Raw genomic sequence first — 144,179 nt, 5'->3', positions numbered from 1 at the left:
AATTTATGGTGTGAGAAAGAGAACGATACTCTTCTCTTATTCTCAAGATTGGAAGGAGAAGTGTCCTCTTTTCTGTTCCGGGAAAGAGAACGATTTTCTCTTATTGGCCCGATGAGTGTTGGGGAAAGAACAATTTTCTTCTTTATACCGTTGGTGTTGCAAAAAGGCAACGGTTATGATGTTTGATGCACCATGATGGAAACCATTATTGTGCAAGTTTTGTTCAAAGCATTTCTAATGGAAGCTTCAGAAAAGTTTAAGTTAAAACCTCCCATTTACAGAGTTTGGAAAGGAGCGGACCTCAAACTTTTTTTTTCAAAGCCTCGGTTGAACTTGAAGAAAGAGATCGTGTGACGGATTTGAAAAATCGGATCAAGTTGCTTGATGGCAAAATTGTTATGTTCAAAATGAAGATTTCATCAAGCTCAGATGAAGATCATGTTGATGAAGACTATAAACATTTTGGGATTTTCATTTAAGGAGGGGTGTTGGAAATAGTAAATCAAAATTAATATTAGTATGGTTTTGTGGAAAGTCTATGTAGTCTTCTAGGTTATTTATTATGCATGGAAAATGTAAGTCTTTTTGTGTAGCTAATTTATCATAGAGACAAATGTGGATTTCCTATGTAGTTGCTTACACTTCCTAGATGACTCATGGGAACTACAACTATGGTTTAATGTATTTACTATTTTTAGGAGTCTTTTCAATCTACAAATATGGAGTAGTGTTGTATTGATTGCAAGCTTAAGAACTTCAAGGGAAAGTTAAGAGAGAAGCTTCAAGGGTGAAGGCTTAAGGGAGAACAAGTGTAGAAATCTTTTGTAACTTGTTTTGATATATATAAAGAGTTCTTATTTTGGTGTTACATTTCTTGTTTTTGGTGGAGTTAAGAGAGAAGCCTGTGGTTTGGCCATTTTTCACTTTTAACCTCGTACTTTGGAAGTTACCAACGACACCCCCTCAACTTTCCATGGGTTTTTTTAACGTGATTGAGTGGATGGAGAGGGGGAAATGGCTATACTGCCCCCATCTTCCCCAACTAAAAATTAGGGTTTTCAACTCATTTATTTATCAACACAAACCCTCGATTTAGGGGTTTTATTTCTCTTCATTCACATCATTATCATGATTTGCACAAAAACCCTAATATTTTAGGGCTTTTTTTATTTTTATCAATGTTTTTTTCTTAAAATGTGGGTTTAATGTACCCATGGGGTGGGGTTTCATTGTCTGTGGTGGAGGTGACGGCGGTGACCGGAGATGGCAAAGGTGGCGGTGGAAGGAAGTGGCGGTGGGAAATGGCGTAACCCTAATCCCTCTACTAAAAAATCTCATAAAGTTGAGGGGGTGTCATTGGTAACTTCCAAACCACGGGGTTAAAAGTGGAAAATGGCCAAACCACAAGGGGTGTATCTGTATTTTTCCCTTTTTAAAAAAAATACATTAACTACATTAAAGTTTCATTATAGATGTTGAAGAACAAAAGGGACAAGAAATATTCATCACAATGGCAATTAGAACTTCAAATCATCAAGTTTGTTCGAAGCTAGCATTACCTTAACCAACAAAAAGAAATTCAAGAACAGGAGGGAATCTTAAAAGGGAAAAAATACAGGCAAAGTTGCTCCATGATTAGCAGGTTGTTCTGTAACTCAGTATGGATCAGTTTTTCAAAATGCCGATGGGGTGAAAATGCAGCGAAAGTGAATCCTAGTCGACTTGGTTGATGCGGCTGAGTAGTTGGTTGATGCGACTGAGTAATCGGTTGACGGGGTCATAAATCAGGAGAATCAGAGGAGCTTTGATGGACTTTGTAGGACAAAACGCGGACTCGGACAAGAACACAGCCAAGTTAAAAAGAGTTGACTTGGGTGAGTCCATGATGATGTGGGGGAGTTTTGAAACTATGGCATGGATTAAACATTTTATGGAATTGAAGGGGGTAATACAGAACAAGTTTGAGAGGGGGTAATATAGAACAAGTTTCAGATGGTTCTTGTCTACTTCAGTTTCCATTTGCTAGAGTGCTAAATTGTTGCATAGGTTGTCATAAGTTTCAGATGGAAAATATTCATTTTTTTCTTATATTTACTTGAAGAGTAGGCTAATCTTGGAACTGATATTAAGTGAAGACATCTCTCTCAAGAAAGTTTTGGTAAATGCTTCTAAAAGTAAGTAGGTCTGGGAAAGTTGTATTGACTTATAAATCCCTACAATAAAATATTTTCATGATTTAACATTTAAAAAAAAATATTTCCAATATGAAACTCTAAAAGCAAAATTTCTTTTGCATGTATGTGCTTGTGTAGAGAACCTTAAACCATCCCAACTTACAGAAGATCAGATAGCAACTGGGTATAAATAATAGAAAAACCAGAACCCATTGATATCAAGAAACAACATTCTCTGTAATATTACTCCTAAATTCCTAATACACATACATATCTGTGTATTTGCATGTAGGTGCTTTGTAGATAACTAGTGTTGAGTTCATTCAGCAAAAGAGAAGGAACATACAAGGACACAGATTCAAAATGCAATTGCTTCTCAAAAATACTCCCAAATCGTTAGCGAAGGAAAAATGGCGGAAGATTGACAATGCCCCTTAGGATTTAGATCTCCTCTGATTTTCCTACTCATTATTCCCATTTAAAGCCCTCAACGAAACCCTTTCAAACACAAAATCAAAGCCCAACCATTCAAACCGTATAAACCCTATATCAAAATATTTTGTTTCTAACGATTAATGGTTCCACCCCATTAAAACCCAAAAATTTCTAAATCCATACAAATGAAACCCCTTGCAAAGCATTTCAAATGCTTCAAAACTACATACTCATGCATATCCCTCTCACAAACTACCAAAGAGGTACTTAAAACAGCTTCAGATACGTGAGATCCAACCCATCACGAAAAAAACCCAAATTTAACAAAACCCTACATGAAATGTTCCAAAATTACCTTTGAATAGTTGACGGAGCAGATTTCCGGCGAGAGGGGATGCTTTCCGGCGAGTAGGTGGTGCGTCACCGAGATTCACGAGGACGTACGACGTTGACAACGGCCGTTTCTCCACCGGCGGTGAGACCTCTCGTCGGAGAAGACGAAGGTAAAAAAAAGTGTGAAAAGTTAAAAACGAAAGTAATATAACAGTTAAAAGGTTAAAACGTAGACTAAGGGTATTTTTGTCTTTATACATTTTTTTCTCTCACCTCACACCCCTTTTTAATAATTTCCAGATTACTACCCATTAATAACAATTTCGAATAAAGTTCGCATTTTTTTCATCATTTGCCCAAGAAACAACAGTTAGGGCCCTTATACCTTTTGGGCAACCAGAAATTGAAAACAAGAAAAGATGAATGCTGACAACTAAGTTTATGCTAATTCATTCAGAACAAAAGAAACAGACCCAATTCCAAAAACGTCATGCCAACTCGGAATCCCAATTATGTTCTCTTTCTTTTGCCTCCATAGCCCTTGAAACGGCCTGAAACACAGTGGCGCCATGTTATTTGGGTGATCCAAACCATTCATTTTATGGTTTGGATCATAGATAGGGTGTGCCCAAACAATCGGCTCCATAGGATCATCCTAACCCTAGATAAGGTGTGCCCATCATCATTTAACATCTATTAAATTATGATGGGCTAAAATTTCTTATTCACAGTGGAAACCGTGGTCAGCTTATGACTTTGTTCATTCCAAAGGTTGGAATTCAATGAGGAATTTTATTCAATAAAAATACATTTGTCCATAGGATCATCCTAACCCTAGATAGGGTGTGCCCATCATCATTTAACATCTATTAAATGATGATGGGAAAAAATTTCTTATTCACAATGGAAACCGTGATCTGGTTAAGACTTTGTTCATTCCAAAGGTTGGAATTCGACGAGGAGTTTTATTCAATAAAAATACCATTTACAAATACTCTTTTATTTACAATATGAAGAATATTTTCATATATTAGCGACCTTTAATACTTTTTAAGATTCACCCAGCACCCGTAGGGATGGCCTGAGCTCTTGGACCAGACTAAACAGGGTTTTCATTAACTCCCAGTGGCTGAGCTCAATCCCCTCAACCTCTATCACCTACCTCTCCCGCACCTGCTCACACCATTGCCCCCTCCTATTAAACATCCATCCCACCTTAACTCCCCAAATAAAACCATTCAAATTCCAAGCTATGTGGTCTAAGCATCCCCAATTCCAATCTATTGTGATGTTACCCTGGTCTATTGTGGTCTATTGAAGTCACTGGTAACCCTCTTGAGGTCCTTTCCGCCAAGCTGAAAAACACAAAAATAGTCCTGAAAACCTGGAACAGAGAAATATATGGCAATGTCTTCCAACATGTCAGAACCTAAGAAGAGATTGTCCTCAAAGCCGAGCTGGACCACCAAACAAACCCAAATGCCACCACTTCTGAAAGCCTATCAGAAGCCATAAGCAAGTTGAATGAACCATTCTCCATGAGGAAATTTTCCTAAGACAGAAGACTACGGAGAAGTGGTTAAAAGAAGGTGACAGAAACAATAAACTTTTCAATGCTGCTCTGCACCATCAAAGGAACGTGGATGGGGTCACCAAAATAAGACACAATGGGGATTGGATCACAGATAAAGGCGTGATCCAAGACATGGCTTGCGCCTACTTTGAAAAAGCCTTAGCAGAGGAGGAGAAAAGGACACATCGTGGTCTCTTAAATCTCATCCCTAAGTTAGTTTCTCCTGAAGTAAACCAGATGCTTTTGGCTGCCCCATTGGAGGAGGAAATTAAAGAAGCCATCATCAGTAGCCCTCTGGAAAGCACCCCTGAGCCAGATGGATTTGACGGAATCTTCTATTCTTCTTGCTAGGACTTGATCAAATCTGACCTCCTGCTAGTAGCAACTGCCTTCTTCGAAGGTGGGAACCTTTCTAGCACTACTCTTCCACCTTTCTAGCATTGAATTCAAAAAATGAAAATCCACACGTATTCTCTGAATTAAGACCCATTAGCCTTTGCAATTTCTGTTACAGAATCTTTTCGAAGCTTATGGTCTCAAGGCTTGCAAAAGTCTTGCCTAAAATTATCTCCCTAGAGCAAGGCACTTTTGTTAAAGGCAGGTCCATCAAAGACAATATTGCAATCTACCCTAAAGAGCATCATATCTTTTCTTTCATCATATGAGCAGATTTCGAGGCAAAAAATCAATAAATCAAAGAGTTGCTTTCCAGTGTCAGAGAAAACTTCACCAAGTAGGAAGAAAATCATTGCCAACACTACTGATTTCCCCAACAAAATCCCTCCCATCACCTACCTAGTTGTCCCACTTTATTTCGGCCAGTTGAAAGCTTGCTTCTTCGACGATCTAATACGAAAAATCAGATCCAAAATTGAATGTTGGAAGGAAAAGTTACTCTCACAAGCTGGCAGACTTGTTCTCATCAACCATGTTCTGACAAGCTGTTAGGAGCTTAGTTATGTTGAGAAAAGAAAAGCAATAGCACTGAAGAAGATGAAGAGATGTTCTTGAATATCTTGAAGAAAAAATACATAAATCTGGTTTCGAGGCACCAGTACCTCCTTTTACAAGAATACATTCTACAGATTTTTCATATCCTTTCCTTCTTACTCTACTACATTTATAAGCCTTGATTCCTTCCAACTGTTTCAACTGTTTCAGGTAATCCTAACTGAATCTGTTACTGACAGTTAATCCCTCATCCTTGCTGGCAGTTCCCTCTTTCTATTACTACTAGCCCTTCTGTCCAATGCAGTAGTCCTTTGGTCTGTGACAATTGCCTCCCCTTGAAAAGGAACCTTGTCCCCAAGGTTCAAGTCAGGGTAATCATGCTTCAGAATTGAAATGTCCTCCCATGAACTAGCTTTGAGAGGTAGCCCATCCCATTGTATCAACAATGGGGTAATGTTTTCATCGTTCAGCTTAAGACTCTAGGATCGAACACAGCTAGAGGCTGACAAAGTGGTTGAGTTCCAGTTGACATTTGTGGTAAAACTGTAGTTGCGATTGATGGATCTCCAGTAAATTTCTTAAGCAAAGAAACATGAAAAACTGGATGGATTTTTGCACCTTCGGGTAATTGTAATTTGTAAGCCACTGTGCCAATTTGTTCCAACACCAAATATGGGCCATAATATCTGCGAGAAAATTTATTGGAACTCCTATGCGCCACTGAAGTCTGCCTATATGGTTGAAGCTTTACAAGAACATAGTCCCTTACCTCAAAGTGTTTCTCTTGACGATGTTTATTTGCTTGATGTTGCATTCGCAGCTGAGCTTGCTGAAGATTAGTTTTCAGCTTCTGTAAGACCTGATCTTGTTGTAATAATTCTTGAACCAAAGCATCTAATTGAGAAGTACCCTGCTCATAGCGTAAAATAGTAGGTGGCTTTCGGTTGAACATAGCCTCAAAGGGAGTCAGTCGAGCAACAGAATGGAAGGCAATGTTATACCAAAACTCAGCCCAAGGTAAGAATTTGGACCACTGTGCAGGGCAGTCGCAGACATAGCTTCTAAGATACATTTCGAGGCAACGGTTTAGAGCTTCAGATTGCCCATCAGATTGGGGATGGTATGCACTACTCATAGCAAGAGTAGTTCCCTGCAATTTAAACAACTCTTGCCAAAATCGACTGAGAAAAACAGCATCTCTATCACTAACTATAGATTTAGGAATGCCATGGAGTTTGCAAGTCTGTAACGAAAACTTAAGCAACAGTGGTAGCTGTGATGGGACTTCGTAAGGCACTGAAATGGGCATATTTACTTAATCGATCAAGGACTACCATAATGATTGCCTTCCCTTGTGAATTTGGAAGGTTGGTAATAAAATCCATTGCCCAATCTTCCAATATTTGTTCCAGAATTGGTGATGGTCGTAAAAGCCCAGAAGGCATTGTATGTTGGGATTTTGTTTGCTGACAAATGACACAATTAGAGACGAAATCCCTAACATCATTCTTTAATCCTGCCCAATGAAAGTTCAGAGCTATCCGAGCGATAGTACGAGAAATTCTGGCATGCCCTCTCACTGGTGAAGAATGAAATTCTTGTAACAATGTTGTCTTCAATCCAGAATCTGTTGGTATGATGGTCTTCCCTTTATAAAGTAGTAACCCATGACGCCAAGTATAGTTACTAGAGTCTATCTTCCCAAGTTGGAGATCATTATGTATCTCTCCGATTTGGGAATTAGAAGCATGCTCTATTTTGAGTTGATCCATTAACTACAGAAAGGTGCATACAAGTAATGTCTACGGTGGGTTGTCTGGACAGAGCATCAGCTGCAAAAGTTTCTTTTCCTGGTCTGTTGTGAATCTCGTATTGGAATCCCATTAACTTGGTCAACTAATGTTGTTGTTCTAGGGTTTGAATGGATTGATCGAAAAGAGCCTTTAAACTCTTCTGATCAGTTTGAATTATGAACTTTTGACCTAACAAATATTGTCGCCACTTATATACAGCTTCAGTAATGGCAAACATTTTCCGAACATAAGTTGAAGCAGATTGCATTCTGAGTGATAATTTCTTACTATAATATGCAATTGGGTGACCTTCTTGAGATAAAACGGCGCCAATTCCAAATCCAGAAGCATTCGTCTCCACAATAAAAGGTTTGTCAAAGTTTGGAAGAGCCAGAACAGGGGCAGATGTTGCTGCGTGTTTAAGTTTTTCAAATGCTGATTGTGCAGAATCATTCCATGAAAAACCTCCTTTTTTCAACAATTCCGTCATTGGGGATGCTATGTGAGAATAACCCTTGATGAATCTCCTATAATATCCTGTTAAGCCCAAAAATCCTCGAAGATCTTTAAGGTTTCTAGGTGTTGGCCATTGAAGAATTGCAGAAGTTTTAGATTGATCGACAGCCACTCCTTCAACAGATACAACATGTCCTAGATACTCCACTGATGTTGTTCCAAAAGAACACTTGCTCTTCTTAGCAAATAACTCATGATCACTTAGAATTTGTAATGTTTTAGTGAGATGAGTTAAGTGCTCAGTCCAAGTGGTGCTATAAACTAAAATGTCATAAAAAAACACAAGGATAAATTTTCGGAGAGCTGGGCGAGACACATCGTTCATTAATGACAGAAATGTTGATGGAGCGTTTGGAAGTCCAAAGAGCATAACCTGAATTTCATATAACCCTTCATGCGTTTTAAATGCTGTTTTTGGAATATCATCTACTCTGACTCGAATTTGATGATAACCAGATTTTAAATCCAGTTTAGAAAAATACCTGGCACCACGTAGTTCATCCAGTAATTCTTCAACTGTTGGAATAGGAAAACGATCAGGGATTGTAACTGCATTTAGTGCTCTGTAGTCGACACAAAACCTCCAAGTGCCATCCTTCTTTTTTACCAAAATAACTGGCAATGAAAAAGGGCTGTGACTTGGTTGGATCACCCCAGAGGTGAGCATTTCTTTAACTAAACGCTCAATTTCTGTTTTCTGAAAATGTGGGTATCGGTATGGCCTTATTTTTATAGGAGAAGTACCAAATTTCAGAGGAATAACATGGTCATGCGATTTGGCCGGAGGAAGAGACTTAGGTTCTTCAAACACATGAAAAAATTCGTCGAGCAATGCTTGCAGCTCACTGTTTAGAGTAGCGTCAATTGTAAAATCCTCTGGTTCGATAAGCTGTAGTTGGAAATACATCTGAACCCCTGAAGTTATAGCTAGTCGTTTGAAAGTATTGAACTGTATAGGATCTTCAGCTATCTGGTTTTCCCCTTGTAAATGAATTGTTTGGTCTTGCCACTGGAATTCCATTGTAAGCCGTTTATAATCAAATATAATTGGTCCCAATAACTCCAACCATTGTACACCCAGCACAATGTTAGCCCCCAATAGTGGCAATACAAAGAGATCGACTTGAAATTTATGATTGTATCGCAAGATTGACATTTTTGCAAAGTCCTGCACATTCCAATCGTTCGCCATTTCCTACCATTACTTGAAACTTCATTTCAGGAAGCATTGGTAATTGCAAATATTGTATCAATCTCTCCTGTACGAAGTTATTGGAACTACCTCCATCAATTAGAACCCAAATAAATCTGCCATTAACATTTGCTTTAACCCTCAAAGTCTTTCGATTAGCTTGACCAGTTAGAGCATAATATGAAATTTCTGGATTTGTGACAGACATGTCTGAGATTGATGCATTGTCTTCTGTATGTAATGTTTTGAAATACAAGTGTAACAACCCAAAAGGGGGTTGAATTGGTCAATTAAAAATTCTTGGGTTAATTAGGTGGATTAATAAAATTGATTTTCTTAATTAAGCAAATATGTTCTAACCCTTGTTCAAATATTCAGTATGATGAAAGCTAGGATTTAGATCTTACTTTAGCATACATTCACTAACCCTTGTTAAGTTAAAACATAAACACAAATAGGGTTAGAGATTACCAATCACCAATGTGCAAGAGAAAAGGTTGAAGAGAAGCAGCCACAAGGAACACACGATTTATAGTGGTTCGATCTATCACAAGACCTACTCCACTCTTCCAAGTTTACCTCCTTGGGATTTCCACTAAAATGTAAGATTCTTCAATGGGCGAATCTCAAAGCCGTACACCAACTTCTCCTTCAAAGGGATCATACCCTTTCTGCACGAAGCCTTGTGAGGACACACTCCCTCTTACAATGATTCATCTTTCTTAGCGGGCCGAATCAGGGACCCTCAAATACAAATGAAGAATTAAAAGATAAGAACTCTCAATACCTCTAGAATAGGCGGATTACAACTTTGAAAGCTCACAAGCTCTCCAAGGAATGGATACAAATGTAAAGCCTATGGAGATCCTCTTGAAAGAATGTAAAAATACAAGTTCAAAGAGGTTTAACCTTTCATGTAAAAGTTTAAGTTCAAGAAGATAGGATTTGATCTTGCAAAAGGTTCAAAAGGTTGTTTAGAAAGGTTTTGATAGTGTATATATAGCCCACAAGGAAATATGATCGTTTGGGGGTAAAACTGTAAAATACAGGGTTGAAAAAGTCAACCTATGAAAGCCCCAACGGCTCTATTTTCAGGTCGCGGCGGTTGACCGAGGCACGGCGGTCGACCGAGGCACGGCAATCGCCCGCCCTTATCGGGCTCTCTTTTTTAATTTCAAATTTCATACCGACGCGGTCACCCGGCCCTATAGAGGTCGCCCGGCGAGAGCAATCTGTTTGAATAAAAATTCGGCTCAAAAACACTATTGCGGTCGACCGGACCCATCGAGGTCGTCCGCCAAGACCAACCTGGATGTTTTCTGGATTTTTAGAAAACAAATCCGCGGTAGCCCGGATCACCCCGGTTAGGGGTGTAAACGGATTGAATTCGAATCGGATATGGCTATATCCAAATTCGATTACAGTATACACTACCCGAATTCGGATTCAGATTTGAATTTGACGGATATTTAATATCTATTACCGAATTCGTATCCGTCAGATATTGTTCGAATTCGGATATTATACGTATATCCGGTAAATTCGAACATTGTATTGCAGCACTTTATCTTTCTTCTTCTTCTTACTCCTCGAATAAATTTTCCAAACCTTAAATCCAGACCTCTACCTTCTCTTCACAAAATTAACTCTCAAACCCTAAAATATATGAGATCCTCTTCGTCCTTTTAAAACAAAGGCAGAGAGAGAAGCGGTAGGGATGGATGATGGTATTGGTAGTGGTCTTTTGGTTTTTTCTTTCTTTTTTTATGTATATGATGGAATGGGTTTGGGCTATTTTGAGCAGGGGAAGTGGGAGTGCTGATTGTGGAAGATGAAGAGAAATGGGGATGGAGATGGGGATTGGGTTAGAGATGGAGGTGACTGGCGGTGATGGAGGTGGCTGTGAGAAGGTGGAGAGGGGCGGCGGTGGATTTTGGTGGGGTTGGAGGCACCAAGGAATGTCGAAGATGGTATCTCAGTCTCCTCCTTTCTCCTCTTGCTTCTCCTTGCAAACCTTAAAGGCCCCTTTCTTGCAATCACCATCATCCATTTGTCTCTTTCATCCTACAGCTCACATTTGTTGCTTCATACAGAAGCCATGTCAAACTCCAAGAATGCCCTTAAAATGAGAGATTACTTCATTTCCTACCCAAAACACTTTTTGTTTTTGTTTTTTTCTAAGAAAATTCACTTTTCTTTTAGAAATAAAAGATAGTGTGTCATTACTAAAAATAAATATTAATGATATTATTAATATAAATAAAAAGGATTTACTTCTCGGATTCGGATGTTAAACGGATCGGATATACCATTTACCAGATTCGCATCCGCTAAGAGCCGGATATCTCATAAACGGATTCGGATAATATCCGCTTGAAACGGATCCGAATGCGGACGGTAATCGAATTTTTGAATATCCATTTACACCCCTAACCCCGGTCGACCGGCCCAATAAATTTCAAGATGCCCTGGAATTCCAGGTAGCATCCCGCGGTCGCCCGGCATGGCCCGGTCGACCGGACCTGAGTAAAATTCTATTTTTAACTTTAAAATCCAGGGGCTTTGGGATATAGCCTTTGGGCTTTGGTCCTAGGTTTTCAAACACATATTTGGGTGTGTGAATGATTTTCAAAGATATAAAAACTTAGGTATGAAAACCTATTGAAAGTGCATTTAAACACAAAATCAAGAGGACTCCAAACTACATTCTAAAGTGAATACCATTGAGTCTTCTTGGAATGTCTTGGCTCCTTTGCACTTCCTCGGACTTCTTCGGCTTGAGTGAACATCTTGAATGTTGTCTTTGCTCTTGTGACTTCCTCCAATCTTCAATGTATGTTGGAAGGTGCATGAGGTGTCACCAATGGCTTGTTCAACTCCAAGCTTCTTCTTGACACTTGCTAGGTAGCTTGAGGGATCTTTATCTTGAGCTTCTTGACTTGAACATCTTCAAATGAGGATGCCTCCAATGTAGGTACAAGCTCTTGGTCCCTTGCTTTCTTGATCCACAAGCTATGTGTTGAGAAGACTTGTGTAATGGCGATTATGATATGAAAATCTTGTATACAATACAACACCTCAAAGCAATACATTAGTCCATAAAAGCTAATCAATTTAGTTTGCTAGCATCAAAACAAGAAGGTAAGGTGAATGATTAACCCATGGGAACCCTTGGGCTTACATGTTTCTGATTCTAGATATGCATCCTCATTGAAAAGCAAAAAGAATTGTTTATTTTTGCATTTATGACCTGGGTTATACTTTTCATCTCACGTATAGCATAATCCCTTCTCTCATTTGGATTGTAATTCAGTGCCAGTTAATCTCTTAATTGGAACATTTGGTGGAAGTAATTTGTTGCGTAATGCACTTCCAGCAGAATTATTATTTACAAGTCGATATACAGGGGAAGAAGGGGTTTTGTAACTGGTTTTGTAATTAATTTTTATGGCATCATGAATCTTGTCTTCTACCATTGTTGCTAAGCCTACATCATGGGATAAAGAAGTAGGTAAGCGAATTTGTACCTCATTTCTGATCTTTAGTTTAAGTCCAGACACAAAGCAATCGACTAGAAATTGTGAAGGCAGATGAAGAGTGCGATTTGCCAAAGCACAAATTCAGCCTGGTAATTCCCTATTGTTGAAGTTTGCATCAATTTAGCCAATTTTCCTTGAGGTTTATCATAAATGAAAGGACCAAACCTGGTTTGTAAAGCCCCAGCAAGAAGTGTCCAAGAACCAAAAGGTTGTTCCCTTTCCATGGCTTGAAACCAATCATACGCTTTGCCATCCAAATGGAACGAAGCCATCTCCAGCTTCAATTCATCATAAGTATGATGAAATCAAAAGAATTTGTTAGCCTTAGAGATCCAAGCTGTTGGATCAACACCCTCAAATCTAGGAAACTCCAATCGAAGCTGTCTTGCAGAAAAATTCCCAAAATGGTTGCCATCTCTCAGGCCATCTCTCATTCCTTCTTGATTTCCGTCTCTCATTCCTCGTTGATGTCCATCTCTCACCCCCGCAAGAAGATCGCCTTGGTCAATTCTCCTTGATAATTGATTAACGCTGCCATCCAGGGCTATAAGCTTGTTAGAAATGTCCAACAGAACATCTCGTTGTTCTATGGCAAGTTCTTGCTGGTTCTGTAATCGAGTTTCCTAAGAGTTTGTGGTCTCGATTAGTTTCTTGATCGCATCACCTAAGCTCTTCAACCTGGTATTCTCAGCCATGAGGTGAGAAGTCAATGAAACCACCAATGTTTGGAGCTTAGTTATGTTAAGAAAAGAAGAACAATAGCACTGAAGAAGATGAAGAGATGTTCTTGAATTTCTTGAAGAAAAACTACATAAATCTGGTTTCGAGGCACCAGTACCTCCTTTTACAAGAATACACTCGACAGATTTTTCATATCCTTTCCTTCTTACTCTACTACATTTATAAGCCTTGATTCCTTCCAACTGTTTCAACTGTTTCAGGTAATCCTAACTGAATCTGTTACTGACAGTTAATTCCTCAGCCTTGCTGGCAGTTCTCTCTTTCTATTACTACTAGCCCTTCTGTCCAATGCAGTAGTCCTTTGGTCTGTGACACAAGCACTCCTATCTACCTTATATCTGCCATCACACCTCCTAAAGCTGTCCAACATAAAATTGACAAAATTTTGTTAGACTTCTGGTGGTGTTGTGGTGACCAGGGGCCTAAAACTCACTGGGTCTCTTGGAAGCGAATTTCTAAGCCTAAAGCCGAGGGCGGCTTGGCCACCAAATCCATGGCAGACTTTTGCTCTGCTTTCAGACTTAAGGCTCTCCATCATCTCCACGCCAATCCCTCCCTCTGAAGTTCTTTTATGCGCTCCATCTATTGCAGGAATCAACATCTAAACCTAATAGAACCTGCTCAAGGGTGCTCTAAGATGTGGAGGGAAATCATTTCTGTAAGGGAAATTTGGATTGAAAATGCCAAGTGGGTCATTGGACAAGGATCCATCGCATTCTGGACTGACCTCTGGATTGGCAACGTATCTTTACGTTCTTTAGGTCTACACAAAGATTCCATTGATCTCAATGTCTCCATTAAGGATTTTCTTCTTCCTTCTAGTAATTGGAACATCCCTCCATCTATTCTCCAAGCATTGATCACTTCCGAGCCGTCCCTCTCCCAATCACCTGACAAATTGATTTGCTACCCCGCTCTGTCTGGCTCTTTCAATACAAACACAGCCTGTAACCTTTCCAGATCTAAAGCACAACCACATCTCTGGGCTGGCCCAGTCTGGGCGCATCTCCCTCCTAAAATTAGTTGCTTCCCATGGAAACTCTTCCAAAGGAATCTACATACAGACGATAGAATCAAATCTCGCCATGTCCAGCTCCCTTCCAAATGCTCTTGCTGCTCTTCCAGCAAGGAAGAATCTCTAAACCACCTATTTGTCGGTGCAGAACTTGCTCATAGTATCTGGTCGGCATTTGCTAGCCTTTGGAACATCGCCTTGATCCCTTCCTAAGGGATCTCTGCTAGAATCCTCATGTGGTTGGCTGCTGCCTCTAAGAGGAAATCATTCTGTTCATTTATCTCCGGCATTTCAGCTTCCTTCATATCTTGGAAATTTTGGAAAGAACATTATTCGAGGAAAATGGAGGTAAGTACAATGATCTGAACAAGATTGTCTGCTTTATTATCGAAGGAATCAAGAGCCTGCGCTTCAGAGATGGCTTCCCTAAAGCCCCCAATTTGCTAGAAGACCTCACTCTTCTCCTTCCATCACGCCCTCCCCACTTGCAGAAAGATAGTTGGATTCATTGGAAAAGACCCCCAAAATGCTCTTTTAAGCTTAACATTGACTGAGTATCAAAAGGCAGTCCAGGTGAATCCAGGGGAGGAGGAGTGATCCGGGATCATAGTGCAAAAATCATCCTCATATTTTCCCTCTACTATAAGATTGGCACCAACATGGTGGCCGAATCATGTGCCCTCTTGGATGGGCTTAGATGCTGCTCAACATTTAAAGTCCCCAAGATAATAGTTGAGTCGGATAGTAAAGTTTTAATTGACCTCACCCTTCGCCAAGGCCAAATCCCTTGTGCCATACAGTACCTTTGGAAGGAGAATCAAGCACTTCTTTCTGTCCTCTCCCCAAGCTGCCAACACCAATATCGAGAAGGCAATTATGTAGTTGATTCCCTCTCCAATTTCGGATGTCCTCCAAGACCAACCTCTTCTACTTGTCCTGGGCAAATGTCCCTCGCCAAACCAGAGGGGCTGCAAGATGTGATGCTACCGGCCTCCCTAACATCAGACCCAACTCCACCAAGTCATATTCAAGACTCTAGTGAGATTCTAGAAGTGCAACTGCAGAGCACAGGATCGGCTCACCGTTCTGTTCAACTGCGGAGCTCTGGATCATTTCTCAACAATTGCAGTGCATTCATGTAACCATGCTCTACTCTGCATTCACTGCCTTTCTAATGACAGATCTTATGGGCATCTTGTGTTCCCGGGAAGTCTCATTTGGTCCCTTTAGGTTGCTGTCTTCTCCTCCCTAGCCCATTTTCGGAACATTGGTTGCTAGGATCCTCTATATGTAATCCTTAAGGCTAGATGGCTCTGCCTCCCCTTGTATAGTCTGAAATATAAATATATATATATATATATATATATTGGCGGTCCGCCCTGGGGCCGTACAATTTCCGTGTTAAAAAAAATACTTTTTGAGATGCACCGATTGATTTTATGGCAATGTTTGAGCTCGATCTAGCACAATTTCAAACCTTAGCATATGGATCCAAATCAGATATTACGGATCAAACTATTGTGCCCAAGTCTTGTCCAATTAAGTTCGGATACTTTGGATCCATCGGATTGTTTGGGTCCACCGACATCCCTGCTAAATAAGTAAAAATGACATTTTAAAAGGTACTGCCATACTGAGTACATCACCATGTTTCAATGCACGTCAATATCTTTGCCAGATACTACTTGGCAGTCATATTTATTTGTACAAGTGCTTTCGTGTGGATGCGTGTCTGTCTCCATGCAAGGCTCCAAACCAAGTGATTCTTGGTTTGGATGATTCTTTGGAGCTGATTTTTTGGGCACATCCTATCTATGATCCAAACCATCAAATATATGGTTTGGATCACCCAATTAACATGGCCTCACTGTGTTTCTGGTCAACAGACCAGATAAGTTATATATAAGTTATATGGTCGATCGACCGGAAACACTTTTCCCATATATATACTCAACTCAACACAACTAAGCCTTTGTCCCAAACTAGTTGGGGTCGGCTAATGAATCCTTTAGAGAATTTTTATGAAGAAAGCAAAAGAATCTACTCGGCTCAAATTGACTAAATCTAATCCTGATACTAGTTGGGTTCGTCTACATGGATCATTTTCTTCCATTCTCTCCAATCCAAGGTCATGTTAACTATTATGTTCCTAGCCACCAAGTCTTTCCTCACTGTTTCTAGCCAAGTTGTTTTAGGTCTGCCCCTACCTCTCTTTTTCCCCATCAACTTGGCACAAGTCCCTTCTTCTCACTACAGCATCCAAGGGCCTACGTTGGATATGCCCAAACCATCTTAAGTGGTGCTCTATCACCTTCTCCTCAATTGGTGCCTCCCCCACCTTTTAACAGATGTCTTCATATTTTATTCTATCTAACCTTATGTGGCCGCACATCCATCTAAGCATTCGCATCTCTGCTTCACTCAAGAAAGATAATAAAAATGAAATCAGCTCCACAGGATCTTCCAAACCAAGAATGACTTGGTTTGGAGCCTCTTTATGGCAACAATAAAAAAAGAAGTAGAAAAGGTTTAGGTAGAGGTAGGATAAAGGACATTGTTTTATAGGAAAAAATACTTCAAAATTGGTAATACATTGATGACACAGACACGCATGGACACGAAAGCACTGGGACAAATAAATATGACAACCTAGAAGTGTCTGGCAAAGATATTGGTGTGCATTGAAACAAGGAGATATACTCAGTCATTGTTACAAATTTTGCAGGGATGTCGATGGACCCAAATGGTCCGATGGATACAAAGTATCCTAACTTAATTGGACATGACTTGGGCATGATAGTTGGATCCGTAATATCTAATTTGGATCCATATGCTATTGTTTGAAATTGTACTGGATCGAGCTCAAACATTGCCATAAAATCAATTGGTGCATCTTAGAACATATTAAAGGTCGCTAATATATGAAAATATCCTTCATATTGCAAATAGAATAGTATTTGTAAATGGGGTTTTTATCGAATAATTTTCTCCTCAAATTCCATCCTTTGGAATGAACCAAGTCTCAACCAGATCACGGTTTCCATTGTAAATAAGAAATTTCAGCCCATCATTATTTAATAGATGTTATACATTCCAGTCTAAGCTTTATAAACATCATTTGGTAGTGTTAGTGAAGAAAGTTAAGCCATTTGGTTAACAACCTTTAAACCGAATGGATCCACGACCATTAAATTTCAAGACTTGTTAAAATGTTGAAACCTAATAGTTTTCACAGCCCTTTTCCACAAACACCATGCACGGATCAACTCTACAGCTAGGATGCAGAGTTCATTAGTATTGAAATCGTTGTCATAGCTTAATAATTGCCCATTCTCTCCTATTGGTATATCTTCATATGAGATAGAGTTAAACACTGTTCAAATCACTGTCATAGCTTAGTAATTTCTCATTCTTTCATCTTCATATATCTTCATATGAGATCCTTATGCTCCTGGAAGAAATTATTACAAAGGATCCTTCAAATGATGAAAGAATTATCTAGTGTCTATTATTAATTTATGTGGTCAATTTTAGTCAGTTTGATTCAATTATTGGGTACGTGCACTGCTTTGGTAGATTACAAATCATTTTGCTTGCATCAAAATGGTACCAAAGTAAGTTCTATTTCGGACGTCATTTGGGCTATGTTTGGTTGTGTGGGGTTTGCTTAGAGAGTACTAGAATAAGAAGTCAAAAGGGAGGAGAGAAGCATTTGATTTGCCTAGAAGAATAGTTGAATAGTGGCAAGCAGTGTTTAGTTGTGTTGCAATTCTCTCAGAGAGTAGTGGAAAAAGTAGGGTGTCATTACTAGAAAAAAGAGAGTGAAGAGATAGATACGAGAGAGAGAAAAGACAAAACCTTTTCCACTAGTTTTCTAACAAAAATTAAACATTTTGGTAGAATTTAGTTGGAAGATGAGTGGAGGGGACATTACTGCCACATGGTTGCCACATGGTTGCCACATGTGCAAAAAAGTAATAATGATGTCAAGAACATGTCAGGGAGTCAAATGGAACTTCAATACAATATGGGCAACCAAACAAGGAATCATCATTCATTGGCATTTGAAATTCCAATAAATGAAGAGCATTTGTGCAACCAAACATACCTAGATTTACAGTGGAATTGGAGAAAGCTCCTGTTAGGTGTGCAACTTGGGTCGGGTTGGGTTGAACTTTTGCTAAAAAAATGAATAGAAATCAACACAAACCCGATTCAATTTCAAGGTAAAATCGCAACCCGAATTCAGAAAAATCGACCCAAGTAGCACCCCTAGCTCATGTTGAATGACTGCTTTGTTGGAATACCTTATCATGTACTTGTTTTGTTGTTGCACTTTGGCCGGAAAGGAAATAGAAAACGAGTCTTTTATCCTAAAAGACAGAAATTTAGGCGTTTTGTTGCCATACTTTAGAAGAGGAACAAAATGACGTGGCAAAGTTGTCGGCCCATGTGGATTCTATTTCGGGTGACTTTTCCCTCATTACAAATCCGTCAAATATGAGAGAATTTTGCAATTTTCTCTCATGATAAAGCAGCCTCACACATCTCTCCTCTCACTTTTCTCATGAAGAACACACAAGCACTTGATAACATGAGATATAGATGGGACTTCCAAGAGATTTCCAGATCTTGAAATCTATAATACGTGAAAATCATACAAACAACTTGATAGAAAACCCTACCTCAATCTTAATGCATCGACATAATCGATTCAGTTTGGAAATCCTAGCTACAATAGCTTGATAGAAAACCCTATCTCAATCCAAACACATCAACATCTACAGGAAGAAGACAATTGGAATTCTTAGTGTAGATGTATAGGAAACCCTAGCTAATAGTATATTCATAGAAAACCCCATATTAGTAGATTTCTCTTTGGGTTTAGATGTAGAGAAGCGGCCCCGGAAGCGTGGGAGGGAACCACAAAGTAGCCATGAGGAGCCTCTAAATCGCATGGAAACAGAGGGTACGCTGGAAGAAGCACAACCTCTGGGAGAAGATGATCAAAATTCTTTTTCCTTTCCCTTCGCACATAACACCCTTTCTTACTTTCTTTTTCTTTTTCTTTTTTACCATGTCATTTCCGATGGATTCATACCCACGAAATGCAACAGAGCACAACGGTAGGAAATTACAATAATTTTGTAGAAAATGATTTTTACATACATTAAAGTATTTACAATAAGTATTAACTTTTATACATAGGTATAAATTATATATAACTCATTACTATACATGTGGGGCCCTTTGGCCATTGTTTTACCCATTGGCCATTGTTAGTTACTTAATAAATATGCTCATATTTCTTTTCCTAACAATATGCATCCAAATGTGATAAATACCTTTCTAAGGAAAGGCTTTCTATTTCAGCTTTGTTAAACCAAACAACGAAAAGAATTTTCCTGGAAAGAAAAGGCATTCCGAAGAAAGCCTTTCCAGGTAGAAAGACCTTTCCTACAAACCAAATTGGCCTTAAAGGCATATTTGGGAGCCATTTTGTGCCTTTCTTTATTGTGTTTTACACTGTAACTGTTATTTAGAAAGGCAAATTGCACCACATAATTGCATCTTAGATGCAATTATTGTGTAAGCTGCAATGGTGTGCAATATATTTTGGAATGTGGGTGCAATTTGTAGGTAAATATACAACCCAAGTTCACAATCCAACTATATATTGCACGATCAAAATAACCCTAAAAAGGTTTCTTATGTTGCAATTTACTGACAAATTACACCTAATATACAACTTTCTTCCACACCCAAAAAAAGCTAGGTCCGTTTGGATGCACATTAAGTAGAAGTATGTTACGGTACTGAGTTGGGGCTTGCTTAGGGACGGGACTAGGTAGGACCTAGCTTGGTATGGGACAGGTTTAAAGGGCCTATTCTAACACGTTCCATCAGCTCTCAATGTTTAAAAATTGAACTATGTATTGATTCAGCTACAAAAGGTCTTGGTGATGAGGTCATAAATGAATTAATTTTAAATTACAAAAATAAAAATCAATGTAAAAAAGAAAAAGAAAAATAAGGGGCAAAGATGTGAGGTGAGATATTAGACCTTATTAGAGATTTTTAATATTTTTTCTAGGTTGAACTTAGAAAGTCAAAAGAGATAAGAATATAAGAGAGTTTCTATCATCTTAAAGATTTTTAAATATTCAAGTTTTTGTTAGAAAAGTATCGGAGAAAGAGAATGTGTGGGAGAATAATAGAAGGAAATCGCCACGTTGACTAAGATAATGACTATGGTATGGGGATCATTTATTAATTTATGAATCAAAGGGTTATTGCATATGTTTCCCAAACATGTAATTTTAAAAATAAATGTTTTTGTTTACATGATTTCATAAATCTATCTAAGATTAAAATTTTATAGTATGAATCTAGCCAAACCTTAAAGAGAGGAAAAAATATAATTAATTCAGGATTAAAAGAAAATAAAACTAGGGGAGTGATAAATCGACTCCCAAATATCTTAAATCGACTCCCTATGTGTCTTTCTCTCTCCTCTTATCACTGCACTAAAACTAATATTTTCTGTTGTAATTTGTAAGGCTCTAATATAGTAATATATATTAAGGGAAAGATTATATATATAAAGATCGTCACTTATTAATATATTAATTTATATATTGCTATTATTGTACACCTTTAGACATAGGAATGATATATTAAACAAATATAATCATTTATTTAAGATGAGTCAAATGGATATAGTAAGAAGTAACATAGCTGATATGTTAAACAAATATAATCATTTATTTAAGATGAGTCAAATGGATATAGTAAGAAGTAACATAGCACCCACTCCTAGGATAATTTTTCACATGCATTTACGTCGTTCCCATCGTTTCAAACACATTTCCGTCAAATGTTCCAATCATTGCAGACGCATTTCCATCACACGTTCCAGTAGTTGTCGATGAATTTCCGTCACATAACTTTCCTAATATCCACCCAATTACTCTCGTCAAGGGGGGAATCTTGTATATCGTCTACAAAAATCCATTTTATGGGCTCCAGCAGACCTTAAGGAATTGGTTTTCAAAGTTCTCATCGGCTATTCACGTTGCGGATATACACAGTCTAAAGATGATTATTCTTTATTCATTCGTTCCCCGGGTACATCTTTCACGATTGTTTTGGTGTACATCGACGACATTATTGTCACTAGAAATAATGATGATGATAATGCTTCCCTCATGACTTTCCTCCATCGTTATTTTCACATGAAGGACATAGTCCCCCTTAAGTATTTCTTGGGAATTGAAGTAGCTCGCTCTAAGACTGGTTGCTATATCTCAACGCAAATATACTCTTGAAATACTTGATGGCATGGGTCTTTTTAGTGCTCAACCTGCTAGTTTTCAGATGAAGAAGACATTGAAACTAACTATGGAGGATGGTGAGCCTCTTCGCAACCCCACTATTTATCGATGACTTGTGGGTCGATTAATTTATCTTACCATCACTCGCCCAGACATTGTCTACGCTGTTCATATTCTAAACCAGTTCATGCATGAACCTCGCAAGCCGGCCCCACCTTGACACCGCAATGCATGTCCTTCAATATTTGAAAGGGTCTCCTGGTCAAGGTCTTTTCCTACTTTCTAATAGTACTCTCAAACTCAAGGGCTTTTGTAATTTTTATTGGGCAAGTTGTCCAATGACTTGTCATTCAACCACTGGCTACTTCATGATGCTTGGAAATTCTCGAGTTTCCTGGAAGACAAAGAAACAAAATATGGTTTCCAGCTCGTCTATAGAGGCAGAATATCATGATATGGCTATCGCAAGCTATGAACTCACAAAGGCCTTCTATCTTAAACAGGATTTAGGCGTACCACATAGGCATCATGAAACTCTATTTTTCAACAATCAAGCTGCCCTTCACACAACCGCAAATTCATTTTTTCACGAGCGAACGAAGACATAGAGCTCCACTGCCATCTCTTTCGTGAAAAATTCAGTTGGGCATGATTCACACACGTTATCTTCCAACCTCCCAACAACTTACCATCGTATTTACTAAAGCCTTGGGGAAAGCTCGATTTCAAAATCTTATTCGCAAGTTGGGTCTTCACAACATTCACATACCAATTAACTTGAGGGGTAGTATTCAGAAAGTTGCGTGTCTTTGTTTAGAAGGCTGGTGCTTGTATTGAAAAGACATGAATAGCCTTTCCAATCTTTGTATAATGTAGATCTTGGTGGTGTCCTTATTAGAAAGACAATGGTTATTGTACATAGAAACAAAATCCCACAATCAAAGGGGGCTCTATACTTGGTAATTCCATTGAAATGGGATCCATCATTGTCGATGTCTTCTTCTTGCATCAATGAAAATTTGTAGTAAAGCCATTCAACTAAAAATTTTACAAGGTTGGTCCAACACAATTTTTGCCCTTAATATCATAAGATAATTGCCCCAGTTTCTTCAAAAATGGTAAGATCTCTGGCGCAAGAAGAAGGGGTTAATTGGTATCAACTTGACTGGGTTTTGTTCTATGTCTGTTGGTCTCTGTTTGCTTTATCGTATCACCTTCTGCTGTGGAGTGCAAAACAAGTGTATTTAGGAAGAAAGTTTACTTTCCCATAAGAGTCAAAGGTCCAAGATAGGGAAAGAATGATAATAATAATTGAAGCAAATTTAAAACCCTAAAAGGATATATATATATATATATATATATATATATATATATATATATATATATATATATATATATATATATATGCTACAAGAAATACACTCATTGGCAATGGATACAATCCATCGCATTATATAGCATCTCAAGTTGCATATACAGTAAAAGCTCTACCGGAAGCCATTTCAGGGAACCGGAACCACCTTTCGGTCATTAGAAACCACCTTTTGGAAACCGGAAACCACTTTGTATACCATAAACGACCTTCCTAGAGAAAAATCCACATGTCAAGCACCCACAAACCAAAGCCAAAATCCAGGAACTCGGTACCAAATTCCAAGGACCCGGGACCCATTTTCAGGACCTAAAAACCACTTTTGGTCACCAGAAACCACTTTTAGGGAACCGAAAACCACCCTTGGTTGCCAAGAAATACTCCTTAAGAACCAAAGATCACTATTGGGTACCAAAGGCATTTCATTGGAAACCAAAAATAATTTACCAGCAACCGAGAGCAAATTACCGTGTTTCGATCATATAAAAAATGAAGTACCTACGAAAAGTTACTTTTTCACCCAGAACCATTTTTTGGCACCTGGAGACGGTTTGGATCATCGAAACAACTATTTGAAGTGCACTAGCCTTCCCGCATCAGAAAACCACTCCCAGAATCCCAAAACCCATTCCTGATGCCGTAAAACCCTGACCTGAGCCCCGAATGCCAAAATCAGGAGGTGGGACCTACCCAAAATCACAGTGGAGAGTCCCTGCAATTTTAGAGTCCTTGAGAGGAGTCCATGGGGACTCTAAAATCGCAGGGGACTCCCACTGCGATTTTCCCACAAAAATCTATAAAAGGGGAGCTCCTGCTCTCTCATTTTTCATCATTTCTTCACTCCACTTGCTTTTGCTCTGGTTTGTATACCCCTCTTTGCGTCAGTACACCCATTTAGTATTAGTAACCTCCCTTTTGGTTAAGTACACCCTTTTAGTTTCAGGATCCCTCCCTCTTTGGTATTCACACCCGCTTCCCCTTTGGTTTTAGAAAACCCTAGAGAGAAAAAGAGGGAGAAAGTGAGAGAAGCTTGAAGAGATTTCCAAAACCAGTTTCTACTGAAATCATTTCTGCTATATTACCAGGTATCGGAGTTCTATCAAAATTCTCTTTGATATACCACCGGACGTGGGAGTTCTACCGAAATTCTGAGGATATAGAGCAGCACCAACCCTAAACTAGCTAATTTTACAGCGTTTTGCACTTTCTTTTTAAAAAAATAGGTTGAGGGTAGCTATACGGTTTGGGGATCCTCCGACCCCAAACCCTTAGCATAAATCCCCTCCTTTTCTCCCATTTTTCTAAACAAAGGCTATTTCCTTAAATCTGGTTATTTGTATGCAACAAACAATCTGATTAAAGATAGATCGTTCCTCTCATTATTCGTCAGTGATATGGGGAAGCATGGTCTTCGATCCCCCCCGATGTTCGAAATCCACAGTGACGTCTATCTCAATCATTTTAGTGTTGTTGTCTACAAACACACTAGATTAAAGATGTTTTCTCTAATGTCTATAAAGTCTAAATATTAATTCTGGTTATTTGTTCTCAGTAGTCAAAATGATTAGAGGAGATGCATGCGTCTAGGAGCCTAACGATGGTTAGAGCGAAGCGGTGCATGGTCCCTCTCAAACATTTTTACTATTGTTGGTTACGAGTACACTAGATTAAGGGAGTCCCCTTTAATGTCTATAAAGTCTAAATAAAGGTTATTTTCTCTAATGTCTATAAAGTCTAAATAAAGGGTATTTCCTTAATTCTGCTTATTTGTTCTCAGCAGTCAAAATGATTAGAGGAGATAAATGCATCTGGAAGGCTAACGGTGGTTAGAGCGAAGCGGTGCATGGACCCTCAATCATTTTTAGTACTGTTGGTTACGAACATACTAGATTAAGGGAGTCCCCTTTACTGTCTATGAAGTCTTAAATAACTCCACAAAGGCAAGTGAAGGCGATGCATAGCCCTTATCCAAAAGCAAGTGTTGGAGATGCAGAGCTTTCTCCAGATTGGCGAGTCTTGTGTGGCGGAACCACATTGTTTGGTTTGATCTCCACTGTTAAGGGGGTCATATAATGAATCCATCAATAAGGTCTAGTTGGAATGGAATAGGCCTCAAGGTTGAGGACTGAACCACTATAAATATCGGGTGCACTTTTCTTGAATCTAACTCTTTCTATCTTGTATGTGTTTGTACATTTCTGATTTATCTTTGCATGTGGTTTATTGTTTCAGTCATAGCAGGGGCCTTCTAAAATGCCTGGCAAGGTGGTTTTGATAAATGGTTTATCAAAATAGTTTCTAAAATATAGTGATGTTTTGAAAAGGAATTTGCAAATGCATTTGTGGGCCCAGGCATGTAAATTGAAAGGTATACCTTGGAGCAGGTCAAGGGGGTAGCTAGTGTCTAACCCCCGTGGTGCCCAGGGTATTGGATGATCTAACAATTATCTTCAAGGTTATGTCCTAGTGGGAGCCACTTACCCAATGCGACCGTAGTATGACTACAGAACGAGGTCGCAGTGGGGCCCATCTTGGGTTCAGTAGGATCGACTGTCGAATCCCTAGGACGATCCCATTCATAACTCGCTTGACTCGTTATGATCCTTCGAGGATCAGGGTCTCAGATGTATAGATTGCACGAACGGATGAGATCTGCTATATGAGATACGTGGAGGATTTACACTGTAGTTGTGATTTTTGCACTTTACTGCATATAGGTTGTATATTATCTAATTAATTAATGTGATTAATTAATTACTAATAGATAATGGGGTTGCTTAATTTTGATTGGTTGTTTTAAAGGAAGAGAGAAAGTTTCCACAGACTCTTTATATGGATAAATATGGAATTATTTAATGTGGAAATACGTGGTGGAGTTGGAGGAGTCTTGGACGTCTAAAGGAATTATAAATGCTTAGCAAAATCATTATATGTATATATATATATATATATATATATATATATATATATATATATATATATATAGATAAAGCAAAGGGTTCCTGCTAACGTTAGCAGGTAAGCTTACCTGCTAATGTTAGCGTAAAACAAGGTGGGCCCACATTGTTGGGGGGATCCAAAGCATTCATTTGGAAGTAGGGGTGCGCATTAATCGGTTTAAACCGAATAAACCGACCGAACCGAATTTATTCGGTCAATTCGGTTCGGTTTCAGGGTGTGTTGGTTCGGTTTCGGTTTATACCAATAAGAATTACGGTTTTCGGTTTCGGTTTCGGTTTCGGTTTCGAAAGGAACAAAATTCGGTAGAACCGAAAACCGAAATTTCAATTTGAAGCTTTTAAATTTCGGTTTTCGGTATCAGTTTCCGGTTTCGGTTCTAGAGACTGAAATTAAGAATGGGCTTTATACTTATCCACGCCCCCTTTTTTCTCACTTTGGACAGCCCCCATTGGTCATTCATAGTGTAAATTGCAAAACCAAAACAGCAAAAGACTTTTAGGCAAAACTGCAAAAGCTAGGGTTTTTCAAAACCCACATTCCTCTTCTCTCTACGACTCTACCGCCGCCTCATGCCCTCATCTAGTCATCTCCTCATCTCCTCATCCTTTTCCATTTAAGAAGAAATATTGAAAGGAAGAAGCTTTGATTTTTCTTCATGTAAGAAGAAATACCCAAAGCTTTTATTTTATTTTATTTTCCTTTCCTTCTCTTCTCATTCCCTCTCTCTTTTCCACAGGAACGCCCAGATTTGAGCGGAGAGAAGTGCCGGAATCTGAGAACACCATCAAACCCTCTTCTTCAACGTCTCTCTACAGCTCTACTTGTCTCTCTCGAAGCTCACAGAGGTACGCACCTCTCTCTCTAGCATTATCCTTCTTTTCTCTCTCTCTCTCTCTCTCTCTCTCTTCTTTTTTTCGTTTTTGGTTTTGGATTTGTGATTTTCTATTTCTCTACCTGAAATCACCACAGCATTGTGTTTTGTATTTGTGATTTTCCCCCATCAAAGGATTGGAAAAAGATTCTAAACAGAGTACAATTCAAGGTATCTCTTTATTATTTTCTTTTTTTTTTAGATTTTATTATCAATTAATTTCATTTTGCTAAATATTCTTTTGAGCATTTGTGTTTTGTATGTTATACCCAGATGAAGAAGTGAAGGATTTAGGGGTACAAGCGTCAAGCGGCATTATCTCTTCTGAAATTCTACAAAAGTGGGTTCCATTTTTTATTTTTTTTATTACCTAAAATACTAAAAATCACAATAAAATTAGAGGGCAGATGTTGAGGACGGGTTGGGGTGAGTTTGCTAAAATACTGAAAGTGGGTTCCATTTTTTATTTTTTTGGTTAGAGTTTGCTGCCTGTAGGAATGTTGATGTCACGTTGTCTTCATTACTACAAATGTATTTTTACCCATAGCATTTTATTCTCTAGTTATACAAATATGCAGTTTTGAAAGTTCATATTTGAATGATTTAGTGTCATATAAGGGTGCAACTAGGGTCGATTTTTCGGACTTTGGGTTGAGCTTTTGCCATAAAATCGGGTCGGGTTTGGGTTGATCCCAATTCATTTTTTAGCAAAAGCTCAACCCGATCCGACCCAAGTTGCACCCGTAGTGTCGTATAAACTCTAAATGCCACATATACCAAAATTCTTTTGTTGCCTTCTTTGTTATATTTACTTGCATTGTACAATTTCAAGTTTTATGTGTTGGGATTTATGGTATTTAGTGTGGCCTTGCAAGACCATTCCATTGCCACTGATTTAATTTCCTCCTATTGCACTCTAATGCACATCATGTGATTGATGGAATTTTGGAAACTCCTCGTAGCCGCTTTGGACCAGTAGTTCCACGGTGAGCAGGGTGTCAAGAATGTAAACTGACCAAATTGGTACCGGGACAATACCACGGAAAACATCAGGCATTGGTGATGGGATTGTGGGACCTACCAATGGAATTAAGCTCTGAAATATGATATTTGAGATGTTCCTTTAGTGTCTGTTTGGGTCGGGTCGGGCTGAGCCTTTGCTAAAAACTGAATTGGAATCAACCGAAACCTGACCCGATTTTATTGAAAAAGCTCAACCAAAATTCCCAAAAGTCGATCACAGTTGCACCCTTAATACCCAACAATGGAGGGTGGGAGTGTACATACCAATCATATTCAAGAAATATCAAATATACCTGATATGGGGTAGTTCTTGTGGGAATTTTAGAAATATCAAACATTAGAAAAATACTTCTTGTGGGAATTTTTTTTCTCAGGAAAATTTGGACTGGTTCACTGGTTCGGGTTGAGCTTTTACCTTAAAATGGGGTAGTATGGATGGTTCACTGGTTCAGATTGATATCTAATCATTTTTAGCAAAAGCTCAACCCAAGACCCAAGTTACCCAACCCTACCCAAGTGGAGTTCTAATGTTTCTCGATCTCTTTTTCCTTCATGTAGGTGTTGATATACTACATTCAAGAAATAGATTGATAAGAGTTTCTTTGTTAGAATTGAGGTTTGTAACTTTGACACTTTGTATAATTGTATGTTAACTTATGATTAGTTGTTCTTGGATAGTTGGATTGCTTTTTTTGTATGCTGACAAATAGTTGGATTTGTTGTTCTTGGTTTGTAACTTTCAATATAGGTTTGTTGTTCTTGGATAGTTGGATTTGAGCCACCACTCAAGGGGCTATTAGTGTTATCATCATTCTATCTTCTTTGGCTCGTTGCTATTGGGTACGAACTACGAAGGTAACACTTAATCACTTATGACTCATGTCATTCTCATTTTTTGTCTATCTTGTTTTCTATTGGGTAGCTTATTTGGTGTTGGGTAATGTGTGTCTTAGTGTCTTGTTTCTATCATCTTTGTAGATGTCGCAAGAAGGAGAAGCTCCTAATCTTATTTCTAGCGAGCAATCTTCAAACCCCACAGACTCAAACCAAACGGTTAGAACCGCACGGAAGAGAAAGGGGATGAAGCCTAGGTCAGATGTATGGGACCATTTTACAAAATTTGTTAATGAGGCGGGTGAACCTAAGGCTAGTTGTATGTATTGTGAGAGGGAGTTTTGTTGTGATCCGAAGAAAAATGGAACTACCTCACTTAGGAATCACATCACCTTATGCAAAAAGTTCCCTGGCAATATGAACACAACACAAACACAGTTGAATTACCAACCGATCAAGGGTCAAGAGGGGGATGGTAGTGGCACCATTTCTATTTGGAAGTTTGACCAAGAGGCCATTAGGAATGCCTTAGCCCGTATGATCATTATTGATGAGCTTCCATTTAAGTCTGTGGAGAAAGAAGGGTTTAGACATTTGATGTCAGTTGCATGCCCTCGGTTTCATATCCCGTCACGTTCGACGGTTGCGAGGGATTGCTATCAATTCTTCTTGGAAGAGAGGTCAAAGTTGAAAAAGTTTTTTAGACACTCATGTCAAAGGATTTCTCTCACTACAAACACATGGTCTTCTCTGCAAAAAATTAACTACATGTGTCTCACGGCTCATTATATAGACAGTGATTGGAAATTGCACAAAAAAATACTAAACTTTTGTCCAATTTCTAGTCATAAAGGTGAGGCTCTTGGTAAGGTCATTGAGAAGTGTCTTTTGGATTGGGGGATTGATAGAGTGTTCACAGTTACTGTGGACAATGCTAGTTCAAATGATGTCGCGGTTGGATACTTAAGGAGAAGACTTATCAACTGGGGGTCTAGCATTTTACAAGGAAAATTCCTACATGTGAGGTGTGTAGCACACATAATTAATCTTGTTGTGTGTGATGGACTAAAAGAAGTGGAAATTGTTGTTGATCGTATTCGGACGGCGGTCAAATATGTGAGGAGTTCACCGGCTAGGTTGAAGCTCTTCAAAAAGTGTGTTGAGAACGAAAGGATCCAGAGCAAGAGTTTGTTGTGCCTAGATGTATCTACAAGATGGAACTCAACATACTTGATGTTAAAGTCAGTTGAAAATTTTGAAAAAGCATTTGATAGGTTTGATGTTGAAGATCCTTTTTTCAGTGGTGAACTTGATTCTGGTGATGTGGATGGGATTAGGAAGCCAGATCATGAAGATTGGGAAAAAGTTAGAAAGATGGCTACCTTGCTTCAAAACTTCTATGAGCTCACCATACGTGTTTCAGGATCATTGTATGTTACATCCAACACTCTCTTTCCTGAAATTGTTGAGGTTGAATACCTTTTGCAAGAGTGGCTTCAAAGTGAAGACTTTAACTTGGTAATGATGGCGAGGAGAATGAAAGATAAGTTTAACAAGTATTGGGGTGACATTGAGAAGATGAATAAACTAATTTATATCGCTGTTGTTCTTGACCCTCAACACAAAATGGAATTTGTTAAGTTTGCTCTCATTGGTATGTATGGAGAGGAAAAAGGCAACGAGTTGAGGGAAAAAGTGTTCCATGCCACAATTGAATTGTTTAACGAGTGGAACAATAAGAACACAGTCAACACACATCAAGAAAATCAAGTAAACTTGGGCCAATCAACTTCAAGAGAGCATTGTCAACAACCGAGAGAACATGTGAGAATGATGGTTAAGGAAAAGTTTAAGAAGCATAATATTGAATCCGGAGGTAGTGATAACAAATCAGAGTTGGAAAGATATTTAAGTGAAGAGATTGAAGAAGGTCCCGACGAATTTGATATTTTAGGGTGGTGGAAAGTTAACAGTTGCCAATTTCCTATCTTGTCAGAAATAGCTCGAATGTGTTAGCGGTTCCCATATCCACTGTTGCTTCGGAGTCCACATTTAGCACGGGGGGGCGTGTTCTTGATGCATTTAGGAGTTCTTTGACTCCTAAGATAGTAGAAGCTCTTATATGTGGTCAAGATTGGCTTCGATCACCGTCAATGCCGATTAATGTCGAAGAAGCATTAGAGGATCTTGAAAATTTTGAAAATGGTAAATTTGCATTTATTTTATTTTTTATTTTTTTATTGTGTTTCTATATATTGCTTTTGACTTGAAACTTGATGTTTGTTATATTTAACTATTTGTATTCCTATTTTCAGGTTTTTCTAATGTTGGGGATGATTCCTCAAATATTGATCTTTGAAGCATGGAAGAGTGGAAGACGGTTTCAGGTTTGTAATTGTGGAGTTCCTACTTTTCATATCTTGTGAATTGTGGTTCCTTCTTTGCTTTGTATGATTTCTTGTAATCTTTGCTTTATACAATTCCTTGTATGTATTGAATTGAAACTTGATTTGTATCTTTAGTTCTTGAATACTGGAATTTTTTGAATTACTTACAACTTGGCATTGGTAGTTATTGAATCCACAACAGAATAAGATGGGGAAAATATTTGGTGTTAGATATATAAAGCTATTTTCCAATTCATTTGCAACCTGTTCTGTTGGAATTCATTTAGTTCTTGAATACTTTGTAACCTGTTCTATTTGCAAATGTAACTTTGGAACTTTATTTTAGACCCAAATGTTGTCAGCTATACATGCATAGCCTGCAATGGTATTGAAAATATGATTTGTAAAGCCTGCAACTACAAGGGAATTCATTCAGCTTATTAAAGGGACATAATTCTTATCTGCTTAACAAAAGACCTTCAATGTATAATATTTTATCTTTTTTTATCTGCAGGGAGCATCCCTTTTGCATTCTTGAGGATATTCAAGGGAGATTTGTGAAGACATATGGCCTTGTTGCCCTTGCTGTTATGCAATGAATTCTATCCATACTCTTGCTCGTTTTTTTTTTCTCTGTGTAATTGGCTTAAAACTTCTATGTGATGAGTGATGATATAAGGAGCAGTTGGTTGCTATTGCTGACTTGCTGCTGTGTGAAGTTTTGATCATTGGTGGATTGCTACTAGTATTTTAATTTAGTGATTTTTGAACCCATTGGCCATTGGAGCTTTGGAGGTCTTAGCCTCTTATGTCTGAACTCTTAACTACATATGGATCCGTTTGAAGGATTACTTGAAGAGGAGCAAATTTGTTATGTATGACTTATGATAGCACGGTCTACTTGATCTTATGTTTGCTTGTAGTTGCAGCCTTGCAGGTTCTACATGCTCAGTTGCTCTTATGATTGCTTGCAGGGTCTACTTGCTCTTACACTCTTACTAGAATTTACAAATTAGTGAATTACATGCATGATGCATCTACTTTTGTAGTTTTGTTAGTCCTTTACTCTTTTATGATAGCAAGATGACAATTGACAATTTGACAGGGTCTACTAACTCTACTGACTCAGTCTTATAAGTAAATGCTTGCAATTTTTAACAAAAATACAGGGGAAACTGAAAAGGGGTAGAGCACTAAAGTCCACGAGAAATTTGATTAACCGAATGAGAGCTGATATCGGTAGCCCCTGTTTTACTATGGGCAGCCCTTTTTTTATATAAACCAATGGCATGTGGGTGTGGGCATTGGTACCACTGATCTCTGTGGCCGCTAATTGATTTTAACTGTACGTTTAGCTTCATGCTAAATGAGTGTAAAAAATAGTTGATAGTCTGATACTAACCCCTTGATCAGAGGTGACTTTAACGGCAGTCTGCCCAAAATAATTATTGAAATTGAAAAAAAAAATGGGCTTCAGGAAAGAAATCACAGGGACACTGCCGTGATTTCACTATTTTAATTGGAAAGAAATCAGAGGTGCTTAATATGTTGGATGATGTAAAACAATTTTAATTGGAGAGGTTTTCACTATTCGGTTTCCATACAGTAGGAAAACCGAACCGAAACCGGATATGCATATGATAGCAGGGTTATCACTATTCGGTTTAAACCGAAAAAACTGAATAACCGAAATTAAATTTCGGTTTCGGTTAATTTCGGTTTTCACCTATTCGGTTTCGGTTTCTGTTGTAATTTTTAGGAACCGAAATAATTTCGGTTCAACCAATTCGGTTTTTTTGGTTCGGTTTAAACCGAATAAGCACCCCTATTTGGAAGGCCCTTTCATGGATAGGGTGTCCACAAAAAATCAGCTCCATTGGATCATCTTAGGGTGTCCATTTGTGGGGTTAATCATCTTAGGGTGTCCATTTGTGGGGTGAAAAAATGGGCAGATTAGTGGACAAACAATATCTGTCCATTTTCACCCCCACAAATTGACATCCTATGATGATCCAATGAAGCTGATTTTTGGTACACACCCCATCCATGATGGAACCTTTCAAATGAATGCTTAGGATCAATCCAACAATGTGGCCCACCCTTGTTTTACGCTAACATTAGCAGCCTAACGTTAGCAGCTAACGTTAGCAGAAACCCTTTCCTCATATATATATATATATATGAGAAAACATTTCCTACACACTTGTGTAGGTAAGTTACCTACGCACTACCTTAAAATACAGTGGGGGCCCACATTGTTTGGGTGATCCAAACAATTCATTTGAATGGTCCTCACATAGATAAGGTGTCCACAAAAAATCAGATCCATAGGATCATCCCAACCCTACGATTTGTGGAGGTAAAATGGACGTGTATAAAGCTTCACAAATTAGTCTATTTTCTGCCTCCATAGTTTGAATGGTTAGGATGATCCTATGGATCTGATTTTTTGTGGACACCCTATCTATGTGAGGACCATTCAAATGAATTGTTTGGATCACCCAAATAATGTGGGCCCCCACTGTATTTTAAGGTAGTGCATAGGTAACTTACCTACACAAGTGTGTAGGAAATGTTCTCTCTCTCTCTCTCTCTCTCTCTCTCTCTCTCTCTCTCTCTATATATATATATATATATATATATATATATATATATATATATATATATATATATAACCAAAAACTGAGGGAGTCATATAATCCATGATTAGATGCTTGCATTTCAATACATATCTTATAAATGCATGTCACACAGGTTTCATTTAAATGTTAAATTGAGCTTAATTTTAGGGGGAGCGAAATATGTTTAAATTAACCAATATCTATTTAAATCAACTAAATAGTGTGAGATCATTCCCGATAATCAATATGTGTTTGTCATCATAAAAAAGGTGGAGATTGTTAGCCCAATGTTCAACAAATAACACTGGAAATTCGAGTTTTGATGATTAACAAACTCAAATTGATTATCGAAATGAGTTAAATTGGACTGATTTTTTTCATTGTATAAGCTTTCTATGTTTAGTCCAAGGCAAGCTCAAGTGTCTTCCCTAGTTAAGGCCAAAGAATGAAGTTCTCCACTTAGACCAAAAGATTGAAGCCAAAGCCAAAACCATCCACGGAGAATTCGATGGAGTTGAAGCATCACTCAAGATCAAGTTCAAGATTGAAGGTTCAAAGGAGAAATATCTATTTTTTAGAATGTATATGGTCTCTCATAATAATCACAAGTCATGGCACAAAAAAGAGACAAATCCAACCAAAGTGAGCTAAATTGGAGTAGTTAAAAGAATAAAAGTAACCTCCAAAGCCCCCTTGAAAATACAACAGAAATCATAAGAGTTATGGAAACAGTTCCCTCCACAGAACTCCTTGGACTCCCACGGAGCTTCACGAGGCAATCTGTTGTAAAAAATATATTTAAAAAATATTACCCGAACGGCTAATACGGAGCTATGTCGGGTGCCTCCGTACCAGCTATTAGAGGCCATTTAACAGCTAGCTTAGCCACTTATCTATATATTTGAGGATTTAGACCATTTATAATGAGTTTTAATGCTTAACTAACTATTATTGATCAACATACAAACCTGAGAATACCCTCTTTCATCAAAATCATTTAATCACACACTCTCTCTTGAGCCTAAAGTTATTAACTCTCTGAGAAGCTAGTCGGAACTATTTGTGACCCTCATTTGAGTGTAAGAGTGTGCTACCAACTGTTGTATCAGTCTCCTAAGACGCCAAGTGAGCTTGTAACTCTTCTTCTTCATTGTACTCAGCGGAAATTGAACCGTAGTTAAAACCATTGGAGCTTGGAAGCTTGATTGTTCTGTCACAGATCCAGCCACTAAAGATGATCGATTTCTAGTGGTACTCAAGGAGAAAAACTTGAGACGAGTGGACATACAAACTTAAAATTTTTTAAGTTCAAAACTCAATTCCGCTAAAAAATTTTAAGTTCAAAACTCAATTCCACTAAAGATGATCCGGCCGCTAAAGACGAGTGTACTCAAAACTCAATTCCAAATCCAAATACAAAATCTGAGGTATCCCAACGGGCCCTTAAATTTTTTATTTTACATTTTTATCTATTACGATCTAAGGGAGAACCGGATTCGGGCATTCCAAACACATGCTTACAGATCATTCGAGCCTAACATCGAGTCTTTTTACCATTTTGCTTCTGGAAATTAAGTAAGAAATGCATTGAAGTCGACAACTGGTGTATCAGCCCAACGCTCTATCAACTCCTAATTTATTGATCCTCCAATAATATCTTGCCACGTATCAAACTTCTGACCACCGACTATTAAGAACGTAAATACTGCCAACAAACACCTGTCTGATTTTAAAGCCCCCCACCGAACTCCCCAACCTCTCTTTCTTCTCAAAAATAAATTAAGACACCCAAAAAAATCAATCTCTCTCTTTCTCTCTCTCTCATTTTTTCTTTCTCTACTAGGCAAGAATGTCGGACGTTAGAAGCCGGGTCACGGTACATGGCCTTTCAACGGCGGTCTCGGCGACCCCAGTCCGGCCCGGTAAGACTTACCCTTTATCAGTACTCGATCACGCGATGGGGACCCACCACCTCCGTTTAGTGGTCTATTATCGGACCGGCCCATCGGATCCAACGAGCCCAATTAAGTGGGAGAAGCTCAAGGAGTCACTGTCCGAAGTGCTGTCTTATTACCCGGCTATAACGGGCCGAGTAAGGAGGGATGAGGATGGGAACTGGGAGGTGAAGTGTACTGATGCTGGGGTTAGAGTTTTAGAGGCCACGGTTCAAGGGAGTCTAGATGAGTGGCTGAGATCAGCCCACGCATCTGAGGAAAAAGATCTAACGTACTGGGAGGAGATGCCTGAGGATCCCTATATTTGGTCACCATTTTATATTCAGGTATAACTAATTACCTCTTATTTTCTCATTCTAGTTTGACACAAGTTGGGGGTACTTTTGTCATAAAGAAACATATCCTTGAATAAGAAGGGCCTGGATTCACGTGCCGGTACGGCCATTAATTGATCTGAACCGTCCATTTGCAATCATCCCTTATTTGAAGTAGAATCGGATGATTGGGATGATTTTGGGTTTGTGGAAAGGCATTATCAAATGGACGGTTCAGATCAAGCAAAAGTGGGACCCACTGTAGTGGGCTCATTTCACTTTATTACAATGAGGCTGGGCCCTACTGAAGAAAGAGTGCATCGTATAGTAACGAAATTCTCGAAATAATTGAGAATATATTTTAAAAATTCCTAATTTTGATGGGGCTTTTTTGAGAAAATTCCAGTATAAGTAAAAATTTCTCACAATTACTAATCAAATAGGAATGTAACAAAATAAACAAGAATTTTCTAAATTAAACATGAATTTCATGAAATTAAACCTGAATTTTCTAAATTAAACACAAATCTCATGAATAAATCATTAATTTAGTATATATTTTTTGCAATTGGACCCACACATTCCGATGGATCCAAAGAATCGGAGCGTTAATGGACAGGATTTAGGCACACCACTAAATTAAATGATTGTGATAGGTCGATGTGATCCAAAGTCAACCATCTTATCTTCTAAACCTTGTCTCTTTGATTCCTATAACTTCCACTTGGAACTTTTAATTTAAAAAGTCACCAAACTACCATGTTCTAAACCTGCTCTGTTTGGTTGCCGGGTTTTTTTTGTTCCTGGGAGTTTTGTGGGAGAGTAAGTTAAATTTTGGTCCCATCCCATGTTTGGTTGCCTTTTAGCACTAGGTTTATTTTAATCCCACTCTTGTAATGATTACTTATGGGGTGAATTTTTTAATCCCACTTTTGTAATGATTGCCTTTTCATCCCATCCCAAGATAACCCCAGGAACAAAAATAAACTCAGGAACCAAAAATAAGCTTGAGAAGAATTTTTTTCTACCCAACAGTTCAAGCAACCAAACAAAGGTTTTTTTTTTTCCCACCATATCTCCCAGGGTATTTTTTTCTCCCACATAACCAAACATGGGATTTTTATTTTACCAGGATACTTCCAGGACTTTTTTTTTCCCACCTATCTCCCAGAGTATTTTTTTCTCCCACATAACTCCCGGGACCAAAAAAAAACCTGGCAACCATACAGAAACTTGATGATAAGACGTCTTTAAAGGTTTGCTAAGAAGAGCTAAGACATTGATATTCTCTTGTCGATTATCTTACATATGCTTTGTTCATGAGGCATGTGCTAAGACTAAGTACATACGTTAGCAATGGGACCACACAAATGTGCTTTGTAATTGTGCAGCAGTCCTAAAAGCATATAATTTTTACTTGAATATATTATGGTAAAACTTAGTTGGGTCTCCAGGTTTATTAAAACCTTACAAATGTAAAGTTTCTTTTAGCCATTAAATACTTTATAAATATTTTTTAAAAGACAATTAAATATTTTATATACGTGTGAAATTTCTCAATAATTATTAAATACCTTCTATTTTTAAGGAAGAATGATAGATACAAGAGAGCCCTTGCATAAAGAGCCAAAAAGGGGCTCTTGATTGGATCCACGTCATCAAATGTAACTGATTTTACTTTTTCAAACAATTTTAAAATGTAACTGAAAATGACGTGGATCCAATGAAGAGCCCTTTTGTGGGTCTTTATGCAAGGGCTCCCTTGTATCTATCATTGCTCATTTTTAAGATATGAGTCTATTATTAGCTCATAAAAAAATTTAGTCATAGAAGCTATATATATAACATGCTTGTTCACTTTCCTTGTTTGCATATATGGGTAGAGAGATTCTACAAAGATACCCTTTTATAAGGGATGTTCCTTAAAGGCATTAGTCATGTTGGACTTCAGGAGTAACGCCTTAGTTCCTTCCAATCATGGTTTGGCTCCACTCTAAAAACCTAAGTTAGTCGGGAGATCCCGGATTTAACCTAGAGACTCCCTCAAAATCCCATTCTCTTATTAGAACGCTCACTCAAGAATCCTTCTCAAAAAGAACTTCAAAGTTCTAACCTGGCAGCTCCTTCCCCCCTCATGGAAAATAACCTTATTTCATAGAAAAATGAAATAATAATAAATATAAAAAAATTACAAAAAGATAGAAATAAATCCTATAAAATACCTTTATCCTAAGAAATATCCAGCATACATTACTCTTATCCCATGAAAAATGAGGAAAACCAAGAAATTAGAAAATAAAATCCCTAGAAAGGAAAAAGATTCTAAAATAACCATATGGCATGCAAATTGACCAAAATACCCTTATCTCATACAAAATGAGAAAAATATAAAAAATAAGATAAATTCTAAAATACACTATATCATGAAAAGTAACTAAATTGCCCGTATCACATGTAAAATAATAAAAATACCATTTTCTGATGGAGAATGAGAAATATTTGAAAATTAAAAATTCCTAAAATTTTTAGAAATATCACTTATGCCATGGAAAATAACCAATATGCCTTTATCTCATAGAAAATGACCCAAATATCCTTATCTCATAGAAAATGACCCAAATTCTCTTATGGTATAATAGCAATCAATATACCATTTTCGGATGAAAAATGACCAAAATAGTCAGGTACAATTGGGCACACCTGTATAGGTGATCTAACCATTCTTGTATTGGTCCCCTCCACCTGTATAGTAGGCCCACAACATTTTTTATTTTGACCTACAACCGAGACCTACAAACTTCCCATGGTAATGGTGAAATTTTAGAATGTAAAGCTTTATAGGTCATTAAAGTCTCATTTTTTCATGACTAGCCCAGAACTGGAGTGACCCAGTTACTCTTTAATTCATTGCTGAAGAGCATTAGACATTCCCCAGAGCTACCCATGGTCCGCTGGACATCCTTAGAGTGACCCATAATCTACGAAGTCCTTGAGGTCGTGACTAAGCCCCGCACCTTGTTACTAGTTGACCTCTTGAACTCAACAATAGAAATTTATTTTCATTACAAAAATACCATAATTTCATGATAAGGATGAGAAACAAACCACTATTTTAGTTGGCGTGACAACATAGAGAGGGATACCGGACAACCTTTGACACAAGCATGTATTCGTATCAATTAAAACTTTGCACAAAATTAAATGAAAATAACTTTTAGTGTTATTCAAATAAATATACAAATAATTTTCCTTCCATGTGTAGTGATCGACGCCTTTGATCTAGCATGTGGGTCACTACCTAACCATATCATGGGTACAAATCAATGGGTTCTTATCACAACTATGGGGCTGATTGGATACACGGATTTTAGAATCCGGGATTTCTTCAAAATTGTAGATGGGAGACAAGAGAAGAAGCCGACCAGCCGTCGTTTTCTTATTTCTTGCCCTTCTTTCCCGAGGCTCTGTTCACTTGCGTTCCTGGGAAAGCAAATCCGTGGAAAGCACCCTCTTTTTTCCTTGACAAGACCTTGATAAGACAGAATTCTGGTGTTCACTTGCTTTCTAGGGAAAATAGAATTACACATGTGGAATTTCTACAATAAATCAAAAAAGGATATGGAAAAGCCCATTTGTCCCCCCCCCCCCCCCCCCCCCTCTTTAGGGATTTCATTTCCGACCAAAAACACTCGGATTTCGTTTCTCGGTAAAACTAGTGCAAAAAGAAGGGCAAACAGTTTCCCTGGAAACCTTTTCCTACGCAAGTGAACAGTCCAGAAACAATCCAGGGAAACCTTCTCCTGCACAGATTCCCTTGATTTCTTTTCCTGATGCCACGTCAGATTCCCGGAAAATATTTTCTTTTCCTTTCCCAGGAAAACAAGTGAACAGAGCCTCAGTGAGAGAGTATCCCATGTTTCCAGGTTTTAGAATTCTCAGGATACAAGAGAGATTTTAAAAACCTGGATTTCTTAATTCTAATCCAAGAAACGTTGTCAGGACAGCCTACAGCAGCTTGATCACAAACCCTCTTTTACACTGTTTTTCAAACTAAAACTTGGATTCTAAAATCCGGGTATCTAAACGGCCCCTAAGTATTAGTTTTGTTACCAATTTAGTAAAGCCTAAACACCATCATAATCAACAAACTCTGCTAATTTTGTAGATCAATGAGTTCGAGGAAGGAGGAATAGCTATCGGGCTAACTTGTGCCCACATGTACGCGGACCCTACTTGTGCCACCCTACTAATCAAAGCATGGAGCGACGTGCACCGTAACACCTCCATTGTCTACCATCCCTTCTTCCACCCTCCGGGGCTCCGTGGCAGAAACCCGCCAGACACCGACACTACATCGGTCAAGTACTACGAGGCCAAATCAAAAACCCTATCTCAGCCCAATCCCAATGTGAAGATGTCCACAGCTACATTCAGGTTCTCAGATTCAATGATAAAAAAGCTCCTCTCCGAAATCCAACCCAATTCTCCCAATGCCACCCCTTTTGACGCACTCGCCGCACTTTTTTGGTCTAGTGTAGTCCGTGCCAAAGTCCTAGGGCACGATCAGACCCACAAGCTCTCCATTTGTATAGACTTTAGGAAGCTACTGCATGCTCCCCTCCCAAATGGATTCTTTGGCAACGCATTGCACTTCTCTACCGTTTCATGTGACGTGGCTAAAATGGAGGAAGGAGGATTAGGATCAACGTCTGAGATCATACACAGCCATGTGTCGGGCATCAAGGAGGAAGAGTATTGGTCGGTTATTGATTGGTTTGAAGCAGAAAAGGATGAAGAAGGGAAGTTTAGGCCACCCTTTCAGATGTATGGGCCGGAGCTAACGTGCGCCAACATGCAGCACATGTTTACCTACACCACCATGTTTGAGAAGGACATGAAACCGGTGCACGTGGCGTATCACGTGGGGAATGTGGAGGGTGAAGGGCTGATTTTGGTGCTCCCTTCACCGGAAGACGGGCTTGGACGGACGGTGACAATTACTTTGCCTGAGGATCAGACGGTGAAGCTATGCAAGGATGAGGCTATCTTGCGTCTAGAGCCCACAATGCTCTTTGGGGGGAAACAATGAGCCATTATTGGTAAGAGAAAGTTGTTTTTAAATTTCCAAGTCCTGGGTTTTTACTTGGTGAGCTATTGGGAGGATGGGATTTTGTTCAAGATTTGAATGTCAAGTTATTTGGAAGACAAAAAATTTGTACTTCCTTCCTCAGATTGATAGCTTATAATATCTGGAAAATGTCATAAAGCCATTTTAATAGATTAAGGTCTCTGTTAGTGTTTTTCCAGTACATTGTGCTTAATTTTGAATTTCTCTCGAGATTTATGAATAAGCTAACAAAATAAAATGAAACGCGTCACTTGCTATCCTTATGCATGCAAAAATTTAGCTGCTTTTTGAATCTAAATCTCTTTAAAGTAAACAATGAGCTAGTTTATGACTAAGATATTTAATACATATAAAGAAAGTGGGTTCTTATATAATGAATGCACATAATTTTTTTCAATGAATTTGCTAGGCAATTTCCATGGAATGCCATTTCGTGCTCTGTTCTCGCAAAAGTGAACAGCTAAAATTGCCTAACAAATCCCATTAGGCCTTAATTTGGATGCGGCCACGCATCAAAATCTACTCATATCATATTATCCTATCTCTCCAAAAGTGAACAGCTAAAATTGCCTAACAAATTCCAGTGAACTTTTGTAACCGCTAATGTGGTTGCAATTACCACTTGTCAAACATGTGAAACAATATTTGAATTCATACGAAGTAAAATGCAAAGTTGATGAGAGCCTTGGTCGTAAGAACAGACGTTTGATCAAAGGTGGAAAGGGATCGTACATCAAGATAGGCCACCTTTTCTTGAACTAAGTGAATGAATCAATGAATCTCCACATATCCAACATCGGATTAGCATTGAGATAAATCATGCCAAGATTATCACGCCATAGGATAAAGTGGTTTTAAAGGTGCAGGTGAACTTCACTGAGTAGTTGTTGTAGCCATGGGATTTCGACAAACGCATAGGCCAAGTGTGCCTGATCAAAACCTATGTGCATGGTTTTAAATTTATGTTTGACCGAAATTTCTGCGGAAATCCTGAAATTTCGGGTGAAATTGGCATCAAATTCAGGATTTTTAGGGCTGAAATTTCGATCGAAAGTACCGAAATTTCGGTTAGCAATTTTGGCTGAAATTTTGTAACTAAATAAAAAATATATTTTATGAAAATTTCGATGAAATAGCTGAAATTTCAAACGAAATTTGGTAAATGTCGGCCATTTCGATTTCGGTCCTACCGAAATCCTAAATTTCGAATTTTGGTCGAAATTTAAAACCATGGCCATGGTTTTAAATTTCGGTTTCGGTACCGGTTTCGGACCTCACCGAAATCGAAATCAGACGAAACAATGAAAACATTATTTTATTCAATACCAATTTTCGACCGAAATTTCGGAAATTTCGGTCGAAATTTTAACTAGTTAAAAAAACATATTTTTGTACAGAGAGAGGGGGGGGGGGGGCACTCCTCTTTGAGAGGGATGGGAAAAGGCACACGTATTAAATAGAGATTTTAATAAGAAAAGAAAAGAAAATGCAAGTCTTTCTCTTCTCGACTTCGCTGGCTGAAGGAGACGACCAAAATGGATCTCTGAAAAGTGTACTCCAGCTGCATAGAGAGGGTGGGGAAGAAAGATCTCTTAGATAAAGATGAGTACAAAAATATCTCTGACGTATTAGAGAGAGAGGACACGTGTTACAGAGAGTCCATGCAAGTGTTAGTGCTACAGATTAGTGGACACTTTTACCCTTCATATATGCATAGATAGGAAAAGCAACTAAGGGGTAAATCGTAAAAAGAGAGGGAGAGAAAAAGAGACGTGTTAAATAAAAAATATACAGCTGGAGCGTAAGAGGAGGCCAGTACAAGGAAATTTCGGAAAAAACGAAATTCTGAAATTTTGACCGAATTTCCAAAATTTGGTACGTTTAGGTGTCGGTCCCAACCGAAACCCAAAATTTCAGATTTCGGTCGAAATTTAAAACCATGTTCGTATCAAGCTCACGGTTCTCTATAACCGTGGTTGTTGTTCCAACTTAAAAGTTAAAATCCGAAGAAACTGTAATTCTAAAATTTGAGGGGTGCTAGATACACGGGCACCCTTGCATAATAAAGTGGAAATGGCGACCTCATTGGTCCACGTCATTTTAACGCAACACGGATTACAAGTTTTGCCGGTTAATTTTTCCCTTTAATCGAGCATTAATTACGGGATTCTAATTGCCTTTTTCACCATATTCTAGCTTATCGTTTTAGTAATCTCCCATTTAATTCGCCAACTCTCTCTCTCTCTCTCTCTCTCTCTGCTGGAGGAAAAAACCTCAAAAAAAGAGGTGGAGCAACTGGTAGACGCAACCTCCTTGCAATACCCACTACATCATAGTGGGTCCTACCTTTGATAAATCCAACCCATCCACTTAATTGGCCTTGTACCTCCTATGGCCCAAAATGAACAGTCAGAATTACAAGAGAAGCAATTGTTCACATTCAACAACAGTATGCATGATTTTGGGTCATAGGAGATCCAAAGCAAGGGCAATCAAACCCGAATTGTTCAGATCAATCAAAGGTAGATCAATCAATTGTGGTTAATTTTTGTGTCGAATAATCAGTTTTGGCAGCAAAATCAATTCTCAAAATCGAAAATAAAATGGGCCAAATAGATCTCTATCAAGTTAAGCAAAGTTAGTAGCATAAGTAACCAAAAAACCAAAAGAAATTAGCTTTTACATTGATGTAGTTGCAACTTTGTATAGAACAAAAACAAGGTAACTTGAAGATTCTTAGCCGGGAACAATCCCCTTAGGCTAGTTTTTTCCAGCCGGGAACGTGCATCGTGAAGATTCCCAGATTCCGAGTGCCCCTTTCTTCACTGGCGGCTGCCGGCGAGGGAGACCTCCCCCAATCTCTTTCGCCTGCTGGAGGAATGGAGCCTCCAGACCCTGGCAAAAATTCTCTTAATCAGTCTATAAAAGACCCACTAGAAGGCTGGCCAACGCAACAATCCCCTTTGGCTAGTTTTTTTCCAGCACATTGTCAACCTATCCGAAAAAACCCATTCACCGAACAATCCAACCAGTTCCCTCCTAAATGAAGCAATGGCCGTTCAAACTGAATACTGGCCTAACGAGAAGCCCCTGAATGAGGAAAACACATAAGGCAACAGACCTGATGCAGTAAAGTCAGATATCTTCAAGCAACTCCTCTGAGAAGCAAGCAGGCCAATCCACATGAAAATTTGGTGGATTATGACCCAAATACTCACTTCAGGAAAGGCACTAGACTCCATTAGAGAATCATAAAAAGTCCCAGCCCTCAAGCCACTACCAAAATCCAGAAAAAACCAGATAAGAAAACCCCTGAATATCCTAAACCTTCTCTGAGCTCGAAACCAAAACCAGCTCCACCACCTCCAACCCTTGCTTCATACATCCCCAACCTTCCAGTCGGAGAAGGTGACGGAAAGCCGCCCCTTACCATTTTGGGAAAAGACTTAACTCCTGGTAAAAGTATTTCCAAAAATAGTATGGTTTCACCAAACCCCAGTCCTATGTCTAGTCATAGAACCAAAAACCAGGTCCTAGACCATACTAGCAAGCTAGACACAGATCCTAGTCATGAGGTCCAACCAATCAGCTTCTCACCTAACACTAGTCTTGTCCTAAACCAGAGACTAGCAGAGGCAGCAAAAGTAGAAAAGTTTTTGGCGGGAATCCCCAATTCAAAATTTGATACTCGTTGGGCCTAAGGGTGTCAATTTTGGCTCGGGCTCAGAAGCTCGCTCAAGCTCAGCTCGGAAAAAGCTCGGCTCGAATCCTTAACGACTCGAGCCAAGCCGGCTGGCCAGGCTCATTAAGCTTAACGAGCCGAGCCCGAGCTAGGCTAGGCTCGGCTCGGCTCGTTAAGGCTCGTTAAGAATTTAATATATTTAAATATATATATATTATATATTAATATACACTAAAAGGATTGTCCAGGGAGTGAAAGGGGGAGGCAAAATATGTCACTTCTTTTTTAGAACCCCATTTGTTACTTGGACCACCCCCTTGTAGTGTAAAAAGAGTAGTCAAATTACACTAGATAGGGCTGTCCAAGGAAAATGAAGGGTGTGAACTTAATATAACCCGAGCTCAGTATGGCTCGCGAGCCTGCCGAGCCTGACTGAGCCGAGCCGAGCTCGAGCTCGAGCCCGAGCCGAGCCTGGCCAAGCTCGGCTCCTTTACACCCCTAGTTGGGCCCTAACTCTCCCAGAATCATACTCCTGCCCAATTGAAAATTCAAAATCCAATTTCTCGTCCTTAACGCAGGCTCTAAATCCTAACCAGCAGAACTCCACTCAAAGCCCCATAGACCCCAGCTTAAACCCCCCAAATCTTAATGCCTGGAGATCTCTGTTTACTCCTCAGAATACCACATCTGACTCAAATCTGAATCATATTACTCTAGAAAAAAAACTCAGAAGGGAGGAAAATGACTACTTTTGAAGATGAAGAAGAAATCGAAGGAAGCAAGCGCTGGGAAAACTGCCTCATTGGCTATTTCATGGGCAAAAGGCCATATTTTGTGGCCCTCCAAGAAAACCTCAGGCGCAAGTGGAAACCGAGGGGAGATTTTCAAATCTTTACTCTGAATAAAGGATTCTTCATATTCAAGTTCAGTTGTCCTGAGGATTGTACCCAAGTCCTTGAAACAAGCCAATCCTATGCTGGGAGGCCCCTAATCCTCAGGAAATGGACCTATGGTGTCCCTTTTGAAAAGCTGGATCTCAAATCTGTCCCTTTGTGATCCCTGTGTGGAACCACTTACCAGATCTCCACCTGCAATTTTGGAGCAAATCTAGGTTAAGTAAGATCGGAAGCATAATAGGCACTCCATTGTATATGGATTCCCTTACTACTGAAGCCACCAGGCTTACCTATGCCAGGATCTGTGTTGAGGTTGAAGTAGGAGTTGAACTCCCTGATAATGTCCTCATCAAAACATCCAGGGGCATCCAAGAACATCCAGTAACTTATGAGTGGAAACCTTCTACCTGTCTTCATTGCCAAACCTTTTCCCACTCTGAAAAAACTTGCCCAAAAACTATGAAAGAAAAAGCCCCACCTCCCAAACAGGAATGGCTACCCATTAATCCAAAAAAAAAAAAACCCCATGGAAACCACTACTATCCCCACTGAATCAGGGAACCTTGCAAATCCAGATGAAGTTGCTTCCCATAAACAGGTGAATCATCCAAAGCCAAACCAGCCCCAATATGCTATCCAGGTCTCCCTGAAAAATAAATTCGGCACTCTAGAAGAAGAAAGCCTGACTGAAAACCCATCTGAAAAATCCTCTCCACCAGAAAAAATGCCCCACCAGATGATCCTCCCATTACCCTTCCCTCTGATAGGAGACAAGTCCTATTCCAGTTCACTGAACCATCTCTCGCTTCTTTTCTAACTTCACCCCCCAGCTCCCCACCTCATAGCCCAGAAATCCACCCTTCAGGAACTGAAATAGAAACCAGCTCTAACTGGATCAGAGTCCTTCCCTCTGAGCCCATTGCCCCCCTAAATGTTGAATATGCTCCAAATCCTAAAGCCAAATGCATTGCCGAAAAGTCGGCCCCAGTTACCAACCCCACTCAATTTAATGATGATTAAATTTGGAGTGTGGACATTAGAGGCCTAAGGACCTCTTCAAAGAGAAATGCTGTTAAAAATATGATTCAGTCCGAAAATCTATCCCTTCTGTGCATCACTGAAACCAGAGTCACTCAAGAGTTTCTTCTCCTTTACACCCAGGTGTGGACCCCGATCCGAGAGAGGCGGGGGACGAGCCCCCGGAAGTCTCTAGATCATCCACGTGAAGGAGAGCTCTATCAAGGAACTATCGAAAGAAGTGTCTCTCACAGCATGAGTGGCGATGCAAAGTGAGATACCTCTCGATTCGGGGACCAGCCCGGATTCGAGACGTACCTTAAACAAAGAAGAGTCAACATCCAAGAAAGTAGGCCCTGGATCCCATACTATGCTCTGTTGCAATGGATAACCAGAGATATAAAAGAAGGTTTGTGCCTGGTTACGAATTTGGAAGGTTCGAAGAGCACCTCATCCGCCCAAGTGCAAACACCTGGTCTCTTATGCCATCTATTTATTGATTTTGAAGAATTTTGGGGGGAAAGTCATGTGAAATGGGAACATATATCTCCGAGAAGACGTCTATCTAATCATGCGTGTCTCGGAGATGATTAATAAGCACACGCAAAAGAAATTAAAGAAATGTCACCTAAGAATAGCTATGAGTGTCATGCCTAATTGGTGTCTAAGTTCTGTTGGGTAAACGCATGCATGCTACAGCTAAATGTATAAGGTTTGTACATGAAAGTACGAAAACACAACAAAACGCACATCACAACTTGACTCCACACACGACTCGACACGACAAACTCTAGACTCTAATGTGATACTTGACTCGGACCAGGATGGCCATCCATCCCGGCTGCCCTACGTATCCCGGCCTCGGGAAGAATCAGAGTCAACGTAGTTCGGTGACCTATTCTAAACTACGATGCCTAACCATCTAAGACCGCTATCCTAGACTCGATCAACTAAACCTAACTAGTTTTTAAAGCTTTTTGCACGATTGCTTAAGTTCAAATGATTGTAATTTTTAGGACTCTCTATATGCCCTAACTAATGCAAGTTGGTTAGCCTTAAGCTAATGCAGGTGGTTTCTATATCCTATGTGTAACTAGGCTGTGTGTGTCTTAATGAAAACCATGGGCTAACTAAATGTTTCCTAGTCTAGCCATCGACTCGACTAAGTGTCTAACCGACCACGACTCGAGGCCTCCTAACTCTAGGAACACTCACACGACAAGACGCAAAACAACACAATCAGGACAGACTCCTAACTCTAAGACATCCCAAACATCTAGGGCAGACTCCTAACTCTAAGGGAAGATCTTTTTTGAAAAGGTTTTGAAGAATTTTCGTATTTTTCGAAAGTTTAAAATGATTATTTTGAAAGGTTTGGCTAGACCTGGGATAAAGATCCCAAGCTGCACTACGTACCTCGTGACAGAGGATCAAGCCAACGTAGTTCGAAAATATATTTTCCTAACTACTCCTAATGACTCAAGATTTTTGAGATTTTTAGTTTTTCAGATATTTTTTATGTTTTTGACTCAAGAGGACATAATCCTATCATCATAAGGGTAGGACAAACTCCTGATATCCCGCAAAGGTTGGACATAATCCTATGCTTTGGGGGGGAATTGAACAGAATCACGAATCTGCAAGGGGTTGGAGAGCATCCTATACCTTGCAGGAGATTGGATAAAATCACATGACTTGATGAGAGGTTGGACAGGATCCTAACCCCTATGATGATAGGACTGACTCCTGAAAGACCAAAGAACTGACTCATATGCTAAAGAATGATTCTCTAACTAAGGACGAACTCTCTAGCTAAAGATTGACTCGTATACAAAAAGACTGACTCCTAGTGCACAACCTTAAGAGGGGAGTGCTAATGAGACTAGGCTAGTCTCCTAAAAGAAGAAGAGATAAAGAAGGGTGCTAGTGAGACTGGGTAAGCCTTCTAAACACCGAGATGGGCTCCAAGTAACCTTATCATTGCCCTAGCAATGACAGAAGGATTAGGCAATTAATAGACCGAGTTGGCCTTCAACTAAGAGGAGTGTTCTGTTAAAGACTTGAATAGTCTCCTGTGGATGACTCACTAATGAGACAAAGCCTGTCTCTAAAGGGTGTAACTATTTTCTACATGATACACAGCTTGTCTCTTAAAGGGGGCTCTAGATAGCTCTTTCATTGCCCTTGCAATGGAGGGAAACTAATATCTGAGGGTGTAAAATTCTAAAAAATCTCTATCTAAAGAAAGAGAGAATAAGAAGAAAGAGGGTACTACCACGACCGAGTAAGTCCCTCCAATGATGGGCTTGGGCTAACGCCTTCATCGCCCTTGCTTAGCTCTGATAGAATCTCGGATAAAATTCTGACCAAGTGCTCCTCGTTGTTAGTAGAAGAACTAGTCACGTGAAGTCCAGAGGCTTTGGACTTGGCCTTCACTTTAGTCTTGAGATCCTCAACACTGGAATTCAGCTTCAAGATAAGATCTTTCAAGTGTAGAATATCATCTGTCACTCCAACCTCACGATCAGCTGGGAAATATTCATCTTTGAAAGTTTTGGCACGTGCATTGACTGCAACACGAAGACTAGAATTAACAGCTGGCTCTTCCAGTGGAGTCAGGGGCGACCCAATACTTCCAGGGGTAGAGCTTTTTTATTCATCCAAAGAATTGCCTTCTACGCTTGAACAAACAGTATGTTTTCGAGATTGCCGAGAACGTGTTGTTGTTCCAGGATAAGATTTTTTTGTCCTTTTCTATGGATAATGCTTGAGCCGGAACAATATCAGAAGAATCTGGCAATATAAGTGTATCTACTGCATGAACCACGCCTTCTCTTACAAACTTCTTTGAGAAAGATCCAGGAAGCTTCTCCATAAGAATCTATGTAATCTGAATAGCGGGAATCAAGATTTGTGGGCCCTTCCATGCTAAGACACCCGCTAAGAAACTTGATATGTTGGTTACAGCAAGTAAAGACTGGATTATATCAGCAGTGCTAAAGTACATCAACTTGCCAATAACAAAGAGGCATTTAAGGCGAACTAGGCCATTCACACTTGGATCCATAAATCTGTATGAGAACAGGAAGAAGGTCCATTCCAAATTGCTGTAGAATTTCAGGTTGATCGTACAATAATTTCTCCCGGACTGAGACTTCGGCTATAATTCCATCAGTGTCCTCTTGGTTACTGAAGCTGCCGGCAAGATATTTCTTTACAGCTAACCCTTTCACTAGAAAAATTAGAGCAGGTCGGAAGCAAAATGATTCCTTGTGGCAATGGAGGAAGAAGCTCATCCTCAAGGTTCACAATCTCAAAAATCTACTCTGCGGGTCTGGTTAAAGCAGGTGAAACAGAGATGTTTGCAACTAGACCAGAGCTTGATAGAATGTCTTTGAGAATGCCACTGATTCCAACAACGAGGAGGGTCTTGGCTCCTAGAGGAGATCCACTTGCACATGTTGATAAAAGACAGAATGAACTCATGTATGTAGGTGTGCTGAGGGATGCCTGGCCTCCTGAATTGCTAATGGTAATAAGGCTGGCAGCTTGCACAATCAAACCATGATTACATAGTTCATCTAATTTTTCAGGAGATGATGCAAACGCCTCTGCCATACGAGTCAAACAAATGGAAGCATGGTACATATTTGCAGCAGTGGACAATGCCACTCTCTGAACTCTAGTTAAAAAAATCAAGATAGGATAGCACCGTCGTAAGTGCACCAGCACGCAAACAGGCAGTTGGGTGTTCTTCAGATATCTTCTTCAGAGCTTGGAGAGACTGTTCTGCCAAGTCCATGTATTTGATGGTAAGCAGACGGGCGCAGAAGCATGAGACAACACCAATATGCGCGACGGCTGAGCAGGACGACGACAGTACATCACAAAGGTGAGTGAGTGCTCTAGCAGCTAGCAGCATGATATCGGCAATGCTCTCATGATTGAGTAACCCAACAAGAACAGGCATAATTGAGTCAATGGAGAACGCGCTCAGCGAATCCTCTGTCCCAATTGAAAGCATCTCAGAGAGCTCTGTCAGGGCCTCAATTTGACACCCTTCCTCCCCATCAGCTCTCAACTCTGATAAGATCTTCTTGAGACGCCCATTCTGGTGCGACGATGATGTAGCTGCTGCTGCTAAAGATGGCATCAGATCATCCAGCCCCGCCATCAATACTCGGCCCCAAATTCTTTTCAGCATTCCTATCCCTAACCCTAATTTCAGGCTCTTTCTCATTCCCTTTATCAGATTCCTTCTCCCTATCAGAACCCTGATTCTTATTCCGATGAGATTGGCAGCAGGAGGCGGACATGAATGAATCTGTGGTAGAATCCATGGCAATTGCTAAGGCAGAATTCTGTCGAGAACGAGTGGAAACACCAGAGATGACAATGGGGTACTGGCTCTAGATTCTTTGCCCATAATAGTGGCCATTTTAGAGGTCAGACTAATGAAGAGCATGATGAACTAATTTTGGATCATACAGACATACTCCATTGATGTTTTAAACTACTACTATCATGCTCTTATCATTTTCAAAACATTTACAAACAAATTGAGATGTCTAGTATAAATGAAGATGACAAGTCTTGGGACACTAGAAATTGAAATTCATTGACTGATATTCGAGCGAGGATCATATATATGGAACCCAAAACAAGGCAAACGGATCATGGATACTCCAACGGAAAACAAGTGGGCTTGGTACACTTATCCAAACAAGGGTAGCATGAGACGAATTTGGAGCCCTCATCGAAACAGGGTCCACCCTACACATCATATGAATAACGGCTTCCTATACCCTGAGAAAATGGCATTGACATACCATGCTTCTTTAGTTACAGCTCCCAATCTCTTCTCACTATTAAAGCATGATAGTATCACTCTTAGCTTGAAAATGCATAGCTACAGGCACTAACCTGTTTTGATAATGATTTTGACCTACCTTATTTCTCCATTAACTCACAACAAGACCATAAACAGATCTAACACCTATAATGCAATAAAATAAAATATCCAGATATTTAGCAAATGAAATCAGTACTAAATTCCACATCAAGCATGCCTGATCATTTCAATCCACATATGAAACTAAAAGCAGATTACTTGAATCCCACTGAAGTTGATGAGTTTTGGATTTCTGATTCTCTTACTGAAATTCTAAAAAAAATTCCAGTTCTTGCTGTTCATAAGATCAAATTCGTTGAACAAAGAGCCTCAAATGTAGATCCGAGCTTCTCCTTTTCTTCTACTCAATTTCGGATCAAGATGGAGAAGTTAAGTTTCAGTAGAATTTATGAATGAATTGGACAACAACTCTTTGATTCCGGAGAAGATAACGATCAGCTCTCCTCTGAAATTTCTCGGATCTCTCTCCCTCTCTTGCTCTGGAATTGCAAGATTCTAAAAAAACTCGATCTAAAATTTTCGAAGTTGATCTAAGATCTAAAGAAAGGTAAAAAGAGGCAACAAGGCTGGCAAAGGAAAAAGAAAATTTAGCCTAAGTGTTGGCCGGAATCTGGCGAGTTCGCCGGAGTAGGAAACCGGGGTAAAAAAAAATAACAGGGTTAGGGTTTGGTCTAAAGCTCTCTCTCTCTCTCTCTCTCTCTCTCTCTCTCAAAGTGTTTGGGCGGGGAAAAAAATGAGAGCCCTCTCTAATCGATAGCCTTTTATAGAGAAAAGGGGTTTGTGTTAAATCAGCACCCTTCTAATTTGATCATCACACCACCCAACTGTCTTTTCGTCTTAAATTATTTGTGATTACTATTGGTGCAAGCACATCCTTGACTCGATAATGCACTCCACTTTTCCTTCTATACAGCCCCCATCCAATGAATTATAACTACTGTTTATACTACTAGGAGATGGGATGTTCATTATCTCCAAAGCTTTGGCCTATCTCATATTGCTGCTTTTATCCTTGATCAATCTGAGCCGTTCATTTCTTTGAATGTTTTTTAATCTTTCCTTTTTGTAGTAGTGCTCTAACCCACGAGTCCACGACCTTGGTAAATAAGCATACCTCCTCCATCTTCTTGAGCAGCCCCATCTAGTATATTTCATTCTTCTCTTAAGCACAAGAGGGTGGTCCAAGAATATATTTCATATATTCTTCCCATTATACTCTCTGGAGAGCCCTTCCATGGTGTATTTATAACTACTCTTTTGCACTACGAGAGGTAGCTCAGGTAAAACAACCCCTAACGAAGAAAATGAAATTTTCGCCCCCACCTTTATACATCTGGACAGTACCCTTTAGTGTATTTAATACATTAAAGGAGTGGGTCAAATAAGAAAAGAGTATGGATGTTTTGTTATTGTATTATTTGTTAGAAGGGAAATGAAATTGGCTCCACTATGCTTTGACGTTGGCATAACCCGACCTTGCTCGTGCTCCTTTTGATTGACAAATACAATGGGGATGATGCTTACACAATCCTATTTTAATAACAGCACCAACTTAACTTGTCTTTTCTTCCACCTTTATTGCTGTGGGAAATGATATGGGCACAACCTTGTGTTGATCATGACACTCACCTTGCTGTCCTTTCCCCATTTCGTTCCTCTATCTTGCAAACGATAAGTACATCACATTTTCTAATTCACCTCCCTCCTACTTCTCTTGATATATTCAGCCCCCCTTCTCTCTTGCCTTGGACAGCCCCTTGACATGCACTTGATGATTATTCTCTTTGTACTACAGGGGGTGGCTTGGGTAGAACATGGGAATAGCATTTTGGTTATTCTTTATTGAACTTGAGGTTGGTATTGGCACATCCATGCCTTGATAATTCACCCCCTTGTTGTCCTTCATTAAATGACATATACACACCTTTGAAAAATGATATTGGCACAACTTTCTTTTGATATTGATACACTCATTTTGCCCTTTTCTCGCAAACAAGATGGGTTAACGAAATCATTAAGCAAGGTTGTATGTAAGCGCTTGGAACTTAGGAGTATAGGTGAAAGGGTGCCGATACAAGAACACGAGCATTTCACAATTTTTGCAAATTTTGGGACAATGAGAGTGGGGATCAAGGCTTCCAATTCAAGAGGTTCTTGGGTTACGATCAACGATCAATGGGCTTGGCAACAACAATATTTTTTCAGATTTTTTCGGGTTTATTTTCCACTTCGGGACTCGGTTTCAAAATTGGTTCGGGAACCTGAAACTTGATTCTTGGAGACTTTGAATTTGGTTTCGAGATCCGGTTTCGGGAACTTTATTTGATTTTGGGATTTTTAGGGTCCGGTCAAAATGGGGTGTCTACACCAGGAAATGTTTCCGAATTGGAATGTGGTTACCAACTATAATCATGCTCCAAACGGGAGAATCTGGGTATGTTGGAACCCTACTGAAGTTTCTTTTAACCAGACACATGTCTCTGATCAGCACATCCATGGGCAATTGTGGATCCCCCAGCATCAAAAGCACATCCACATCACTGCTATTTATGCCCACAATCATGGCAGAGCAAGGAGTCTTTGGGAAACCTTAGAATCCATGAATAACAATGGGACTCCCTGGATCTCCCTTGGGGATTCTAATGTTATCAGGTATCTCAATGAAAAATTTGGTGGAGCGGATCTTGTCAGAACAGACATAGAAGAGTTTAACAACTGCATCATTAACTGCTCTCATGCCTACCTCAAATCCTTAGGCCAAACTCTATCTTGGTCCAACAGCTCAAAATATGGAGATTATAAGTTGAGGCGTCTGGATCGAGCCATTGTAAATGATGATTGGCTTGAGCATTTCCCATTCTCCTATGCAAATTTCAATAGCCCTTTGATCTCTGATCACTCCCCCATTATTATTCATCTCCTTGATAATGAAAACCCCTCCTCTAAACCTGTTCGATTCTACTCAATGTGGTTAGAAGACCTCTCCCCCTTTGAAATTGTTGAAAGGGCCTGGAATTCCAAAGTCAGAGGCACTCCCATGTATCGGATTACCCAGAAGCTTAAACTGGTAAAGCTTGCTATTAAGAGCTGGAATAAATGAACCTTCGGAAGAATTGATGTAAAACTTCCTCGCATCAGAAAAGACCTGGAGGATAGCCAAGCAAAAGTCCATGCTGACCCTAGAAATATTATTCTCAGAGATCATATGAATCAAATTAAGGAAAACTATCTCATAGTTGCTAGACAAGAAGAAAGCATGTTAAGACAGAGATCTAGAATAAATTGGCTGACATTGGGTGATTCTAATTCCCACTTTTTTCATGCAGCAATTAACTCAGCTAGTAACAAATCCAGTATTCATGGCACCATAAATGAAGAAGGGGAGATAATTACTGACCCAAAAGATGTTGAAGACATCTTTATAAACTACTTTGTCGGCATCCTAAATTCCCCTAGTCCTAGTCCTTCCCAGGACTCTGTTCCAGATCCCTTAAGAAAGTTTCCCATGCCATAGCTCATTGGCTAACTAGGCCTGTCCAGAGAGATGAAGTTGATGAGGTCATTAGATGCTGTGATGGGAGCAAAAGTCCAGGTCCTGATGGATTTAATGGAGATTTCTACAAGGCCTTCTGGTATCTCATTGGAAAGGAGGATAGTGATGATGTCATTGACTTCTTCAACAAAGGTAAGCTTCTAAAATCGGTGAATAATACCTTCATTAGCCTCATTCCTAAATCGATGGATGCTAGCACTCCTATTCAATACCGTCCCATCTCTCTGTGCAACTTTCTTTATAAAATCATCACCAAAATCCTTGCTTTGTGGCTTCGGCCTTTCCTTGGTGAGATTGTGAGCCCAAACCAATCTGCTTTTGTGAAAGGAAGAACTATCCAAGAAAATATCCTCCTTTCAAATGATATAATTCACAATTTCCACCGAACTTCTTCTAGACCTGCAATGTGCCTCAAGTTGGATCTGAAGAAAGCTTTTGATAATGTCTGTCACTCTTCTCTAATCAAGTTCATGCTGAAAATTGGTTTCAATGAGATCTGGTGCAATTGGATCTTCCAATTTATCTCCAGACCTACCTTCTCTATCCTGATGAATGGTTCTCCAAAAGGATACTTCTCATCCTCTAATGGGATCTGACAAGGAGACCCCCTATCCCCCCTGCTGTTCTGCATCGTTATGGAGATGTTCTCCTCGATTCTAAATGAAGCTCATTGCTCAAATCTTATCTCTTCCCCTTTTGTCAAAGGAGATCTTAGCATAAATCATCTGCTATTCGCAGATGATGTAATGCTCTTCTCAAAAGTGAATCTTGATGCTGCTAGGGGGATCAATACCTGTCTTATATAGTTTTCTGAATGTTCTGGTCTCTTTGTAAATTTCCTTAAAAGTGAAATTTTCTTCACTGGGGTTGAATCCAATTTAAAAAGCCAGGTATGTGCTGAATTAGGAATCCCTGAAGGTCACCTGCTTGTCAAATATCTTGAACTTCCTCTCACTCCCTCAAGATTGTCTGCAAGGGATTGCCAGCCTCTTGTTTCTAAAATAAGAAAAAGGATCTCTATATGGTGTAACCGTTCCCTCTCCAAAGCAGGGCGCTTGGAACTGATCAATCTGTGCCCAATGCCTTTCAATTGTACTGGACAGCAGCCTTTCGCCTCCCCCAGAGCTCTATTGATGAAATTGAAAGAATATTCAGAAATTTCCTTTGGTATGGAGCTGATCTCCAAAACAAAGTGCATCCAATATCTTGGGACCAAGTCTGCCACCCAAAGTTTGAAGGAGGGATTGGTATTCGGAAAATAAATGATCTTAATGTGGCTGGGCAAATGAAAATGTTCTGGAACCTTGTAGAGGGGGGAAAATCACTATGGTCTGACTGGATTCACAAAAAATATATCAGAAACCAGAACATCTAGTTTATGAAAATGCCAAAAATTCCCTCTTGAGGATTTCGAGGGATCCTCCAATCTAGGCCTCTGGTGGAAAAACTAGTATGCTACTCTATTGGGAATGGTTCAAAAATTGATTTTTAGAAGCAGCCGTGGCACCCTGATGGTATCATCTCAAACCCGTCCTCTGATAGATCCCTATCCGAATGTATCAACAATAATGCAACTGTCATGGATCTCCTTCATGAAGGAGAATGGGACCCGATTCTCCGTCTCCCCCATATGAAATCTCTAAAAGACATCATTGACAGAGGGATTCTAAATTTGGGAGAAGAAAACCTCCCTATTTGGAAACTGAATGAAAATGGTGAATTCTCGATCAAATGTGCCTGGAACTCTGTTAGGCTAAAGAAACCAAAGCCTCCATGGAGCTCTGTTGTGTAGGACTCTGGTGCTATTCCCAGACATGCCTTCACTTGTTGGCTGGGAATGTGGGGAAGGCTCCTCACTTCTGATAGGCTAATTAAATTTGGGATCCAGGCTTCCCCTTTCTGCTCCCTGTGCATTCATGGGTCTGAAAGCATAAATCACTTGTTTTTCCTTGGGAAACCATTCAGAGGAATCTAATTATTAGAAGAAGTAAAGGTGTTGCTGAAGAAGTAGACTGGATTAGAGATCAGTTTGGAGGCAAAGGGCAGCTTAGCACTACAGTAAAGCTTCTGTTCCAGGCTACAATCTACAATATCTGGTATGAGAGAAACAGCAGAACTCATGGCAAGCAGAATATCCACAAGCATCAGGTCCTTCAAAATATCATCCAATAAGTCAAAATCAAACTCATTGCCCTCAAGAGAGATGACCCCATGGATCCTCAGAATGTCGATTGTGCCAGACTATTCAACCTTCCATGTTTCAAGGCTCATAAAGTTCAGAAACACTGTACCTGGAAAAAGCCCCCCATTGGATCTGTCAAAATTAACACTGACGCCTCCCTTACTGCAGATAATGCAGGGGTGCGAGGGGTTATAAGGAATCACGAAGGTAGCAGCATCAAGATGTTCTCTCTCAAGGTTCGCACTAGAAGCATCCACCTGCTAGAATTACAAGCAATCCTCCATGGCCTCCTGTTTGCAAGAAAACACAACCTGACCAACATCTGGGTGGAATCTGACTCACTCGTTGCTGTAAATGTTGTACTCAAAAAATTTAAATGCCCTTGGAAAGGGATTCCAACCCTTGCAAAGATCTATAAAGGTTTGGCTGAGACAAACTCATGGTGCATAAGTCACATTTGGCGTGAAGCTAACCTTGTTGCAGATTTCTTATCCAAGCCAGATTGTGATGTTAATAGAGATGACCCGAACACTGAATCTGCTCCTCCCCTCCTTCTTGACCTCATGGTTCTGAACTCTATGGGAGCCATATACACTCGGTTGTAATTCTTCCTATGGGCAGGGTTCTATTGATTTGGTGCGGTTTCTGTTGGGGGATTGATTCCACTATTATGCCTACTTGTTATTTTTGTTAAGTGTGGGAGCATGTTCCCAGTTTGTTGGCTTTTGAGCCCCCGTAGATTGTAATTGTCTTTCTTTTAATGATATCTGGTGCGGGTCTTGCCTAACCCCAGCTTCCTCATAAAAAAAAAAACAGGGTAACTTAGGAATGCTCTAGTTAGATTACTTTTTCTTTATACGAATCCAGTCATATGAATTTTAGTTTCTCATACCCACTTGAACTGCGTGTGTTTATCCAAGGATTGCTCTAAATCTGTAGAGAGAGAGAGAGAGAGAGAGAGAGAGAGAGAGAGAGAGAGATGGGAGGTTACTATAAGGATAAGCTAGCCTTTAATGGTACGGTGAAAAATACAATTAGAACCCCGTAATTAATGTTCGATTAAAGGGAGAAATTAACCCGCAGAACTTTTTTTTTTTTTTTTGATGAGTGAGCATGGGTTAGGCAAGACCCCAACCTGCATTAGGAAAAAAAAGAAAGAGGTACAACTAAGGGGGCTGAAAAGCCAACAAGAAGGGAACAAGCTCCCAACAACAGAGAATCCAAATTACAAAATTACAAGACATGGAGGAATTACATTCTACAGAACTCAATGCCACTCCTATCCGAATCCAGGAGCTGAAGGAGAGTCGGGGGAGACAGGAAAGGAGGGATATCGATCCCTTTGCATGGGCATTTCCGTTTGGATAGAAAATCAGCAACACTGTTTCCTTCCCTCAATATGTGAGAGATTTTCCATTGGAGAAAAAGAGATAAGAGCTGATGAATGGCCTTAATACGATGGAAGCACCTCCAACCCGCAGAACTTGTAATCCATGTTGCGTTAACCCGCAGAACTTGTAATCCATGAATGGCCTTAACCCGCAGAACTTGTAATCCATGTTGCGTTAACCCGCAGAACTTGTAATCCATGAATGGCCTTAACCCGCAGAACTTGTAATCCATGTTGCGTTAACCCGCAGAACTTGTAATCCATGAATGGCCTTAACCCGCAGAACTTGTAATCCATGTTGCGTTAAAATGAGGTGGACCAATGAGGTCGCCCTTTCCACTTTATTATGCAAGGTCGCCTGTGTATCTAGCATCCCTCTTAAAATTTACACGGCGAAAACACCCTCTTAATAAAATCCCCAATCTCTCTCGCACACCCAAATCCCCTAAACCCCGCCCCCTCCCCCCCCCCCCCTCGCCGCCCACCTCTCTCTCTCTCTCTCTCTCTCTCTCTCTCTCTCTCTCTGCATCAGACGCCCAGCACCAAAATCAGAAGCAGCAGCTTCAAGGTCTCTCTCTCTCCTCAAGTGTCAAACACCTCGTTCTAGGGTTTCTGAAAATTTCTCCTTTCCCTTTCCTCTTTGGATTCGTCGAAATCCAGAAGCGTCTCTGCTGAATTTGTTTCCAAAGGGGCGAATATTTCACTAAATCTCTCTCTACAGCACCTTAAACCCTATTGAAAGGCTTAAACCCTAGTCTCTCTCTCTCTCACTTTTTGTAATATCTGCCGTGCTACAGAAAATGGGTTTCACCTTGCAGAATGCAGTTGTTGTCATTCGACCCGAAAGTCTAAAATCAAGTTTCTTATACGCACGAAGCCATGGGGTGAATACTATTATCATAAAACGGACACTGCCTAGGCCCAAATTCTCTGTGTCAAATACAGTGGTGGAAAACCGCAACAAATCATCAATTTTACCATGGTCAAATACAGTGACGGAAAAGCGCGAGAAATCATCAATTTTACCATTTCCTATAATGGTATACTGTTAATATTTCCTTAGCGACCTTGTTATTTTGAGGTTAATTTGTTCCTTTAGGAGATTTTTTTTTGCTATTTGTAGAATATATGCAAATGTTAAATCGATGTTTATGGACCAGAAAATTACAAACGTAAAAGTTATCGAGGTTAAATTTCTCTCTTTCAAGAAGATTTTTTCTTAATATAGTTAAAATGTACACTTTCGTCTACAATGAGATTCCCTAACTGAAAATATTTTCAAAGCATAAACAAAATATTTTTTAATAAAAGAAACTGCCTTTGATTAATCATCAAGTGATTCTCTAACAAAAAAAATATTGTCAAAGCATAACCAAAATTAAAATATTAGTCTTGATGCTTCTGTAAATGTTTCTTTCAAGAAATTATTCTTGGGGTGAGATTCTTGGATTTTTCATGAATTTTGATATCTTTACCCTTTTAAGAATCCTCCTGGAGAAGGACTCTTTGATTCGCGTAGAATTTTTTTTTTATCTTGAGTCCATTAAAGTTTCTCTTAGAAGAGGTACATTTTTTTGAATGGTAAGAGGTACATTTTTAAGTTATAAAAATCTTCATATTTTGAATATTTCTAAGAGCTCAACCATAAGAAAGAGTTATAATCATTGAGTTTTGACTTCTTGACTTTCAAGAATCCTTCCGGACAAAGGACTCTTTGATTTTCTTTTTTAACTCTTTCAAATTTTCTCTTAGAAGAGGGACATTTTTAAGTTATAAAATGTATCATATTTTGACTATTTCGAGAAGAGAGAAGTCTTTGAGTCATGGACTTTTGACTTCTCTTCATTTTGCTTTTAAGGAGTCTTTTTGGAAGATGAAGTCTTTGAGACATTGAGAATTTTGATATTCCAGCTCTTCTTTTTCAAAGTAAAATCCTGGTTTGTTAACCAAAAGGGGAGTGAATTGGTTTACACTTTACTTTAAGAAATTTTCCCTTTTTAAACTTTTCACCAAAGATCCCCCTAATTTCATTTTGCTTAATCAAGTTATTGATACCCTATTCAATTTGTAAACTTCATTAATAAGAATTCCCAATTTGCTTTACAACTTTGATTAATGATAAGATTAGCAAATATAGATATACAATGTTTGCCAAATGCCAATCAATCAAAGTATGATCGAATCGAGCATAGATAAAGTGGATGAGAGAGATAGAGAGATAAATACCACACAAGAGGCGAAGCAAGTGATTTATAGTGGTTCGACACTTAGCACCTTGCCAAGCCCTACTCCACTCCCCAAGATTGTCTTCTCGGGAATTCTCCCCTAAGCGATGAAACCCTTCTCACAAAGTACAAGTTGAAGAAGAAGAAAGTTGAAGAGCACTCTTGCCCCCTTTTAGGCTTGATGTACAGTGAAAGCACACTACAAGTTCTCTCAAAGAAGATACAAGTTTAGGCCTAATCCAATCTCAAAAGTGATTCTCAAGATCGAGGCACAATGATAGTTAGAGAGAGATTGTCTATCAAAAAATGACTTAAAAGTGTTTATATATGGGTTACAAGAGTTGAAAAACCATTAGCCTCAAATTTGAAGTCAATATGATGTATACATAGAGAGATTCAACTCAAATTAGCCGTTGTGGGGCATTTTGGTAAAAACTGGGTCATTTTGGAAACTAGCTGTTAAGCCCCAATGGCTATAATTTTTTGGCAGGGCCGGTCGACCGCCGTGTTAAGTTTCAAACACTGTTGGATCAGCATATGAGGACCACCCCCACCCCGACCCCCACCCCCATCACCCCCAAGTCGACTGGGGTATGGCCGGTCGATCAATCTGCACATAAATTCTATTTTCTAGTTCGAAACCATTTTTATGTTTTGCAAACTTTGAACTTTGGTTTTGATGCATGTACTAAAACATTTTTAGAATCTTTTGAGCTGTTTCTTGATAGAGAGAAAGACATAAGAGAGAGGAGATAGAAAGTGACATACAAAACTCTCTTTTGATCTTCTCTTGTACTAGTCTTTCCTTGATCTTCCTTTCAATGCATGGCTTGCTTCTGGGTTCTTCAACTTGATCTTTATACTTGGGACATCTTGCAAGGATGATGCCTCCCACGTGTGCAAGCTCCTTTGGTTCTTTTGTGCATCTTGATCCTCAAGGATAGTGTAGTGTTCTTGTGTGCTGAGTCGGGTTGAACTGTCAAATACCTGTCTTTAGTATTTGCCAGTGATTTGGGTTTGCTAGTGATTTGTGGATCGTTGTTAGTGATTTGTTGGTGGCTCCTTCGTTCTCATTGTTGGTGATTTGTTGTTGGTGGTGCGTTGTTGCCAATTTATCGATATTCATCATGATTAAGCTTGCCTCGTCTACTACCACCGCTGCTAGTTCTTATATGTTGCTTCCTATGGTTCCGATGACCTCCATCAAGCTTGATGGATCGAATTACCCATCTTGGTGTCGGACCATTCAAATTTACCTTCGTGCCCCAGGGAAATCTAATTACCTTACGAAGGATTCTCCTCCACTTGAGGACAAGACATATGCAAAGTGGATCGAGGAGGATGTTATCATTCAGACACTTCTCTTTAATAGCATGAAGCCGAAGATTACTGGCCACATGATGTTTCTTGTTACTTTTAGAGATGTTTGGAGCCGCGCCGAGACACTCAATTCTGGTGAAAATAATTTGACACGAATATGTGACGTCTACTCGGAGCTTCTACATTTGCAGCGTGGAGATCTATGAGGTGTCAATGGATCCAGACGGTCCGATGGATCGTCCGAATCCGAACGTTAATGAACGGGATCTAAGCACAGGAATAGGATCTGTTGGGCCTAAAATCGGTAACAGATACGGCAGTGACGTAAGAGCTGAGTTGGAGGACCCGAGGAGCCGAAGTGAACGAGCTGAGTCCTGCACAAGAGCGAACGAGATCAGAATGACCAACCCGGAGTCGTTGCTCCGGGCAGGCCCTTCGACACTCAAGTCAGTATGAGCAGGAGTGCAGAGCGAGTTTAAGAGTGGTTGTTGAGAAGTTATTACCTTCTGGTTTAAGCTCTGAAAGGCCTTTTATAGAGGGAAACCTGGGGTGGTTGGCTCACCTACCCCAGGACAGGTGTCGGCCTCTTACGGGTTTAGGCTTACCTACTCTTAGGTAATTACCAGACTACCCCTGGGCTGACGTTGGATTTGCGGTGGGCCATCCTAGGGCCACGTGTCGACAGTTAATTGGCTGTTGTTTTTATACCCCATCAGTTGCCCTCCAGTTCTCCAAGTCACTGTAGTGATTTGGGGAAGTGTGATGAGTTATATTCCTGAACGGGGGGAGTCTGTCCGGAAAATCTGTCTGGCGAAGCCGTTTGTCCGGCCTAGGGAGTCTGGAAATTCTGTCTGTCCGGGAAGGAAATCAGTCCGGAAATTTTATCTGTCCGGCCAGGAAATCAGTCCGGAATTTTTGTCGCGTAACGGATGCGCCATATTCTGTCCGGCTTGGGCCGGGCAGATTTTCTTGATGCGTAGTGAATGCGCCGTATTTTGTCTGGCTTGGGCCGGACAGATTTTCCTGACGGGCACAATCGCTTTTAGAAGTTACCCCATGCACGAGCACCTTACGGATGTCCCTTAGCCCCTTGGAGATACGCGCGTATTCACTTACGCCCTTGCCTCGAAGTGTGTGTCCGTCATTAATGAAAGACACGTGGCACCATACAAGGGCCCTCGAAGCGCGTGCCTTCCATAAATGCTAACCGCCTTAAGCTAAGGCCTATAAGAAGATATTTTTCACCCTTCATTTTTCACTTTTCACTTTTTACTTGCGCCTTCTCCTTTCTGCTTTTTGCTCTGCCTGTTCGGCTCGTGTAGCTCGTGATTGTGATCGTCTGCGGATTGGGAGCTTTCTGTTCGGACCGGTAATCTTCTTGAGCGCGTCTTTTATTCGTTTCTTTTCCTGCGTTCATGTCCTGTAGTAACTCTAGCTCTGAGTCCGGTTCGGAGTCCGGTTCGGAGTCCTCTTCCGGTAGCTCAGGGTCTAGTTCGTCGGGGAGGACCCAAAGTAATCCGACCAGGACTCCTGGGCCAAATATGGCAAGTCCCGGTGTTAGTGTAGAAGTCGTAGATAGTGAGGACGAGGTGATTTTGGATCTGAACACCACCCTGGCCCCCACGGATAGTTATTTCCGAGCAGAGGTGAGTGTTGGTAGTGACGCCGCCGAGGCGTCCACAACATTCCTCCCGGCCGGGCCGTTGAGGTCGTAGCGAGGGCCCAGATGGACGCCAATCCTCAATACAACGTACAGGCTCTTTACGAGGAGAATATCCTTGATGAGTCCAGGATGAGGGACATTAGGGATAGGTACTGTATTCCCCCAAGGTTTGGGCTGAGGGTCGCGATAGAGGGAGATATGGCTTGCAACGAGAGCTCCGACGTCTGTATATACGATGAGTCGTTAAGGGCCGGGCTCAGGTTCCCTCTGCACCCATTCTTCACCGCAGTCCTTCAATATTACGGGCTGGCTCTGGCTCAAGTTGCGCCGAACTCATCGAGGATGCTGATCGGGTTCATGTACCTCGTCCAGGGCCGGCTTCAAAGGAATTTGTCTGTGCCGTTATTCCGCGCGTGTGCGCACTTGAAGAGGCATAAGGACGGGGGTTGGATCTACATTAGCCAGCGCCCGGAGGTGAAAATGATCACTAGCATTCCCTCTTCCATTCACTTATGGAAGAACAGGTTCTTCTATGTCGAGGATAGGGAGTCCACCCAGCCTTGGCCGGTTCCTCTAAAATGGGACGTCCCGGACACGATTGGGTTGAGCCGCAAGCCGTTCCTTGAGGGCGAGGATATGAGGACGTTCGCCCTAGTCTGTGAGGAGCTGGAGCGGGAGGGCCTCATTCATTGTGCGGAATTATTTGGGAAAGCGGTTCTGGTCGGGCTTGGCTTTTGTACTGCGACCCCGGCACGTATGTGGCTAGTCTTGCTTTAAACTCTTTTTTCTCCTTTTTGCTTCTGACCGGTTTGTTCGTTCATGTTGACTTTCAGAGATGCAGAAACAGTCGAAGATGGAGAAAGTGAGGCAAGGAGCATTTGGAAGGGCCCAGTAGGGCCAGAAAAGGAAAGCCGCCGAGATTTTGAGTCCTGCTCCGACCTGGGACACGCCGTCCCCCAAAGGCAAGACTACAGTGAAGCTGGTCGGCGCCTTCGGCCGAGGAGCAGGGTCTTCAAAGTCGGGGGGAACATCCATTGGAGCCCGTCCTCCCCCGGCGAGATCTGGAGATAATGTTTTTCGGCCCAACTGGGCCGTTCAGAAAAGCGACTCCGGCCTTGGTGAGAGCCGGGTAGCTATGGAGATTGTCACCAAGGGTCTTGTAAACAAAGACAAGCTCCAGGTCCTCAACGAACCTCCAGCTGCGGCCGACGAGGCTATCTTCTCTTCTCTTTATCAGGTAAGATGGCCTGTGTCATTAGTACATGTTTCTTCCTTTCTCCCCCATTTTTTTTTAACTCGTGCTTGCTTGTAGATCGGATTGTACTACCATGATTTTCGGGAGAAGAGCAAGAAGTTTTCCGAGGCGATCACCAAGTCGGAGGAGGAGAGTGGGCAACTGATGAAGGAGGCAGAAGAGCTCCAAAGGTCCATTGGGGAGAGGGACGCGGCGAATCAGCTGCTCAAAGATGAACTGGCCGCCCAGAAGCAGAAAGCCGCCGAAGCCCTTAATGCACAGAGGGAAAGAGCCCGGGAGAGGCAGATAGCGGCTGTTGAGGAGGCCCTGCAGAAGAAAGAGGACGAACTTATCTGTTTGTCCAGTGAGTCCTACAAGATGGGATTCTTTGATTGCCTTGGGCAGGTCAAGGAATCCAACCCGGCGGTGACCTTGACAGGCCTTGTTCTCCCTGATCCGCTGGTGGCTGATGACGACGAGCAGGACATTACTGCTGCCGCAGAGGTCCCGGAGGCACATCCACCACGGGGTGGTAGTCACGGGGCGTCTTGAGCTCCCTTTTTTTCTCCTCTTGAACACGGCTTCCTGACCCCCTCTTTCTTTTTGTAATGGTCCTTGGAGGCCCCACTTTTTGTAAAGGCCCTTCGAGGCCCCACTTTTTGTAATGGCCCTTTGAGGCCCCACTTTTTCATGAATAGAAATTACATCTCGTGGTCCACTCATGTCTGCTTCTGGCTGATACTGTTTGATTCTATACTGTGGGCCAAAAATACTCCGGGCAGACCAGCGAGTACCCAACCTTTAGTGAACTGGGTTTCCAAGCTTGTTCCTGACCAGGAGTGTGCTCCCGGTCTTTGCGGAGACGAGCCGTGGCGAACCAAGCAGCGAGTACCCTAGTTTTAGTGAACTGGGTTTCCAAGTTGCTTTGGTTTTTGCTGTCCGGGCTCGTTCCTGACCAGGAGTGCGCTCTCGATCTTTGCGGAGACGGGCCGAGGCTAACCAAGCTGCGAGTACCCTAGTTTTAGTGAACTGGGTTTCCAAGTAGCTTTGGTTTTTGCTGTCCGGGCTTGTTCCGGACCAGGAGTGCGCTCCCGGTCTTTGCGGAGACGGGCCGAGGCGAACCAAGCTGCGAGTACCCTAGTTTTAGTGATCTGGGTTTCCAAGTTGCTTTGGTTTTTGCTGTCTGGGCTCGTTCCTGACCAGGAGTGCGCTCTCGGTTTTTGCGGAAACGGGCTGAGGCGAACCAAGCTGCGAGTACCCTAGTTTTAGTGAACTGGGTTTTCAAGTTGCTTTGGTTTTTGCTGTCCGGGCTCGTTCCTGACCAAGAGTGCTCTTCCGGTCTTTGCGGAGACGGGCCGAGGCGAACCAAGCTGCGAGTACCCTAGTTTTAGTGAACTGGGTTTCCAAGTTGCTTTGGTTTTTGCTGTCCGGGCTCGTTCCTGACCAAGAGTGCGCTTCCGGTCTTTGCGGAGACGGGCCGAGGCGAACCAAGCTGCGAGTACGCCAGTTTTAGTGAACTGGGTTTCCAAGTAGCTTGGTTTTTGCTGTCCGGGCTTGTTCCGGACCAGGAGTGCGCTCCCGGTCTTTGCGGAGACGGGCCGAGGCGAACCAAGCTGCGAGTACCCTAGTTTTAGTGAACTGGGTTTCCAAGTTGCTTTGGTTTTTGCTGTCCGGGCTTGTTTCGGACTAGGAGTGCGCTCCCGGTCTTTGCGGAGACAGGCCGAGGCGAACCAAGCTGCGAGTACCCTAGTTTTAGTGAACTGGGTTTCCAAGGAGTGCGAGGAGATTTGCAAAAGAACCTCTATCATTCACATTCAATACATATATTTACAAAGTCACTTTCGCACCGGGCGGTCTACTACTGATAGTATTTTCGGAGGTTCTTTGAGTTCCAGGCATGAGGTAGTAGGTGCTCCCCAAGCGTCTCCAGTTTATAACTTCCCGGGCGAATCACCTATTTTACTCGGTACGGCCCCTCCTAGGTCGGGGAAAGTTTTCCGATCTTCTTCGGTTGGGAGATAGCAGCTTTCCTTAGGACTAGATCCCCTGCTCGGAATTCTCTCGGGCCTATCTTCAAATCATGATAGTTGGACACTTTCTGCTTGTAGGCGCCTGATTCGGGATTCTTCCCTGGCTTCTTCCAATAAGTCGAGATTTGCGCGGAGCCCGTCTCCATTGAGCTGTTCATTGAAGTTGGCGACTCTGGAAGACGGGGGGGCGCCCACATCGACGGGTATTACGGTCTCCGTTCCAAAGGACAAGTTGAATGGTGATTTCCCTGTCGGTGTGCGCGGAGTAGTACGATACGCCCATAGGACGTGATAAAGCTCGTCAGCCCATCGGCCAGCCTTTTCGTCCAGCCTTTTCGTCCAACCTTTTCGTCCAGCCTTTTCTTAATCCCCTGCAGTAGGACTCTGTTCGTTACTTTGGTCTGCCCATTCGTCTGAGGGTGCGCTACTGAAGTGAATCTCTGTTCGATCTTCAAGTCGGAGCAGAACTTTCGAAAGTTCCGGTAGTCGAATTGTCTACCATTGTTTGTTATCAAGATGCGGGGGATCTCGAACCTGCAAACCACTGACCTCGAAAAGGAATTCTGCACGTTTTGCTCTGTGATCTGGGCTAGAGGTTCGGCCTCTACCCACTTAGTGAAATAGTCAATGGCCACTAGTACGAACGCGCGCCTTCCGGAGGCCGGTGGAAAGGGGCCCAAGATGTCCATCCCTATACTGTGAAGGGGAGTGGGCTGATGATCGGGGCCATAGACACAGCAGGTTGGTGGATGGTGGGAGAGAACTTCTGGCATTTCTCGCACTTCTTGACCAGGTTCAGTGCGTCTTGTCTTAAAGTGGGCCAGTATAGGCCTCTCAGCAGCACTTTGATTGCCAGGGCCTTGCCCCCTAGGTGTTCCCCACAAATCCCTTCGTGTGTCTCTTGCAGGGCGTACGCGGCGTTGCTGGGCCGAAGACACTTTAGGTATGGGAGGGTGTACGACCTCTTGTACAGGCTCTCACCATCGAGGGAAAACCTGGCTGCTCTCTGTGTCACTTTACGGGCCTCCTTCTTGGCTTCGAGGAGTTTTCCACTACGCAGGTAGTCGACGATCTCGTCCATCCAGCAGGACTCGTGCTTCACCTGCATTACTTCGGCGGCCTCATTTTCGATATTGGATTTCTGCAGAAACTCCATACATATACTTCCGAGGGTGGTGTATCTAGATGCAGCCAGTTTAGACAGCACATCCGCTTTTGCATTTTCTGTTATGGGGATTCTGATGACCTTGAAATTTTTAAACTTGCTGGCTAACTGGCGGACCTTGGAGAGGTATTTGATCATACGCTCATCGCGGGCCTCATAGACCCCTTGAATCTGGTTTGCAACCAGCTGGGAGTCACAGTACGCTTTCAGCCTTTGGGCGCTAGTTTGGACTGCTAGATTCATTCCGGCGAGGAGGGCCTCATATTCTGCCTCATTGTTGGACGCGCGGAATCCGAACCTTAGGGCGTAATCTAAAGTGAAGTTGTCAGGCCCGGTGAGAATCAAACCTGCTCCACAGCCGCCCTTGTTCGAAGATCCGTCCACGTATACTTCTCAGAGTGGTTCGATGGTCGATGGATCCTGTTCTGCCTGTACGGGGATGATTTCTGCTCTCACTGGTTCAGTCTCAGCTTCTGTTCGCTTCTCAGTTGTGGTTTCCTTCTCCACAGCCGGGGTTTGGACAATCTCAGATCCGATGCCCTGCTGGGAGATGGTGCATTCAGCCACGAAGTTTGCCAGCACTTGAGCCTTTATCGCGGGTCTAGGTATGTACTGGATATCGAATTCGCTCAGCTCCACGGCCCATTTCACGAGTCGTCCTGAGGAGTCCGGCTTATGAAGGACCTGCCGGAGCGGTTGATCTGTCAGGACTTTTATCGTGTGGGCTTGAAAATACGGCCTCAATTTTCTGGCTGCAATGACCAGGGCGTAGGCCAATTTATCGACCCGCTGGTACCTGATCTCGGCATCGTGCAGGACCTTGCTGACATAGTAGACCGGCTTTTGTTGGCTGTGCTCTTCTCGAACTAGGACGGCTGCCAAAGCCATGGGGCTCACAGACAGGTACAGGAGCAGCTCCTCCCCCGGTTTCGGCTTTGTCAACAGCGGTGGGGAGGATAAGTACTGCTTCAGTTCCTCGAATGCGGTCTGGCACTCCTCTGTCCAGAGTACAGTCTTGATTCCTTTAATAGCGTTGAAGAAAGGCAGGCACCTCTCTGCAGATTTTGAGATGAAGTGCCCCAGTGCGGCCACCATTCCCGTTAGCCGTTGTACTTCTCTGATGGTTTTCGGCGGAGTGAGCTCCACCACGGCCTTGATCTTCTCTGGATTGCCCTCTATCCCTCTTTGGCTTACCATAAAACCCAAGAACTTTCCCGAGCTGACGCCGAAAGTGCACTTGGTGGGATTGAGCTTCATGTTATGCTCTCTTAGGACTTGGAATGTTTCTCTCAAGTCGGAGACATGATCTTGCGCGCTTCGGCTTTTGACCAGCATATCGTTGACATAGACTTCCATGTTGTGGTCGATCTGTTTCTGGAAGAGCTTGTTTATGAGCCTCTGATATGTGGCCCCGGCATTTTTTAAGCCGAAGGGCATGACACTGTAGCAGTACGTCCCCTGATCTGTTACAAAGGAAGTCTTCGGTATATCTGACTCATACATTCTGATCTGGTTGTATCCGGAGAAGGCGTTCATGAAGCTCAGCAATTCATGACCTGCAGTGGCATCAATGAGCTGATCGATCTTCGGGAGCGGGTAGCTGTCCTAGGGACAGGCTTTGTTCAGATCGGTGAAATCAACGCAGGTCCTCCACTTCCCATTTGTCTTTTTTACCAGGACCACGTTTGCGAGCCAGTCCGGGTATTGGATTTCTCGAATGAAGTCAGCCCTTAAGAGCCTCTCCACTTCTTCCTCTATCGCCTGCCGCCTTTCGAGGGCGAAATGTCTTCTTTTTTGTTTCACCGGCCTGCAGGTCGGGTCAACACCAAGTCTGTGCGCACTGACCTCCGGGTCTATGCCGGGCATGTCAACGGGAGCCCATGCAAAGACGTCCGCATTGTCCTGAAGAAACTGGGTGAGGCTATGCCGGGTGCTGCCGCCTAGAGAGGAACCGATCTGAACGATTTTCTTATTATCGCCTTTGCACAGAGGGATGGAGATGAGGTCTTCGGCGGGTTGGGTTCCCTGGGCTTCGTCCCTCAGATCGAGTAGCTCAATCGGCAGTGATTCCACCGCATTTTTGCCCTTGAGTGCCATGGCATAGCACTCCCTGGACTGTGGTTGGTCTCCCCGGACTTCTCCTACGCCGTTTGGCGTTATGAATTTCATTTTCTGGTGATACGTTGAAACGACTGCGCGGATTAAGTTCTGGCCGGGTCGTCCTAAGATAGCGTTATAGACCAAAGTGACTCTCACTACCAGGAAGTTGACCATCGCAAAGGCTTGACAGGGCGGCTCTCCGACGAGGACTGGGAGTTCAATCTGTCCCTCTACTTTCACGACCTCTCTTGAGAAGCCGAACAGATCGGAGTTTGCCGGCCTCAAACGGTCGTCACCTATCATCATTTTCTGGAAAGCATGATAGTACAGGATATCTGCCGAACTTCCGTTGTCGACAAGGATTTTCCTTACATTCTAGTTCGCGACAAGCATAGTTAGGACCAGGGCGTCGTCGTGTGGCAGTATCAAATTATCGAGATCCGCATCTGAAAAGAAGATCTCATTCTCCGTTTTCATCTTTTTGCTGCATGTGTGCACGACGTTGACTCGGCGTGCGTATGCTTTTCGAGCAGCAGATGATGTGCCACCAGCGGCAGGTCCGCCCATAATCGTGCCGATGACCCCCTTTGGCTGGGACCGGCGTACCTCTTGTCGTGGACTGGATGGCAGAGGTGATTGATCCCGGGCAGGTGGCGACTGTGACCGTCGAGGGCTCTGGCCCTGGGGACTCTTTCCTCTGTGCTCTCTTCTGTGGCTGTCGATTACGACATACTTTTTCAAGTATCCCCGGCCAATCAGCAGCTCGATTTCTTCCTTGAGCTGCCAGCATTCGTCTGTGTCGTGACCGTGGTCCGTGTGGAACCGACAGTACTTCGACTTGTCTCTCTTACTTCCCTTGGAGATCATTCTGGTCGGCCACCTTACGAACTCTTCTCCTCTGATTGCGGCCAGTATGTGTCTCTGGGAGGTGTTGAGAGGGGTAAAGTTCTCTTCCCTCCTCTGGGGGGACTTCTTTCTTCTGGCGGCCTTATCATCCCTACGCTGCTTGGTAGGATTCTTGTCTTCAGAGGTTCTCCTCCGATTTGAGTCCAGGGCCGCCAGTCTCTCCTCCACTGCTACATACTCCTCTGCTCCGGCCATCAGATCCGCCAATGAGTGCGGGTTTTGGCGAGCCACTGACCGGCGGAAATCGTTAGATCTAGCGCCTGCGAGGAGCGCGTTCATGGCGGCTGAGGGATCCAAATTCGGCACTTGGAGTGCCTCCCTGTTGAAACGACTGACGAACACCTTTAGAGGCTCGTTATCCTCCTGTCGCAAGGCCATCAAGGATGCTGTTGTTTTCCTTGGCCTACGGCTGCTCATAAAATGGCGGACCAGATTGTCCCCAAAGTCTTCAAAGTTGCTGATGGAGTTCGGTTTGATCCTTGAGTACCAGTCCCGGGCCGCACCAGTCAGTGTGGTCGGGAATGCTCTGCAGAGGAAGCCATCAGACGCGCCGTGGAGGAGCATCATCGTTCTGAATGTTTCCAGATGGTCCACAGGGTCGGTGGTCCCGTCATATTGCGGGACGGTTGGCATTTTAAATCCCCTGGGCGCTAGGGCGCTCATAACATCGTCGGTGAACGACGTTCTGCTTGAGAACGTCCTCACAGTAGGCCGGCTCTGGTCCTTTGCCAGCTCTTTTATACGGTGGTCCATTTCTTCTATCCTCCGTAGCATCGGATCAGCTCTTCTGTCTGCTCGATCCAACGGTTTGTTTTTCTCCATCGATGGGCTCGCGGCGGAGCCGGATTGACTTTCCGGACTCCTACGATGAGGCCGGGATTTTTCTTGCGGCGCGCGGCCTTCTGGGGCCAGGTGTTTCCGCGCGGAGCGGGACCGTGACCTCCGGCGGTGGTGAGGTTCTGTATGTGCGTGCCTGGTTCTGGAGTGATGGACTTGCCTTGAGTGGCGAGTCCGGTCTTCACCGTGGCGCGCTGACTCTTCCCTGTGGGCATTTGACCTTTCCTGTACAGGTCATGGAGCTTCCAGAGGATGTTGGGGAGGCGCTTGGATCAGTTGTTGGTACTGACTGACAAGAGCCGTCATCTGTTGAAAAAGAGCTTGTACTTGATCCGGAGTGGGCGCGGGATTGAGATGTTCCGAACGAGCTGGGCTCTGCTCTGCTGTGGCAGAGGGAGCTACCACCTGTGAGGCGATTCGCTCGCTACGGGTCCTGCGAGGTAGCACGGCTCGGGTAGTCCGTGCAGTTGGTACTCGAGCATTCTTCCGTCCTGCCATTTTGTATAGGGGATTCGAACAACTTTTAGTTCGTGGTCCCACGGATGGCGCCAATCTGTTGGGCCTAAAATCGGTAACAGATACGGCAGTGACGTAAGAGCTGAGCTGGAGGACCCGAGGAGCCGAAGTGAACGAGCTGCACAAGAGCGAACGAGGTCACAATGACCAACCCGGAGTCGTTGCTCCGGACAGGCCCTTCGACACTCAAGTCAGTATGAGTAGGAGTGCAGAGCGAGTTTTAAGAGTGGTTGTTGAGAAGTTATTACCTTCTGGTTTAAGCTCTGAAAGGCCTTTTATAGAGGGAAACCTGGGGTGGTTGGCTCACCAATCCCAGGACAGGTGTCGGCCTCTTACGGGTTTAGGCTTACCTACTCTTAGGTAATTACCAGACTACCCCTGCGCTGACGTTGGATTTGCGGTGGGCCATCCTAGGGCCACGTGTCGACAGCTAATTGGCTGTTGTTTTTCATACCCCATCAGGATCCATGGGCATATTTCGGGTCATCAAATCTGGGATCCGAAAACTCTCGGATTGTGTATGGACACGCCACAGATGCCCATTGGATAGTCACGATCCGAAATGTTTTGCAAAAATACCCTCCAAATTTTGTTATTGCTAACTGTTCTATGAAGGGTATTTTGGTCAAAACCTCTCTTAGCACATAATGAAACACTATTTATAAATGGTTTAGAATAGCAATGCTATTTTTGGATGGTTCCGTGTTATGTTGATGAGGATTGTCATGGTGAGTCTTTTTTTTTTCTTGATTCATTTTCTCAGTTTTTATTTTCATTATGCTAGTCTATTGAACATATATGCCGTCATGAATATATTATTAGTTCATCATTTTTATATTAGTTCATCATTTTTAAATTACTAATGTTATTGTCCTGCATCATATTCTTTGATAATAGTTATACATTATATTCGTTTATGTAATTGGATTAGTTTTATTGTTTACAAGCATTATTTTACACATAGATTAAACATAGATAAAATTTTAATTTAGTTGAAGAAAATGCATAGAGACACACTAATAGTGGACTGCCATTCTAACTTAAAAAAATAAAATAAATTAATTGTTTACTTAGCTCAGGGACATAATAGGACAGTCCGAATTAAAATCGATCGTGATCTTGACGTGGAAAGTAGGATCCTAAGAACAATCTGAATCCGACCCGACCGATAAGGAATTTGAATGGATCGTGACTGTGACATAGGTGGATCCGACCCGAAGTGGATCTGTTGACACCCCTTCTATCTTTGTCTGAGTATTATTTCGAGTTTGTCACCCTATGCGAGCAACTTGATACTTATCTACCCTTCTCCACAGATCTGGCTGTGTTAGCAAGGTGACAGTGTGACTTGCACATCGTCCAGTTTCTAGATGGCTTGAGGCACGAGTTCCTTCCCATTTGTCAGCAGATCGTGGGCATTGGTTCTTTACCGTCTCTTGATGAGGTTTTTTCCCGAGGACAACACTCCATGCAGACCGAGACTCCCGGTGACTCCGCTGTTGATCGATCTACTCTCGCCGTGTTATTTACTTCGTCACTAGTTACAGCGTTGCTAAGAATTGGCATCTAATTAAGTAGGATATTGGTGCGGTATAGGTTTAGTTGGCACGGTTTTTGGAATTGGCACTCAGTTAGGGGTGTCAATGGATCCAGACGGTCCGATGGACCATCCGAATCCGAACTTTAGTGAATGGGATATAAGAATAACAAGAGGGTCCATGGGCATATCTCGGATTCCCAATCATACGATCCGAAAATTTTCAGATAGGATCCGGGCATGCTTCAAAAGTCCTTAGGGACAGTCACGATCCGAAATCATCTTACAAAAATACCCTCAAAAGTCAAAATCATTATAACATCAATGTTAATAAGTGGGGGTATTCTCGTCAAAATAGCCCAAATCTTTCTAATAGTTATTGGTTTCCAACTTTCCATCATTATTGAACTTACGAAATCTCCTCTTTCCTTTTTGAAATAAATCTCCTCTTCCTTCCTGTGTAAGTAACCCTTCCTCATTATCCGAACAAACATCTCATCTTCCTTTCGGTAACCCTAACCTAGCCATTCCAATGACATCATCACATTAACTCACTACCCATTGCCCTCACCCTTGCCATTGCTGCAACCTTGCCTTCCCACTTTCCCCGAGCAATAAGCACAAAAAACTCCTGTTATATTTTTGGTTTCTATTATATTCTTAGTATTTTGGAATCTGGAAATGTTTTTAGTCACATTTTTAAAGTCTATCACCTATTTTTTTCTAGTGGTTATGATGGAATGATCCAGTTCTTGGAGGGTCTAAGGTACTGTAAAAAAATCTCTGCGGTTGATAATCTAAGCAAGGATTTCAGCCCGAGTAATGGGGAAAACTTGATTATCAATTATTTGGATGTTATCAACTCAATGGGTTTTTAGGGCAGTGATAAATTCACACCCTATATTTCAAAATGGACTGTACATCCCACACCGTAGGATGATCCAAACCGTCCATTAGATGGGTCACAATGTAAATAGGTTGTGCCCGAAAAATCATTACCATAGGATGATCCTAGCCCTCTGATCTATAGAGAAACTAAATATAATCAAACCTCTATATGTCGGACGGCAAGGATCATCCTATGGAAATAATTTTTGGGGCACAACTCATATACATTGTGGCCCATCAAATGGACGGTTTGGATCATCCTATGGTGTGGGCTTTACAGTGAATTTTGAAATATAGGGGGTGAATATTGTAATAGAACGGGATGAATTTATCATTGCTCGGTTTTTATCATAGAGTTTTCCTTTTGGAGTTTTTATATGGTATAAGGCCTTACAACTATACCGTGGAGGTATCACCATTGATATTTGATCCAACAGCAACTCACTTTTTGAGAAGCTACTGTTGGATCAAATATCAAGGGTGGGACCTCCACCGTATAAAGGCCTATATTAATTGTGTACTAAGCTTAGTAGGACATACTAGGACACTCCGATGGACGGTCCGATTTAAAATGGATCATGACCGTGACGTGGAAAGTAGGATCCGAAGAACAATCCGAATCCGACCCGACCGATAAGGAATTTGAATGGATCGTGACTGTGACATAGGTGGATCCGACCCGAAGTGAATCCATTGACACCCCTACACTCAGTCAAAGAACATCCTTAGGTATGTATCTGGCGAGATTTTGGTAGCACTAGGATATTATGTTTAGAAATTTATGTCTTAAGATAAAACATTGATGACCTCAGTTTTAATGATAAAATATGAGGTTGTAGACAAAGATAAAACATGTAATATTTAAATCTGGCTTAACTTTGAATTCAAGACATGTAATCACATTCATATGACATAGGCATGCATGCCACATTGAAGAACAAGTAAAATAACAGACAAATTGTAAACTAATTACTAAAAAGAAGTTATTTTCAAATTGATCAAGAAATTGCTTATCATATACCCTAGAAACAGGTTTCTATGAACCCTGATAATGGTTCTAGATCTCCAGCAGTCAATTTATTACAAGTGAAAAAATGATTTTTTGTAAATTTAGAATGTGTTTAAGAGACACTCTGGAACATCTCCAAAAGTGTTTCTTAACGGTACCCAAAACCAGTTTGAAAATCGGAAAAGTTGCAACACAAGTTAAATTCCGTCTGTTCATGCATTTTACCTGCAAGTTCTGATTTAAATGGATGGTTGACGCTATATGGAACGATGTGAATTCAAGATGGCAGTTTGAACTGCTTCTTTGAATGCATTTGACAATTCCTTGAACTAAGATTGAATCTAATATTGCTATTGATTTTATCATGACCTAAATTGCCAATAAATTTTTTCATTCTATGTTGGAATAAATTGTAAACTAATTGCTAAAAAGAAGCTATTTTCAAAATTGATCAAGAAATTGCTCATCATATGGACTAGAAAACAGTGGAGTAGCATTTTGGGCAGATTTGGAATGGTCTTGGTGTTCCCAGCCAAAATAGACCTCCTGGAGTGTTGGCCAGTAGTAGTACCTTGGAGGAAGAAAGGAAAGATCCTATGGAATGTATCTCTTCTAGAAACAATATGGGTTCTTTAGAAAGAAAGAAATGCCGGTCTGGGTGTTCCCAGCCAAAATAGTAGACCTCCTGGAGTGTTGGCCAGTAGTATCTTGGAGGGAAAAAGGAAAGATCCTATGTAATGTATTTCTTCTAGAAACAATCTGGGTTCTTTGGAAAGAAAGAAATGCCCTGGTTTTCAAAGGACACGCAAAGAGTGCTTCCTTCCTTTACCTTAAGGTGATTGCCCTGACGATATCTTGGGTGAAGATTCTCCTGTGTTTCAGGTTCGTGTTAGTCTTTCTGCTATGGAACAGATGGAAGGAAGCCCCAAGAGATGAAATAGGTAAGTTAAATGGGCCTTTGCAGGCCCTATAGGGATCACAGATGCCAGTGAGGTGGAGGTGCGTGCAGTTCATCAAGGCATAAAGCTACTAGATAGAGAATCAATGGATAAATTGGTGGTGGAATGACATTCTCTCAATGTAATCCATTGGCTTAGAGGCTCCCATTCTCATCCATGGAGATTTGGCCAATATTTTGACGAAATTCTTGACAAGGTTGGAGCACTAACCGTCTCTTTCAAGCACGTTTGAAGGTCCGCTAATGGAGTTGCGGGTAAGCTTGCTAGAGATGGGGTATTTGTGGGTTGGGGGGGGGGGGGTGAGACTTCACGGTATCTGTTTTTGCAGCCCTCTTGTAGAAAGTAGCTAGATATTTGTTCTTGCTTTGTATAGTTGTCATTTTTATATTTTCTTGTATTGACCACCTCTTGCTTTGGAGAAGCTAAAGTTGCACTCCATATACTCCGTCTTTGTCCTGCTCAGTCTAAAACCTTTGGATTCCAAAGTTGTTCTCCATAACTCCATAACTGCATAACTCTTAGGAGGTACCTAAGAGGGATATCTTTCGCTATCTTGGTTCAATACTACATAAGAAAGGAGAGATTGAAGTGGATGTTAACCACAGAAAGAGAGCAGGTTGGTTGGAGTGGAAGCATGCTTCAGGAGTTCTGTGCCACCGTAAAATACCTACCAAGTTGAAGGGAAAGTTTTATAAGACAGCTGTGAGGCCAGCCATGCTGTACGGCTAAGAATGTTGGGCCACCAAGAAGCAGCATGTGCATAAGATGAGTGTAGTGGAGATGCAAATTCTTAGATGGATGTGCGGCCATACAAGGTTAGATCGAACTAAAAATGAAGACATCTGTAAAAAGGTGGGGGTGGCACCAATTGAGGAAAAGATGAGAGAGCACCGCTTAAGATGGTTTGGGCATATCCAACGTAGGCCTTTGGATGCTCCAGTGAGAAGAAGTGACTCGTGCCAAGTTGGAGTAAAAAGAGGTAGGGGCAGACCGAAAACAACTTGGGTAGAAATAGTGAGGAAAGACTTGAGGGCTAGTATCAGGATTAGACTTAGTCAATTTGTGCCGAGTAGATTCTTTCACATTCTTCATGAAAATTTTCTAAAGGATTCATTAGCCGACCCCAACTAGTTTGGGGACAAAGGCTTCTTTGAGTTGAGTTGATTGACCACCTCGGTCTTTTTCTAATTGTTTGATGAAATATTTCACCATTCCCCCCAAAAAAGGAATAGAAACCGGCTTCTATGAACCCTGATAATAGTTCTACATGTCTAGCAGTCAATCTCTTACAAACAAAAAAATGATTATTTTATGAGTTTAGACTGTGTTTAAGAAACACTTTGGAACATCTCCTGAGCTGTTTCTTAACAGTACCCAAAACCGGTATGACCCAAAACCAGTGCGAATACTGGAAAATAGTTTCTATGCAACACCAGTTGACACCATCTTTTCATGCATGTTCAATTTAAATGGATGGTAAACGCTATATGGAACGAAGTGCATTCAAGATGCCAATTTGAACTGCTCCTCTGTATGCATTTGACAAATCCTTGAACTAAGATTGAATCATATATTCTAAATCGCCTATAAATTTTATCATTCTATGCATGGGATGTTGATATAAATTTTGCAACATTGAATAAATCTTCTATAAATTTTGATATTGCAAGGCATAACATGTGTTTATTGAAGATAAATGCAATGTTTACTTGTGTTTATCTAAAAATGCAATGTTTACTTGGCACATATGCTATTATTTTTACATGCATCTCATGTTAGGGTTTGGTCTTGGTAGGTAAATGGATGCACTGGAAAAATGGGGAGGGCAGTTGCAGAGGCAGCTGTTTCCGTGGGACTTGAGTTAGTTCCCAAATCATTTAGCAGTTCAGAAAAATCAGGTGAAATTGTACAATTAGGTGGCATGGACATTCAGTTACATGGTCCATCTGAAAGAGAGGGCGTTCTCTCTTCTGTATTTGATCAACATCCGAATGTTATTGTGGTGGACTACACTCTGCCTTCCACAGTGAATGGTAAATATTTTATTCTATTTTCTCATTAGGTTATTAGCTATTTCTGTGCATGTTTAGTATACTGTACCTTCAAAGGATACAATGATTGTTGTTTTTAATATTATATAATATCTGAATGTGAGAGGCTGGGGGTGTGGGGACATATGGAATATGGTATGGGAAGTGGGTAAAAAAGGTGATCCTATGTCTCATAAAAAATTAAATAGATGTAAATACATGTTTGTATGACTAGTGTGTCCTCAATGATTAAAAGTATTAATAGACCTTTACATGTATGAGACAAAAGGACCCTTTACATGTGTGTAATCCCTAGATTTTCCCTTTCAACCATGTAACTGATGGATATGAGTAGGATTTTGTTAGTCATCGCTTTGGTCAATGACTTCGTGATAACAATCTGTTGTATGATCAGACTATTTTGTAAGAATGTTGGGAAGCTCTCGCAAATTGATAATCAACCTCAATGCGCTTTCTAATGTCATAGAAAACATGAATGTAGTGATGTAACTAGTTTCAAAAAAATCCCCCCCACAAGAAAGAAAGAAAGACCTTAATTAGCAAGAACCAATATATTACTAGGGTTTGATTTGCCAAAATCTTCAAAAATCAAGAAATAATAGCAGCTGTATTTATTCTTTAATCAAAACAGAACTTTCGGTAGAGCTCTGATACCGATTTATGATGCACAGAACAGATCCTCACTTCTCACACAATCAAGAACTCAATGAACAATCGTATTTTGTTTGATCGAAATATAATTGTAGCAGTATTTTCAAAACACCTGACTGTTTTACAGCTGATGAATTTCATGAATTCAAGATTGCCTTCCAATCATGAAATCCCGCGAGTTTTTTTTTTTAGAAAATAAAATCCCATGAGTTGATTCGGTTTCTTGAAAACAAGCTGTATGAATGAAAGCGAATAGCACACAATATCTAGTCACTAAATTTGCTGTTGGCTAAAAGTTTTTCTTTTGAAATTACAGTAAAAAAAGATTCCAGCTTAATTATTGCCATGGAATAATCTCCAAGTTCTTGTAACGGTCTGAGGTTGATACCTCTTCTTAAAAGAGTAGCAGTTTTAGGAAAGCAAAAAATTGATCCAAAAGCAAAGAAAATGAGCTGAGATCCAAGGTGCTGAGAAGATGGGGAAGAAAGAGCAGAAATGGGAGATAGTATAATCTGCTATGAACTATATTTTTTGGGTTTCCCTAATTCATTTTCAATACCTTGTATATGGTTTATTGGAGAATTCTTGAATCAAAACCTTGTATATCTTAAGGAGTCCTAGCCTTAATGATCTTTGGTTTTTTATTTTTATATTATGTTTTCTTGTTCTTTATTAGTTATAAGATGGGGAAGGGAGAGGAGGAAGAATCTTTACCTTGCTACTGGAACCAAACATGACTAAAAAAGATTTCAGAAAATCAATAAATGTGAACAAAACAGTAAACACAGCAATTCCAGAAAAAATTCAGGAAAATATTATTTTCCATAATTTTCTTTTCCCTTGATCCAAATATGCCCTTTATCTCAGCATATCCTCTCCTAACTTGTGACCCAGTGGATCAAATATATGTTCACAGAAGGAGAGCCCCTATTTGACTTCTTCAACTTTCTAATTAGCGATAGAACACGTGCGTTAGCTTGCTCAAGTAGATTAGTGGGAGAGACCAGTTCTCCTTGTCTTCGAGTTCAGCATTAAATAGGAGCAGCAATCCCTTGTATTTTCAACAAGAGTGTGAGGTAAGAGCTGCTGTCGAGGCTCTTTGTTGCAAACAATTTTGTTACTCTCTTAGGTTTTAAATTTCGGTTTCGGTTGGCGTGGAAACGGTAACATTTCGGTTTCTGTGGAAATCTTGTAAAATCATGAAACCTTATGGAAACATATGCAAATGATGAATTTTTTTAATCTTTTAAAACAAATGGTAAATTTTAAGATGAAACTTTGGGAAATGCTAGAATAAGCACATATTTATGCATAGAAACCATCACATAAGCAACAAAACCATCCATAGTGACTTTATCACATAGACCACCTAGTGACATGCATTGTTGCTCATTTGTAGAACAGTAAAGTCAATAAAGAACTACAATGTAATTAAGGGGAATTTTTTTTATCACAATATCAGTTCTGAACTCAAAATTAATTGTCAAAATCTAAAATTAACCTCAGCCCTGTTTTGTTTTGGATTTTAAGAACTGATTGGAGTCCAATCGGTTCTCAACATCCAAAACAAACAGGGCTGAGGTGCTGCCCAGGTGAGAAGAAAAAAGGAAAAAAAAAGAAGGGGAAAGGAAGAGGAGATGAAGAAGGAATGAGGAGGAGGAGAGGAAGAGGAGAAAAAAACTGAGAAAAAAACTTGGAAGGTGGAAAACGAGATTTTTTATTTTCTTCTTCCCTTGTCCTTCTCTTCTCTTCTCTTCTCCTCTGTTCTTCTTCTTCTCTTCTTCCTCTTCTTTTGTTGTTCTTGCTTGGAAGGTGGAAAACGAGAGAGGAAACCCTAAATCCGCAAACCCTAAATGTCTAAATCGGTTTTAGGGTTTTGGGTTCTTCGTAAACCCTAAAAAAGAGAACCTGAGAAGACAGGGAGGAATGAAAATTATTCGTGTATATGCTCTTAAACTAGGTTGTGGGGCCCACTTTTTAGAAAAAAAGAACAAGTGAAATTGAATTGTGCGATTCAAGGTTGTATCGTACAATTTATATTAAAAATGAATCATGGATGCAATTTAAATAGTTTAGTGTACGATTCAATTTATGAATCGTACGATTTTCTCAGCATTGAATGGGGGCTTTGTCTTGTTGATTACGAGTACAGAGATCAATGCATGCTATGACATTTGGTGCAGAGATAAGTCTTTTTTATCTATTGATCATCACAGGCCTGATAGGGGATTCTAGTTGCATGCTAATTTCTTATTACGGATAGGTTTTTCTTCTGTGAATAGCTTTTTATTTTCCAAATTTACAGATTCAATTGGAAGACGTTCCTATCTATGGAGTGCAAGCAGATATCGTGCCATTGTCATGTAGATTTTCTACCCCAAATTGACCTTGGAGTTGTTTAGGTCTGCAGGCAATAAACATAGATGGGCATCTCTGCACTCAGACGTTGCATTTCCATGGCTACTATTTCTCAGAAATGTCCACTCAGAAGACAACAAAGCATGTATACTATATTCTGCCACACCAAATAAAAACCAATAACCACCTATTTCTCAAGAGCAGGTGTATCTGCTGATGTCATTAGCTATATGTCTGAAACTTAAAATGTCAACTTAGGAGTCTATATAAAATGATTTATTTTGGGATCACCTCAATGCTGTATAAACCATTTGGCTTTGAAATTCAAGTGCCTTCTAGTATTGTATTATTCCTTTTGAGTGAAGCTCCCTTTCGTTGTCTTAGTCACATCAGACTTATATAATATGTGTCACTTGTGAAGACTGTCTTGGGTTAACATCTGTGTGTTGTGCGAGTGTCGCATGGGTTTGTGGCAAACAGTGTGCAACCCTGTGATAGTTTGCTAAGCTTAAGAAAACATATGCTAATATGGTCTTGGGAATCAGTGGGTTGCCTTCCCTAATGATTGCAATTACGTAGGGTCAAGTGACCGCCTGCAACTGTGCTGAAATGGTTGCCTCTAGGTTGTTTGAAAACCTTTTTCCCTTGTCAAACTGTGAAATGAGTTTGTTTTTTGTTTTTTTTGTTTTTTTTATTGCCTCTGTTTGTGTGCTTGAAGTGAGCCCATTAATTCATTTAAAGGATAACTAAAAGATATTTAGATTCCCCAATTGCGGTAACTACATGGAACTATTTAGAAAGAAGGCTTCCGCAGGGCAGTCCCCTATCCGCCGGCCTATGCCCTCTTCTCTCTCTCTCTCTCTCTCTCTCTCTCTCTCTCTCTCTCTCAGTGGGCTCAAAACAGTTCCCCTATGTAGTTTGAAGAGAGCCCATTAATTCATTTAAAGGATAACTAAAAAGATATTTAGATTCCCCAATTGCGGCAACTACATGGAACTATTTAGAAAGAAGGCTTCTGCAGAGTTGTCCCCTATCCGCCGGCCTATGCCCTCTTCTCTCTCTCTCTCTCCCAAATGGGCTCAAAACAGTTCCCTTATGTAGTTTGGAGTTTGGACGGATAATATCCCCTCTAAACATAAAAATTGTCTTTCGACTTGAAACTGTTTCAATGCATAATCAAGATCTTTTTTTTTGTTGAAATGGCAATATATTGAAAGAATGGAACCGAGGTGGTCCACATGTTTATTAATGCTATTTCTGTTTTTTTTTTGTTTCTTTTTTTTTTGGAATAAGGCAGATTTATATAAAAACAGAACCGAGATGGTCCTAAAGAGAAACAAAGAGAAGAGAAAAATTACAATAAGTCAAGGAGGAAGATAATCAAACCACTCTAAAACTGCCCTAAAAACACCTCCCCTAGCTAGAGAATCTGCTTCAGCATTGGCTGATCTCCTAACATGGTCAAACACAATAGAAGAACCCTGAACCAGGTCCTCAATCTCCTCGAAAAAAGGCAAAAATCTCCAAGGAGGGATCGCCTCACCCGAAAGCCAGCGAATTACATTTAAGGAATCCCCTTCCACTATAATTTTGTCAAAAGCCAATCTATCCAAATACTTAATCCCGCTATGAACAGCTCTGACTTCTGCTTCATTTGAGTCCGCTACTCCGATAGGTCCCGAGTAAGCCCAAAGAACTTCCCCCTTGTCATTTCTACATAAACCCCCAATTCCTGTTTCACCAGGGTTACCAAGAGACGAACCATCGAAGTTAAGCTTCATTAGCCCATCTGAAGGAGGATGCCAAGATTGGACGATTTTCACTTTGCTGACCCCTTCCTTACAGATGATTGCCCATCCTTCCCAAAGGTCAAAAGCTGAAACAAAACGAAACAAAGGGAGGCTCCGAGCCTAAGATATAACAGCAGCTATCAGCTTTACATAAATCCAATAGGGAGACCTAGCCTCTCCTTCAAAGACTCGTGCATTCCTTTCTTTCCACAAGAACCACCACGTAGCTAGAAGGCACATCTTCCAGAGAATCCTGCCTTTCTTTCTCCAAGGATTCCACTTCCAACTCCTAATGAAGTCAGCCATAGTTTTGGATGGGACCCAACAGACTCCAAAGCGAGCGAAAATGAGACCCCAAATGACTCTAGCTACCTTGCAATGGATGAAAAGGTGATCTATTGATTCGCCATCAGATAAGCAGAGAGGACAGTGGTCTACCAACCACATTCCACGCTTTCTCAAAAAATCCATTGTCTGAATACGACCACTGCAAACTGACCACCCAAAGAAAGCAACTCTTGGTGGACAAAAGAACTTCCATATTGAGGAAGACAAAGGCTCCGCTATACTAAAAATCATGTGATGGTAAAAAGTTTTAACTGAAAATAAGCCAGAAGGGCTCCAAATCCATACTCGTCTATCTGCGCCCGCTTTCTTGATGTAGCAAGCTTCTAATAGAGATAGGAATCCTTGAAGATAATTTAATTCTCTATCAAAAAAGGCTCTTCTAAACTTGGGAGTCCAAACCACTTTCGCATTCACTCTTTCGAAGCAGTCCTTGACCCATGCCCCTTTCTGAGACGACACCAAAAATAACTTAGGAAAAAGCTCTTTGAGAGGCACAGCCGAGCACCAAGGATCCAGCCAAAAACGAATCCTATCCCCCACATAGACCTTAGACCTTGAAACGAATGCCTTTCGTAAAAGGAACCTTCACCTTCAAAATATCCCTCCACACTGAGACACCTTTGAATTTATAATTGTCAGCAGAGCACCAGTTTCCTTTCGAGAACCCATACTTACTTCCAATAACTCTAACCCACAAAGAAGACTGTTCTTCGCCAAACCTCCAAAGCCACTTTCCCAATAGAGCCTTGTTAAAACCTTGAACCCTCCTAAGACCCAATCCTCCATTTTTTATAGGGAGACAAACCGCACTCCATTTAACCAAAGGATTCCCTTTTGAAGAACCCGATCCTCGCCACAAAACTCTTCTCTGGATTTGCTCAATTATCTGAGCTACACTCACAGGACATTTAAAAAGAGAAAGAAAATATATCGGAATATTTGATAAAACTGCCTTTATGAGAACCAGCCTACCACCTTTGGATACCAAGTTACGCTTCCAGGTGTCCAATCTCCGCTCAATTCTGTGAATAATGGGGATCCATAAATTTTTGTTTGGTCTTCCCACTCCTAGCGGAAGGCCAAGATAAGAGGCTGGTAGAAAATCGAAGGCACAACCCAGGATACCTGCAAAGGAGGAAGCGTCACACTCGGGAACGTTGATCGCATACAGCTTGGATTTCGTAAAATTAGATCTTTGGCCCGAGACCATCTCATAGCACCTTAAGATTGCTTTAAGATTTAGAATCTGGGACACAACCGGAGGGCAAAACAGGAGAGTATCGTCCGCAAATTGAAGAATCGATACTTCTACCCTATTGTTGCCTATTAGAAACCCTTCAAAGAGACCCAACTCACTTCCCTTTTTCATCAATCTGCAAAGGGATTCTGCTACTATCACAAAAAGAAAAGGAGACAATGGGTCCCCCTGCCTCAAACCTTTAGTCGATTTGAAAAAGCCTTTGGCAGAGCCGTTGATCAGAATAGAGAACCAAGCAGATGCTAAACAATTTCGGATCCACCATCTCCAACGGCCACCAAAGCCCATTCGACTAAGCAGATAATCTAAAGCTCCCCAGTCCACCCTGTCATAGGCCTTCTCCATATCAAGCTTGCATAGAATCCCTCCTTCCCCGTTCCTTCTGTAATAATCGATAGCTTCATTAGCTATCAAAGAGCAATCAAGAACTTGTCTGTTACTTATGAAAGCGCTTTGACAGTCCGAAATAATTGATGGTAAAACCACTTTGAGGCGATCCACCAAAACCTTGGCAAGAACTTTGTACGGCTACCCACCAAACTAATCGGACAAAAATCCGAAACTTTTGACGCCCCTTCGATCTTTGGAATTAGGGAAATAAAAGTAGCACCTGTCCCTTTGTCAAGAACTACTCCCTCAAAGAATTCATGGAAAATTTTTAGTAAATCAGATTTAACAGCTTCCCAACAAAGTTGAAAAAAGGCCAAACAAAAACCATCTGGCCCAGGAGCTTTATCTTTCGCTAAAGAGAACAATGCTTTCCTAATTTCCTCCTCAGAGAAAGGAATTTCCAACCAAGCAGATTCTTCCAAGCTTAAACTATCAAACAAAATCTCTTGAGGAATTGGACGAAGCATCTCATCAGCTGAGTACAAAGACCGTAAAAATCAATAATTTCTGCAATAATCTTCTCCTTGTCCGACACACAGACCCCCTCCACCACTAAAGATTCAATTCTGTTTCCTCTCCTGCGGCCTGCGGGCGCTGGCCATGGCATGGAAGTAGGCTGTATTTTTGTCGCCCTCAGACAACCACTTGACTCAGGATTTTTGACGCCAAGAAATTTCATCGAGTAGCAGCAGCCCTTTATGCTCTTGGCTTAACCTTCCTCGTTCTTCATAGTCTTCTTCTGACGCCAGACCACACTCTTCTAGGGCATTTAGCTCCAGCATTCTATCTTCCAGGATCCGCTTCCTGCCGTGGTCAAGCTCTTTCTTCTCCTTAGCCCACTCTTTCAATTTTGACTTAAGGAATCTTAATTTTTTGCCAATGATTACATCAGCTGGACCTTCAAAGACGCAATCAGTCCACCATCTTATTAATCGAGCCCCATAAGGGAATCTTCCAACCATGCTAACTCAAATCTAAAAGGAGCCGGACCCCACGACTCCATTTTAGGATCTAAGAGAATAGGGCAATGATCAGAAACTGAATGAGCTAAAACTTTCTGATAGACCTCCGGAATTATTGCCAACCATTCTCCCGAAAGTAAGAATCTGTCGAGCCTGCTCCTGATCGATCCTCTAGCCCAAGTGAAAGATGCACCGCCCAACGGCAGATCCACCAACTCATTGATCGCGATGAAGTCAGAAAAATCTCTCATACCTGTATTGACTCGCTGGCACCCTAACCGATCCCCTATTTCTAAAATTTCGTTGAAATCTCCTCCGATGCACCAAGGGTAAGAACAGAGATTTCTCATCTTTGCCAATTCCTCCCAAAAAAGACTCTTGTCAGCTGATAATATAGTACCGTAGACTCCAGAGAATAACCAAAAACAGAATTGTCATTCGACTTTCGGAAAGCTACTGAAAGAGAAAAAACTCCACGCCATACATCCTGAATGACCCATTTAACCTTGTCCCAAGCCACCAGAATGCCCCCCGAAGCTCCTTTAGAAGCTAAGAAAGCAAAGTCCCACTCATTTTTGAACCCCATGCTTGTCATGTCTATTATACTAATATGCGCCAACTTTGTTTCCTGAAGGCACACAACTTCAGGTCTCCAAATTTTAACTAATTCTTTAATTTGGATTCTTTTCTCCTGTAAACCCAAACCATTAATATTCCAAGATAAGATCTTCATTAACAACCTTAAACAGAGGTAATCTTCCCTGCCCTGACACCGAAGGCTCTCCCTTTTTTTTTGGATTTAGGGCCTTTACTAAGCGACCCTGAATCATAATTGATATTAGATTTTAATCTTACCAGCTCTCTTTCCTTCCTTTTCAAATTTGCTTCAGAAAGGGAATTTGAACTTGTAACACCCCCAAACTCCTTGAGGTCAGCCTCCTTGATACTAGATCTGTATTCCTCTTCAGGTCCCGTAAAAACTAAGCCCAGGTTATTTCTAATTTGCAAAGTGTGATCCACCATCAGATCAACCACATCCTGATGAGAGCCAGACCCAAAAATATTCTCAGACAAAACAGGAGAAAGCTCTGAAACGAAAGGCAGTAAAAAAGACATCGTCTTGCTACACCACCTCAGAGAAGAGAGATTAGAGAAACTTCCGAGCGATACCCTTACGAGAAGACGAAGAGGATGCTCCCTAGCATAGCCAGAGAAACAATTCACCAGCCCTCCAAAACCACTGAAATCAATCAACACCTTTTTGTAACCCAAAAAGCAAAGAAGAAATGAACTGCCAACAGGAAGAATAAAATTTGAAACCCTAAGCTCGCAACGATTCTCCACCAGACTACTCCCCCGCGGTCCTTCCCCCTCAAGCGCCTCTTCTATCTCGAAGTTCAGTCTGGTTCGAAGACCACCCACTAGAATTAAATCATGAAAACACCTCTGAGCCATGGAACCCTTCAAGGAAGAAGAAGGAGAACCATATGAAAAAATCTCCCCACAGACAGGTAGCTGCAAATGATCTGCTGGAGAGCCATAGGTTCGATCCCAGAATCTATCGAGAATAAAAGCCTGGGAAGGGCTCGAACCTTTTTCTAATGTAAAAGGAGATAGAATATTAGGCCCACTTGCACACTCTGGATGAGACCGTGCGCAAGGCCCATCAAAATCGACAGGAGAAAAAGAGGCCCAAGGCTCCTCTGGACTTTTAGGGCCCACAGGTGAAAAAACTAGAGGGCCTGCTGATGAAATATCTTCTCTTCCAGGATTATCTAGAGGGCCCACTAATGACACCTCGAGAACCGAGACTCGAGATGCATCTCGATTAGACGATGGGGATAAGGCAGAGATAATATCATAAAAGCTGTTGACCAGAAAAGAGGTCCCCTCCCCTGATGAGACGTCACTGACAGGACCACACATACTCCTCCATCTGTAGCCTTCTGGGGAACCGGATTTTTTCAAAATTTTCGCCAGCTGTAGCACCACTATTCTGCGCTCCATGCAGCGCACAGTAGTCTTGAATCGAAAAGACCGCCGGTTCCACCTCCCCTTCCTCCCTATCTGAGATCTCAGGCTCAACCGTCGAGGGAGAATCATCTTGACTGGCATTGAATACTTCCTTATCCAAATTAAAAGGATTGTCACCTGCTTCATCTGCATAAACCCCTTCAATATCAGGTTTAAAGGAAACCCACCTCTCGCCATTCCTATGCAATCGTTCAACTGCAGAAATTGCAGAGACTTTTATAGTATTCTCTTCTCCTTCATCTCTTTCTCTTGAAGCTAGAATCCACCTGAGAGCCCCATCAATAGAACTCTGAATGGATAGCTCTTTACCAGGAAGGCCTTCTGACAAAATCAGCATCCCACCCGCCTCATAACCATTCCCCGCGAAGCAAGACGAGTCAACCTCCATCACCTTACCTATTTTTCCCCCTATTCGACGAAAGTTGTCTGCGCACTAGGCTTCAGGCGGAACTCCTTCTATCTTCCACCAGTATGGATTCCCAGCTTTAGGAAATTTTGCATCCCACAACAAAAGATCCTCAAGAGGAGAGTTAACTGCAAGGTTCCAATCCCTGTGAAATCTGTTAATGCCCGAGGGAATGGAGATTTGAATTTCTAGTGTTGCAATTTTATAAACCACTACCTCTACCCCAAAACTACTATTTCGAGAAAGCCAGGCCTCCATCGCCTCCAAATCACCGTCCCATCCCTCCCTCATCTTTCCCCAAAAGCCTAGATCTGCATTGCTAATAGACTTCAAAGGAACCACTTCGAGGCTAAATGCTATACCTTCCGAAGTAGCAGGAAGTAATTTCTCCACTCTAGCTCTCCCTTCATCAGGCTCTTTTGGAATAGAAACAGGCACCCTTCTCACCATCACTTCTGATTGCACTGGGAAATTGAAATCCAAACTGGACCAAAACTTGTTACATTTCCAGCATCTGACCCTCTTTCTGAAGTTTCTGAAAGCACATTTACAACACCTCCAATCTCCCAGGTTTCCATCCTTTCTTCTTTTGGAAACACTTTCAACTCTTCTCCGAAATTTGCTTTTTACTGGAAACCAATCCGCCCCCTCATCTTTTTGGGACCTATTTCCCAACCCAGTATCAGATACAGGGCCAAGCGGTATCATATTGGCTCCAGAAGCTACAGAGATTCCTCCTTCTGCAAAACTCCTCCGATCCCCTAGAGGAGTCAAGTTTGCCCCACTAGCCCATCGAGGTCGAACATCCACTGCTCCACTTACACCGATTGAGGCCCTCAGAGGGGCTCTATTGGCTCCACTCATAGAGAACAAACCTCACTAAAGCCTCCTCCTTTCTGAAAAATGTGTAGGCCACTAGACAGGATTAATCCACCAGACTCCGATTCCGATACCCGCGAAGACACAGAAATGGAAAATGACACCGAAACGGAAGATACAGAAGTAGAAGAAGCAGAAGAAACAGAAGAGGAATACGATGAGCCCTACGTGTACAACGTAGAAACCTCTACATCAGAAACTTCAGTAACAGGATCGGAGAGGGAAGAGTTCGAGGTTGAAATGGAGAGAACTAGGGGAGGAGACCAAGCTCCTACGGCTAGCCTGAGAAGAACTCCCACTCCAATTCCACCCAACTCTGAATCTCTCCGAAGCGCTTACCAGCCACCCGTCAGTCGCCAGAGAAGAAGATCACCGCGGCCACCAAGTCCCATGGCATTCATAGATTTATCCATAGAATCTTCCTCGGATTAATCTTAACACGAAGCCCCAACTAGATTTCGCCAGAGAGAAGAACACGCCGGAGAAGCTAACTTTCTGAGTCCTTACACCCCTTTTCAATTCTTACGAACGGTGGAACCATTATCTTCTGTGTTACAAGTCAAAATTTCCTTTCAATCTCATGTATGTAAGCAAAGTTACTAACTTGCTCATTTTTTTTTGTTTCTGTCCCCCTCCCAATCACCCGTATTGATTTCTATTGGCTGAGTTGCATAATCTTTGGACATTTTCTTAAAAAATAAATAATAAAATAGAAAATAATAATAAATTAAGAAAATAATAAAAAAAAAATTCAAAATTTATATAATATTAATAAGGGATTTGCTAGCGCCCATCGCAAAAGTCATTTCACGGATGGTCTGTTGCATGTGAGACCAGCCACCTCGTGAATGAAGACAAAATCTGCTGAAAAGTGAGCCTTTGTGACTGGTCTCACATGCAACAGAACATCCGTGGAATGCCTTTTGCGATGGACGCTAGCAAATCCCTATTAATAATATAATGTTATTAATTAATATTGTTGTTGTTGTTATTCTTCCTTTACAGAGAATGCAGAGCTTTTGTTCATATAATATTAATAAGGATTTGCTAGCGTCGATCGCAAAAGGCATTTCGCGGATGGTAACAGCGTGTGAGACCAGCCACCTTGTGAACAAAGACAAAATCTGCTGAAAATTTAGTCTTCGTGGCTGGTCTCACATGCAATAGAACATCCACGAAATGAGTGAAGACAAAATCTGCTGAAAAGCGAGCCTTTGTGGCTGGTCTTACACACAACAGACCATCCGCGCCTTTTGCGATCGACGCTAGCAAATCCTTATAATCGCGGATCCGCATGCCATGCCTAGGTTCATATTTACTATTTCACCCACTACATAGTCTCTATCTTTACAATATTAATTAATAACATTATATTTAATAAGGGATTTGCTAGCGTTGATCGCCAAAGGCATTTCGCGGATGATCTGTTGTGTGTGAGTCCAGCTACCTCGTGAACAAAGACAAAATCTGCTGAAAAGTGAGTCTTCGTGGCTGGTCTCACATGCAACAGAACATCCGTGAAATGCCTTTTGCGATGGACGCTAACAAATCCCTATTAATAATATACTGTTATTAATTATTAATTAATAAATATTGCATCAGATACGACGCATACGTTCTCAGAGAGGATGCAAATCTTTATTGCATCAGATACAACGCGTACGTTCCCAGAGAGGTTCATTCTTTGGTTACGAGATTGGAAGGTGTTTGATACCAATCTCACCTGTTCAAAGATTGATCGCCGCTACACAAACATGATATTTTGATCATGACTATCCGAGACGTTTTCAGATGCCGTCGAGCCCCTCCCTCGGCGGGAGTGGTTTCTGGTTTTCCGGTGGAACCCTTAACTTGCCCTTGTGGATTTAACCTGGAACTCACTGTGGTTCACTTCCAAAATTTCCTGGAAGCAGGGTTTCCTGCTCTGGAAGTTTTTGAATCACTGGGGATCCTCAATATTTGCTGCCGAAGAACTCTCAGCTTGTTTGGAGAAGGTGGTGATCCTAACAGATCTCACTGGACTCCTCCCAGATCCCACTCAGGGTCTTTGGGCAGTATTGAAGACAGGGAGACTCGATCAAGACGGCTGGAATTTGGGGCCAGAAGAGTCCCTGGTCGAGGAGCCTCTGAATTTAATCGCCATTTGTCGTCCAAGGGCAGTGACTGGATGTGCCTGAAATGCCATATAGAAATTTTGGCACTCGTAACGCTTGCAAAAAATGTCTCGATCTCAAAACCACATCGGCCCCGGTCATGGTTTGGAGACCTAAAGCCGGCCCCTCCTAGGTTGAAACTCATTCTGACCCCTTGCCTCTGGAGGTTCCATTTAAGGTGGCGGAGGAACGAAAGCAATACTTAAAGTGTTGCCTCATTGGGACTTTGGAATCTGCATCTTGGTTGTTGGTAGACGTCTGGGAATGGGCCAAAAATTGTTGGGGTTTGCCGGACCTGCAAAAGCCTTTCTCTATTAGTTTTGTCGATATCCTTTTCCGATTTCAGTCTGAATCCCAGGCGAATGCAATCCTCAAGCGTGGAGGTGACTTTTTGGGAGGATTTCTATCTTCCCTTCAACCTTGGTTCCCGGCTTATAACACGGGAGCCAGAACTGTTAGGATTAGGTTCTATGATATCCCTCTTCATGCTTGGTCATCGTCAACTGTGGAATACCTCGGGGGGCATCTGGGTCAGGTGATTCAAACCCAGCTTTTTGGTAATCACGACCATTGCATGTCTTTTGCATCAGCATTGGTTTTAACCCCCTCATGGAAATCTATACCCTCATCCATTCATTTAAGGGTGGAGGTATCGTCTATGGAGGAATCGAGCAGTAAAGACAATTTGGACGTTTGTGGGGGTCCTGAACAGGTCTCCGGTGCCACGTTACCGGCGATGGATGCCTCACCGGAAAGGGGGCTGGGCTCTAATCCCAATATTTGTGAATTTGACAGGGAGCTGTTGGTGGGACCCGGTTTGAATTTTTAATCGCCCAAGCTTGCCGCCAGTGTCTCATCTGTTATGTTGGAGAGTAGGAAAGCTGAAGCGACTGAAAAGTTGGACCAGGTTAAAAGTGAATTGACATAGAAATCATTAAATGTAGGATCTCGTGGAGTGAAAGGGAAGGCTTTTCAAAAAGATATTGCTGACAGCTGTATCCTGATCTCGGTAAAGGATAAAAAGGCGTTAAAGATTAGAATGAGGTTCCAAAATGCCAAGAAGTCTAAAGTAAAGCGCCTTTGTTCAGGAAAAGTCAAAGTACATCGAAGGAAACGAACTCACATTTGCAGGTACTAGCCACTCGAGGGGGCCTTTCAGCCTTTACGAGAAAATTCAAAGGACTTGTTAAAAAAGATAATCAAAGGCATAAGAGATTAACTATTGAATCTCCAAAGCTTCCCCAAAACTTCGATGCTATTTGCCCGCCAGCTATGGCCGGTAAAGAATCAATCTAGGATGGATGCTCTTCGCCCACTCAGGGATTTTCGTTTGAGGACGGAGATATTAATTTATTGAAAGACCTTCGTTATAATGAAAAACTTGCTAGGAAGGTATCTCTGACACCCTGTGAGATTTCACTTAGTCCGCTCAAAAAGCGATGGGCTCAGCTAAAGAAAAGCTCATCATCCATCAATTATTTGGATCTTGCTTCGGAATCAACCAGCGATATAGAACTGCATGTGCCCTTCTTGACCTTCCCATATTCAATAAGGTACTAGAAAAGGAAAGGCGAACTTGGCGGCGTCTTTAGGAGGGGGAAAGAAAAACTGCTATTAGAAACCTGGAAACCAATCGATCTACCTTGTCCCTGGGGAATTCAGGGGGTATTGAAGATTTGCAAGATGGGGCGCCCAAAACCCTAAGGATTCAAGAGGTAAGGCAGTGCAGGTTGATCATAGCCCCGATGACTCTAGGAGTAGGGGATTAGGTTCAGAAGAGTTTAATGACCTTTTATCGGTAGGGGATGTTTTTGGGATCACATATAAAGAAGACTTGGGGGCAACAAAAAAATGTTCCTTACAATGCAGAAAAGAGATAAGGAAGAACAAAAGGCCAGGGCTAAAGAATTTTGAATCAAGCCTGGAGTAGTTGTCTATATTGGTGAGTTGAGTGGGGGTGCCCCTCTGATACAATTCTTGAGGGATAAGTGCATAATAGTGTTAGTCTGGCGAGTTTGGTGGAAAAAATAGGATTTGGGTTGTAGGAGAATAGGGTGTAATCCCCTCAATCAGGAGTTGGGTTGCTTAATGTTATTGGGGTGCTGGTCATCCTCCAAGATTTTTGATCCAATAGCTGAAGCTTGAGAGATTCGTTCTTTCGCTGCGGTTATTCAGTTTGAGTGCGCCAATCCAGCTGGTTCTCTTGAAATTGCTAATCCCTGAACCTTACACACCCAGATGGTTCGAATTCTGAATTAGAATTTTGTGGCACTGGTGGTTCATGAATCTCTATTTTGTATAGTCTCAGATAGTACTCTTTTAGATAGGTTAAAGTTTTGTGCAGACCAAAATGACATAGATTAAAGAGATGAGGAAAGGAAAGAACAATGTATAAAGGAAATGATACGTATACAATAGAATATGTATAGGTACATGGATATGGGTGTTACAATAGAGGAAAGGAGGCCGTGCTAATTCACTTTAATATTTTGTAATTGGATGCTGGGACCCCTGGTCCCAAATGCTATTTGAATATTAATGAAATCTGTCATGTTTCAAAAAATTTATTAATTAATATTGTTGTTGTTGTTATTCTTCCTTTTCAGAGAATGTAGAGCTTTACTGCAAAATTGGTGTACCCTTTGTAATGGGCACTAGTGGTGGAGATAGGGAGGCGATGTTCGAGACGGTTCAAGATGCAAAAGTTTATGCAGTAATTTCTCCACAAATGGGAAAACAGGTGATCGAGAAAATATGCACTATTATACTTCGGTTTGGAACTCTTTGTGATTTGTATTTTCTCCTTGTTCTGATGAAATATAATAAGGAATGAAATATAATAAAGATAATGTTGGCACTCAGTTGTTTTTCTTATTTTCTTCAGGTTGTTGCATTTCTTGCAGCCTTGGAAATTATGGCTGAGGAGTTTCCTGAAGCCTTTTCAGGCTATTCTCTTCAGGTATGATCCTCTACTCACAATTCTTTGGAGTGGGATTTCCTTCTATGGTTTTTAGTAATACTAAAAAAGAACTAGGTTTTCTATCTACTACTTGTCTGCTAGGAAGCAAAGGATGCTTAATTCAGGAAATAATCCATGCGAACTGAGAAGTTAGGCAGTTTGTAACACAATATTATTTATCTGATAATAGCAAGTTGAGAAATGTTATTTATCTGATAATAGCAAGTTGAGAAGCAAAGGATGCTTAATTCAGGAAATAATCCATGCGAACTGAGAAGTTAGGCGGTTTGTAACACAATATTGTTTATCTGATAATAGCAAGTTGAGAAATGTTTCTTCAACTGAAAACCAAGTTTTTAAGAAGCAAATTATGTGATGAGGTGGTAGAGGGTATGCCTGATTTTTGTTGAAAAATGTTTGTAAATGTCGAAATATAGGAAAGGGTGCTGAAAAAAAAAAAAACTAGTAAACAAAACAATTTTGGAGAAGGGCAGGATACTGCAAGGAAATTTTCAATAATCCAGTCCACCTCATAAGCAGGGGAGTTGAATGTGGGCTTCTTTCACATCTCTAAAGTGATCGTTTGAGTAACATTGCCATTTTCCTTTTTCTCATATTTTGATTGATATGGAATTCGTGTTTAGGAAGATCAATGTACAAAAAGTACATAGAGAAACCAAGAGTTCAAAGGCATTTCGAGGTCACCTCCAAAGTTTGGAAAGGATTAACTCTGGTTATCGTTACAGTGGGCCTATAGTCAAATGAAGACAATGTTTCTTCTCTCAAATATTTCCTTGTGAAATTTACATTCAGTTTGAAAATCTTTTAGTCAATATGAAACTTCACAAAAGAAAACGCAAGGAAATAGTGGGATCTTGCTGGTAAAGTCATTGAAAGTAACCATTCGAAAAAAAGTCATTGAAAGTAGCAATTAGCAACCTCTAAGAAAGATCTCTTTTTTAACAAAGGTATTGTCTATAGTTTTATTCTTAAATTGTATCTTTTACATGCTATCCGATGTGAAGCGTCATCAAATAGATGCATATCGCAGACAAGAAAATATGTGACAATCTTTGCAAAATCCTGACTTCATTTATCAGGGTTGCATGTGCTGCTAGCCTGCTACAAATAAAAAGTGGAATGAATTTTGCTCAGGTGCAAAAGAAAGGAGGGTATTCGTGGCAGAATCAAAAATAATTTCTGAAATTTCTTGGCAAGGGTCGTTTTCTTTTATTAGAATTTAATTTTGACTTTCTCTATTTCTTATCTGAAAGGCTCCTGCAATATTAACAAGGGAAAAGTATATAAAAATAGTTGAAAATATAAGAAACTAGGATAAAATTTGAAATTGGTTATTATTTTAAGGGAATTGATACCTACATTCCCATATTTTTATAATGATTTTCTCTTCTTTTCACTTTTGTAGTTAGGTGCTAAAGGCTGTTTCAATGTCCAAAACGCTAGGCAGCGAATCCAAAAAGACTTCAGTAAATGAGGAGTGTCATTATCAAAACAAGGGAGTGCAGATCTAAATTCCCTATATTAATTGTATTTTTATCTTATATATATATATATATATATATATATATATATATATATATGTTAGAAGTGTGATTAGATGTTATTGTAAGCCCTTTTACCAATAAGGTACTATATTTGTCATAACCTAATAATATAAGTGAGAGAGAGGGAGGCTATGATTTGTGGACACTGACACAAATGTTGCGTGTCGACATGGCCACAGAGTGTCGGATTTGGCATACCCACAAAATTTAGAAATGGGAACACGGCTAAAACATAAAATTATGTATAATCATGATTTGCGGACACTGATTCATGTCGAGTTTCGACACAGATACTAGATGTTTGACATGCAACCACTGAAAATCTATAAATGGTAACATCCCTATAATTGTACTTACGTACATACATATAAATTACTGATTGCTATCATAATTTGCAACAATATTAATGCCCAGGTAGGCAACCAAGAGGGGGTGAATTAATTCTTTTTCAAACTTTATCTCTTAGTCCTTTTTTAAAATTCTTCCTCTTCGAAATCTTTGATTTTAGGTGAATAGATAGAAGTGTGCAATGAGAATACGGAACTGATAAGATAAGCTTCAAGATAAAACTGTAAACTAAATGAAAGTGCAGGAAAGAATAAGGAGAGATAGAGTCAAGAGAGATTGCACTGGTTTATAGTGGTTCGGCACCTCGGCCTATACCACTAGGCCTACATCCTCTTTCATGAGCAAACTCGTGGTTCCACTATGTGTCCTCGTTGACTGTGAAGACAGAACCCATACAACACGTACAACAGTTCCCAATTTCCTAACTTGAACTTTTACAACCCATGAGTTGGATCAGCGTCCCGTTCACCCACTTTTATAAGAGAATATGAGGGATGCCTTTGTCCAAGGCTAATACACCACTTATGTACACTTTTCCTCTTCAATCAAATAAATACAATAGAGCCTAAGAAGAATTTCTTTAGTAGATATGCAAGTCAAAGCACAATGAAGAGGATTTCCAATGAAAACTGAATTTTCAAGTTAAGGCTTGATTTCAAAAGTTGTTTAAATCCTTCCCAAGGTTGATATTTATACTAGAAATCTAAAAATGACTGTTCTAGAACAAATAACGGACATTTTGACCAAATAAGATCTAAAATTAAAAGAGCCATTAGAACAAATTTCCAAATTTTGTTCGCAGACAGACGTCTGGGCAGACCTTGCCAAACGTGTGGAGCGCAACTAGATCTTTGTTACCTTATCTGTTATTTACAGACGAATGTGAAACTTCTGGACATCGTCTCGACTCTGTATAAATTGTGAATTTTGAAATCCATAATTGTGAACAAGTTTGAAACATTTTGGGATTTTTGGAGAAGTGTTTGTTTTGAACTTAGGGTGAATTGAAAAATATTTGAGTTTTGTGCTTTGAAATGCATCCTAAGAAGCTTATCTCTATATATAATCTAGAAATGATAACTTTTGTTGGCTTTTTGGACTTCTTGTGCTCCCCTCATGATCATCTTGACTTTTGCTCCATGGGTTCATGCTTGTGGTTCCATCTTTGGCTCTTGGTCAATGGCTCCCAGTGCATTTCTCTTCTTTCTAGCTAGATTTGGCCTTTATAGAGCAACTAACCAACTGAGCACACTCAACAAGAGCAAAACCATTAGTACTTCAATATATTGATCAATTTGGGTTTGTGATCCTCAAAATTGGAATTAAGGATAGACTGTTGAACCCTTGGTCTAACAAATATTCATTTAAGATTAATCATAAGAGTTTGTTTAGGGTTTTAGGGTTAGGGGAGGAGATATAACAACAAATATTGGTTAAAGAAGAGCGAAAATAAGAGTTAATAATAAAAGAGGTAAACAAAATATTCAATGATAAAACAGAATGTCACACTTGACATGTTACAAAAATGTGTCGACTCACCTACATTAAGTGTGACACTTCTGGCAGCATATTTAAGAATGTTGACAGCATATTTAAGTGCGCCGTTAATAAATTTGAAGTGTCTTCTAAATCATAGAAGGGGGGTCATCAGTTATGAGTATTCTTTCCTTTTTCTCTCTCTCCCTTCTTGATGCAAAACGTGTGGCGTTCAACAAGTTTTTTACTTTTTATTTTCTATTTTCGTCATTTTATTTGTACTATTTTTTGGAGCGTCAATACTTGTCCGATTAGCTTGATTTTGGTATTTTTAGAAATGTTTTTCGATTACCTATGTAAAGAGCCCAAGATTACGAGATTTGGACTTGATTTGGCTAAGTTATAAGCATTTTACGGATATGGTATAGGTATATTACGGGATTACTATTTTAGGAATATTTTGGTCATGTTTCTACTTTTTATTTATGTTGCTTTAGTTCAAAGATTGAGAATAATGGTTAGGCAAGTATTTAGGGTTTCTATTTTTTGGTTTTGGCTTATAATGTAATGATACGAGGAAAGAAAGATAGATTGAATAAAGTTTATTTTTGGGACATCACTTGTGAGGAGAGCATTGGCTCTTCCACGTGGGTAAAAGAGCTTCGCTCATTCCATGTGTTATATTGGAGCTTTTCTCCAAATTGTGGCATGGGTTTTCAAACCCCCACAAGATTATTTTAGTTGCTCCTTGTGTTGATCTTTATCTTGGTGTTGCTGCTACACGCTCCCTGCATCAGTTGGTATCAGAGCACAGGGGATCTCTGACGCATGCACGATAGGATGAAGAAGTCGTTGCACCTAACGTCGGCCAGAACAAAGAACTCCAACAATAAGTAAAGACTTTCACACACAGTTAGCACTACTCAAAGCCCGCATCCATGTGAAGACACCCATGGATCTCAGAGTGCCTTTGAGAGCCCTTTTCATGGCTAAGCGTCATGTAAGGGATCACAAAAAGATGAAGAAAGAAATGAAGAATAGAAGATTGATGCAACACCGAATAATTAGATTCGGAGGATAATGGCCTAAACTCGAGGGCGAGTTTTCTTCAAGCAGGGGTGAATGATGGAGAACCTGTGGCATTGAACAAGCCTTTTACTTTTTATTTTCTATGTTCGTTATTTTATTCGTAGTATTTTTTTTTTGCGTCAAAACTTGTCCGATTAGCTTGATTTTGGTATTTTTAGAAAGGTTTTTCGATTACCTATCTAAAGAGCCCAAGATTACATGATTTGGACTTGATTTGGCTAAGTTATAGGCGTTTTACGGATATGGTATAGGTATATTACGGGATTGCTATTTTAGGAATATTCAAGTCATGTTTCTACTTTTTATTTATGTTGCTTTAGTTAGAAGATTGAGAATAATGGTTAGGCAAGTATTTAGGGTTTCTATTTTTTGGTTTTGGCTATCTATATAATGTAATGATATGAGGAAAAAAAGATAGATTGAATAAAGTTTATTTTTGGGACATCACTTGTGAAGAGAGCATTGGCTCTTTCACGTGGGTGAAAGAGCTTGGTTCCTTTCACATGTTATATTGGAGTTTTTCTCCAAACCGTGGCATGGGTTTTCAAACCCCCACGAGATTATTTTAGTTGCTCCTTGTGTTGATCTTTACCTTGGTGTTGCCGCTCCACGCTCCCTGCATCACTTCTTCACTTCTCCCTTTTGTTTTTGCCCTCTCTTCATCCTTGATAATATTGTATCGTATCATGGTATTTCCAATTATTATAACCTCATAATACAAGTGAGAGAGAGAGAGAGGGAGGGAAACATCATTCACGACCATTATTTCTTCTCTCTCTGTCACTTCTCCCTTTTGCTTCTGCCTTATCTTCATCCCTGATCTTATGGTATCAGAGCATGCAATCTGAGCCGTAATATTTTTTCCTTTGCACAGAAGCCTTACAAGCTCAAAGCTATACACGGTGATGTCAAATCTTATTCCTTTCATTATGGGACTGAAATGCTACTCTGACGCCAATATGGAATATGATTGATGACTGATAACAATGTACAATTCCAATCATGATGACATGTCGACAGATCTCTTGTGCCACAAGGATGGTTGATATTGATGCGTGTTGGATTTGCTACAAGTGGGAGGCCTTATAGGTGTTGTATTAAATGTGTGTACTTCCTCACATAAGATACTGTGATCATGGAGGTGTGTGTCCATCAAGTTCAGATTCCTGATGATCTATATCTGGACTGTTCGGTAACCATTTTTTTAATAGATTTCTGCCCTCCGATAGTGTGATTGCTATTGTTAGAATTATGGCGTCAAAGTAGTGAATCAAAGAATTCAGGTTTGACTTCCTCTATTAGTTTTGGGGGCTATCTGGATAAGTGGATTTTAGGGGCCGTTTGGATACACAGATTTTAGAATATTGGATTTCCCCAAAATCCTGGATGGGAGACAAGAGAAGGAGACCGTCCATTTCGCTTCTCTTTAGAATCTTGAATTTTAAGTAAGAAATCCAGCTTTTAGAAATCTTAGAAACTGTCCCCCAACCCTTCTTTCTCTCTTGCTGACGGAAAGAAGGGTCAGAAAATCAGAAAACGACGACTGGTCTCCTTCTCTCGTCTCCCATCTATGATTTTGATGAAATCCAAGATTCTAAAATCTGCGTATCCAAATGGCCCCGTAGAATCCAGGTTTTATAGTATGAAAGCGGTGTAAAATTCTGGGTTTTACAATGGATGTAGGTTGCAGATGTGGGGGAAGTAGCTTGCAGATGAAGGGTTTAAGTAAGAAATTCAGGTTTTAGAAATCTCTCCCCCATCCCGAGATTTCTAAAACCTGGAAACACGTGACGATCTACTAATCTCTCGCTCGACGGAAAGAAGGGCGAGAAATAAAAAAATGACCGACCGTCTACTTCTCTCGCCTCCCATCTAGGATTTTGAGGAAATCCAAGATTCTAAAATCCGCGTATCCAAACGGCTCCTTGCTGATGGGAATCAAGCAAGTCAATCTCTTAAAGCCTATAAAAGAATGAGGACCAACCTATGAGTTGTGTTAGGACCAGGTTTCTTAACTAGCTTTTCTTTAGTGGCATTCAGTTGTTTCAGGTGTATTTCTGTAGCAGCCTATATAGAACATATATGTAATTTTCTAGAGGCACTTAGTGAGGGGTAAAACTTTATTTTCCTCTTAAGATCTATAGGAGAAACATTTAAGTGGGGTAAACTTGTAATTTTTCCTCAGATCTAGCTGTCCTCTATAGATACGGGAGATCTCGTTGTAAAAAGCAGATCTATAATAAATGAGAATTGGAGCACGCTCTTGAGATTAGATCTCTCTCCATGGTTTGATGCCATCCCTTTGAAGTGATCTCAAAATTCCGATGTGATGCTCACCAATGTTTAGAATTGTTACCTATATGATGTAGAGTGGGTCCCGGCCAAAGAATACGGGTTTCAATTAACTTAGGGTGGATGGATTTTTCTTTAATTTTATAAATAGGGGTTTGTAGTGTGGTGTGATAATAACCCCTATGAGGGGTAGTCTTGTCCTTCATGTAACTAGAGATAGTATAGATAGGGGTTTTTCTTTTCATTTTAGGGGACTTTTGGACAGAAATTTTGTGAACGAGAGACTCGTTTTCATATTGAAATGTATGACCTTCGAAGTGCTCAAGGTGAGAATGTCTGAATGAATTTTCTCCATCTTACACTTCTTAACCTTTCCCTTGCTGCATGCAATTATTTTTTTTAGAAGAAATTCAATAATTTTCCATTGAGCCCCATGAATGGAGTTCTATTGCTGAGTTAAAGTCATATCCCTTCCTTCTAGTTAAATTCCATTTACTTTTCTCAATATTATTCGATTGAAATTTCTTGAGGCAACCGTATAAAATGGTGATGTTAGCCTGGTGGTAGCTTCTTAGTTTTTCTGAAATCCAAACTCAATTGGAATGCTGTGTGATAAACCGAGGGCTTAAATTCCATAGCTTCCAAGTGTATTTTGAAGGCTAATGGTCCATTCAAACAAGTGAAGCTGAAGTTGAATTCCATCAAGAGAACCTAGTTTTTATTTGGGCTTAGGCCATGTCACCCACAATCTTTGGGTTCGAAGAGTGCTAGTTGATGCAACTGTGTGGCCCCTTGGAGTTGAACGAGGAACGGTCCACTAGTTACCAGAAAACGTTACAAAGGAGACTCCTCAGCCGTAAATCATTATTGAAATGGTGTTGGGTTATTAATCCCTTGTAATGCTAATACTACCTACCCAAATGGATCTAAGAAATGGAAGTCTCAACGGCTCGCTCAGAGACTGTTTGTGTTAATGCCTGTTAGAATTTTTAGCTGCCAGCCATATGATATCTTGAGTCTTAAAGCCAAGGAAATCACCAAGAACCAGAGAACCAATTGAAGCAGTCTCTACCATTGGATTTCTTTTGAATTTCACTTCAGTGCCATTTTACCTACATCACTATATCTAGTTGAATATTCTGTCCAGCAGCCCTCATAACATATCTTTATTCTTTTTTCATTCAAGATCAGCAATTCTAGTTGCTGAAAGATCTGATTGCATCCAATTCAATTTGGATCTATTGTTGCTGAAAATTTCAGATCTGTGATCGATTGTTGCTGCAATTTTCAGGTCTGTTTCAAATCTTTGTCGCTATAATTTAGATCTTTAGTTGAAAATTGTCAGATCTCAATTGCTGAGATTCAAGTCTTTGTTTAGTTTTATAGTTGCACAAATCAAGATATGTTCCTATCTTCAGCCTTAGATGAAAAAACTTTCTATATCCACTTTGCTCAGATCTGATTTGATTCACTTTTATTTCCTTCATGTGAATCACCATTGAGAACAAACACTTAGTTAGAATTTGCTAGATCTAGCTTCTTATTTTAACTTCTAGTTGTCTTATACCAATTGTGGTATCAGAGCTAAGGTTTTTTAATGGCTACTCGAAGTGAACAATCTTATAGGAGAAGGCATAGAAATCCGTAGCGAGATGACATCCTTATGCAAGTTAAAGACAAGTTGGAAGAGCTGGAAAATCGGCCGGGACATATAGAAATGAGTGTGCAACATCTAGCTAAAAACTTAACAGCTGGTGAGCAAAGAGGTTCTTCTCTACATGTTTCAAATAAAGAAAATAGTGTCTCTTCAAGAAGTCGGCAAGCAGAATTAGATGATCACCCACATCCTAGAGTGGAGCCACGTGTACCATTTGTGAGGGTGGCATCTACAACTTCATTGAGAGAGAAGGGATGCAAAGTACTAGTTAATGGAAGTGATGATAACAGAGATTACAATGCTGATATTCCTCGAAAAGTTAGAGTAGAAGTGCCTGATTTTGATGTGAAATTTATCCCCCGAGTGTTTACTGAGTAGTTTGCTTCCATGGAGTATTATTTTGAATGGTATGCTATGGCGGAAGACCAACGGATCAGACTTGGTAAGATGAAGTTGATTGGCCAAGCTAAGATTTGGAGGACAAGAGTTCGAGAACCAAATTCGTCGTTTAGGACAGCCGAATACTATGATCGGCTGTATGACCAGCTGGTCATACTTGGGCAAGGTAATGTGACTGTTGTGGAGTACACAAACAAGTTTGCGGAATTGAATGTGAGATGTGAAATTATGAAGATCCATGCCACTCTTTCTTGATTTAAGATGGGATTGAGAGCCAAAATTCGTTGTTAAATGTGGCCCTAGTATCTATCCCTATGCTATGTAAGATCTATATTTCTCTTTTATTATCATCCTTTTATCTTCTCTTTTTCCTCTACTTCTCTTAACAAACCCCAAATTTCTCTTTCTTAAATTTGTGGGGTTAAAACCCTAATTTTGGATCAATTTCAATCATTCTAGTTTCAACACCCTTGGTAGTGATTCTTAAAGGCTATGTTTAGAAGATGCCTAGAATTACCACTCGGAGAATAGTGGTAAGTAGTGTTTGGTTGCATGGAGTAGTGGAAAAAATAGGGGCGTCATTACCAAAATAGAGAGTGAAGAGAGAGATAGGGAAGAGAGAGAAAGAAAGAAACAACAACCTTTTCCACTATTCTTAGAATTTGGTTGGAAGATTAGAAGGGGGGACATGGGCGCCACATGGGCAAAAAACAAATCCTAATGTCTAAAACATGTTGGGGAGTCCAGTGGAACTTCATTGCAATATTGGCAACCAAATGAGGAATAGGCAGGCATTTGAAATTCCAATGAATGCTGAATATTTGTGCAACCAAACACTCCCAAAGGGGTTTGAACCCTAGATCTGGTCCTTAGATCAGTCAAATCAACACCCCCCCCACCCGAACACAGGCGCACGCACGCACACACAACAACAACAACCCATAAAAAAAAACAACAACAACCCAGTTGTCTTGCATCAAGTGGTTTGTCAATTCATGCTCACGAACTACACTAGGATGCATTTTCTAGAATTTTGAGATATCTAAAAGGTGGCCCAGGTAAAGGTCCTACATATAGACGATCTGACAAATTGGTCATTACAAGCTCTTCTGATGATGACTGGGTCAGAGCTAATAGGGCCATAGCTAATACAACATGTTAAATGATGTAAGTCTCTTTCACAGGAGATGGGATTTTCTACTCCTAGCCCTGTGAAGATATAGTGACAAGCAGGCATCCATCTACATTGCCAACAATCTGGTATTTCATGCAAGAACCAAGCACATTAATGTTGACCACCATTTCATCAGAGATATAGTCATCAGTAAGAAAATCAGCACTTCATTTCTCAAGTCTCAAGAGCAGTGAGTGATGGGTTCACTAAGGTGTGGGCATAGATGATATCTATGCTCCAGCTTGAGGAGTGTTAGAGGTGGGATTAGATGTTATTGTAAGCCCTTTTACCCAATAAGGGTATTTTGGGCAGTAAAGTCATGCATCATCTTCGACCTCAGTGGTGTAGGCCGTTCAGTCAAACTCTAGAATTCGCTCCAGGTGAGTGAGGAACTCAACTCAAACAAAATTGGTCTAGAGCATATCAGTGGTTAGATGATGTCTGAATGCATTTGGAGAGTGCCTAGCTAAGAGAGTGAAAAGATTGAGCGTTCTTAGTGAGAGATGGGATTTACTGTTCCAAATGTGAAGATATATTGTGACAATCAGGCATCCTTCTACGTTGGAAACAATCCAGTATTTCAAGAAAGAACCAAGCACATTAATGTTGACCACCATTTCATCATAGATATAGTCACGAGTAAAAAAATCAGTACGTCATTTGTTAAGTCTAAAGAGCAAGTGGGTGATGGGTTCACTAAGGTGTTAGCTAAATGTCAGTTTCAAATAATTTCCAACAAGCTAGGCATAGATGATATCTATGCTCCTGCTTGAGGTGGAGTGTTAGAAGTGTGATTAGATGTTATTATAAGCCCTTTTACCCAATAAGGGTATTTTGGGCATTAAAGTCTCTTTTACAGGAGATGGGATTTACTGTTCCAAGCTCTATCTTAAACATGTATCATCTTCGACCTCGGTGGTGTAGACCGTTCAGACAGCTCTGTAATTCACTCCCGGCGAGTGAGGAACCCAAATCAAGAAAAATTGGTCTAGGGCATATCAGTGGTTAGATGATGCCTGAATTTGATTAAAGAGTGCCTAACTATGAGAGGAGAGATTGAGGTTATAAGTGCTTTAAATTGGTCCAATGCCTTTATTACGAAAATTTTTAGGGTTTAAGGATGATTCAACCATTAAAAAAAAGAAAAGAAAAAGGTTTTAACGGTGATTCAATTATTACATTGTTATTTCACTTAATTAATTCACTACAAGGGTATACATTACGTCAAGTGGCATCATGTTACTTGACTGACCTGGTGTAAAAGGGTCTCTTTATTTTTTGTGGAGTATGATTTTTATTCAATTTGGGAGGGGAGTTGCAAGATGAGTAGTCTTTATATTTTTGGAGCGTGAATTCTGTTTAGTTTCTATGTTTGTTATGATGAATGTTAGATTTGGAGTCTTAGTATTAGTTTGGTTTGAAATTCCTCATAGTAAGGTGAAAAGTCTACGTAATAGGGTTTGAGTTGGTCACTGTCATGTGGCACATGTTAACTGTGTTTTCCTTTCAAACCCTGTAACATCCAGCCTTAACCCTAACCCTTTTCTTAACATTTTTTGATCCACTACAGATTCCAGAACCTGTTCAACAAGCAATCTGGTTTGTGGAGTACCTTAACAGAACAGATTGGACCTGAGAAGTCCAACAACAATCTCAACAAAGAGAAGGCCCGTGCAATGGAACTTTATGAAGAATGCAAAGAGAAGCTCCCTGTTTGAGGATACAAAAGGCTCTGCGGGTATATCTTGCGAAGAAAACATACAAAATGTTACGTTTCTCAGCCATTATTACTCAATAAGGCTTGTGTGGATTGACCCTTCCATAAATTGCTTAATTTTAAGCAACATATCAAAGTGGCAATTGTTATCCAAAGTAGTTCTGCCAATACTTGGCTCGTTTACACTATTTAAGGATAGAGAAGCAATCGCTGAAAGTGCCTAAAGCGAAGCAATTGCTACAAAAGCATTACACAAATTTCAGATGACAGAGAAAGAGACTTGTGCTTTACAAATTGCCCAGATGAAACTTGAAGAGCAGGATCAAGTTACAACCCATCCCTCGATCAAGGCATGTTTTGAGTTTTGCACAAAACCTAACTAGTTTCTGATAATATTCTTTGTAGAGTTGAGATGGCCGCTACTAAATCTCTACTCGAGAACAACATGGATGAAGCCGATGATGCTATGTTGACAGATGAGTCAACCTTTTGGCTACCACCTAAGCTGAAGCTTAAAGAATACATCCAGAATGCCCATCTATCAGAAGAAGCAATAGTGAGAAATATCTTGTTTGATGGAAAGGGCAATCCTTCTCCGCTCGTACGTGGATAATTGTTGAGGACTTCCTAGCAAATCAATAATGACATATGATTACTATTTTGCTCGACAGGGTCGAGTTCTTTCATGCAAGGGAGAATGATGGGGACCATTCCTAGTGTAAAAAAGTGTCTTTCTTTGTCTTTCTTTTTTTGTAGAGTGTAATTTAATTCGGTTGAGTCTTAAGGTGGGGGTTGTGGTGTAGTAGTAGTAGTCTCCTTATGTTAGAAATGTTTTAAATAGGCCCCACTCCTTTATAATGAAATTTTTTAGTTATAAGTTGATTTAGTCATTATATTTCTATTTCACTTAGTCTATTAAGTGTCCACAAAGGCCCACATGACATCAAATTACATTATGTCACTTAAGTGACCAATGGGTGGCCCACATTCCTAAAAGAGGAGTCTTTGTATTTTTGTGGAGCTTGAATTATGTTTAGTTTCCATGTTTAGTTAGTAACTTAGGAGTTAGGATGAATGTCAGTTAGGAGTCCTAATCTTAGTTTGGTTTGAGTTCCTAGTACCAGGCTGAAAAGTCTTTGTAAGAGGGTTTGAATTAGTCAATGTCATGTGGCACATTTTAATTGGGTTTTAGTTTCAAGTGTAGTAGGGTTAGGACTCTAGTCTAAGTCCCTTAGATTTGCATGTGGTTTGATTTGGTTATAATTGTAAAGCCTTTGTCCCTTTGAGATTATTGAATAATGAATGAAATTTGAAGTTTCTTGAATGCTTGCTTTGGTGTGATGCTTAGGAGAGAATTGGAGTTATTCCAGGTCTGTATTTCTTTCCTTTTCTCTCGTTTTCTCTTCTTTTTCAGTTCTCGCTACATGCTCTCTTTCCTAAATCTAAATCTGAAAATTGTGCCTAAAGGAACAGTCTCAACCTTTCACCTTTGCACTCCACATTTATATCGGCCAAGATGCTCTTAGAAAAATATGCGGGTATTATTGGATGCAGTGAAACCAAACTGCCAATCTCTTATCTTGGCCTCTCATTAGGGTTTGGAGTACCTTCTTCCTCACAATGGGATCTGGTGGTGGAGAGAATTGAGAGGAAGCTTGCAACTTGGAAGAAAAAATATATTTCCTTTGGTGGGAGAATTACCTTAATCAAGGCGCCCCTCGCAAATATGCCGGTGTACTTTATGTTGTTGTATAAAGTGCCAACAAAAGTTGCTCAAAAAATTGAGGGATTTCCTTTGGGATGGCGATGGTAAGGGGAAGAAGCTGAGGTATTTGTTGAACTGGAAAAAGGTCACCAAATTGAAGAAGCGTGGAGGTCTGGGAATCGGCAAAATCAGAGTGACGAATAAATCACTCCTTGGGAAATGGTTGTGGAGATATGGGGCGGAAAAGAACTCTCTTTGGCACGATGTGATTGGAAACAAATATTTGTGTGAATGCGGGGAACGAAATGCTAAAAACTCAAGCAGAAAAGGGTTAGAAGCATGGAAATCAATCTGTTCATCACATTCGGATTTCGATCCTCTCATCCGATTCAAATTCAGAAAGGGGAATGAAGTTCGATTTTGGAAGGATTTGTGGGTGGGTGATTCTACACTTTGCCCCTCATTCCCAAACCTGTTCCGCCTTGTGTGCAGTGCTGATTCCAGGGTATCGGATTATCTGGTAAGAGGGACGGAATGTGGGCAACGGTTTCTGGGATATTAGAATCTGGAGGGATCTGAAATAAGAAGAAGTTGATAGTCTTGCATCACTACTGCAATTGCTACATTCATGCTATTGCTCAGCTTATGAAGAGGATGAGAAAATTTGGATTCTCGAATCAGATCGAGATTTTTCGGTTAGGTCATTCTTTGCATCTATGAACAAGGGAAGCAGGAATGCTTCACGCCGAGCACAAATTTGGACGTGTACTGCCCAATTGAGGATAGTTGCTTTCTCGTGGACGATTGTACATAAGTGCATTAATACGTATGACCGTCTAAAGAGGAGAAAATTTCAATTGGCAAGTAGGTGTGTTTTATGTCTGAAAGCAAAGGAATCCTTAGATCACTTATTATTACACTGCCCGTTCTCTTACCAGCTTTGGACCAATGCTTTGAGATCTTTCAGTATAGTTTGGGTCTTTCCTAAAAGAATTAGAGTATTGTTAAATTGGACCGGTGGTGCTTTTGGTGAAACAGGGCAAGCATTATAGAAACCTCTTCCATATGCCATTGTTTGGAATATCCGGAAGGAACGTCATAATCGCATTTTTGAGGAAAGGGTACATTCGGCGGAACGGGTGATTCTTGCAACAAAAATAGAGCTAATTACAAGGGTTAGACAAAAGACAGGCCTCACCCATGGTATTGGTGAAATACTGCGGAATTGGAGTGCTGTGATTTGGGAAAGGGAATTGCTCACAAAGATAACTCCAAAATGGGTGGCACCACCAGAAGGAGATGAAGATGAACTTCGACGGGAGTTCGATTGGCAATCCTGGAAAAGCCGTTATTGGAGGTGCTGTTCGGGATGCAAATAAAAATGTTATGATGTTGTTCTCGGGTCGGGTTGGTATATGCGATGCAAATGAAGCAGAAGGGCTGTTTTGTTTGGCCTGAAATGGTATTCTGTTAACAATTTAGGACTGCTAATTATAGAGGGAGACTCTACAAATGCACTCTATGGGAAAGGGTGAATCTCCTGGGCCTTGGAAGCTTTACAAACACATTGCAGAAATTTGTGATTTGGTACGTAACATTAGACCTCAAGCTCAGCAAAGGAGGAGGTCAGCTAATGAATTAGCAGATCGATTGGCGAAGGAAGGTGTTCTATTGGAATCAATATCTATCAGTACCTCTGTTTCCCATGTGGAGGTTGGGAACGGATAGATATGAAGATGGCTGGTGTGTATTTGTTTTCTTATACGCTGTATTTTCTGTGGGATTTATCCCTCTAAGGCAAAGACGACTTGTCCTTGCTTGTAATCTCTTCCTCAAATTTTTTTTTTTTATCCACCTTTGCACCAACCCAAAAGTCCAAACACAAACCTGTCGAACACCTTTCCCTATCTTGGTTTGCCATAACTTCATCAAAGAGACCTGTCAAGAAACCTTAAACCTGCAACCTACACCCCGTCGTGTATTTGTTTTCTCATACGCTGTATTTTCTGCGGGATTTATCCCTCTAAGGCAAGGACGACTTGTCCCTTGCTTGTAATCTCTTCCTCAAATTTTTTTTTAAAAAAAAACTCTCCACCTTTGCACTGAGCCAAAAGTCCAAACACAAACCTGTCGAACACCTTTCCCTATCTTGGTCTGCCATAACTTCATCAAAGAGACCTGTCAAGAAACCTTAAACCTGCAACCTACACCCCGTTGGTATCCTATCCTGTCAAATCGTGCAACATCTAGCATTAACCAGAACCCTTTCCCTAACTTTCTGATCCCCTATGAAGTCGAGAACCTGTTCAACCCTCTCTAAACACCTGATACTCTCACCGAATTATTAGCTAGCATGTAATTTAAGCCCTTACCAAAACAGTCCCTGTTCTTGGTCGGTCACCAAACCCTCTAACTGTGAAAACAATCCCGTACGAACTGTGAACACAGTTCTTACACAGTCCCCCAACCTTACTCCATCCACCTAATTGATCTCCAGTTACCCTTAGATTTATCTTAATTCTTTTGATCCTTAAGCTACTGCTGTGATTAAGATCAGTGGACCTGTGTTTGTCTTCCTTAATCAGTCCTACATCAATTGATATCAGAACTACAATATTTAATTATCTTCCCTTTTGCTCCTACATGCTTTCATGATATTTTCATGGAAGAGCGAGTTGTGTATTTGCAAGATTTTCTGAATTCCTAGTATCTGTTGGGTTCCATTATCGATTTAAATTATTGTGATATTTTTTGTAGAGTTTCCAAAATTTTATTGGAGATAGTAATGATACCTCCCATTAATGTCATCAAGACCTACTAAAGAAACAAGTGCTGATATATTTGGATGAAATGCATGTATATTTTCATCCAGAAGGATGGTGCAATTATTATGTTACTATCACGGTCATTCAGATGGTCAGTAAAACATGAGGGATGGCAGGGTGCATCATTGATACAGCTTTTATCTTTGTAACTGATGTGTCAAACGTAGCCATTCTGAAGTGTCTGCATGACATAATAAGATCACACTTAGCAATTCTACCCAGTGATAGTCTTTAGCAATTGGATGAATGCTGTACACATCTTATTTACTATCATGCCATTTATTTCCATGGTTTAAAAACTCGACACTTGACTTGGGCATGATGATGGCTGGAGTCCCAGAAGTAACAACTCTGGTGAGTAATTAATCTAGATCTAGTGTTTTTAAGTTTAAAAGACTTAAATGTACTCTCGTTTCGAGTTTTTGAGAACTTGTCGAGTGTTTGACTTTTTCCGAAAAAGGGGACCCTTTGATGCGGTCCAAGTCTCTGATTGAGTTGAAGTGACTGGGTTTCCAAGATTTGAATTTTGTTTACTTTGTGAAAATGCCTTTTTTAATCATATAGTACACTTTAAGCAGATGTTTCTTTTTTAATATACCTAGAAGAGCAGATAGAGTTGCAGAGTGAAATGTGATGAAACATGCAGGTGAAATACAAATACATTGACTTACTGCCTGGTGCAATTTGAAACTGTGAATGTGATAGTTCAGTTGGGTTACTGTTTTAGAATATTGTTCTTTTTTGCCTATCCCAGTTTTATTATTCATTCTCATGACAAATCCTTATCTCTTGTGTTTTGCCTCAATTCCTATGTCGTATTGCTCTGGAACATAAAGGAAGCTTTTAAGTTTTTTGTCAGTTCAAGGGAACATGTTTTATTGAATTCATGTGAATCATCTGATGTATTTTGGTACATTTTCAAACTTTTAGGTGATGGAGTCACATCAAGCAAGCAAAGTGGATACATCTGGAACAGCCAAAGAGGTCATCTCGTGCTTTCGTAAGCTGGGTGTCTCATTTGAGTTAGATCAGGTTCGTTGGCTACAACCTTAATGGCTTAAGTTTTTTTGGAGATTCTCTACAAAGAATCGAAGATGAACTACCTGCCAATGTGGTGATCAATTCATAGTTCACTCGATAATCTTGGAGCTTTTCTTTGTTTTTTTTTCTTAAAACTATTATTATTTAAATCAGTGAGATTCTCATTTGCTTTGCCAAGTTCTGAGAAATCGATTGTTCTAAAGCCCTATTTCAAAAGGGGAAAGGAAATGAATGGAAGAACGAAAGCAAGTAACTCAATTCAATATCATCAGCTGTATATTTACCATCACACTCGAGAACGAGAGCAAGTAACTTAAATCAATATCATCAGCTGTGTATGCTTATATTTACTATCACACACGACTAGCGAGAGCAGTATGTGACGAGTCCTTTGATTGACTATTATTGAGGAAGGAACAAGTATCTGAGATTTTAGCCAAAGAAAACACTACAACAGGCACCTTTGAATGTGATGTCACTTTAATGGGCTTTTGAGATTTCTTTGAAAAGTTAGCTCCTATTCATCTCTTTTGCTTTGCAATGTTTTAATTCCCGCCTTGGCTCTGAATAACATTTTCCTTTAAATCTAGAAACATGAATTTTAGTTGTTTGTTCCATAGTTGTGCAACATTAATCAACTTATCAGGTCCAAGTCCTAGATGTTTGTCTTCCCATCCGTTTTATTATATTGGCTGCTTATTTCTCTTGAAGAGAGCGGATTATTAAAAAAATGATTGAATGGCAGTTTGGGTGTTGTTTTGGCCATCTTTACTATGTTTGATCTTTTATTAAGTATTTATCCTTTTCGTTTTTCGAGTCAATGGGGCATCATTTATCTAAATTTTTATCCTTTCAGGTCTGCTTTTTTAGGTTGTGTGCAATACCAGTGGTTTTAATCATTCAGGAAAAAAAGAAGACTAACAATGATTTATGTCATTTTTCTTATCTGTTTCTTCACAATTTCTTTTGCAGATACAAAAGATCAGAGACCCCAAAACACAACTTGAGATGGTAGGCGTCCCCAAAGAACATCTTTCAGGTCATGCATTTCATATGTATCATCTCACATCACCCGATCAAACGTAATGTTCCACCTCAGCATATATTTTAGTTGGATATTGACAAGTTCTTTTCCATAAACACTAATTCATGTTAAATCATCCATGCTCTTGTAGAGTTTCTTTTGAGTTTCAGCATAATGTCTGTGGCCGTTCGATTTACGCACAAGGAACTGTTGATGCTGCTATTTTTCTAGCCACAAAGGTGCTTTACACTCAACCTTTTTTCTGTCATAATTCTCCATGAATTTGTGTATTTGTTCCTGAAAATAGCTGGATTACAGAAATATCACATCGATGCAGGTCCGGTCCAAGGCGGAGAAGCGGATATATAACATGATTGATGTCTTGCGTGAGGGCAATATGCGATGATCATCAAGTTCTTGTTCGTTAATTTTATTTTCCTTGGTAGAAAATTTTGGTTTCATAATATGTACTTGCAGGGTGGTCTGATCCAATGATTCTTTAAACAAGATAGATTCTTTTACCAACTAAATACTACAAGTTGCCGAAATGACCAAACAATGCCATGTTAAAAATATTTAAGACCTGTTTTGATACCCCTTTGCTTTGGATTTGGATTTAAAATTGGAAATCTGAAATTTCTAAAACCACATGGTTATAAATATTTTTGTTTGGATTACCCTATATGAATTTGGATTTCAAATCAAATCCACATAGTTGTAATTCTATTTTTCATCCCTTCTTTTCACGCATATTCCCCAGCTGCTACAAGAGTCTACTCAAATGAAATCCAGCGTTCTAAATATTTTTGTTTGCATTACCCTTTTAAGTTTTTGGATTTCAAATCTAATCCACACAGGCTGTAGGGATCCAAACAACAGTGAAAGTAGAACCCAATAAAGCAATACTGAAGCTTTCAACAAAAACTCAAGAAATATTAGAGTTCATATAATCTTTATTATAAGGAAAACCCTATAATGAAAGAGTTAATACGAGAGAACAATACTGAAGCTTTATCATAAACTTCATATCTAAAAAATGAAATCGAAAATATTGGAGCGAGATCAAAATATAATGAAAATGATAGAGAAATTTCACCAAAAACCGAAAGAGGAAATGTTTCAGGCTTCATAGCATTGCATTGAGCTTTCTCTTTACCTCTAAGCTGCATAAACGAGGAAAATACTTGTGAAATCCATCTCCCTCTAGCTATCGTTTGTCCTGACTTGAGATCCGAGAGCGGCACACATCTTTTCTAAGGGGGGGCTTTTCCGACCGCTCTTTTAACAACTAATGTAACTAAAACCTCTTAAAGGAGTATTCCTTAAGTTCCAAGGACGAATGAGGTGGAGAAGAGAAACTGAGGAGGGAGAGAGACGCATAAGATGGAGAGGGACACGGGGAAGAAGGAGAAGAGACGCGTCTAAGATGGAGAGGGACATGGGGAAGAAGGAGAAGAGATGATCAAGGTTATAGTTGCAGATGGTGGACATTTGACTAGTTCTACTGTATGTAAGGGATTCCAATGGACGATGCAAGTAACAAATTTTATGACTGATGATTGGCTGCGGCCTTTTGGGTGCTGTGACTTGGTATTGGGCATACAATGGTTGGCCGCAGTAAGCCACATTGTTGGGATGAATTAAATGAACAGGACAAAATCTGTTGAAAAGCGAGCATATGTGGGTGTTCTCTTGTGCAAAAGTCAGCTGTGAAATTGCTCCAGCAAAATTGCCTAGCAAATCTCTAATAATAATTAATTACCATAAGGTCGTCATTCATAAAGTCTAGAAATAAAATTTTAGATTAATCGAGAGATTCGAGTCAAAGGCACTACTAAATTCTAATTATAATGCTTTTGTTCTTCCTTGTACACTTGCCAACAAAAGCCCTTATAATATGCTTAAAATGGCTTTCAGTTAGGTTAATCTTTTTGGGCCCCACATATGCCACATGATTTGTCCACTTTGACGCATGTTCGTCCAACTAGATCTCTTACCAGATCAACGGTCTCAATTTCTTCGTACACTTGTAGGGGTCCTAGTTAAATAAACCCCCTCGAGCTTTAACGTTATCCGTTAGGTTTTAAACGCAAAGAAAAACGTTATGTGGGAGAAAAAAATACCCTGGGAGATAGGTGGGAAAAAAAAGAGTCCTGGAAGTATCCTGGTAAAATAAAAATCTCATGTTTGGTTATGTGGGAGAAAAAAATACCCTGGGAGATATGGTGGGAGAAAAAAAAACCTTTGTTTGGTTGCTTGAACTGTTGGGTAGAAAAAAATTCTTCTCAAGCTTATTTTTGGTTCCTGAGTTTATTTTGGTTCCTGAGGTTATCTTGGGATGGGATGAAAAGGCAATCATTACAAAAGTTTATTTTTCACCCCACAAGTAATCATTATAAGAGTTGGATTAAAATAAACCTAGTGCTAAAAGGCAACCAAACATGGGATGGGACCAAAATTTAACTTACTCTCCCACAAAACTCCCAGGCACAAAAAAAACCCGGCAACCAAACAGAGCATAAAGGGCGGGATTTTATCCGTTTCAACTTTGGGATATCATTTCCCTTATTTTGGCTTATTTCTCTTCATCGGACATCAAAACCAAGACAAAAAATCTCCACCTGGGGAGATTCCATTCAGCCTCGGCTCAATGGCAATTGAACCCAGTCTCTAAATTCTTGTCTTTTGCTCGATATTTTTTGCTTTTTTTCTTTTTTTTCAATGATAGAGCTTCTTTATTCATTGTAAAGGCGTTTTATTTTATTTTTTCGCTATTCTAGGGCAGCCGCTTAAGATGGATAAGGGTTAGGGTTTTGTAGAAGGAAACTTTAGGGATTAGGGTTTGGGTTTCATCTGTTCTTGTGTATCTTTGTTTCTTCTCTTTCCATGTTTGATAACAATGATTTTTTTTTTTCATGATAAATTAATTAGTTATTCACTCAGTAATTCTTGTTTGGAAAAGTTTGGAAAAGTTTGGAAAAATATTTCGAAAATTCCCCACTTTTTTAAAGCATGTAAAAGATAACTTGAGTCAACCCCATTCAATTTTAACTTAGAAGGCCTTCGATTTATGATAATACCTCTCTAAATTAATCATAATGACATTATTTTCCTCTGAATCATGGAAATAAAAGAATTTTTTACTTGCAATCCAAACAGGGCGCGTTTGTTTGTTTGTTTTGTTTTTTTGGTGATGTTTTATATAATACACGTGTTAAGGTGGTGGTTACATGGCCTCACTGGGCTCGTTAGGGAGTAGCTGACATTGCGTATAGATATTAGTTAGGGGAGGGCGTAGCAATGCTGAGAAAGTAGGCGTTTGAGTTGGAGTTTGATTCTCCAACTCAAACCACCTTTATATATCTTAAGAAGAAATTTAGATGGATATCAATCTCTGAAATTGCTCCCTGTGGCAATGCTCCCATCCTCCATAGCCATTCTACTATATATATATATATATATATATTTTTTTTTTTTTCATTTTTAGGACATTGGTATACAGCTCTAATGGCGATCGAGATCATTCATCTCCATTTTTTCCAGTGAGTTTCCACTTCGAAACATCTCCTTTCCGATGCTTGAATCAGTCATCTTATAGGCTTGTCATCGATAGATTTTGCTGAACAATTTCTCCCCAGAATTTTCCAACACGGTCACCACCTTACCAGCTGTAAATATTTGGCCATCGTCCCACTGACCCAATTGTTGAACAGTTGCGAAAAGCCAAAAACTGATGATGTTAATCCATCTGCTGCTCCTATCACTAGAGTGACCTCTAAGAGTTGCTCGAGCAATAAGTCTCACACCAACCACCGCTTACCTCTGAGGCACGTGACTATTGGGACCGAGATAGACACAGTTATGGAGATTATGTGATTAACATTACCAAGCGTAGAAGCAGCAGAATTTGGTGCTGATTTGAGTCCCCAAACATTCTTTGCTTGGCTTGTTGCCATGGATGACTTTCTACGTGTACGAGATGCTAAAAAAGCGGCGAACCTAATTTGCCAAAAATGAAATTGGTGGATCATATAATAATATGACGGAGTTTAGTTGATAAGTGGGGCGTGGTAGGAAAAATGATTATCTATTATTTGCTATAGATGAAAAAAAAACTGTAGTAAAATGTCTCCCAACATATTTCCTCATGAAATTGTTCTACTCGATCGTTGCCTTTTGCCAAGGCAACTTGAATGTTGCCAATTGTTAAAGTATAAAAAGATAAATAACGCCTTTCTCCAACAGCTTAAGCTTTTGGAGAAGTTGGTTAGTTAACATGGTATCAGAGCCAAAGGTCTCGAGTTCAAACCTCCTGGATAGCAAAAATCCACATGGGATGGTCGGCCCAAAGTGGGACCACATGTGCCACGTGTTTGCCAAGTGGGCCACACGTGCGGGGGAGTGTTAAAGTATAAAAGATAGATAATGCCTTTCTCCAACAGCTTAAGCTTTTGAAGAAGTTGGTTAGTTAACACCAATTATGCCTGGAAGTTTGATAGCTTACTAAGAGGTGTAATGTTTCTGGGACACCACACTACAAGAAACTTAGCCTTCAGCGACGTTCATCTACCCACGTTTATTAATAACATCGTTGTATTGACTAATTAGCCACGTTTATATAATAAACGTCGGTGCATCTAATTTCCAGTCCTTCCCGTAATTGACTTCCATAATTATCAATTAACGTCGTTTTCAAAACGTTGGAAATGTGTGAAAGCAGCTACGTTTTCGCACAAAACGTCGCAAATACTGAAGCGAAAAATCCGAAAAAAGACAACTATCATAACCCAAGCGCGAAAATACATTCTTTCCCTTTTCTCGTCCCTTGCGAGTGTATTCTTTCCCTTTTCTCCTCCAGCGCGAGTGTTTCTCCCTCCACCACTGTTTTCCACCTCGCGCCGAGTTAATCTCCGGCACTAATCTCTTTCCGGCGAGAATCTCTTCTGCGTCTTCTTCATAAGGTAGTGAATTCTTTTATAGTTTTTGTCTAATTTAATCCCTCTAGGGTTTTGATAAATATTTTCAATTTATTTTTTCTAGGGTTTTGAAACCCAAAAAAGGAAGTGATGCAGATTTGGAGGGTTTCCCTACCTATTTCGTTGCAAAGAAGGCAAGAAGAAAGGGTGTGGTTTTCTAGGGTTTTTTTTTCTCTTTTAAAATTAGGCTTTTTGAATCTCCTCTTCTCATATATATATTTATCTTAAATCTAGTTATATTTATTTTTCTTCGTATGGTCCATCAGAAACCCTAAATCTGCTGTTAAAGAGGCTTTAAAACGTTAAAGGTTGCGGTATAACTGTTGAAGAAGCTTTTCTTTCGAGAGGTTTGTGGTTATTTTGCTTTAGGGTAATTTCTCTTCCCTAATCTCTCTCATTTCTTACCTGTAATGTATGATTTAAACATTTTTGTTTACGGTTTCTGCTTCTTGATGAAGGGGTTTATCCATTGGCTTTATACTTAATTTCTGGATTTTTTGTGTGTTAATTTTCAACATGTTTTGAATTTGTTTATCATATTGATGCCTGTATTAATTGATTTGTTCTTATTTTCCATAGTCCGTGAGCAATTTCTCTAATTTATTTTCTTCTCTTGTTTTTAATTGTCTCTTTGTTCCTTGTTTTCATCCTTTCTGATGAATGAGTAGTAGATTAGGTTTGGTTATAGATGTTCTTTAGGTACATGATATTATTAAGTTATGCCATTTACGTATAAATTAACTTATGTTAAAATTGAAAAATTAAAAATATTTAATAAGTTCTTAATAACAAACTAAAACTATTGAACATGTGTTACCCACATGCCCACCAGTCCTAGTTAAAACTTGCGTTATTCAAACATGGCCTTCATGGTTTAAAAAAGAAGCCAAGGTATTGGTATAAGAAGTTTGATTCCTTCATCTTAGGATTTAGAAGATGTGAATCCGATCATTGTACCTATTTTTGTTTTGCGGTAATGGTGGCCTTATGATCGTACTATTGTATGCCGATGAAATGCTAGTTGCAGGTACTTACCAAGATGATAGTAAAGTTGAATGCTTAGTTGGCTAGGAAATTTGATATCAAGGATCTGGTGGTTGGAGATCAACCACAAGTTGTGTTTTGTCTTTGCTCCATGGCATAGTGAGTTAACTATCAAAGTTGCAGTCTGTTATGGCTTTGCCCCCTATAGAAGCAGAGTACATGTTAGTTATACATGACTCTAAAGAAGGCAATTAGATGTCGAGGTTACTTAGAATTTGGGCCTTGAGAGAAAGAAGGTAGTAGATCGTTGTGAAAATCAAAGTCCATTGAATTATGCTACAAATCTAATTTATCAACTACAATTGTTCATGACCCTGTTGACGAGTAGATAACATTACAGAAGATTAACATCAAGAGCAATGTAGCGGAGATTCTGACAAAGCCAATTATAAGAGAGAATTTTATTTGGTGAACGACTGCTCTGATACCGTATAGAGAAAGGCGGATTTCACAACATCGGAAAATCCTCTTTTTATCATCTATAAAATAAGGGTTAAGGTCTCATTTTAAATGTCTCTTTCTCCTTTTTTAGTTTTCTCTTTTTTTTTTCTCTAAGTATGGGCATGCTGGGTTTCTTGAACTCGGGGTGGTGCACTCCTTGTTCGTGCCTTCTTGGCGTAGGCAGTGTATCCTCGGGACTTATTTCCATAGTAGCCACCTGCATATGTGAGGAAATGAAGTCTATAAGAGAAAGCTTGGGTTTGCCTTGCCTTGCCTTGCCTACTTCTCATTATTCTGACTGTTTCTAATTTCCCTTTGTGTTCTTCCTCTTTGATTATTTGTGTATCCATCTGTTTGAGCATTCACCATACCAAATTTATCCTAACAAATATCACATCTAAACCCTTTTAGGAGTATTGGGGATTCAGTGGCTCCCATATATACAATCAAGGTGCAACTTGGGTTGGGCTCAACCTGTTTTCGGGTCAGGTTTGATTGGTATTTCCTTGGGTTGGGCTGGGAAAAGCCAACCTGATTTAAATCCTTGCAACAAACATGGTGTTATTTATTTGGATCTCTATGCCGTTTTTTTTTTTTTTAAAAAAAAATTTGGATCTCTATATATGCATTATGTTGCAAATATGAGCCTTATTATTTGTGAACCCCTCCGGAGGTGGATAGATATGATGATCTTTTGAGCGGTATGAGGAACAAAGGCTATATTGGTAGCTTTAAGGTAGGGCTGGCAATTTCACCCGAAAAAGCGGGGATCCGCCCCGCCCCGCCCCGTTTGGGGAGGGGATTCCCCGATTTGAGAGGGGAAGGGTAAGGGGAAGGGGATTTTAAAAATTCCCCGGTGCGGGGAGGGGAAGGGGAAGGGCAAGGGGATGGAGTTGTCCTCTCCCCGCCCCGCCCCTCCTCGCCCCGTTAATCAATGCCATTTTTTTGTATATTTTTAAGTGTTTTTTTTTTACGAAAACTACTAGAAACTCTGTGGATCGGCTACAAGATTCCCCCAAACATAGACTTAGCTTGTCTTTTCCTTTTAATTAGCTTCTGAGAGCATTTTGGGAACTATAATAACCTTTTGACAGATGTTGAAATAATAAAGACAAGCTGAGTGAGTGAGTGTGTGCAATTATCAAAAAATCGTAGTGCCAACATCGGTAGCCAAAATAAATTGCATTTTATTATTAAAAGTATGGTATGGCCCGCACCATACGATGATCCAAACCGTCCATTAGATGGGGCACACCCTAAATAGGTTGTGCCCCAAAAATCATTTCCATAGGTTGATCCTAACCCTCCGATCTATAGAGGAATAGGATCATTCAGTACCTCTACAGATCGGAGGGTTAGGATCAACCTAAGGAAATGATTTTTTGGGCGCAACCTATTTAGGGTGTGCACCATCTAATGGACGGTTTGGATCATCCTATGGTGGGGCCATACCTTACTTTTAATAAAGTCAGGAGTGCGATCATCAGAATACAGTAGTGCTCATAACATTTCCCAAAATTAATGATCCAAAATGGGGTTTGGATGTTGGGTACTCTAAGTGGCAGGCTATGATACCACTTGATCTAAAATTGAAGTTGGATCGAATCCAATTAGCAATGTGCGGAAATCCCATCATCCAACAACAGCTACTGTCAGTCCAATGGGTCCATCCATCCATTGTCCACACACAAATACCGAATATGGATCTGCCCTCTCTTATTAAATCTTCAAGTAAAAAAACACTGCAAACAAGTGAAATTTGGACGTTCGTTGCTGCCCAGCATTTCAATCAATATATAAAGAAGAGAAGACAAACTCCTTATACCAATCTCTTGCTAATTTAATTAACAGCTAGCCTATCGATTGTTAGTTTATAACATTTTTATATATTGAAATTGCATCAAGTTGATTAGGGACACCCAGCATTAGTGTATCAATGACTAAAGAGGGGGTGATGTTGGGGCGGGGCGGGGCGGGGATTTTGTCCCCGAAGGATGCGGGGAGGGGAAGGGGATTAGATATTCCCCGCGGGGAGGGGAGGGGGATTCCCCACCATCCCCGCAGAGGGGAGGGGAAGGGGAGGGGGGAAATTCCTCGCAGAGGGGAAGGGGTAGGGGACCCCAACATCCGGCCCCGACCCGCCCCGTTGCCAGCCCTACTTTAAGGTGAATATTCTGCAAAATTCAACATGGGTGTGGGTTTGATTTTTATACTTGTTATGTTTCTTATGAATCTTGATCTGTTACTTTGATGAGTAAAATGATTCGAGCTAACATTAGATGTTTTATTCGATCTTGCAGAGACGTACTGGGGAGGCAATGGATGGTTGTGCCATATTTTGGAAAGAGAATTTGTAAGTATTTTTGCTCGTGCTTCATCTTCTCTCACATTAAATGTAATGTGCTATTCTGGTTCAGTTAAATTTCTAACTCGTGACTTCATTGTCTTAGGTTTTGCTTGCTGGAGGGAGAGAGCATTGAGTTTAAGGGGTTTGGTCTCCGTGATAATGTGGCCCAACTCTTTGTATTTGAGGTAGCCATGTATAAATTGATGCCTTTGATTCCAATTTAACGAAACCTTTAATTTCTTTGTTACAGGACTTCTATCATTAGTATTTAGAACGTAGGTCACATGAAAAAATTCATTCAATGAATACATTTCCTATGCATCTGATCTTTTCTCATTTCCTCACAACAAGCAAAATCAGAAGAACAGGGATGGTGGTTTTCATTTGAATTCCTCCATTGGCTCTTGATATATAATAGTATTTGTTCTTATAATCTCCGCAACTCAACTCAACTAAGCCTTTGTCCCAAACTATTTGGGGTCGGTAAATGAATCCTTTAGAAAATTTTCATGAGTATCTGTTCTTATAATGAAGGTGAAGTACTAACAAAGAAAAAGGATAAGCTATATAGCAAGTCTAGATTGGAACAATTATGTAAAGATTGCACCATAGATGAAAATCTCGGCTATGGGATATTGGGGGTGGGGGGAATGGAACAATTACCAAAACTTGTCTGTTGGGGGACATGACTTGTTTTTTGGCAAAACTTTAAGGACCCATTCCCAAGGACCAAGCATAAAAAATCGCTAAAATAGGGATCAAATGTTAGAACCTAAGATAATTTTGAAGAACACTATTTAACACATTTAAGTTGATTTTCAAGTGACTATCAGGCCGCAATATACTCATTGTATGCTAATCGGCACTATAGATATATGTATACAGTGCCAAATCTATGCATGAATGATGTTTTACAGATAGTTTTAAAACTCCCCTGCTTCATCGTGGATTCCCCAAGTCGACTTCCTTTTACCTTGGCCGCGTTCCGCATTTAACCCAACAATAAAAACTCCTTTGACTCTCTTGAATTATGACCGCGTCAACCAAGTACTCAGACGCGTCAACCGAGTACTCGACCGCGTCGTGCCGAGCCGGCTAGGATTTTCTTCACCCGCGTTCCGCGCCACATCCACATTTTTAAACACTGGTTTTACATACTTTCTGAAAAACAAAAAACAATAAAAACAATAAATATTAAGAATACATTACCAATGATCCACTAAAAATGTCATGTATGCATCATTTTAGATCCAAGTCGATGCACTGATGTTATTGAGGTTTTTAAGAAAGCAAAATAAAAAGGAAAAAAGCAGTTTTAAAGTAATTAATTATTGTCCACTAATCAATGTCATCGATGCATGAATCCCCTGTCAAATCCCTGCTTCTATGATGTTTTACATGTTATTATAAAAAGACGTTGAAGGCTTATTAATATTAAAAATTGTTAGAATATCATTAATCTTTCACTGACCTACCACTAATTACATCATAGAAACATAAGCATAGTGCCAATCCATGGATTTTTTTTATGTTGTCATAGATATAACTAAAAAGTAGGTTTTTTTTAATGGTACTAAAAAGTAGCTATATGCATGTCCATTTAAAGCCCTAAAAATTGAAATGTTAACGAAGAGTTCAATTTGTCGTTCCACACTTCACTCTATGCTCTATGAAGTTTAATTACATATGACTGATTCTTTTCTTTGATTTTTTCAACATTAAAATCAATAGAAAACATTTCAGTTTGAAGAGAAATTGGTGGGAGAGGACCTTTCCTCCCTAATACTCTATATTTTCACATAAAAGTAAGTCCTTTCATGATTAGCAGGATTTTTTTGAAATGTTTTGGCCAAAACAATTAAAAACAACTCAGTTTTGGCTGAATTAATCCATCATTACAGTAAGGCTTATTTTTCCATTTTATTAGAGTGATTCAAATGCATCCAGAGTTTCTAGCTAATCCAGTTTGTCTGCCGAAAAATCTGCCTGAAACGCGGACAGAACCCTGTCAATACATCGACCTCTACTTGAACTAATTGCATGTACTTGTATACAATTTATTTACCCACTATTGCCTCCCTGCTTATTATCACATATAATAATTCGACTATTGCGCTTTTGCACATTTGCAGTTCCTTTTGGACACCGCATTATGTGCATTACGGCCTCTACGTCATTTACTTTCGGCTTGTGCCTAAGGGCCTTTTGGACATTTGATCTGTGTGAATTCTTTCCTATAAGTTCTGATATCGTATTATATAATCAATGTCATCTGTTTCGAACGTTGTTACTTGAAACTATAAGATTGTGTCTGCGACTTTTTTATGCCTTGTGAAGGTGGAACTGATGATGCTAAAAGAAGTGGCCATGCATTTGCTCTTGCATTTTCTACTCACTGCAGGCAAGGTATTCATGCTCACTACAATTTTCATGTTTGCACCTTTTTTCCCTGTATTTTTTTCTGTTCTTCCAATTCACCTTTTTTTTTCTACTATGTGGGAAGTAGAATCTTGTTCTTCAGTTTGGATATATTTCTGTGGTACTAATCCATTATCACATTGTTCTCTATGTCTATATAGAATGAATCTTGTGTGCCGTTATATTTGCTTATTTGTGTCTTACTGATTCGCAGATCCCGGTTGTATCGTAGGAGGCAGATACGATTCTTAAGGAGAATGACCATGGGGCACGAATCAGTCATTCTACCTTCTTTAACAATCTGATTTTACAAAGGATTTTCATCAAATTGATAAGTGCAATCTGATTTTTGCAGTTTTATCTTTATATAGTAAGGCCACAAGGTCTGTCTTCCCAGTATTTTTGGGCAGTCCCTTTTATTTTAAGCATTTATTTAAGTCACTCCATGTTTGTTTTTTAGATGACCAATTTGATCTGCACCTATTAAAAAAGTGAAACACGAGACCGACTTCATGAACAAATGGAAAGAATTACAAAGGAATCTGATTCCCAACGACCTAACCTTGTGGCCAATATGGACAATATGGTTGGAAAGAAATGAGATAATCTTTAGAATAAAAGGCTCTGATATCAAGATTCTCACAAAGAAAATATTTAATAGAGTAGAGGAGCTGTAATGAAAAACTGTTTCAGAGTGGGCAGCTGTCAGTGGTGAAAAGAAAATGGAAGTTTTATCTTAAAACTTGTGTGCCTAAGTTATCGTCCCTAGATGGAAACCACCTCCATTGGGATTCTAAAAATTAAACTTTGATGGAGCAGTTTTTTTTTTCAGTAAGCATAGCTTAGTTCCTGATCATCTTGATTGAGAGTATAGTGTGATTAGAGATTTTTTTAGTAAAGTTTGTCGCTATTCCAAAAAAGAAAAACTCAATGCCTTGGTCAGTTGTCTTTGTTTTTCAGTTGCAGAAGGGCTTGTAGTCATCAACACCAAAGGGTTACGGATATCATGACCTCTAACATCTGTCTGTCCATTAGTGGGGAAGATACATGAGCAGGACCCTTTGTTTTTTAGATAACACCAGAATTTTGCGAATCATGTGTAACAATCAACACAGTCCTCCTTTGAGTTTACACCAAGACTGCCTACTCGAGTTACTTCTAGTTTGCTTCATTCAATGTCTCTCCAACTGACCCAATGGCATCCAGTCCATGGAACATTACTCATGGCCAGTTCTTTCATGAGTCTCTTGATCAGATTGAATACCATTTCACTATATGAAGTGCCACTCGATGATTTGATTCTAGCGAGTAACATAAAGTAACAGGTGACCCCTATGTTTCTTCTCTTTCTCCACTTTCTTCTCCTACGTATGTACTTACTGCTGACAATGTATCTCATTGTAGACACCCGGATCTGGGATCCACACTCATATCTTGAAATTACCTTCTTCCACATTTCCTTTACATTTTCCTGAAATTTGGTACGTTCCCAAGTGAACGCGACCTTATTATTTCAGGTTAACTTGTCGAGCATAACTATAATGTCCCATTTCTTCATTTGGAGACATGCAAGACTATTTGTCAATTGTCAGGCAGAGAGACGGTGGAGGGGTATAAAGTTGGAAGATTTTTCCATCTGAATTTTGTTCAATTTATATTATAACTGCTCAAACATTGTTTGCATCTAGCTTTTTGCTTCATTGGCATGTCAATATTGGACACGACAACACAATCACCCTAATCATAAATCTCTGGACCTTCTAGTTCAGCCTGCTGTTATCCTTAGATTGCAAAATTCAAATGTCACAACTCACAACTCTATTCGTAAGATCTATCAGATAGGAAAACATTGCATTCTTCCTTCCACAGTTAGATAGTAGACAACTACTAATTTTGAATTTGTGCATTTTGATGCTTGGGGCACTGCCATCAACCAAGTAGCATCCATTATTATGCTTTGCTTATTGACTATTTTACGAAATACAACTGGAATGAAAAATCTCGATATGACCAAGAAATACATACATACCTCAATGAAGAAGATCAATGGTATACTTTCACTAAGAAATGAAGATACATTTGTATAGGATCAACCTCAATTCCAAGAAAATATCTCGGTGGACTAAGATCATCAATATTGAAGGCCCTTCTCAAATGGCCTTTCAAGTATTATAACATATAACAGCAGAATTATCCCTTATGATAATGATATCGTCAACACACAATCATGATAGTAATCCCTTCTTCCTAGTTAAAAACTGAGCTCTAATAGAACTCCGATGAACTAGAAACTTAGACACGAAACAAAACGAACTAAATAGACTGGCCTAGTTGGCTTGATCAAGTCAATTTTGATCAGATTTTACAAAACAAGTAACCAGTATTAAGGCTTCTTTACTGTCTTAAGAGTGGCAAAGTGTTAAATATAACCCATTGATTAATGTTCTTGTTGCAGACAGCCAGTGTTCAATGTTCTTGAAAATTGATCTTTGTGAAGAAGATAAGAAATCACAGGTAGATTGAAGAGTGGGGCCATCTAACGCCATTTAAGTGAGTATCAATAATGTTATAAATTGTGTACAAGCTGACAGATGTCCCAAATGGACAACTCCATATTTTTTTGGTCTACATTCATAGCCCATATTCTGCATTGAAGTTTCAACGATCTATTAAAAGAATGGTCTTGGTAAATGGAGATCTATAACAAATGCAAGGATAATGTGAAATTTATACAAATCTTATGCATGCCTCAACAGCTTTTAGAACCAGGTGTTATGGATTTGTGAGAAAGCCTATTAACTATGATAGTGTTCGATTCTTGGGAAGTGTGGGTAACATAGGGGGTCAAAGAAAGAAGGTTGGGAATTAAATCACAGAATTATGGATCTCAGGAAGCAAGCGAACTTCATCCTACTCATGCTATTGACTTGATTCTCCATTTACCTTGGTTTTGGTTTGAGCTCATGGTCAGCAATTTGAAACTTTCAGATGAACCTGACTTATTTGGTGTAAGGGTCTGTAATTTCTTTCTTTAGTTTGCTCACTCAACAGTCTAGTTTGCTCAAGTTCACTCCACTTTGGTTGAAATGTTTTTTGTAATGTCCTTGCCTTAGTACATTACAAAGAATATCATAAGCATATAAGCAATGGGGAATTTCGGCATCTATTTTAAACCTCGCATTTTACATCAATTCTGATTATAAACAGTATTATTACTCTAAGATTTCCTCCTAATGGGCATGAGCCTTATTTTCAATGTCTTGAATGTGATTCTTTATTTGTAAAAGGATTCAACAACCGTTTAGCAATGGTTTATCCTTGATAGATCAAGGTTCTTCCCAGAGTGACTAACTAGCACTCCAAAGGAATTATCATAATCTCATGTATAAGTGGTAGCAAACACTTTGCCATCACCACTTCTTTACACTACAATATTTTTTAGGTGTGACTTTTCCCATAACCTGTATTTCTTTCCTCGTAGGTTTATGACACACTTAGATGACGTACATAGCCTAAGTAATACAAAGCACGCTGCAGAAATTGAAATACTGAAAATACACACAATATCTTCTTTTCTTTTGAAATGGTTAACGATGAAGCTCAATTCAGTAGATACAATACCAAGAATCCATAAAACAATTAATAGTCATATCTACAAAGAAGACCCATTATTCCTAAGAACTCAACATCCATATCCCATCAAAATCACATCAGATAGGGAACTGAGACTCTTTCTTAGGGAACTGAGACTTTTTTCTATTGTAAAATTGGAAATGAGACTTGATTCTGTATTACAGGTTTTAAAATTGTATCCCATATTACATGTATTACAAGTTATTTGTATAATAAGATTGTATCTCATTGTAGTGTGAGGTTGTTTGAATGCCATATTATAGGTTGTATCCCAATATGATGGATTGTAGTGTGAGGTTGTTTGAATGCCATATTGCAGGCTGTATCCCAATATTCTGATAAAGGGAATTTAAAAAAAAAAAATGTCTATACATTTAGGCACGGTAGTATCAGTGACGTTCACTAAAAGTGTCGGTGTAAGTTTCACCACATTCATTGGCGTATACACCGACGGTCATGACCGTCGGTGAATGTCACTTTTCTTGTAGTGCTGATTTTTGCCTATGGGTTTTTTACATTAGGTCTTCTGTTCTTGGTTCTCTCTAATAACTCGGTACGTCCATTTTGAGAAAATAGTGAAGGCTTGATTTATCTTGAATTGGCCAAAATGTTAGAGATATTTTATGAATCTTTATCAGGCCTACTCTGTTGAAAAAAAAACAATCCTTTGAATACCATTTTGTGGGAATTGAATGAGGCTAATGAGGTAAATGCTTTTGCTAAAGGAGTGTCTGGACTAAAAAACAACCCGTTATATTATTGAGCAAGGTTTGTCTCAACGTTAGAAAATTTGAGAAAAGCTTTCTATTAATTTCTTTAGGTCCCAACATTACAAGTAGACTAAGGTAAGGGTGTTTGTGTTGTTATCTTTCTTTTACTTTCCAAAAAAAGATAGTAATGCCCGTTTAGGCAAACCTAAATCCATAACCCAATCCTAACCCTATAATTTTTCATACATTTTGGCATTTGATGTTGCTGATTCTTGCACTCCAGTTCATGACTATAGTTTTAAAATTACACTGAAACCGACTCAACTCAACTCAACTCAACAAAGCCTTTGTCCCAAACTAGCTGGGGTCGGCTAAAAGAATCCTTTAGAAAAAATTCATGAAGAAGGTAAAAGAAATCTACTCAGCTCTAATCCTGATTCTAGTTGGGTTCTTCTACGTGGATCATTTTCTACCATTCTATCCTATCCAAGGTCATATTCTTTGTTATATTCCTCGCTATCAAGTCTTTCCTCAATGTTTCTACCCAAGTTGTTTTCATACACTGAAACCGATTATAGTTTTAAAATTACACTGAAGTCAACATGAAACAACCAAAATGTTTTCATTTCCATCCCCACCGATACACCTACCGAAATTGAAATGCATAACAAAACTAAAACTGTAAATGTATTAGTGGTACACTATATTGGACTGTGTTACATAATTATATTGATATAAAGGAAAAACGGTTTATGAGCTTGAGCTCATATAGCTTATATGAGCTAGAGTGCCACAAAAACACGGGTCCCACATTTTTTTGGGGTGATCCAAAGCATTTATTTGGAAGGACTTTACATAGATTGGGTGTGTACCAAAAATCAGGTCCATAGGATCATCCTAACATCGAAAAGTGGAGGGGAAAATGGACAGACACTGTTTGTTGACAAATCTGCCCATTTTTGCCCTCCACTTTTGGAGCAGTTAGGATGATCACCACGATGGACTTGATTTTTGGTACACCCTATCTATGATGGGGCCTTGCAAATGAATGGTTTGGATCACCACAAAAAATGTGGGACCCATGTGTTTGGGCACTCAAGCTCATATAAGCTTATATGAGCTCAAGCTCACGAACAGTTTTCCCTCATATAAATTGCATGTGAAATGCGGTGTATGTATTAATCATAAGGGGTTTGCTAGGGACCATCGCAGAAGGCATTTCGCTGGCCGGCTGTTGCATGAGAGAGCAGCCTCCTCAGATGAATTAAAATATTAAATGAATATGACAAAATCTGTTGAAATCAGCCTCCTCAGATGAATTAAATGAATAAGACATAATCTGTTGAAAAGTTAGCCTATGTGGCTGCTCTCTCATGCAACAGCCGGCCCGCGAAATGCCTTCTGCGGTGGTCCCTAGCAAATCCCTAATTATAAATATTTATATAAATTACATGTAAAATATGTTATGTACTGAGTATCAACATGCAAGACAACACGTCACTAGGTTTTTTTTATGTTAAACCATTTTAGGTGATTTTTTTTTTAAATGGACCATTTTTATGTTAAACCATTTTAGGTGAGTGTTTGAAAAAAAATACTATATGAGGTAAGTTTTTTTTTTTTTTTGACGTCTCATCTTAATTTTCCATTATTTGCATGTCTCCATACATTTCCATAATTTAACAAGATTTCTACCGAAATTTCATACTGAAATCGAAACATTTCGGTTTCAATGTTGACCGAAACCGAAGCTGAAACCGGAATTTTAAACCTTGTCCATGATAGACATATACTTGGTAATGTCTGACATGATGTGGTTTGCAATTGTCTCTTATGTCTTTGACGGCAAATAATTTATTGGTTGGGGGCTTCCTTGGCTCGGAGTCTTGCTGCTGCCTTCCATGAGCTGACAGTTATGTTGGTTTATCATTCTCTAGCTTCATTCTTTCTTATCACTTGGCTAAATCGTCTGCTGTGAACATTATTGCGGTTAGAGGAAAATGAAATTATCAAAGGAAATGATGTACAATCCAATTATCTTTGTAGGAAATGCAGCAACATGAATTCCTATCCATTAACATCTAAATCAAGACCGTGTTGTAGCCCTGACACTAATGGCAGTGGCAAGCACATGTAGTCAGACCCCACCAAGTGTGTCTGTCAAAAGCTTAGATATACATCGTCTATACGGTCCTTTAAATTTCGGATATTCCAGCAATGTCTAATTCACTTTCTATGAGGGTCACTTGCTCTTTTTTTTTATTTTTTTTGACAAAAGGTGATCGGATTTATTATAATGAGTAAAACGTACAAAGTGATGGAAGAGACGGCCATAAAAACAATCAAAATAGCATGACTAAAACAGGTAGATTAAACGATCGGATAACAGTTACTTAAATTTTTTTTTGAAAGATGACAAATTCTCATTAATACTCTAAAAATTACATTGGGGACCAGGAGTCTCTCCTGTCATCGCATAGTAACAGACAAAGCTGGCCAGGATATACGCCGGCTCAAAAAGTCGAACAAACACAACAGGAGTCAAGACCCTTTCTTTCTGCACCAAGCTATGGGCAGACTTACACCACCCTAGACCGAAGACTCAATTCTTTTTCAAAACCCATAGAAATATTGTCTTCTCCTAGCAACAACCCCCTTCTAAAGCCTTTAGAAACCTTAACAAGGTCCTTAATTTCTTGAGATCCCGCTCCAATTTTTGCAAATCGGGAGGGGCGGCATAGCATTCATCAAAACAGACTTGTCATCACCATCTAGATAGTCATTCAGTTTGTACTTTTAGACAAGTCGCCTAAGCCGAACACTTTTCCAACTCCTCCATAATATGCTGGATTTGAAAATCTGGCATCTCAAGGAGGAGATCCTCCGGAGCCTGATCCAAAAATCCAGGATTTTTTCTGCTCGCAATCCTTTCTTCCACTAGCCGGATACCCACCGCCATATTAGCTTCCCAGTTTTCTCTCCTCGCAACCATCTTCAACAGTTACTGATAATTAGGAAATCGTGGTCAAACAACTTTTTGCCGATCTCAATTGATGCTGCAAGGTGGGATGATCTAAGTTGCACAGGCGCACGATCTTAAGAATGGTTGATGCAAGTCTCATTGCTGGAATTGCCTTCAATAATACATGTACCACTAAAATATTCTTTAAATATCTGTAGGCCCTTGAGTAAGGCCTTAGCTTCCGCTTATTTTGCATCCACCATTTTGCATCTTCCAGACAAATATTTGATCACAACTCATAAATGGTTTATGAAAATACCTTCACACAACATTCACTCCTTCCTCACATTTTTAATACTCCATTTTTCATGATTTCATTTATATTGTTTATTTTGGGCATATTGGAATCTGTGGCGATTTCTTGAATTTCTTGTTTATTTCAGGATCCTAGGGAGAATGTCATCCAAGCCTGGTATATGGATGATAGTGATGATGATCAGAGACTTCGCCATCATCGTGATCCCATGGAATTTGTTGTGAGTGTTCATCATAAAAGGAACACGGGCAACGGATCTTTGGCGGTCCAACTTTGAGAAAATCACAGTTAACAATATGGATTGAAATTGAAATAGTAAAAGAACATACCGGAAGCCATGGATATTGTCTTGCTGTCTCTTGAAATGGTTCCACTCCGGTATATCTCCTTGTTCCACAATAGACAGTGATGGGGACTGTTTTCCTCTTCTCTTAGACGTGGATTCACAGAGAATGGAAAAGATTGGTTGTGTACAAGCAGGGACCGGAGGCTTCTCTTATAGACGTTTGAGGGAAGGGATGCAACTCCTCATCACGTTGACCATTCTCTGAAACGTCTCTTTGTTTACACCCGTTCCAAATATACCCTTTCACAATAAAGGGATACATCTTCTTCTTTAAACACTTAACTAACTAAAATGATCTCGGCCGTTGATCTTGCTTAGGCCACATCCACCGTTAGGATTAAATCCTAACATTCTCCCACTTGGCCAGCAAGATCTTTGTGCCATACATAAGAATCATACCTTTAAGTCAGTTAAGTAATAAATAAAATATTCCGTTCAGCAAAAATTACTAACAATAAACCATGTAACCATTGGGTCACCAACTCTACCCAATAGCCTACCCCACGATTATATCATTAGTAATACTTACCAACATGAATGTAAATGCATACATGCATAAGATGTAAATATGGTCCAAAATAGTCTACAGACATTCTACCTCTTACTCACAATCCATTTACGTAATGTGCACAAAATAGAGCGGTAGAAAATAATATATATCAGAATCATAAAATAAAATGTGATCACAACAGTGTATCTCAATACTTAATGCAGACTCCCACTGCACAGGCTATCAAAAGTGTCAACCAACCTTATGCGCGCTACATGCTCTCTGAAGAGCTTTGGTGACAAGCCCTCAGTCAAAGGATCCGCCAACATAAGTGCGATGCTTATGTAATCTTCAGATACACACTGATTCTGAACTTCCTCACGACAATATGTCAATACATTGACCCCATTACTTGATTTGTCGTTCTTGGAATTGTAAAACCGCAGCGGAATTATCACAATACATTCTCAGTAACTTGTCGACTATCAACAAGATAAAACCCTGAGACAAAATTCCGTGACTTCAAGGCATAGTACAAGGCTTGAAGTACACAATAAACTTCGTACCCAAGGTGGAAACAACTGAGTGTCAATCTGACATTCTTCCACTATTTATGACTTTCTGCAAAATATATTAGAGTAGAACTCTAGGTGTTCCGACAACAGTTGGAATTAGATTAACCAATCACACTATGGTTATCTCATTTACTTTATGTGAGCATTAAACCTTTAGTCCCTTACAGACAATGTATAATATTTTGGCAAATTTCCAATGATCCATACATAAATAACATTGGTACTTTCTAAATTTGCCCACCATATAGGTCATACACAGATAGGTGCAGATTTAAACATTCAATAAACCCCCAATTGCGGAACTATTAGGGAACCTCTTTATCTGCTCCTATAATGAATCGATCCTATGACCTTGGAACTGACTGAATATATCACCTTTAACTATAGGAACACTACAAATGGAGTAATTTATCCATGATCAATACTTAAAGGACTATACCAATATAGGCTTTCTGCAATCTCAAGAATCCCCGAGTCCCAACTAGGTGAACCTAAACTCTTATCATGTAGGATGCTTCACCTGAATTCTTTTGTATGAATATCACTGAAAATGGCCAAGTACTACTAGCAAGTAGTGTGTATCTCGATCCGGGAGAGAGGCAAAGGACGAGCCCCCAGCAGCCTCTTAGATCATTCACACGTGAAGGAGAGCTCTACCAAGGAACTTTCGAAACAAAACAAAACTCAGAGTCGTCATCCATGGTATACGGCCATGGATCCTAAAAAAATATGCTCTGTATACCATGGATAACCAGAAATGAATGGGTTCGTGCCTGATTGCGAATGGAGAAGGTCCGAAGAGCGCCTCCAATTTGTCCGAGTGCAAGCACTTGGTCTCTTATGCCATTTATTATTAGATCCAAAGAATTTTGGGTAAAATCATATGAAATGGGAACAATCCTCAGGAGTCGTCTACCTAAGCATGCATTTCCTGAGAAATAGAAATAATAAGCATAAAAAAGATAAATGAAAGAAGTGTCCCACCTAAACATAGCTAGATTATGAGTGACATGCCTAACCGGTGTCTATGTTCTGGTAGACATACACATGCAAGCTACAGCTAAAGGTATAGGATGTACAGGAAAGGAAATATAAAATTAACAGTTAATCATGAATAGTAAATGAAATAAAGAATAAATAAAATGCCAGGCAAATACCAGAATAATGAAATAAAAAAAAACTACGGCGTGCACATAGCGCCTATCTACAATGTGGTGAATACATAGCGCCTAATACAAAAACCTAACACATCCCATCTAGAAAGCAGCAAATGACAGATAGAAAATGCAGTAATAAAAACTTATGGCGTGCACATAGCGCATATCTACAATGTGGCGAATACATAGCGCCTAATATAAAATCCTAACACATCCCATCTAGAAAGCAGTAAATGACAGATAGAAAATGCAGTAAAAAAAAAAACCTATGGCGTGCACATAGCGCCTATCTACAATGTGGTGAATACATAGGGCCTAATATAAAATCCTAACACATCCCATCTAGAAAGCAGTAAATGACAGATAGAAAATGCAGTAAAAAAAAAAAAACTATGGCGTGCACATAGCGCCTATCTACAATGTGGAGAATACATAGCGCCTAATATAAAATCCTAACACATCCCATCTAGAAAGCAGTAAATGACAGATAGAAAATGCAGTAATAAAAACCTATGGCGTGCACATAGCGCCTATCTACAATGTGGCGAATACATAGCGCCTAATATAAAATCCTAACACATCCCATCTAGAAAGCAGTAAATGACAGATAGAAAATGCAGTAAAAAAAACCTATGGTGTGCACATAGCGCCTATCTACAATGTGGCGAATACATAGCGCCTAATATAAAATCCTAACACATCTCATCTAGAAAGCAGTAAATGACAGATGAAAAATGCATTAATACCGTAAAGTGTTTCAGCTAAGAAGATAAACCGGCGCAATGAGCAAACGTCAGTAGATGATAGTAAAGAAATAATAATCAATAACCTAATATGGCTTGGGATGACTCCTTCATCGCCCTTGCAATGATAGGAGGATGTAAAGAACAAAAGAAATACACAATTTAATAAGAACATGATCGTGCTAACATATCCTGTGAGTAAACTGACATGAAACTAAATCTCAACTATCTAGGAAATTTTAATTCACACCATTTATGAAGGACCATAAAATCATACATTCACAGTTTAATGACTATGAGATCAACAGAATGAACATTTCCTCTACTTTCCAATGTAGAAAATGCATTTTGGATTTCAAAATGGGTAAGCAATAGAGACAATATACTCACGAGTAAAATCAATCAGAGCATCAAGATTAATCAAGTCATATTAAATGTAAAAATCATTTCAACCTCCTTATATTGACCAAAACGTATAACATGGATATCAAAGAAAAGCATAATCAACACCTCGACTCCAAAGTTGAAATCCATACCCTAACCATAACAAGCATAGCAAAATATCTTCAAATGATTATAGAAAACATGTAAGGCTGAACATCAATGGCAAAATTTAATTTACCTGAATCCGGATTGTTTGGATTACCTTCGACCTTCAAATCAGAGTGTTATTCTTGTCCATTGAATTTGCTCTTTCTCCTCTTTTCAAATGGCCAACGAGACTTCCAACTTCTTTTCCGATGAAGTTTCCCTCAGAAAAATCCAATTCGCTGAATTCCTGGCGAGATGTTTGTTGAAGAAGGAAATAATAATTGTAGCTCGATTGGGGTTAGAGGCCGAAGTTATGAGGATCGTCCTTTTTCTTCTTTTTGATCTTTCAAAATCCTGCTGGAATGAGATTATTGAAGAGAAGAAATAGTGAAATAACAACAAAGATTATCAGATTCGGATTCTAAACTAGGGCTTGAGCTGAAATGAGATGGATTTAGGTGAGGTTATCAGACGAAAGCTCAGACTAATCGAATCTATACTAAGAAGGTTAGATGTAGGGTTTTGAAGCATCGATCTATGGCTTAGAAGCTAAGAGAATCACAGATCCAAGATTTCTACAGATAAATGATAGATTAGATGTCAAAAAGCTAAGATTAGGGTTTCTAATGACAGATCTATGGTTGATAAAGACAGAGAATGATGATAGCAAAGAAATAAGCTTAGGTTGTATACTGGCCATGGTTAATCGGAGCTTACCGGAGCTTTGAACGGAAAAATGGCTGGAGATCAGAAACTTGCCTGAGAAGAAGGCTAAAAAAAAATGGATTTCTCCCTGGAAGAGCGGGCATGGCGCAAGAGGCGACAGGTTTGGGTGATTTTTTGACTTCAACGGGACATATTCGGCAATTTCCGGCAATTGAGAGGCAGCTGTGATAGCAAAACCGAGGGATGTCTACACCGACGACTTCACAGGCTTGTAAAACGGTCATTCCTTTGGGGATTTTGATGGAAAATCCGTCTACGAAGACCTCAATCGCATCTTCAGGGCTGGGGAAATGAATCCGGGCACCACCGACGGAGGAAGGGGGAGGGATTTCTGGATCCGGTGCTGCGGCAGCAGCGGCTTCTGGGGTTTTACGGTCGGGAGTGGAAACACTGCATCGGAAGGGATTGTTAGGGTTTCGAGATGTGAAAAACCTGGAGAATGATAAGGGGGAAGAAGATGAAGATCGAATTGCTCTTAGGCCTAAACCCATTGCTCTCTCTCTCTCTCTCTCTCTCTCTCTCTCTCTCTCTCTCTCTCTCTGCTCCGCCAAAAACCCAAACGAAAATAAAAAAATGAAATCCCTCCTTTGATGCCCTGTTCGATTAGGATCTTTATAGGTGAGGGGTGTGCTGATTTCAGCACCCCATGCTTTGGTAATTACACCCCTCCCCAAATGTCTAATCGCATGTCATCTTATGGCTAGGGTGTTTGCTGATTTCAGCGCACCCCATTTCCAATATTTGCACCCTTTTGAGCCTCCTTTGCTCTAATTTTTTATTGTAAAAATGAGTCCCCTGTTTATGCAATATTCGGCTCCTTATATAGAGAAATGATAAATTCGCACCCCCTTCTTTTCCTATGGATAGCCCCCATATAGCACAATATATGACCATTCTGTTACACTATAAGATGGCTCGGGTAGGAACCAGGGTGGTATTTAGATGAAATTTGGCGGGGGCCTTGGTGAGACCCTAACCTAACTTGCGATGCAATTTGGGATCCTAGCTTGGTGATTGGATGGGGTTTCGCATAAACACAACGAACATGGGTCCGGTCAAAATGGGGTGTCTACAGATGCCCCTCTTTGGCTGAGCTTGTTTGTCACGCGAATGGCAAAGCTGAACAGACGACACATTTTGACTGATCCGAAAGCAAAGCAAATTTTTGGATTTTTGGCTTTAAAATGGTATTCACAAAAGTAAAACAGCAATCACAAAAGTAAAACAACAAAATGACATTGCAACAAAACTCGAAATCTACAAACATTGAGATATGGCCTCCCTCCGACTCTCGACATCTAAAATGAGATATCCTCTCTATATTACTCGAACTCAACAGACTATTGACAAACAAAGATCGCTTTGAAAACAAACAAGCACAAAACACTTGTTTTTTTTTTTTTTACTATACTGGACACCAAAACTTTAACAAAACATGAAACGAAACACTTAAAGAATAAAATAATACTTCAAACACACAATTGTATCGATGAATAAGAGTTTTTGCGGACAATCAGACCAAATATCACTTGGTCCATTGCCAAAAATGATATCATTAAAAAGGATGAGCAAATCTTAACGATCAGACTAAATATCGTTTGATCAATCGTCAAAACTAACTCAAAACAAAAGGGCGATAACTACACAGACCATTGATGAAAATCCGTCTGTTTAGCCATCCAGATAATCCTGACTCCTCTCTTTCAAGGTAGCGGGTCATCCAAGATTGATATGGTCCTGTAAAAACTGGTTCTATATAAATCCACGCAGATATACCTGACTCCTAACTCGTTAGGTAGCGGTACATTGCGAAGTGACAGTTAGACAGGCCAAAATTTGGCATTTCACTGCTAAACGTCACGGGCGAAGAAGAAAAGACCAGACTCCAAAACTCTGAGCTTCTTCACTGGTAGTTTCTTACTTCTAAAAACTCTTTATGATTAAAAAAAGTCCAGACTCCAAACATGCGGAGCTGCTTCACTGGAAATTCCTTTAAGAAGAAATCCTTTTCAAATGATGAGAGAAATTATCAGACTCCAAATCATAGAGCCATTGGCGAAAACATTTTGAAAATCTTTCAAATGGTGAAAGAAAAGACCAAATTCCAAATCATGGAGCCATTGGGGGAAACAATTTTTAAATCTTTCAAATGATGAAAGAAAAAGACCAAATTCCAAATCATGGAGCCATTGGCGGACAATATTTTTAAAATCTTTCAAATGATGAAAGAAAAATACCAATCTCCAAAACATGGAGCCAATGGCGGAAACAATTTTTAAATCTTTCAAATGGTGAAAGAAAAGACCAATCTCCAAATCACGGAGCCATTGGCGGAAACATTTTTTAAATCTTTCAAATGGTGAAAGAAAAGACCAATCTCCAAATCACAGAGCCATTGGCGGAAACATTTTTTTTTAAATCTTTCAAATGGTGGAAGAAAATACCAATCTCCAAATCAACGGAGCCATTGGCGAAAATATTTTTACATAATGATGAAAGAAAAATACCAATCTCCAAATCACAGAGCCAATCGCAAACATTTATAAGATGATAAAAGAAAAATGCCAAACTCCAAATCACGGAGCCAATGGCGAATTTTTTTTGTTAAATCTTTCAAATGGTGAAAGAAAAGACCAATCTCCAAATTACGGAGCCATTGGCGAAAACAATATTTAAATCTTTCAAATGGTGAAAGAAAAGACCAATCTCCAAATTACGGAGCCATTGGCGAAAACAATTATTAAATCTTTCAAAAGGTGAAAGAAAAGACCAATCTCCAAATTACGGAGCCATTGGCGAAAACAATATTTAAATCTTTCAAATGGTGAAAGAAAAGACCAATCTCCAAATTACGGAGCCATTGGCGAAAACAATTATTAAATCTTTCAAAAGGTGAAAGAAATGACCAATCTCCAAATTACGGAGCCATTGGCGAAAACAATTTTTAAATCTTTCAAATGATGAAAGAAAAAGACCAAACTCCATATCAAGGAGCCATTGGCAATTTTTTTTTAAAAAACCTTCTCAAATGGTGAGAGAAAAGGAACAAACTCCAAATCACGGAGCCATTAGCGAAAATATATGCAACATGATGAAAGAAAATACCAAACTCCAAAACACGGAGCCATTGGCAGAAATTTACAAAATGATAAAATAAAATGCCAAACTCCAAATCACAGAGCCTGTGGCAAAAATATTTACAAAATGATGAAAGAAAATGCCAAACTCCAAATCACGGAGCCATTGGCAGAAATTTACAAAATGATAAAAGAAAAGACCAAACTCCAAAACAGGGAGCCATTGGCAAAAATTTACAAAATGACCAAAGAAAATACCAAACTCCAAAACAGGGAGCCATTGGCAGAAATTTACAAAATGATAAAAGAAAATGCCAAACTCCAAATCACGGAGCCATTGGCGAAAATATTTACAAAATGATGAAAGAAAATGCCAAACTCCAAATCACGGAGCCAATGGTGAAAATTTACAAAATGATAAAAGAAAATGCCAAACTCCAAATCACGGAGCCATGGCGAAAATATTTTACCTTATTAAAGGAAAATTCATTGAAGTGATTGAAAAAAATGACCAACTTTGATCGATTTCACAAGATGAATAAGTCATCCCTTGCAGAGAATGATTGAAAATGCATGATCTTTGCTGAAGATAAAACTCAAGAAACTTGAAGAAAATTTCAGGTATTGACCCTTTGAAAACGAGTGAAAAGCATTTTGCTGGGGGTTTGAAGATTACAAGAGCAAATTCTAGACTTCGCTAGGGATAAGATTTTTTGAAAACTTGACTCCAAAAGAAAACAATTTGATTGAAGTGACTGTGCTCAAGCTTCTTTGGTTTTTATTTGTTGAGAATAGCTATCCCAGTTATCATTATGTTTGATATCTTTTATGACGTATGTTGTACTTCCATGACAAAAGTCTTAAGAAAGCAAAACCAAGATGAGTAGGAAAATTTTGAATTTATATGGGTTCTTTCTTTGGTATAGTGGTAAAACCATCTTCACAAAGGCCGAATCTGAGAATTCTCTCTATCCTTGCTCTGTAGTGAGGCTTTTGATGTTTCAAGCAGGTCTGAATAAGAAGCTTCATGCCTTTCTTTGATTCCTAAACCAGGATCTACTTCAGATTTTACTTTTCACTTTGGAAGGTGTACATCCATTCTTTCCAGTGCCAAACACTTTAAACTTCAAAAAGAGAACAAATATTGACAAGGAACAGACTCTTAAGGACTTTTTCAAAGAAGACTTATGATATTCAAGGGACTTGACTCAATTTTGATTCACCCTTAAATCAAATGTGTCATTTTTTATGGTAAGGTTAGCCACTCTCTGAGTAATCTCGGAAACCATGTCAAGAGGTTCTAATTTCCTCAATCAGGATTTTCGTCATGGTTATTACCCCCTTCAGATTGCTCAGTCTTAATGCCCCTAGTTTAGAAAGATGTCAAGGTAAGTCTCACTGACACTACTCGGATTCCAAGATCCTGCCCTGTTCGGAAACAATTTCTCCATCTAATTAACTTCTCTCTTTGCAAGAAGTTACAACTAATGCCTTATATTTTTCTGGTCTAATAGACCACTCATCTCAACTTTCACCTCGAATAATCACAACTCAAAACTTTGGAATTCTTCATGACGGAGAAACTCATTCTGTATCTTATCAACTCGCTCTTTGTGGGAAATCTTTGCCTCTGATTGGATTGTCTCTTCAATTTTTCAATCCATCAGACCGCTGCCCTAATTTAGCATAAGTGGACTCCTTTGGTTATCAACTTAGCAAGTACATGACTTTATCTAGGTCGCCCTCTCGGGTTTTCAACCTAGTGGGTCTTCAGACTCTCATTCTTTTCTTTTCTTTCTGTCTTTGCTTTCATTTGCCTTGAACCTTTGCTTGTTTCACCAGAAGGACTTTCTAGGTGGGCTTGGGTTCAAAAGGGTTAGATATCTAAAGTTCTAAGGATTTGGACCGAATCTGGTCTAGCCAGATTACCTACGTACCCCAAAAATGGAGGATCAGGTCCGCGTAGTTCGCTTTGGGGTTTATCAAAGAATGGTTTAGCTTTTAGCTTCAAATTTTGTAAGGAAATAATTGATATTTATTCCAAAGGTTGACCGAACCTGAATAAATCAGGCTACCTACGTACCCCTGAAGAGATGGGGATCAGGTCATAACGTAGTTCAAACTCATAAAAAAAATGCCCCTGGTTTATAATGTGGTTAGAAAAAAAATGGTTTGATTTGAATTTTTGGCCCAAAGGGTTTACAAACAAATTTTTAAACGTTAGGATTTTGGCTATAAAGGCTCAAACGTCCAAGGATGACCTCCTGGTGTTTTGGCGCACAAGCTCTTTTGTTTAAGGTTCAAAGACTTTGAATATTTTTATTGAGGAGTCGGCGGTTTTCTGGCAAGACTTTAACCACGGTGCTCCATTCTCTTCTCGAGATCTTGAATTTATGCTCAAGATTCTTAAACTTTCAGTTGTTTCCAAATAGTGAAGACGATTCTCATATGCGATCTATCTCATTGACTCCATCATCTGGGTCTTTGATATTCCAAAAGAATTGTCATAGGGACACATTCCCTTCTCTTTGTCTTTCTCTCATATTATAAACATTAAAAATGTCATTTTTTCTTGAAATATTCCACCTCAGAATCATAATGAAAATACACAGCACAATTGTTCTTTTAGGGCTCAAATCTATGACTTCATTTTGAGAAAGTCTTCTCTTACTTCTTCATCAGCTCCATAGGATGTCTGATGTCCATCTCTCTTGAATTTTGCTCTTTGACCCGATGTCTCAAACAAATGGAGTCTTGCTTTGCACCATACCCCGGCATTCACCCGTTTATCCTTATAGGATCAAGCAAGACTACTATGAACCCCTCTAAATAGGTTTATCAATTCTTTGCGCTCCTCGGGAGATAAAGTTTTGCCAATCCATCTTTCCTGAGTTTCGGATTTCAATACCACTATCAATAGCTTCGATTTCCTCTTTAAGTGGCTATGCTAGACGCACTTTCTCTAGTTTGATCATTTTTCAGATCTCAAGAAAAATTTCGTTTGCATTCTCATCCGAGAAGGGTGTCTTTGTTTATTTAAACATTAGATCTAAGAGTGAATCATAACAATACAGATAACGCTGTATTCAAGTATTTATTGAATTGAAAACTTCAAATACATTGATGACTTTAGACGCGCCCCAACGGGCTCTACATCAGACTCAACAGAAGACTGGACATTGACTCCATAAGAAGACTGACAAACATTATATATTCCGAATTATTGATGACATAACTAGCCTTACCAACTTTGACACAAGAATTGGTATAAACTCAACAAAAGACAAACTTTGAAACTGGACACTTCTTCATGAGCAAGAGAGTGGCACTGAAAGTTCTTGGGCAATACACCATCCTCCATGATAAAGGTATCTACTGAGTTCGATCCCGAAGTAGGAATCTCAAAAAAGGTAACCCTACAAGGCCAGGGTTAAGTGGGACAATAAAAGGCTATGTTGGCAATATAGGGGAAGCAATAAACTGCCTTGATCAAATGTGTTTGAAAGTGGTTAGTTTTTTGGAAATGTAATCATTTGTTGAACTTAAACTTTTGAATTGGAAGTACACACACTAGATCAATAGTCATGGGATAAAAAATTCTGAACAAACTGAGATAAAAGCCATCTTGAGCATATCCATTAATATTTTGAGTTGGAATGTCAAAATGAGACTGTCTATGAAGGTAAAAAATAGACAGTGATAATATGACCTACACTCACAGGGTCTCAAAGAATCCTCAATCCACTCATTTGGGTCTTCTTTAGATATGTTGATTGATTCAAACTAGGAATCTCTACTAGAAAGTAAGTCCTGATCTTATAATCAAGAGATATACGGACAAAAATCTCAATGAATATAGCAAAAGATAGGCCATGACCATGAGAGGTGCAAGTAAAAGCCACTGGTCGGGTCTAGATACAACAGCACCATCAGGGTAATAACATCCCATATGGCATGCATTGTATCTATCCCGTGGAGCCAATAATGATAAAAATCAATAAAAGAAAATAAAAATATGATGATGTATGCTGTGTAGTGTGTGAATCCCTTGTT

General features: G+C 39.9%; 2 protein-coding genes, 1 long non-coding RNA gene and 2 pseudogenes across 10 annotated transcripts; 4 read left to right on the top strand and 1 right to left on the bottom strand.

Moving 5' to 3' along the window:
• Positions 1 to 28,379: 28,379 nt before the first annotated feature.
• LOC143887326 (uncharacterized) lies at positions 28,380 to 31,775 on the top strand. 2 transcript variants are annotated; one of them, XR_013254132.1, is made up of 3 exons: positions 28,380 to 28,439; positions 30,973 to 31,044; positions 31,559 to 31,775. It is a non-coding gene; the product is annotated as an uncharacterized LOC143887326 (long non-coding RNA). The 2 variants fall into 2 exon arrangements; XR_013254131.1 differs by lacking the exon at positions 28,380 to 28,439 and adding an exon at positions 30,228 to 30,862.
• A 3,642-nt stretch (positions 31,776 to 35,417) lies between these two features.
• On the top strand, positions 35,418 to 41,243 carry LOC143887687 (hydroxycinnamoyltransferase 1-like). The gene is made up of 2 exons (XM_077391831.1): positions 35,418 to 35,946; positions 40,100 to 41,243. The coding sequence occupies exons 1-2, from the start codon at positions 35,515 to 35,517 to the stop codon at positions 41,021 to 41,023; spliced, it is 1,356 nt and encodes a 451-aa protein (XP_077247946.1). The 5' UTR covers positions 35,418 to 35,514; the 3' UTR covers positions 41,024 to 41,243.
• Positions 41,244 to 48,928: 7,685 nt separating this feature from the next.
• Positions 48,929 to 52,710, bottom strand: LOC143888616 (E3 ubiquitin-protein ligase UPL3 pseudogene; annotated as a pseudogene).
• Positions 52,711 to 59,160: 6,450 nt separating this feature from the next.
• Positions 59,161 to 125,321, top strand: LOC143887686 (4-hydroxy-tetrahydrodipicolinate reductase 1, chloroplastic-like). 7 transcript variants are annotated; one of them, XM_077391827.1, is made up of 15 exons: positions 59,162 to 59,734; positions 78,879 to 79,116; positions 94,970 to 95,103; positions 95,248 to 95,322; positions 112,500 to 112,601; positions 113,583 to 113,692; positions 113,786 to 113,873; positions 113,972 to 115,735; positions 116,152 to 116,287; positions 118,675 to 118,757; positions 118,877 to 118,957; positions 122,396 to 122,448; positions 122,546 to 122,627; positions 124,780 to 124,848; positions 125,075 to 125,321. In XM_077391827.1, the coding sequence occupies exons 1-8, from the start codon at positions 59,495 to 59,497 to the stop codon at positions 114,038 to 114,040; spliced, it is 1,056 nt and encodes a 351-aa protein (XP_077247942.1). In that variant the 5' UTR covers positions 59,162 to 59,494; the 3' UTR covers positions 114,041 to 115,735; positions 116,152 to 116,287; positions 118,675 to 118,757; positions 118,877 to 118,957; positions 122,396 to 122,448; positions 122,546 to 122,627; positions 124,780 to 124,848; positions 125,075 to 125,321. The 7 variants fall into 7 exon arrangements, with proteins under 7 accessions (XP_077247945.1, XP_077247942.1, XP_077247940.1 ...); XM_077391825.1 differs by having other exon boundaries at positions 118,877 to 118,980; XM_077391828.1 differs by lacking the exon at positions 118,675 to 118,757.
• A 7,275-nt stretch (positions 125,322 to 132,596) lies between these two features.
• The window catches only part of LOC143888614 (acireductone dioxygenase 2-like), a 21,632-nt pseudogene continuing 10,049 nt past the window's right edge, over positions 132,597 to 144,179 (top strand).

The sequence above is a fragment of the Tasmannia lanceolata genome, unplaced genomic scaffold (genome assembly GCF_043159265.1).
Source record: "Tasmannia lanceolata isolate RefF3 unplaced genomic scaffold, GAP_Taslan_0.1 ptg000012l, whole genome shotgun sequence".
NCBI classification, from domain to species: Eukaryota; Viridiplantae; Streptophyta; class Magnoliopsida; order Canellales; family Winteraceae; genus Tasmannia; species Tasmannia lanceolata.
This window is presented reverse-complemented; position numbering and strand designations above follow the sequence as displayed.

What these genes read in the sequence shown, in the direction of transcription:
- LOC143887687 (XM_077391831.1), top strand. Translation starts at nt 35,515, where the DNA reads ATGTCGGACGTTAGAAGCCGGGTCACGGTACATGGCCTTTCAACGGCG. An exon ending in GGTCACCATTTTATATTCAG is followed by an intron (nt 35,947 to 40,099) that starts GTATAACTAATT and finishes CTAATTTTGTAG; the next exon opens with ATCAATGAGTTCGAGGAAGG.
- LOC143887686 (XM_077391829.1), top strand. Translation starts at nt 59,495, where the DNA reads ATGGGTTTCACCTTGCAGAATGCAGTTGTTGTCATTCGACCCGAAAGT. An exon ending in TTTTACCATTTCCTATAATG is followed by an intron (nt 59,735 to 78,878) that starts GTATACTGTTAA and finishes TGGTCTTGGTAG; the next exon opens with GTAAATGGATGCACTGGAAA. An exon ending in TTTCAGGCTATTCTCTTCAG is followed by an intron (nt 95,323 to 112,499) that starts GTATGATCCTCT and finishes TCAAACTTTTAG; the next exon opens with GTGATGGAGTCACATCAAGC.